Source organism: Oncorhynchus masou, chromosome 28, assembly GCF_036934945.1.
Source record: "Oncorhynchus masou masou isolate Uvic2021 chromosome 28, UVic_Omas_1.1, whole genome shotgun sequence".
Lineage (NCBI taxonomy): Eukaryota > Metazoa > Chordata > Actinopteri > Salmoniformes > Salmonidae > Oncorhynchus > Oncorhynchus masou.
Genome location: NC_088239.1, coordinates 70,501,773 through 70,645,951, shown reverse-complemented (window position 1 = coordinate 70,645,951; position 144,179 = coordinate 70,501,773). Strand labels below are relative to the sequence as shown.

Below are 144,179 nucleotides of genomic sequence, written 5' to 3'. Positions count from 1 at the left end.
CCGTCCCTCTAAACTTTCAGCTCATACAAGGACAAGACTGATCAGAGATGCAGCCAAGAGGCCCATGATCACTCTGGATGAACTGCAGAGATCTACAGCTGAGTTGGGAGACTCTGTCCATAGGACAACAATCAGTCGTATATTGCACAAATCTGGCCTTTATGGAAGAGTGGCAAGAAGAAAGCCATTTCTTAAAGATATCCATAAAAAGTGTTGTTTAAAGTTTGCCACAAGCCACCTGGGAGACACACCAAACATGTGGAAGAAGGTGCTCTGGTCAGATGAAACCAAAATTGAACTTTTTGGCAACAATGCAAAACGTTATGTTTGGCGTAAAAGCAACACAGCTCATCACCATGAACACACCATCCCCACTGTCAAACATGGTGGTGGCAGCATCATGGTTTGGGCCTGCTTTTCTTCAGCAGGGACAGGGAAGATGGTTAAAATTGATGGGAAGATGGATGGAGCCAAATACAGGACCATTCTGGAAGAAAACCTGATGGAGTCTGCAAAAGACCTAAGACTGGGACGGAGATTTGTCTTCCAACAAGACAATGATCCAAAACATAAAGCAAAATCTACAATGGAATGGTTAAAAAATAAACATATCCAGGTGTTAGAATGGCCAAGTCAAAGTCCAGACCTGAATCCAATCGAGAATCTGTGGAAAGAACTGAAAACTGCTGTTCACAAATGCTCTCCATCCAACCTCACTGAGCTCGAGCTGTTTTGCAAGGAGGAATGGGAAAAATTTCAGTCTCTCGATGTGCAAAACTGATAGAGACATACCCCAAGCGACTTACAGCTGTAATCGCAGCAAAAGGTGGCGCTACAAAGTATTAACTTAAGGGGGCTGAATAATTTTGCACGCCCAATTTTTCAGTTTTTGATTTGTTAAAAAAGTTTGAAATATCCAATAAATGTCGTTCCACTTCATGATTCTGTCCCACTTGTTGTTGATTCTTCACAAAAAAATACAGTTTTATATCTTTATGTTTGAAGCCTGAAATGTGGCAAAAGGTCGCAAAGTTCAAGGGGGCCGAATACCTTCGCAAGGCACTGTATATATATATATATAATATATATATATATGTGTGTGTGTGTATATATAGGACTATATATAGATCTAGAACAGGATGATTTATTCGGGATGTAATTTGAATGGAGTTGATGGAGCAAGGGAAAGACTGTGACAGAGTGCTCGTGCGTGCTCTGATTTAAAGCAACGGTATTCGAGTGATAGGCTTTTTTACATTTTTAACTCTGCAGCTGCAATTAAAATATACATCTTTACAATAAAAATAAGGTGACCCCCAAAATCCAGATGGAGATGGGTAAATTAGATGTGCATTCCATCTTTATAATACTGTAGTATAGGCTATGCTGCAGCAAATGTATGCCTAGCTGTCACAATAAATACAGTTACCATGATGAGGTCTACATGCGTTGTGAACTGCGTTCCATACTGAGAGGGGCTGTATGTCCCCAGGCGAAATGTTGATGATTCATCACACAGAGGATGCAGAGAAGCCAGATTTAGACATTGCATATAATTTAACAGTTCCATTTCACACCATGCTGTTCATATAAATCATTTATTATAATTGACTAGTTTTTCCAGTTATTTATCCCAGGAAAAGGGAGTGGTTATGGGCTGTAAATCTCGGTAACCAGGTTCCCGCCATTCAACCATATTTCTCACTCATCATTATTCACGATTCATTCAGGACTATATTTAATCATGGTAGCATCCACATGAATGTATACTGAACAAAAATAGAAAAGCAACATGCAACAATTTCAAAGATTTTACTGAGTTACAGTTCATATCAATTTAAATTCATTAATTAGGCCCTAATCTATGGATTTCACATGACTGGGCAGGGGTGCAGCCATGGGTGGGCCTTGGAGGGCATAGGCCCACCCACTTGGCAGCCAGGCACAGCCAATCAGAATAATTTTTACGAAGCATGTGACAAATAAAATGTGTCTGTATGTCTGTCTCTGACGTCACAGACTAAAGGGCAAGGTTGGACAATTTATTAAATGTCATTCTTCATAGTGTAAACAAAACAAACGTATGTAAATAGATATTGGCAACATTTGTTAAGAACATTGGTCATCCATGACACAAACTAATAAGTTGAAGATGAGTGCAACATAGGCCTAAGAGGTGAAATGAAAGTTCATTTTTGACAAGGTTGCATAAATGTCATTACAGTAATCTCAGTAATCAAGATTTAAAGGGACCAATACAGTATATCTGAATTTTTTATCACAAATAATGTGCCACTCCTATCCTGTCCTATTCCAAATAAATTGACAAGCCTACCAGAAGAGGGCATTATTGTGTTGCAGTAAATGTCTTGCTTTACCGTAATAGAAATCTACCTTCTCAATGGAATTATCCTGCCAAATAACAGGCACCTTGTAAAGCCTACAAATCCCCTTCAGCATCTTCTCCCCACGCGTTTCCATGGCATTTCCATTGTTTTGGTAGAGTTCCAGTGATCTCTTTACCGCATCTATCAAAATATTTTTTGAGCATTTGAAAAGTCAAAACTGAGAATGGAGAAAAATGTTTATATGTTTGACCAAATACACCATTAGTCATCCCTCCACATGCCCATAGAACACACATTTGTTGAGTTCTGAATGATATAATAACATATATGGTGTGTCATTTCCATTCTATCTGAAAGAGAGTTATTTTCTCATTAGCTGTGCTATAAGCCAGAGGATTTGGGCGACACAGCCAGGGTCAGAGATGGAGCAAGCCAGATGGTTCTGCTGGAATGAGCAGACTCTACTTTCCTATACTGTGTACTTGTGAGGAATTTTAATGTTGTTGGCTGATGATCAGATGCAGTGTTGCAACACTACGCTGGTACTGTTTTAGTACAGGCCCAGGTCTGTTTTCTTAGTCAAGTGGAAAATTAGATTCTATATTAAAACAATGTGACTTCCTGGTTTAAATAACGGTTGAATAAATATGTTATAAATAATTTTACATCATAGATCACTAGAACTCTGGATAGCATGTTAGTCCCCCAACACAATGCCAGATCTGGCTAATGAAATTAGGTAGCGAGAGAAAGCGAGAGATCAGAATGTTTAGCTTAAAATGTTGATAAACTATTATTTCTTGACATTTTAAGCGCAGCAATGTGCAAATGGCGGTAGGCCTATGAGCAAATGTATAGTTGACAGCCTCATTTATCTGTTTCAATAGTTTCCCTACTATTAGCCTACCTGCACAGTACGGCTTGGGTTGGCCTGACTGTGAAAGATCAATATGGGATTTATCATTTTAGGTCAGTCAGAGTGTGTATGTCACGGTTTGTCATAGAGTGTTTCACACCTTTCCTTCGCCGGGTGGAACGTGTAGGAATTCTTTGGCAAAATTAGAGTATATCCACTTCTCCAGGCACCGCTACACCACTGACGACAGCTGACTTCATACACTGTACATTGTTGTAAAGACATGCCAGATCATGAAGAGAGAGGGAGAGACAGACAGACAGAGATAGAGTGTCTGTACTTGAGACCCATTCAAGACCTACCTGATCCCATGATGACTGAGGACACATTAATAAAGACATGTATCATTGAACCGGACATAACATGACTATTTGGGGCAAGGGGAATCATGTTGTTTAACGTTCTGACTCCCCACTTTGAGATCTTAGGGTTTATCTTCCTGTTTATGTTTTGGAGGCAGTTGGGGTCACATTTCCGTTTTGTTACTTTAATATTAAAAGGTCATGTTCATATTTTGATTTATTTTGTACCAATAACATTGCCCCGCTCATGACCTGTTAATCTTTGACTTAATTTCCCTTTCTGACCCTTCAGATCAAAACGTTCTATTTTATTAATGGGGAGAGAGATAATGGTTTGGTTTATAGAAGCTACATGTTCTATCCCCTCTCCACCCTCTCTGTCTAGCCTCCCCAACCCCACACCCCACCGGGAACTTGGTCCACACTAGCTAGGGCTGAGGTAACACTTACAAGTTTATATTAAAGAATGTGAGTTGGAATGTAAATGTACAGACATAACATTATAAGTTTAATTGTGGAACAGAGACCAAAAAGGGAGAGGGGGGAGGAAAACAGATGAAAAACTAAACAGGTTTCCTGCAAAACTGGTAGGACATATTGCTTTGCCTATGGCTTTATAGAGGCAAGATGGCTGATGATATTACATATTGCTTTGCCTATGGCTTTATAGAGGCAAGATGGCTGATGATATTACATATTGCTTTGCCTATGGCTTTATAGAGGCAAGATGGCTGATGATATTACATATTGCTTTGCCTATGGCTTTATAGAGGCAAGATGGCTGATGATATTACATATTGCTTTGCCTATGGCTTTATAGAGGCAAGATGGCTGATGATATTACATATTGCTTTGCCTATGGCTTTATAGAGGCAAGATGGCTGATGATATTACATATTGCTTTGCCTATGGCTTTATAGAGGCAAGATGGCTGATGATATTACATATTGCTTTGCCTATGGCTTTATAGAGGCAAGATGGCTGATGATATTACATATTGCTTTGCCTATGGCTTTATAGAGGCAAGATGGCTGATGATATTACATATTGCTTTGCCTATGGCTTTATAGAGGCAAGATGGCTGATGATATTACATATTGCTTTGCCTATGGCTTTATAGAGGCAAGATGGCTGATGATATTACATATTGCTTTGCCTATGGCTTTATAGAGGCAAGATGGCTGATGATATTAATGATACTGGACTGATATTCCAATAAATCTTACATTATGATTAGAACATTCAGCAAAGCAGCAAAATTGTGACAATAAGGTACAAAACATATCTAGTATTTTAGTTGAATGAGAGCCCTGGGGCTCCCTGACTGACTGGCTGCTATGGAAGGTGACCTGGCTGTTTGTTATATAATCTGGCTGTTCTGAGATCAGTGAACTCTTTCATCAGCTTCTGTATGACAGGTGAACAACAGAGCTAGAGAAATGAATCAGGATCAGTCAGGTGACGTGGACCCCCTGACTCCCACCTACCTCTCTCCTGCCTTCCTGGCACTCTCTCTGGTCTCTGACCTGGATGTAAATCTACCAAAACAGGCCCTCTGCCTCGTGAGGGAAGAAGCCAAACAAAGGACCACGTGTTTTCTGCTGTTTCGGGTGTTTTCTCTTCCAAAATTATAAATAGTTGTCACGCCCTGGCCTTAGTTATCTGTGTTTTCTTTATTATTTTGGTTTGGCCAGGGTGTGACATGGGTGATTTATTGTGTTTCGTCTTGTCTAGGGGTTTATGTTGTTGTCTAGGTAAGTCTATGGTTGCCTAGAGTGGTTCTCAATCAGAGGCAGGTGTTTATCGTTGTCTCTAATTGGGAACCATATTTAGGCAGCCATATTCTTTGGGTATTTTGTGGGTGGTTGTCTCCTGTGTCAGTGCCACACGGGACTGTTTTCGGGTTTTCACGTTTCTTGTTTTGTATTCTGTTCATGTAGAGTTTCTCTGATTAAAGAACCATGAACTTTAACCACGCTGCATATTAGTCCTCCAATCCTTCTCGCCTCTCCTCTTCGGAAGAAGAGGAGGAAATCCCTTACAATAGTAAAGTACAGATACCCCAAATAACTACTTAAGTACTTTACACCACTGTGTATTTCTCTTTTATAATAGCCATAATAATCATGACAAAAGGCATTTGGCAAGTTGATTTTCAGTAACTCAGATTCAGTGTTTTGACTTGGTCTGAACACCACAACATGTTTTACATTACATGTGCCCTTTCACAATCTTATGTTTTAATCCTAGTTCTTACTCTCATTTCCACTTCCATTTCAGCCTTCACTCATTTCAGGTTGTATTATTGGCAATGGAGAAATTAATTTGTGTCACCAAAGCATGTGCCAAAACAACAGAAAATAAAATCAGTTTGTAACAAAATAAATATCAACAAAGTCTGGGAGTCATTACATGATCGTGATAGTGAATTGCCTCAGTCCAATGACAACCCCCTGGACCGCAGTAAAAACCCAGTCATCTTAATCCAGCTATACTTTTCTAGTCTCCTATTCTTCCTCTCAGTGTTTGTGTTTCCACCTGTCCATACCCCTGGGACCTCATAAATCTCATTTTACTCTTCACCCCTTCACGGATCTCAGCTCTCCTTTTTGATAAATGTGTGTGTGCGTGTGTACTAGGATAGTCATGGCAGTAGTGCCCTCTGCTCAATCAGCTCATTTTCAGATGTTTGGTAATCTGACACTACACAGTCATTACACAGGGTCAGATGTTAGTCTATATTTTTATTTTTACATGTTTATTTAATATTTATTTAACTAGGCAAATCAGTTAAGAAATTCTTATTTATAATGACGGCCTACCCCGGCCAAACCCGGACGATGCTGGGCCAATTGTGCTCCGCCCTATGGGACTCCCAATCACGGCCGCGTGCCATACAGCCTAGATTCAAACCAGGGATTGTAGGATTAGGAACTGAGATAATCCCACAAATTATAAACTTTTCTTCAGCTAATTACACAATAAAGACTATCTGATGAGAATGTATCTCCGTATGATTCTTTCCTTGGAAGAGGACATCAACAACCACCTCCATTTCTAATTAAATGTACAGTGACGATAAAATAGTTTCACTCAGTATCAGATATACTGTACTGTATATACAGGCCAGCAAAGCCACTACACAGTACACCACTAAACAATACATTAATTGCACTATAGCGGTGACAAACTGTGCCCACAAACTGTTAGGGCCTACATAAAGCTGTCCCAACAGCAGATCTTTCTTTCCAGCACCATGGAGTGAATCCTTACCATCACTACACCTGGCTATCAGCGGAGCCTTGTCAGTGAACCAGTTAATTCAGCCTCATTTACTGCTTTAAAAAAAACATAGCTGATATGGCTGACTTGCTTAAACAAATTTAGCTTCTACTGACAATTGAGATGAACAAACTATGGCATAAGGGGACGATGAGCAGATGAGATGCAATACATCATTTCGATTAAGATATTGAGCGAGCTAAGACGGAAGTAGCCATAACTATTTGTTCAGCACTTTTGAAATGTACAGCAACAGAATTCAGAACATGGGCCATTCTTACAGTATTCTCCCTGTACACCAAGTCAGAACCATAGGATAAATAAAAGGGGCATATAAGCAGACAATGAAAGCTCTTACAATATTCAATGATGACATTTCTAAAAACAGGTTATAGGCAACATGTGCAGCACCAAGTCAGAACAGTAGGCTAAGTTATGAAGGGGAAAGGGACCAAATTATTAGGGCTACTAATAGCTTACTACACAACATACACTTAGTATTACTTTCTTAGCTACAGTATACATATCTCCCTGGCATATTACATCATTTATGCAGCAGCATACAATACCTTTTAGGACTCATCTTGTTGTGCTGTGCTCACATGACCAGGAAGGTGGCGCGGTTTGGAATACACACCCTCTCCACTGAATAGCAGGCTACTGATTGCTTTGCAACACTTGCACTTAGCCACTGATTCCTTCCAAACCATTCATTGTTGAATTTGCAATTGTTTGCAATTGTTTAATGATAATGTCCAATGGTCGATGATCACCGATACGTTTTATCTATAATTTCTCTTCATATGACAAGGATTGAAAAGGATTTGCCAGTAGATTGTCGACTTGACTCATGAAGATGACTGCTAGCTAGCTAGCTAAGATTGGACTGATGCCCATGTCAACGTCAATCAAAGCTACTGTAGATATAATGTGATTTGATGTAATTTATCTGTGGCTGATGACCTTGAGCCTTCTTGGATGGGCACTTCTAATATAAATATATGGCAGCACCCAAGGGGCTTGAATTGTTGAGCTCTAACTATGACGTAGTTCTTTAGCTCTAACTATGACGTGGTGTCCTCATGAATGACAGAACACTGAGCCAATCACGGCACAACTAGAGAACATTACCAACCCCTACACTCTGTATTTTGTGCTGGCTCCCCCAGAGAAAGCACTGAGCTGGGCTGAAACACCTGCAATTTGGAGCTGCCTTACTCAAGAAAGCAAAAAATAGATCTTTTAATGTGTCTATTAACTCAATTATTTATTTTTACTGTTTGCAAACTGATATGTGACGCGTATTAATGTCAGAATAACATGCAAAACAGGCCCACCTGCCCTGAATGACGAGTTGCCAAACTGTATATACACTGCTGTACGGTAAGCCTGTAATCGGTGAAGTATGTGTTTAGTTTTTCGCAAGAGGACTCTCTCTCTGGCTGGGCTGCAGAGTATAGTAACAAAATCCCCTAGTCTGACAAGTCTGGGCATCCTCTCAATGGTCTTCTAAATAGGAAACACAAACTAGGAAAGCCAAGTAACAATGGCTATCCACTGTGGACCTTGGCGTAGACTTTGATGTCTTTGGCAGATTGGAAATATTATGTCTATGGCAGTGTTTAATTAAATCTTGTGTTTCCAGACATTTTCATATCGCAGTAATAGGTCTACTATTGACATACTGAGTTTTGAGAATACATTCTATAATGGTGGACAAGCAGCATATCTAAGTATGAACAGGTATGAACATGTACAAAACCTGACTGAACAGTTGGAAAAGAGATCTAAGTCACTTTAGTGGATGAGATGCTTGTGGTGGGTCCCAAGGCAAAAGGTTTGAGGATAAGTGTTCTGGAGAACATTGAATGAGTTCTGATCAGTGGTGGTAAGGGCTGTGAAATGGAACAGGGCACCTCTGAGGGCTTCATGTTCATAGGACAGAGGACAGGTCAGCAACTAATCTCAGTTTAAACAGAGGCCACTGCCACTACAAAAGCCCACCTTCCCTCCCGGCTGACCCCAACTTCCCCTCTCTTCTCCTGACCCCCCCCCCTGGCAGCCCGGGTCCTTGGAGAATAAACACAGGGCCAAAGCACATTCCTGTGAAGTCAAGAACGAGGGAATCTGCTAAAAGAAGATGGAGTGAGAGTGAAGAGGAGTAAATCAGCGTAGAATAAATAGGTGTTTCACTCCTTCAATCACTATCACTTGTTGTTCTTGTAGATCCTCTCCCCATCCCCGTTCGTATACAGTATTGCCTCCCCTCTTGATTGAATGTAAACATGTTTCAGAGGGGTTGGTGTTTGGCTGTGAATCTGGTTCTTAACAGGACTTGAATATCTCAGTATTTCCTCATTTAACTGTAATGACAACTCCCAGAAGGGGTTTCTCTATAAGTGGTGGGAGTACTGTGGCTGTGGACTAGCCTTCTTCCCCAATTCTGCTCTCCATAACTCTCTCTCTCTCTTAAACAGTATGTCAGAGAGTACTTAATCGCCATGCCATTTTACAAAGGCCACTGGCTGTGCTGCTCTCCACAGTGAAACCCAAACTGTCACCAACAGTATGACCAGCAGGAGCTCCTTCCCACACATTCTCAGCAGCACCACACTTACAGGTGTCTTAGAAACGTGATCCACCGTTAAAGACTCAGACTCAGGCCTGTACTGAGAACATACCTCAGCTGGTGAACTACAATGGATCAAAAGAGAAAGGAGGAGCGAGGACAACAGGTGATACTAAGCCCAACACTTAGCTACAGCCTCCACCAGGATTCTCATCCTACCCCTACAATGCAGTTTAAGCCCTTTTATCAAAGTGCTCTGGAATTGCAAAGCAGGCACCATATAATGAGTCAAGTCAAGTCCTTACCCTTCAACACCAGCAGAGGGAGTTCAGTGCTTTTCACAATCATGCCCATGGATGAAATACGCCACAAAATATGTTTCTGTAGACACACAAACACACATTCCATATCATCGTCAGAGCTATAAGATCAGAGCCATCTAATTGGCTCAGAGCCTAAATAATTAATTTAATCAAATTCTCTGTCTTTCAGACTTGTTCTCCCTCTTCCTCTCATGCCCTCTCTCTAGATTTCCCTGGAGAACATAGACACATAGACAGAAATGTTGGGGAAGAACTAAAAGGCCAAAAAGTCACCCAGCCTGGCTTAGTATCTCTGTCTCTCTTACCTCTCCCAGTCTTTCCCTTTGATCTCAAAAGACTGCTTTAGATCTCAAAAGGCCCATAACACAAAGAGAATGCTGATTTCCCCTACCTCACTCTGTCTGTACATCAGTCCACCCATCTGCATGCACAAGGGAAAAGATACACTGAACTCAGCTCAATAATAATATCTATGGCCATTGTACAATACTGTAAAACATATGAGCCTATTAGAATAAACAAAAACATAAACGCAACATGCAACCATTTCAAATATTTTACTGAGTTACAGTTCATATAAAGAAATGATTCAATTGAAATACATTCATTAGGCCCTAACCTATGGATTTGACATGACTGGGAATACAGATATGTATCTGTTGATCACTGATACCGTACCTTAAAGAAAAATGTAGGGATTTGGATCAGGAAACCAGTCAGTATCTGGTGTGACCACCATTTGCCTCATGCAGTGCAACAGATCTCCATTGCATAGAGTTGATCAGGCTGTTGATTGTGGCCTATGGAATCCCACTCCTCTTCAATGTCTGTGCGACACTGCTGGCTATTGGCGGGAACCGAAACACGCTGTCTAGGGTTGAATGGCAGGAACCCGGTTACCGAGATTTACCACCCAAAACCACTCCCTTTTCCGGGGTGAATAAGGTACTTAGGGGTAACTAGCCCACTGGAGTAACTGCTCCCTCACCCGTAATTCCCATTAAGACCACAAGATGTCACCAAATTATTTCCCCAACACTTTCCCTGGCTGTCACTGCTCTTGGTCAACAAAAAATGTCCTGTCATCACAGCTTTTGGAGATATTTCAACAAAACGATTTTGTGGTAAATTGATTTTAAAAAATGAAAAAGTTATAGATATATTTCAATGAAGTTAGAGCTATATATATATATATATATATATATTTTTTTTTTAATATACAAGAAGGAAAGCCTTAAGATAAATAATCCACTTGTCTAGAGAGTAACATTTAGATCATTTTTGAGTAAAGTAGTAATATGTTGGATGAGTGTGTTGGGGGCAACTCGCCCCCCCTCCCCCCTAGGGGGTAACTGGCCCCTGGAGGATAGTTACCCCTTTGAGGTTAGGAATATGTTTCTACCTGTCATTCAGACAATGACTAGCCCAATTAGCACTAGTTTACATTAACTTGCTAGCTAGCAACTTCACTAGCAGTAAATGCTTGCCAGCTAGCTAGTTAGCATAAGCTGCTAGGAGTGCAAGCTAGCAACCTTCCTACGAGATTGTCTGAGGGAAAATACATAGAAAAAGATAAAGTAACTTAATTGCAGTTGTAAATGTTTCCACTGGTGACTAATAGCTTTATAGTTAGTTACTTTTTTACTTTTAGTCAAAAGTTTGGACACACCTACTCATCCAAGGGTTTTCTTTATTTTTACTATTTTCTACATTGTATAATAATAGTGAAGACATCAACACTATGAAATAACACATATGGAATCATGTAGTATCAAAAAAAAGTGTTAAACAGATTGAAATATATTTGAGATTTGAGATTCTTCAAAGTAGCCACCCTTTGCCTTGATGATGGCAATTACCCCGATACTTTAAAAAAACTGCCCTTTCCTAAAAACTACATCGCCTCAGCATGACCATTGTTCTTCGGGGGAGCTAGTCAAACCCTATTACCCAACTATGAGAAACTGGTGAATTATAATACATGATTTATATGAACAGCATGGCGTGAAATGGAACTGTTAAATGATATGTGATGTCTAAATCTGGCTTCTCTATGGCCTCTGCATGATGATTCATCAATGCTCAGGCTGGGGACAGACGGCCCCTCTTAGTATGGAGCACAGTTCACAATGTATTATATACCTATCATCTCATAATGGTAACTTTCTTTCTTGTTTGGTGCACCACAGCCTATGCTACAGTAATATAAAGGCCGAATGCACGTCTAATTTACCCATCTCATTGTGGCTTCGGAGGTCACCTTTTTAATTGTAAAGATTTATATATTTTGAATTACATCTAGAGTTGTAAAACAGCATATCACTTGAATATTGTTGCTTTAAATCAGTGTATGTGTGAGCACTCCCTCGTAATCTTTCTCTCTCTCCATCAATTCCATTCAAATTGCATCCAAAATAGATACTCCTGTTCTAGATTGATATACAGTGGTGGAAAAAGTACCCAATTATCATACCTCAACAAAGATACCTCAATAGAAAATGACTCAGGTAAAAGTGAAAGTCACCCAGTAAAATACTACTTGAGTAAAAGTCAAAGTATTTGGTTTTCAATATACTTAAGTATCAAAAGTAAACGGTAAAAGTATAAATCTTTTCAAATTCCTTATATGGGGCAGCAGTGTAGCCTAGTGGTTAGAGCATTGGACTAGCAACCAAAAGGTTGCAAGTTCAAATCCCTGAGCTGACAAGGTACAAAATCTGTCCTTCTGCCCCTGAACAGGCAGTTAACCCACTGTTCCTAGGCCATCATTGAAAATAAGAAATTGTTCTTAACTGACTTGCCTAGTAAAATAAAGGTAAGAAAAAGAAAATATGAAGCAAACCAGACAGCACCATTGTCTTAGATTTTTATATTTACCGATAGCCAGGGGCATGCTCCAACACCAGGCATCATTTACAAACAAAGCATGTGTTTAGTGAGTCCGCCAGATATGAGGTAGTAGGGATCACCAGGGATGTTGTCTTGATAAGTGTGTGAATTAGAAAACATTTCAGTCCTGCTAAACATTTAAAATGTAACGAGTACCTTTGAGTGTCAGGGAAAATGTATGGAGTAAAAAGTACATAATTATCTTTAGGAAAGTAGTGAAGTAAAAGTAAAAGTTGTCAAAAATAAAAATAGCAGGTCCTCCCGGGTGGCGCAGTGGGCAAGGGCGCTGTACTGCAGCGCCAGCTGCGCCACCAGAGAATCTGGGTTTGCTCCCAGGCTCTGTCGTAACCGGCCGCGACCGGGAGGTCCATGGGGCGACGCACAATTGGCCTAGCGTCGTCCAGGTTAGGGAGGGTTTGGCTGGTATCGCGCACCAGCGACTCCTGTGGCGGGCCGGGTGCAGTGCGCGCTAACCAAGGTTGCCAGGTGCACGGTGTTTCCTCAGACACATTGGTGCGGCTGGCTTCCGGGTTGGATGGTGCGGTGTTAAGAAGCAGTGCGGCTTGGTTGGGATGTGTATCGGAGGACGCATGACTTTCAACCGTCGTCTCTCCCGAGCCCGTACGGGAGTTGAAGCGATGAGACAAGATAGTAGCTACTAAAAATAAAATAAAATCTAAATCAAATGTATTTATATAGCCCTTCATACATCAGCTGATATCTCAAAGTGCTGTACAGAAACCCAGCCTAAAACCCCAAACAGCAAGCAATGCAGGTGTAGAAGCACGGTGGCTAGGAAAAACTCCCTAGAAAGGCCAAAACCTAGGAAGAAACCTAAAGAGGAACCAGGCTATGTGGGGTGGCCAGTTCTCTTCTGGCTGTGCCGGGTGGAGATTATAACAGAACATGGCCAAGATGTTCAAATGTTCATAAATGACCAGCATGGTACAATAATAATAAAGCAGAACAGTTGAAACTGGAGCAGCAGCACGGCCAGGTGGACTGGGGACAACAAGGAGTCATCATGTCAGGTAGTCCTGAGGCATGGTCCTAGGGCTCAGGTCCTCCGAGAGAGAGAAAGAAAGAGAGAATTAGAGAGAGCACACTTAAATTCACACAGGACACCAAATAGGACAGGAGAAGTACTCCAGATATAACAAACTGACCCTAGCCCCCCGACACATAAACTACTGCAGCATAAATACTGGAGGCTGAGACAGGAGGGTTCAGGAGACACTGTGGCCCCATCCGAGGACACCAATGGACAGGGCCAAACAGGGAGGATATAACCCCACCCACTTTGCCAAAGCACAGCCCCCACACCACTCTTCAACCACCAACTTACCATCCTGAGACAAGGCCGAGTATAGCCCACAAAGATCTCCGCCACGGCACAACCCAAGGGGTGGCGCCAAACCAGACAGGAAGATCACATCAGTGACTCAACCCACTCAAGTGACGCACTACTCCTAGGGACGGTAAAAAACAATTGGATACCATGAAATTGGGGAGAAAAAGGGGTCAAAAAAAAAATATATATATATATATATATATATATAAATAGCAAAGTATTGTATTATGTATTATTATTATTATTATTATCTATTTATAGATAATACATTCAATACATGTAATACATGTAATACATTCAATGCAATATTAACCTTATATTCAGCTAATTATTATTAATGATGGGTTATGCATAATAAGCTTCTAACTTATAACCTCTGTCTCTTGTGCAATACGCACCTGTGCTCCACTGGCCTCTCTCCTTAAAAAAAGGCTCCTTAGCTCTTGGAGTCCCATGCAGGAAAAGCTAGACTAGAATAGCTTGCTGGATATTTTATTTTCTTTGCATTTTTTATACCAATAGACTATTCGAAGAGGGACGCAAGCTCGTTTGCTGAATGTTAAATACAGCAGCCAATAGAACTCACGGGTAGTTTGAAAGAAGAGAGAACGCGCAATGGCGATAGGCTATAGCAGTTATTTATTAAGACCAATAACCATTCAATGTTCGTGATAAGAAGTGAAAGCCTTCTGCATCTAATTGTAGTCCTATATTATTCAAGGATGTCATTAGAATGATGAAGATGAGGACAGCAAAACGTATTTCATTTAACTGTTGAAAGCGAGGAAGGAATGAAGCAACAAATGTATTTTTCCAGTCGGAGCTTGTTTTTTTAAAGTTTTTTTTAGAGTTCCCAGTTTTGAATGCGGCAGGTCTGTGAGAGCCAGAAATCTTGCTTGTTTGTAGGTGACCGAATACTTATTTTCCACCATAATTTGCAAATTTATTCATTAAAAATTCTACAATGTGATTTTCAGGATTTCTTTTCTCATTTTGTCTGTCATAGTTGAAGTGTACCTATGATGAAAATTACAGGCCTCTCCTCTTTTTAAGTGGGAGAACTTGCACAATTGATGGCTGACTAAATCCTTTTTTGCCCCACTGTATATATCCAACATCATTCTCTTCCTTTCTCCTCTTCCTCCCCAGTCTTCCTCTCTCAGGGGGTGAGAGCTACCCATGAAGAGAATTAAGATCACGAACAGCGGGTCAAGAGAAAATGGGGGTACCATTCTATTTTTGGGGGGCTACCATACTTCATTTTTCAAATGGTAGGTCATGGCCGGTCCCTCTTGCGTCCTGGGTTGTGGTTAAAAACATGTTTTATCTATTTGGCATTACAACCTTGAAATGCTTTAGGTTGGTCACAAAGAAAATAAGTTTTGAAACCACTACAATATTATTCTATAGCACTATACAGTTGTGGTTTGGGAGCCGCTACGAAAGCCTATATTTTAGCACTCCAAAGAAAATGGATTCTGGTGATATCATTAAAAGCACTTTATTTTCCAGGAGAGCCCACCCCAGGGAGCAGAGAGAGTACAGTATATAGTGAGAGTGATCTATATGGCTGGTCTGACTGCTATAAAGCTCCGTTAGGGAGCTATAATGTTCAGGTTGGGTGGCAGCCAAACTTTTTTTTAACATATCCCAGGTCTGGTTACAAGTTACAACCACTGGAAAGAGAGACAAGGAGAGAGAGACAAGGAGAGAGAGAGAGAGAGAGAGAGAGAGAGAGAGAGAGAGAGAGAGAGAGAGAGAGAGAGAGAAGGAGAGAGAGACAAGGAGAGAGAGAAAGAACAGGAGAGTGAGAGGGACAGAGAGAGAGAATGATAGAGTGAATGGGAAGGAGGCCAACACCAGTCCAGTTTCAGGGTCCATTGGCTGGTATGGTTATTTTTTATGAAAATAAATGTGTAAGAACACCCAGAGATGTTTCTGTTTTACTGTATTACAGTAATGGTCATAAAACCATGTTCATGTGTTTCTGGAAGACAATAAATCCATTTTTAATCATAGAGGCCCGAAGTCAGGGTTTATAAGCCAATATCAGTTAATCATTCTTGTCGTTAGTCAATCGGGCAGGATCTGAATAATGACTGTTATAAATTACCTTGCTAAAATGTGAGAAATTCATACTTAAACTTGTGGCTGTAGTGTAAAGCAAAGCAAAAGGCAATGGGAAGACTGTAAAACACATGGGATAAATGACTGGTTTTATGGCGGCATGGACATCATGGAATAGAGATTTAAGTATGGTTGATTTCCCTCTCTGACTGTGATTATACATTTTGACCTGAAAACGTCCCAGTGAACTAACGAGGAAACACCATGTTGACTGTTGTCCATTTGAAGGTGACAGCTGAGGCAAATAAAGGATGTTGTCTGTAGTTAAACACACACACACCTGTTTGAACACTCACAAGGACATTTCCTTTTCAAAGAGTATGTGCCATTCACAGATAAAACAAACGTAACTAATGTATGTACCAGCCAGGTACCTTAAATGTCCTATTCCTGCCAATGGCGTATTCTGGGACACAGAACGAAGTATACTGTGAAAACAGAGAAAGAAGATTGTACAGAAGCTTAAAGGATAATTTAACTGAAACAGCTAGTGTGAGACTATCTTTGTAGTGCTGCGCGATTAACCAACAGTTAAGTTATTTGAACCAATGTCGTTTTAATTATTTGAATTCGGATTAGGTTTGTTTCTGTAGAGATAAATCATATCAAGCCCAAACTGTGCAATGTAGTAGGGAGCTATAGTTTCCAACAGGTCAATATTGTACTTAGTTTAGCGCAGAAAATGTAGTAATATACTACAATGATCATAATCCATTGCCCGCCTACTCCGGTTTCTTTTACACTTGCTACATAAAAGAGACAGAAGAATGTATGATCGAGAGGCATTGAGCAATTGTTTCGCAAGGTATCTCAACCTGGAAATACATTATCTAAGTGATTGATAGTTGGTTTTCAGCAGTCATAAAAGTATGCTTTATTTACTTTGAAGAACAAAATAGTGATTTTGTCAGACAGCATAGGCAGCAGCTTTATAGAGTAGATTATGACTTGGAATTAAATAATAACGCCATCAAATAAAATAAATGTAATATACACAACTAAAATATTTTCTTAAAGTAAAGTAAAAAGTACTAATTTCTCAGCTACTACTATGTTGGCAAACATGACCGAATAAGATTCCCTGTGTTACCATGTAAGTGTGAGATCACCTCTGAGTAGAGGGGGTCTGTTATGGAGTCCGTACCATCTGGGAACCCCCACTGTGATAGGGGTCTTGGGAACAACCTGCCTGGGTTGAGAGGAGGAAGGATGAGGAGAGGACACCCAAAATAAATGAATGAGCAGAAACAACAAGAGAAGAGAAACAAACACAGGGCTAGTCTTAGAGCCACCTGCTCCACAGACCACTGACCCTACACCCTAAACCGTACTCAGCCCCAGTAAACCTATAGCTATTAGTTGTAACTGCCAACTAACCCTAATCACCAAACCAGATCTTAAACCATTACAATCCACCAGTGCATAAAAGCCCCTTAGATATTAATTTAGAATCCTAAAAATGTAATTAGATCTACCAGGACATTTTATTGATCTGCCAGTATTTTCATTTAGAGATTCTGGTAAAGTCTTTGATGTTTCCTACCAATTATTATTGGATTATTTACCATGGCAACCACTTGTTAGTATAAAAACAAAACTTTCTCAGTTCGGTTGGCTTTCGTGAAGATCAGACCGTTTTCATTTGCAGGGATATTTGTGAGTTTTTGTCCAAGTACTGAGCTTCTGTGTCTGTCATCGCTCTTTGACCAGAGTGCAGTCCGGAATCCATTTACTCCAAGTAGCCTATCCATGTCATGGCTGGCTGAAGGCCTGGACCAAGGTGCAGCATGGTAAGCATACATTTTCTTTATTTAAAAATGACTCCGACAAAACAAAGAACCAAACCGTGACGCTTTGGGCTATGTGCCCTGAACAAAGTCAAAATTAACCCCCCACAAAACAGGTGGGGGAAAAGGGTACTTAAGTATGGTTCTCAATCAGAGACAACAATAGACAGCTGTCCCTGATTGAGAACCATACCAGGCCAAGACATAGAAATATAAAACATAGAAAAAGGGACATAGAATGCCCACCCTAGTCACACCCTGGCCTAACCAAAATAGAGAATAAAAAGCCTCTCTATGGCCAGGGCGTGACAATCCACACATTAGAGAGCACCAGACTCCGTTTTATGGTCCTTTAAGCCGGATGATGGACATCAAGACTGAGGACAACCAGATCTCCCAAGGATCCCATCCCAGAGGAGAAGACCGTCCACTATGGCAGATACAGCAGCCTAAAGGAATGGAGGACTACATAGTCAATCACCCACACACTCTAACAACCGCTCCAAGTGGGCATGTCCACCGAGGTGAGGGCATTCTAACTGGTGAGCCCTCCCCCACAGGTCAGCTTCAGGCAAGCCACGCCCCAGAAGAAGAAGACCTTGAGGAGGATTTTGATGAAGAGGATCATCATCAACCTCAACAAAGCGAACTGTTGAGCCCAGGCCAGCCAGAACATAAGGTGTTAAATTCTGAAATAGAGATAGAGAGACTCCAACTCACCATGGAGAGAAGATCCCAGAAGATGCAGCTGGAGAGTAGAGAAAGATAACGGCGACAGCATCAACGCCTTCGCCAGGCCCAGAACGAGCTGAAGAAGGCGGAGCTGCGCCACTCCCTCCTAGAAATGGGTGAAGATTACTCCCCTCTATGCACCCCCAGCCGCATCTTGAACAGTCACCTGACAAAGCGTGGCACCAAGCAGGAGCCAAAAACTCAAGACACGATCGACCACCAGGCAGGATCACATGAAGGGAACTCCGGCTGGCACCAGACCAGCCACCCACTCATACTAGAGCAACCTACAGCAATGTCCCATGTATCCTGACATGACACCAACCAAGGACTTTCCTCAAGTCCAGGTGTCCACAACCATGGTCAAGTAAACCAGAGTGATGCCTCCTCCTTGCTGCTAGTCCCACATCATTGGACTGATCCACCTCCATTGCTTAATCAGTCAACCCAGTTCTTAGCATCAACTGCTGGGCCACCTTTGAGCATGCCAGCACCATGCCTGCTCTTATCCTACAGAGGTCACGGGGCGGCGCCACCACATAGGCCCAATCCACTCCGGCTGCCAACATCTGGTGTGCCTCTAGTACCTGTGACTTCAGGCCCAAACCTAATGGACCTAGTTGTAGCCTCCTCCTTTGGGATCCTAAAGCTAAAACTCCTACACTTCAGCAGCGGTCGTGAGAGTGACTTTGTCCTACTGAGGAAGGCCCTGGACAGCCTGCTTGGCCCACATCCTCATCTGACAGAGCATTACAAGTACCAAGTTCTGCTAGAGCACCTCAAGCTTCCAAGTGCTTACAAACTGACCCAGTCATGCATGCATGATCCAAATCCCTACCCTACTGCCCTGAGTGCACTCCAAGATAAGTATGGACAACCAAGACAGTTGGTGCAGAGCGAGCTTGGAGCTATCCTGAATGTGGAACATATATAGATGGGAGATGCTGCAGCATTCAACTAGTTTGCTCTCGCAGTCCATTCTCTTGTGGGTGCGCTCCAGACACTAGAGGCTGCCAACGAATTCGAGCTGATGTGCGCCTCACACATGGATCGCCTACAGAGAAGGTTTTGTGAAGTATTGCCTTACCAAAGGCATTCTACAAACAGGGGTTGATAGAACCTACACCCTACCTGACCTGACTGCCTGACTGCTATAGAAGAGTGCCTGCCTTCCCACAACAAGTCCATTTTCGAATCCCACCGTACCTTCTCCCCTATGCAATCTAGTTTCTGAGCTGGTCATGGGTGCACCTCAGCCACACTCAAGGTCCTAAACAATATCTTAACCACCATCGATAAAAGACAATACTGTGCAGCCGTATTCATCGACCTGGCCAAGGCTTTCGACTCTGTCAATCACCACATTCTTATCGGCAGACTCAACAGCCTTGGTTTCTCAAATGACTGCCTCGCCTGGTTCATGACTGGTTCACCAACTACTTCTCAGACAGAGTTCAGGGTGTCAAATCGGAGGGCCTGTTGTCCGGACCTCTGGCAGGCTCTATGGGGTGCCACAGGGTTCAATCTCGGGCCAACTCTTTTCTCTGTATACATCAATGATGTCGCTCTTGCTGCTGGTGATTCTCTGAACCACCACCTTCGCAGACGACACCATTCTGTATACTTCTGGCCCTTTGTTGGACACTGTGTTAACTAACCTCCAGACAAGCTTCAAGCAGGTATATTTCAGCAGGTATATTTCACTGATCCCCCCCAAAGCCAATTCCTCCTTTGGCCGCCTTTCGTTCCAGTTCTCTGCTGCCATTGACTGGAACTAATTGCAAAAATCACTGAAGCTGGAGACGCATATCTCCCTCACTAAATGTAAGCATCAGCTGTCAGAGCAGCTTACAGAGCATTGCACCTGTACATAGCCCATCTGTAAATAGCCCACCGAACTACCTCATCCCCATATTGTAATTTGTAAAAAAAAATTGCTCCTTTGCACCCCAGTATCTCTACTTGCACAATCATCTTCTGCACATCTATCACTCCAGTGTTTAATTGCTATACTGTAATAATTTATTGCTTTACCTCCCTAATCTTACCTCATTTGCCCACACTGTATATATACTTTTCTATTGTGTACTGTTGTTTATTCCATGTGTTGTTGTTTGTGTTGCACTGCTTTGCTTTATCTTGGCCAGCTCGCAGTTGCAAATGAGAATGTGTTCTCAACTGGCCTACCTGGTTAAATAAAGGTGAAATAAAATAAAATAAAAATGTAATTATTCAAAACAATACATATTTCATAAGGCCTTATTTTGAGGCCCTAGTTTTACCCTAATACGACAATGAGACAGCCTATTGAGAGGATGTCAGAGACCTGGCAGTGTGTTACCAGGACAACAACCTCTCTCCCTAAACGTGGGCAAGACAAAGGAGCTTATTGTGGACAACATGAAACGGAGGCCCGAACACGCCCCCATTGACATTGATGGGTTCATAGTGGAGCGGGTCGTGTGCTTCAAGTTCCTCGGTGTTCACATCACTAAAGACCTATCATGGTCCAAACACACCAACACAGTCGTGAAGAGGGCACGACAATGTCTCTTCCCCCTCAGGAGGCTGAAAATATTTGGCAAGGGCCCTCAGATCCTTAAAAAGGTCTACAGCTGCACCATTGAGAGCATCTTGACTTGCTCGATTACCATTTGGTATGGTAATTGCGCGTTATCCGACAGCAAGGAGCTACAGAGGGTAGTGCGTACGGCCCAGTACATCACTGGGGCCGAACTCCCAGCCATCCAGGACCTCTATACCAGGCAATGTCAGACAAAGGCCAAAAACTCCAGCCACCCAAGTCACAGACTGTTCTCTCTGCTACCACACGACAAGCGGTACCGGAATGCCATGTCTGGGACCAAAAGGCACCTGAACAACTTCTACCCCCAAGCCACAAGACTGACAATTTACATTGACCCCCTTTATTATTTATTTATCTTTATTGTATGTTATGTTATTTATATTTGAGTACCATAAGATTAATTAATCAATCAATCAATGCACATGCAAAAACATAGATATTGAAACAAACAACTTGAAAAATCAACCTGCAATAGAGCATGCCGGGAAAAGATAATGATGGGCGTGTTAATTTAACTATTTAATCAACACTATAAATGTTACACTGAAACATCAACACTAGTAAACACTGGCCAATTTGCTGTGTGCTATGAAAGGGACACATCTGCAGGCTTCCATACATTTCAATAACCTTTTCAAATTCTGAATAACGGTAGATGCCCCGACAATAACCCCCCACTTAACTCAAAGGTTCTTTAATGGGCAAGAGTTCTCCGAGAAAACTTAAGAGCTGAGAAAGGACAATTTAAGAACCTTCGAGTTAAGTGCATTTAAATGCCATGGTAACTCCATGGCAACATTGATTGTTATTCTTCTTGAAGCAGAGAAGACTGAAAAGAGTTATCACCTTCACGACTTTGAGCTTTCACATCACACTCACTGAGACAGAAACTGAGAAAATATTTAATTACTCAAACTTTAATGAAGATGGACTGACACCATAAGTTATCAGGGCGCCATCCTGCTACAAAGAGCACTTCAGGAGTTTCGTCAGAGTTTGCATTGGGACACACACACACTCATTCACACAAGTCATTGATTAGGCTGTTATCAGAACACTAGACTACAATGTGAGCAGGGATAACACAGACACACACACTGCATTGATTTACCTGTAAAAGAGACCCAGTGCAGCGCTATCTTCTTTGACAGTGTCAGCCCAGACACACTAATGTTAAACCCGCCCTTCCTCCAACCCCTCCCCTCTCTGAATAGTTACCGTATGTTTACTACACCTGGACATTGTTGAGTTCCCACACTCTCTGTGCCACCCGGTGGACTACACTAAACAGGGGCAGAGAGGGAAAGACCTGACACAGACAGACAGCTGGAGAATGGCTCCTCACTGGGCACATACGCACGTCAATTCAATGTCTATTCCACATTGGTTCAATGTAATTTAATTGAAATGACGTAGAAAAAAACATTGATTCAACCAGGGTGGACCCTGCTGCACTACGTACTGCGATGTGCCATGACAGCAGCATGGGGAGGGGGGGCTGAGGTCGCTGGCCTCCCACATCAGCAGTCTTTAAATCTTTACCCCCCCCCATCAGTGAAGGAGTGGAACATGCCTTTACATAGATTCTGCTGACTAGGGAGTCTGAGTCGGGCTCTGGGGAAACACACTGCTCCAGCACACATGCTGTATGTGGAAAAAAAAGAGGGAACAGAAAGAAAGAAATAGGGGGTCAGTACTTCAGGACTCTCGTTCATTATGTGAGATGTGTTTAGGCCGTATACATTACAGCCTCCCAAACACTACAGATGGCCCCAATGACAGACGAGGAGAGGAGGCGTGAGGGAGAGGAGTGAGAGGCAGTGAGGGAGAGGAGTGAGAGAGAGGAGGAGTGAGGAAGAGGAGCAGTGAGAGAGAGGAGGAGTAGTGAGGGGGAGGAGGAGGGGAGGAGGAGAGGAGGAGTGAGGCAAAAGAGGAGTGAAGGAGTGAGGGAGAGGAAGAGAGGTGACGAGAGTGGAGGAGCAGGTGGAGGCATGGTGGAGAGAGACAGAAACATTGCTGACAAACAACATGTAGCCTGCAGTGCATGGCTGCATCTGTGGAGTTAAGAAAGGAAACGCAAATCAGCAGGCTTGTTTTGCACCCCAATCCAGGCCCAGGGTGGTCGAGAATGAGGAATGGCTTTTTTGTACGGCTCCTGCAGTCTGTATAGTTTGTCCCCACTCTCTCTCTTTCTGTCTTGTTTCTCTCTCTCTTATCTCTCTATTCTTTCCTTGGTGCTCTACAGTATGCTTGTAGAGCGTTTGTCCCCCTACAGAAACCTCAGTACTATACGTATATTATTTTCTAACATAACATTGTCATACCTGCAAAAATAGTTGACCATCCTGTTGTTCTCTCTCTCTCTCGCTCCTTGCCACCTTGCCATCTTTCTATTCCACATCCCCAATCTCAATCTACCCTTCATTCTCTCTCTCTCCATCTGTCCCTCTCTCTGCCTATCAGTGTTTAGTGTGACTCATATTATTGCAGTGTTAACGTAGGAAAGCACCCAAGCCATGGGCCGGAAGGTCTGCTTCTGGAGATTGGGTCACTGCAGGCTAAATAGCCTTTCCTGTCCTTTCCTCTCCCACCCTATATATCTCCTGCTCTAATATAGCCCTGTAATTCATTACATCAACACCAGAGGCTTATAGTGCAGTTCACAATATACAATATAACTCCCGCAAAAACGAGCCTCTGCATGTTGTTTGTGTCAACATTTCGGTTGGGGACCTTTATCAAGACAGATATCGTTTATAGTCCCCAAAAACACTTAAATTACTAATTCATAAAGTGTAGATTAAAGCTTGTTGGCAACATTTATATTAGCTATACCAATATACAGCTTTCCTGCCATGGAGCATCCATGCCTAATGAGGAACTGTAGCTTCCATGATGCTGAATGACAGCTCCATCTGTCCAAGAACTTTCATTCTCAGGTGGTTGGGTGGAAGAAATTACACTAACTGTTCCACAAGAGAATATCACTGATGTGCATATTTTATTGGGTTGTTTTTGAATATTCTTCACATTTAAGTGAGTGTGACAAATTCAACAGTCAAGTGGAACAGCAGGTTTTTTTATTTTAACCTTTATTTAACTAGGCAAATCAGTTAAGAATCTGTTCTTATTCTCAATGAATAAGGAACAGTGGGTTAAGTGCCTTGTTCTGGGGCAGAAAGACAGATTTTTACCTTGTCAGCTCTGGGATTTGATCTTGCAACCTTTCAGTTACTAGTCCAACACTCAAACCACTAGGCTACCTGCCTTATTTAAGGGTTAGGTGAGTGTCTGGCCCTTGACAGGCAGGGGGTTCGGAGGGGGATGTACAGAGTCTGGCGTTTGACAGTGTGTGTGCGCGTGTCCTTGTGGGTGTGTGTTCGCTTTGGTTGCTGGGTGGGTGTGGTGGCCGGCTGCAGGGAGTCCAGTCTGCAGGGGCAAGATAAATGCAGAGAGGAGGGTGAGGAGGTGAGACAGGAAGTCCTCTAACATCACTTCCTGTCTTTGTTTCAACCACTCTATTTTCAAGGCTTGGAATGTAAATCCTGTTTAGAGGTGAAGGAATTCCAAACAAGTTTATTAACCCCTACGTCGGGGGTGGAACAGGCTTCTAAGTGTCTCTGTGTGTGCATGTGCATGTGAATGGTTTGTTACCACACCCTGTCTACATCCTGTACCAGCCATTCTGTCCTTGTATCTCAGGCCATGGCACTGAGGAATGCCAAGCCCCACAGTCCCACAGCACGCTAGTAGAAACACTCACTGACCCTAAAAGGAAGTGTGTGTGTGTGTGAACATCAAACATAAACAGTGATTTACAAAGTGACCAACGCCAGCCCAGGGCTAACGGACAGACAAACACTGCCATAATCTTTACTACGTTATGGAAGCCTACAAAGACGGTGTTTTCCTAAGACAACAACTACATCTCACTTTTAAACTACAGTGTGTTTTAACCCGTCTTACATTTTCATGGTGTTGGGCTGGCACTACTCACACACACGAAGACACACACACACTCACTTCTATCCTACGTGGTTAGGGGATTTTAAGTGGAAGGGTTTGTCTCCTATGGGACGTCAGGGAGATACATGTCTCAGGCTGAGGCTCAACGTCGACAGAGGACAGATTTAGGGTAATCCTCTGTTCCTTTCCAGAAAGACCTCAATCACCCTAATGAGTCTAGGAAACTGCTGTCTGTCAGCAGTACAGGGATTTGGGATTTGAGGCGGACAAACCTTTTCCAACTTCTGTTCACACTGTGGGAAAATGTGTTTTTGTGTGAATACAATGTGAATTTGTGCAAGTTGCAGTGATGTTGTTCTATTTTAAGTGCATTTCACTCTTTGAGCGTATTTGACAGCGCTTGGATGAATTATTTTCTATGTGCGTGTGTGTTTGAATGTGTGTGTGTTTGTGTTTGACTGATATAATAGGTGTTATGACCCATGATTTCTATAGGATTAATAGTCCCTTGGGTGAACGACCCCACATGGAAACAGTGTGGATTTAACAATTGCTTGGCTGATGGGTTGTTGTTCTTACCTGTGGGGGTTAATCAGCCTTCCCTTGTTTTAACACCCTCCCACCCTCCTCCCCTCCATTAACTACCCTCTCTCCTTCCCTCGCTTACCAACAGTGGTAGAAAAAGTACACAATTGTCATACATTACCAGTGCCTGGTTGTTGAAGTGTGTTTGTTGACAGCATGTCACTCACACATTATTAGCGCATTAGACTGCATGTCCTTCACACATTATGGGCGCATTAGAGCCAGGCTGCATGTCCTCGACATGTTTAAGAGAGCACCTCGCCCCATAAATGAACTGAGGAGCACCAGGCTGGTCAGGGACACGGCCTTGACAAAGAAGGCCATTTGTCAGGCTTGTTTTTCAAATCTTTTTGCTACCGTCAGGCTTGTTTTTCAAATCTTTTTGCTACTGTGCACATCTACTTTAACAATCCTCCTCGCTGACTGACTCAAGGTCTTTAGACTCGATGTGCTACATATGTAGGATCTTAATTTGCAGAAAAATAATCCTGCATAAACAGGATTTTAACATTTAGTCCATAATGTTGCTTGATCTGTGGTTAGGCTATCAGCTGGCCAAAATTAGACTACATGAAAAGTGCAATAGTGTTAACATAACCGTGTGTAAGTGGGTTTTCAGTGAATTTATGTAAATCACAAAGCTCACCTGTATATCCTGCAGAGAAGGAAAACTCTCTGCAACAAAAAAGTGGTCAAATTAAGATCCTACATCTGTACTGTGTCTGATGGGCCTTTTCTTCTCATCCAGGGAAAGAAGTCATAGGTTACGTCTTAAATGGCACCCAATTTACTATATAGTGCACTACTTTTGACCAAGGCCCGCATAGGGAACATGGTGTCATGTAAGATGCAGACGTGATCTGCCTCAGCATTAACCCTCTGTCTTTAGGATGATATTCATTGGGGAGAGGTGTTCAAATTTCTTATACAGTAAGACACATTTATGTAAATGGATCCATATTTCAGAGATATCTGAGGTATGCGAGAGGCTCTTCGCATGTCGTCTGTCGGGGGTCAAAAACCAGGAGGAGAAAAAGAGAGGCTGGAAAAAGACAAGCGCTGACAGGATAACCGCTGGTAAGCTTGACAAACAACACGAACTGGCACAGACAGACAGAAAACACAGGTATAAATACCCAGAGGATAAGTGTGGAAGATGGGCAACACTTGGAGGGGTGGTGACAAGCACAAGGACAGGTGAAACAGATCAGGGCGTGACATGTTGAATTTCTTTCATGAGCTTTTTCTTAAGACAACTTTATTTTCAATAATCAAACTTCTTCTGAACTTTTTGCTTAAGGAGAAACATAAGAAATAGCGCAAGAAAATGTCCAAGAACCTTTGAGGAATATCAACTTGCTTAACTTTCTTCTTAAGTCTATAGCTAAGGAAAAAAATGGCAGTTAAGTAGACATTTCTTCTTAAGAATGTTTTGTGAATCTGGGCCCTGGAGGCTCCATTATATACACTTTAGTTTAGGCTCTGGCTTCAACGCTACACAAAAGGTGCTATCTAGAACCTAAAAGGATTTGTCAGCTGTCCCCACAGGATAACCCTTTGAAAAACCCTGTTTGGTTCCAGGTAGAACCCTTTTGGGTTCCATGTAGAACCCTTTCCACAGAGGGTTCTAAAGGATTCCAAAAGGGTTCTATCTGGAAACTAAAAGGATTCTCCTATGGGGACAGCCAAATAACCCTTTTGACACCCTTTTTCTAAGTGTGTAGCTGCTAACATTACAGTCTGAGTGAAGTGTAGAGTTCTTACTCTCTAGTGGTGGAAACTACTGGACAATCTCCTTACATTAATCCTGGTTTACCTACTGCCCAGCCTCTCCACTTAGCTGCCATCAAACCTCTATCTATAAAAACTGCTCTTATCAACTACTTATGTGGATTTGATCTCTAGCCTATACAGATACAGAACCCTTATTGGCACCACCTGCCATTGATTCACAGCAGCTTTATCTATTCTTACTGCCCCACCACACACATGCACATTCACGCACGCACGCATGCACGCGCACACACTACACAGTCCCTTATGACTGGGTTAGGAAACCATGGGGATACTCTTTCTAGAAATAGCATAACACACAGCAGCAGAGTAGCATATATTACTGATGGCAAAACTCTGCAAAAGTTGGCAGACCATGGGATATTAAATAGCCAACAAATACTGTACGTCTCCATATAACTTAATTCCCTGCTGGAATGCATCAGTGTTCTGTAACAAATATTTGAGCAAAAACTGTACATTAAATCACAGTTGATTTGAACTACAAGAGATCCTTCAGGACTATTGTGGTGTGAATGTCCACAGTTCACACTCACCAGCCTCCTCAAACAACTCTAGGGAATGTTTTGGCTAAAATACAAGATGTTCCAAATGCTAGCCTCATGGAGAGAGAATTTGATTACTATGGTAAATAAGCCAATTACTGTCACGTGTTTCTGAGGGAGCAGAGTTTGGGTGGAATGTGTATAAAATCCCCATCCCTCCCTGGTCGCCGTTGACAGTTTCTGACGAGGATTGTTGGCAACAGCAACAAGGGGAAGAAATCTGAGCGGGACGGGAGGGAGGCCATAAAAAGGCATGTTTAAAAAATGTGCTCACATTGATATGCAGGACAAAATTAGTCAAGGCTATTCTCATGTATTTTTGTGATGTCTAAGCATTTTTACTGTAGGGGCCCAAGGCATGGATGGTAAAACCAATTGCGCAACATTGATACACTAGTGACAAACTTACCCATCCTACTACTCAACTAGATTACTAGTTTCCCTTACCCTCTCCTGAAGACCAGAGAGAGGAAGTGAGATTAATAAAGGTTGGTACCTCTAAAAAGGCTATTCACACATCCAAAACTGGGAAGTATATCAAAGCATGACTTTTCTTAAAATAAATGGTCAAATCCCCTAGGATTTGTTCACATTTTGTTGCATTACAAAGTGGAATTTAAATAGATTTAATTGTGATTTTTTTTTGTAATTTATCTACACAAAATGCTCCATAATGTCAAAGTAAAACATTTCACACATTTTTACAAAATAAAACAAATTAAATAACATATAATATAGTCATTGCATAATTATTCACCCACTTTGTTAAGGCTAGCCTAAATTAGTTTATGAGTCAAATTTGGCTTAACAAATCAAATAACAAGCTACATGAACTCTGTGAAATAATAGGGGTTAACATGATTTTTGAATGACTACACCTTCCTCTGTACCCCATATGAGTGGCAGGTACCCTCAAGGTTAGAGCGTTGGGCCGGTAATCGAAAGGTTGTTGCTTCGAATACTGGAGTCGACAAGGTGAAAAATCTGCCCGTGTGCCCTTGAGCAAGGCACTTAACACTAATTGCTCCAGGGGAGTTATACAATGGTGACCCTTGCCATCACAAATATAAGCACCTACAACATCTGTAAGGTCCCTCATTAAAGTATTGAATTTCAAGCACAGATTCAACTACAAAGAAGAGGGTGGTTTTCAAAAGCCTCTTAAAGAAGGGCAGAGATGGGTAACAATAACACATCAGACATTGAATATCTCTTTAAGTTAATTATTATGCTGTGGATGCTGTCTTAAATCACAGACACGTCAAAGATACAGTCAGGCCTCTAAACTGCAGGACAGGAAGGAAACTGCTCAGGGATGTTACCATGAGGCCATTGATGATTTTAATACAGCTATGGAGTTCAATAGCTTTGATGTGGAAAAACTGAGGATGGATCAACAACATTGTAGTGACTCCACAATAATGACCTAAATGACAGAGTGAAAAAACACGGCAAATGAATACACTTTTTGGCATAAATGCAAATAAATGCCTTATGTTTGAGGAAAATCCAACACAACACATCAGAGTAATTGCCTCCATATTGTCAAGCATAGTGGTGGCTGCATCATGTTATGGGTAATGTTGCCTTAGGCAGTGTGCGAATTTAAGTCTGCTGAGCGCAAACTTGTGAAAACTTTCAGTGCACATTTACTGTGAACACTGAGGCTGTACCCGCTTTAAGTTACAGCTTTAACAGTGTCTATGTAGGTTACTGTGGCTATTTGATCATAATTTAACCCTACCAGAGTGGCCTCCCATAAAAAAAAGACAGTGGAAAAAATGCATCCTATAACATTAACAAGCGCATCTACTCACGACCGCTCATGCTGTAAACATAGCCCAGTTCAAAGTAAACGGCACAGACCCATATATGGTAATGGTCTATTTACATATAGACCTACTGCAGCTCTGATTGTTTATGTCGCACAGGTCTGCGTAGAGTATGGGCTGAGTAGTGCGTGCCAATGCAATGGAATCCTAATCCAATGCGTTCTGCCTACAACAAAATCTCTTGCATAGTTTGTGTTGTTTCAGTATGTTGAATAGAATGTGGCTAATATTGCATTGATTTGATCAGTTGCCACAATAAAGGGAAACGTTGATGGGGAAACTCTTGAACAGTGGTCACCAACCTTTTCTGATTCAAGATCTATCGCTCAATTTTTTTTTTTACATGACTTAAAAACCGTAAGCATATGCAACATTAACCAATTAAAAACAGTACTGTAGAAATGAGGTTTGTGCAGTAAGCTATAGGCCCAGTACATTATGACCGCATATTGGTTTTGCTTGAATTGCCCTGCATATGCATTGTTGTTCGGACCATTTAAAAAAAAATACATATGATCAAACTGGTAATAGAGCCGTTGTTGTATTACTTTGTGAGGCACAGCTGAGTGAGCATACATTTAAATAATTTTTTGTTCATTTCTTTTTTTTACTGGCCTGCTGGTGCCTGCAGACTGAGGGTCCGCCTCAAATCAAATCAAATTTATTTATATAGCCCTTTGTACATCAGCTGATATCTCAAAGTGCTGTACAGAAACCCAGCCTAAAACCCCAAACAGCAAGCAATGCAGGTGTAGAAGCACGGTGGCTAGGAAAAACTCCATAGAAAGGCCAAAACCTAGGAAGAAACCTATAGAGGAACCAGGCTATGAGGTGTGGCCAGTCCTCTTCTGGCTGTGCCGGGTGGAGATTATAACAGAACATGGCCAAGATGTTCAAATGTTCATAAATGACCAGCATGGTCAAATAATAGGTCTGGGACAGGTAGCACGTCCGGTGAATAGATCATGATTCCATAGCTGCAGGAAGAACAGTTGAAACTGGAGTAGCAGCATGGCCAGGTGGACTGGGTACAGGTACAAGGAGTCATCATGCCAGGTAGTCCTGAGGCATGGTCCTAGGGCTCAGGTCCTCTGAAAGAAAGAAAAAGAGAAAGAGAGAATTAGAGAGAAAGAGAGAATTAGAGCGAGCATACTTAAATTAAATTCGGTTCATTGCTCCAGAGCCTTTCCATTCACCTTCAAACTCCTGGGCCAGACTACACTCAATCATATGACCCACTGAAGAGATGAGTCTTCAGTAAAGAGACCGAGTTTGCGTCTCTCACATTGGTAGGCAGACCATTCCATAAAAATGGAGCTCTATAGGAGAAAGCCCTGCCTCCAGCTGTTTGCTTAGAAATTCTAGGGACAATTAAGAGGCCTGCGTCTTGTGACCGTAGCGTACGTGTAGGTATGTACGGCAGGACCAAATCAGAGAGATAGGTAGGAGCAAGCCCATGTAATGCTTTGTAGGTTAGCAGTAAAACATTGAAATCAGCCCTTGCCTTAACAGAAAGCCAGTGTAGGGAGGCTAGCACTGGAGTAATATGATAAAAAAATGTGGTTCTAGTCAGGATTCTAGCAGCCTCAACATCCCTCCACTCTCCCTTTCCTTCACTGACACTGACCAAAAATGGACACCGTCTTCCAGCTGATAGGGAAACTCGAATCGCACCGCATTATTTCTGCCTTGTGCACAAATTCATGTTGTTACTCCTATGAACAGAGAAAGTTAAATATTCCTAAATATTAAAAAAGAACCAAGCCACTAATAATAACAACAATGCAAGAATATAGATACACTTTCCTATTTATTCATTACTGCTGCATTGTTTGTTGTAGCGCTGAGTGGTAATAGGAAGAACGAGGCATTTTATGGCTTATAAAAGTGTTGACTAATATAAAAGTGTTGACTAGTGTTGAGTAAGAACTTTAACATGAACTCACTCAAACTGCAGCTCTGCTGTATTCGTTGACAGTCTCTCTCTAGTCATGGTTTTAAACGTTGTGAAATCTCACAGTATTAACTTCGCTGTAAGCTTTATTTTATGCCTGCTACGTCACTTTAGACATGGTAATCTGAGACATCCAATTGGTCAGCAGTAGAACTATAGTGCACCTGATTTGCTCTCTGGGTCTGCTGGGAAGGCAGAGATTTTACCCTCAGACACATGAAATGGTTCAAAATGGCAACAGTTTGCCTACCCGGCACGAATCTGATGTACCCACCACTAACAGCCCGAGACGAATACAAAAACATTGGAACACAAGGCATTATCTTGTTTTGTTTTTTTACAGAAATGTTTGGCGTTCGACAAGGAATGCCTTGGTGACCACTACTCTATAAAATTGAGTGAAGTTCACATTTAATTTAAAATATTTTAACTAGGCAAGTCAGTTCTTATTCTTATTTACAATGACGGCCTACCAAAAGGTAAAATGCCTCCTGCAGGGACAGGGGCTGGGATTAAAAATATGATAAAAATAAAGGGCAAAGCACACATCACGACAAAAGAGACACTACATAAAGAGAGACCTAGGACAACAACAACACATAACAACACAGCATGGTAACAAAACAACATGACAACAATATGGTAGTAACACAACATGGTAGCAGCACAAAACATGGTACAAATATTATTGGGCACAGACAACAGCACAAAGAGCAAGAAGGTAAAGACAAAAATACATCACGCGAAGCAGCTACAACTGTCAGTAAGAGTGTCCATGATGGTGTCCTTGAATGAAGAGATGGAGATAAAACTGTCATGTTTGAGGGTTTTTTGCAGCTCGTTCCAGTTGCTAGCTTCAGCGAACTGAAAAGAGGAGCGACACAGGGATGGATGTGTGCGCTTTGGGGACCTTTAACAGAACGGGTCGAGGATGAGGGCTGCAATAGGTGTCTCAGATAGGGGGGAGTGAGGTCTAAGAGGGTTTTATAAATAAGCATCAACCAGCGGGTCTTGCGACGGGTATACAGAGATGACCAGTTTACAGAGGAGTATAGAGTGCAAAGATGTGTCACATAAGGAGCATTGGTGGCAAATCTGATGGCCAAATGGTAAAGAACATCTAGCCGTTCGAGTGCACCCTTACCTGCCAATCTATAAATTACATCTCCGTAATCTAGCATGGGTAGGATGGTCATCTGAATCAGGGTTAGTTTGTCATCTGGGGTGAAAGAGGAACGATTACGATAGAGGAAACCAAGTCTAGATTTAACCTTAGCCTGCAGCTTTGATATGTGCTGAGAGAAGGACAGTGTATCATCTAGCCATACTCCCAATTACTTGTATGAGGTGACTACCTCAAGCTCTAAACCCTCAGAGGTAATCATCACACCTGTGAGGAGAGGGGCATTCTTTTTACCAAACCACGTTACCTTTGTTTTGGAGGTATTCAGAACAAGGTTAAGGGCAGAGAAAGCCTGATGGACACTAAGAAATCTTTGTTGTAGAGCATTTAACACAAACTCCAGGGAGGGGCAAGCTGAGTATAAGACTGTATCATCTGCATATAAATGGATGAGAGAGCTTCCTACTGCCTGATCTATGTTGTTGATGTAAATTGAGGAGAGCATGGGGCCTAGGATTGAGCCTTGGGGTACACCCTTGGGAACAGGCAGTGGCTGAGACAGCAGATGTTCTGACTTTATACACTGCACTCTTTGAGAGAGGTAGTTAGCAAACCAGGCCAAAGACCCCTCAGAAACACCAATACTCCTTAGGCTGCCCACAAGAATGGAATGGTCTACCGTACCAAAAGCGTGGCCAAGTCAAAAATATTGGTTAGAATCAAGGGAAATGGTGACATCATTGAGGACCTTCAAGGTTGCAGTGACACATCCATAACCTGAGCGGAAACCAGATTGCATACTATAGACATTAAGAAAGCCAGTCAGTTAATTATTGACAAGTTTTTCCAACACTTTTGATGAATAGGGCAAAATAGAAATTGGCATATAACAGTTAAGATGGGCTTGATCTCCCCGTTTAAATAAAGGACACACCGTGGCTGCCTCTCCCCAGTGAGTTTAGACAGGTTAAAAACGTCAGAAATAGGCTTGGTGATGATAGGGGCAGCAACCTTAAAGAAGAAAGGGTCTAAACCCAGACAATTGTTTTGGGGTCAAGTTTATGGAGCTCCTTTAGCACCTCGGACTCAGTGACCGCCTGCAGGGAGAAATTTTGTAGCGGAAAAGGGGAAAAAGAGGGAAGAGCATCGGGGCTAGTCGCATTAGAAGGGGTGGGAGATGAGGAAATATTGGCTGGGCAAGGAGGCATGGCTGAGTCAAATAGGAATCCTGACTTAATAAAGTGGTGATTAAAGAGCTCAGCCATGTGCTCCATGTCAGTAACAACCACATCATCAACATTAAGGAACATGGGCAGCTGTGAGGAGGAGGGTTTATCCTCCAGGTCTTTAACCATTTTCCAGAACTTCTTGGGGTTAGACCCACAGGGAGAGAACTGCTCCTTAACCTCTCTAGGGTACGTGGAACGGTAGCGTCCCACCTGTCAACAGCCAGTGAAAGTGCAGGGCGCCAAATTCAAAACAACAGAAATACCATAATTAAAATTCCTCAAACATACATGTATTTTACACCATTTTACACTTGTTGTAAATCCAGCCACAGTGTCCGATTTCAAAAAGGCTTTACGACGAAAGCAAACCAAACTATTATGTTAGGTCAGAGCCAAGCCACAGAAAAACACAGCCATTTTACCAGCCAAAGAGAGGAGTCACAAAAAGCAGAAATATAGATAAACTTAATCACTAACCTTTGATGATCTTCATCAGATGACACTAATAGGACTTCATGTTACACAATACATGTTTGTTTTGTTCAGTAAAGTTCATATTTATATCCAAAAATCTGAGTTTATATTGGCGCGTTATGTTCAGTAGTTCCAAAACATCCGGTGATTTTGCAGAAAGCCACATCAATTTACAGAAATACTCATAATAAACATTGATAAACGATACAAGTGTTTTTCACAGAATTAGAGATATACTTCTCCTTAATGCAACCGCGGTGTCAGATTTCAAAAGCAAACCATGCAATAATCTGAGTACGGCGCTCAGACAACAAATCAAGCCAAATTGATATCCGCCATGTTGGAGTCAACAGAAGTCAGAAATAGCATTATAAATATTCACTTACCTTTGATGATCTTCACCAGAATACACTCCCAGGAATCTCAGTTCCACAATAAATGTTTGTTATGTTCGATAATGTCCATAATTTATGTCCAAATTCCTCCTTTTTGTTAGCGCGTTCAGGCCAGTAATCCAACTTCATGACGCACGAGCAGACGAAAAGTCCAAAAGTTCCAATTCAGTCCGTAGAAACATGTCAAAATATGTCTAGAATCAATCTTTAGGATGTTTTTAACATAAATCTTCAATAATGTTCCAACTGGAGAATTCCTTTGTCTTCAGAAATGCAATGGAACGCAGGTCACTCTCATGTGAACGCGCGAGACTGAGCTCGTGGCTGCTGGCAGACCTCTGACTCATTCCCCTCTCATTCGGCCCCACTTCACAGTAGAAGCATCAAACAACGTTCTAAAGACTGTTGACATCTAGTGGAAGCCTTAGGAAGTGCAACATGACCCCATAGACACTGTGTATTCGATAGGGCAAGAGTAAAAAAACTACAAACCTCAGATTTCCCACTTCCTGGTTGGATTCTTTCTCAGGTTTTTGCCTGCCATATGGGTTCTGTTATACTCACAGACATCATTCAAACAGTTTTAGAAACTTTTCTATCCAAATCTACTAATTATATGCACATTCTCGCTTTTATGGCTGAGTAGCAAGCAGTTTAATTTGGGCACGCTTTTTATCCAAAATTCCCAATGCTGCCCCCTACGCTAGAGAAGTTAAAGTGACTAACTTTGGCCTTCCGGATAGATCACGGTTGAACCAGGGCCTGAGCCTGTTTCTAATTCTCAGATCGGTGTAGAAGAACTTGACTGGCCTGCACAAAGCCCTGACCTCAACCCCATCAAGCCCCTTTGGGATGAATTGGAATGCCGACTGCGAGCCAGGCCTAATCACTGCCCGACCTCACTAACGCTCGTGGCTGAATGGAAGCAAGTCCCCGTAGCAATGTTCCAACATCTAGTGGAAAGCCTTCCCAGAAGAGTGGAGGCTTTTATAGCAGTAAAGGGGCGACAAACTCCATATTAATGCCCATGATTTTGGAATGAGATGTTTGACGAGTAGGTGTCCACATACTTTTGGTTAAGTAGTGGCTGAGGATAGAGATTAAAACTGTTGTGTTGAACAATCATGCTGATTGAATAGAAATGAGAAAAGATGGCACGAGACAAAGCAACCAGGCGTAGTAGTGCCTGACTAACGTGATTCGCTTGGTGTATGACATGCTGACGCTAGGCCTATGATTTGAGCCCCACTAGGGAGTAACCAATTACCTGTCATGTAAATCTGATGAACTGCCGACTTTGAGCGTGAAAATCCCGCCAAAAGTACATGGATAGGAAGCATCTGTAGTCGTACCCGTACTAAGAGCCAACTATCTAACCCATAATGAGTTCTGATATCAGGCGCTATTGCGACGTGACCATAGGACCAACCATGAAAAGGCACTTGAATAAAAGTATTATTAAAACTGAGCACTACCCAAACCCTTGCAGGTGCCAGATGAACCGTGTACACAAGCAGTAAAGGAACCAGCGTGGTAAACCCATTCCTGGATATGATGTAGCCTGGAATCAGTTGTAAAGATGGCTGGATAGCCACCAGTGCTGGGTCGTTGGTCATAGGAGCCGAGAAAGGGTCACGGGTGGAAGTGGTGGAGGAGCCACGGCGGCTTCATTGGAGCGAAGGAAGCAGGAACAGCCTGGTCAGAGGAGCCCATAACCTTGTATCTTGGAATATCCCTTTTGCTGGTGAAGCCAAATCTAGAGCCTTTTCTTCCCTCTGGGGGAAAACCTCTTCTCCCGCAAAGGGGATACCGTCGTCTAGGAGTTGCAGAGATAAGCCGAGTATATCCGCAGCTAGAAGAGAGGAGCTCGTGGCTACTAGATGAATTAAAATGCCATTCAGACCATCCTTCCTGATTGAACTTTTGTAAACTACATTTCTAACATGTATTGACTCAGGGGGTTGAATACCTAACTAATCAAGGGATATTAGATAATTGACAAAAAATTACAATGAAATCCATTTTATCCCACTTTATAACACAATAAAATGTGAAGAAATCCAATGGGGGTGAACACTTATGATACCCACTGCATGGTTCATAAAGCTTCCATCATTATTGCTTGTCTGAAGTGAGATGGGTTGATGACTGTAAAGTTAAGAAAAAATGGGTGTTGGTGAAAAGACGGGTTTGAGGCCTTGGATGCTGGACGTCCTGTTTGGCTTGAATGAATGGAAATCATGTCATCACTGGGGTAGTGGTGGGGAAAGGTCTAGAGCACAGGGAGAGGGGGGTGAAGAGTATGTGTGTGTATTGGGGGGAGGGGGGCTATATGAGGGTCCCAGAGACTTTTCTTCTCTTCTTACTCATCCTCTCCTCTGTCTTATCTAAGCAACAAACAGGGTCATGACAAGGATTAGTATGCAGGACGTGTGGTTTTATAGCAGTGTGTATGCATCATTGTGTAGGGACAATAGGTGTGCATTTGCACATATCTGTACACACATACATATCTCAGTCTCCCTCACACATGCTCAGCAGCCTTACAGTACAAATCTCCACAGCATCCAGTCTCGTCATTCTAGTCTCCAGCATGTAGACAGACAGACAGACAGACAGACAGACAGACAGACAGACAGACAGACAGACAGACAGAGACCAAGCAGCACATAATCATGTTGAAGTACTGTATCAAGTATCTGGAAGCGTCAGTAAATGTTAAACAGTGCCCATTCTGCTGACTATGTTTGTGTCCTCAAATTCCTACATTACTGGTGAGGACAGCCCAACCGTCTTAGAGTTGGCCAGAGACTTTAAACACAGAGAAGGGGAGGGGGGTAGAGAGGGATTTTTTTTATTCTATCAATGCTCTGTTTATCCATTCATGTTTTAAAGAGCAGGTAGATGTCAGTGGTGGATCTAAGTGCCTGCAGCCACAGAAGAGACAGGAACAGACCAGGACCAAACTCTGTAAACACACTGGTGATGTCATCAATACTCAGAGACAGGGAGGGAGGTGTTCACTATAATTTAGTAGCCAGGGAGAAATACCTGATGTCTCCCGGTGGAGAAAACACACACTGGAAACACACACACCGCCCCCCTGCACACTTACACTGGCACAACCAACACTTTCTACATAAACACACCCCAATCCTATTGTGAAGCCAGATAATAAACCAGAACCGGCAACGCTCCAGACCTAATTGTTTGCCAGCAACAATAATATTTAATGTATTGTATGCCCTTCTTTATCCCACCACTCGCTCTCTCTCTCAGCCCTCATCAGGAAAGTTTGTTCATGTTTCTAACCCTCTTCAGACCATGGTGCATGGGCACAGTGACCCTTCTCTCTACTCTCTCCAGGGTCAGTGCTTCTGCCTTTTCGCCAAATCTGTCAGGTCCCCTTTGACGCACGTCCGCTTCCTGTACAAGTGAGATTTTTATTGTTCCAAGGGACCCAACTCCAGAATCTCACTACCACAGCCATTTCCTGCTTCCTCTTCGGCAGGAAGTGCTGCTTCGCTTCAGTTATTTTTTTGGTCTCAGCAATCGGCATACAAAACTTTGCTTGCGTCAGGCCAAGCCTTGATTTCAAAGAAAGAAAAAAATCATTGAAAAGAAACATACACTCGCTCACACACTCGCACATTTTGTATCTCACGGTGCTTGAACCTTTCCTGCCACTCACCCTTGGCAGAATGTCCTGAGTGTGTGTTGATGTGTGTGGTCAACTGCGACCCCCAGCCATGGTGCTACAGCACATAGACTTCTTCGTCATCGCAGTAAAAACAGTATGTGTGCAGGTACAGTAGAGTCACATCGCTAGGCTACAACCCAAATCACTGGGCCCTTAACTAACCTCAGGAATAAAAACATACCTCACTTTAGCAAGTTTGGTATTTTTGTTTAAAATGCATATGTTATTTATATTCCTCTGTTAGTTTTGTAACGTATCTGTAGACCAATATCACATTTTTACCAGTGAAAAGTTTAACCAAATGTTAACCTCTGAACAAATTTCATAACATAGTTAAAAGAAGCTTTGAAGTAAAAATGTTTAATAAATTCAGCATACAGTGCCTTCAGAAAGTATTCATTCCCCTTAGCTTATTCTACATGTTGTTGTGCTACAGCCTGAATTCAAAATGGATTAAGTATATATTTTTCTCTTACCCATCTTCACTAGGGTTAAACACTTTCAGGATAATTTTCAAATGTTGCATCCCAAGAATAAATACCCTTTCTCCCGGGTAACCCGGTATTTCGCGCCAAAACCGGAAGTCTTATTCAAAAGGCCTATTTATATACTTTATAATGCTATGTCTGGATTTGATTAGAGCTTTGATTGAAGATTCAAGTCTGATGCTTCCTGAGACTGATGAACCATATATTAAATACATTTTATGAGACCTACATTAAAAGGCATTTAATGAGCCCAAGCCCAAAAAATACAAAATGATTGTGCTGTTATGCAATACATATTTGATATAGGCTACTGCACATTACACATGACAGAAAAACATAAACGTCCATAGATGTAGCTACTGTAGCTATATGCTCTCTTGGGTAAATAAATTAAACTAGATCCAGTAGGCTTATTTATTTTAGTGTGGACTGTATTAATGTATATATTGTATTACACTGGATTACATGACTGGAATTACACACATTCAAACCATGATAAAGCAGGGAAAGAACATGCCATTCCGGTGCAGTATAGGCTAGTTACAAGTATAGGCTAGCAAATTTGATTTGAATTTTGAAATATAATAGAGCCTATTTGTATAATTGGTAGGCTGATGCATATACAGTGCATTCGGAAAGTATTCTGGCATTTTGTTACATTACAGCCTTATTCTAAAATTGATTAAATTGTCCTTTTTTTCTCATCAATCTACACACAATACCCCATAATGACGAAGCAAAAACAGATTTAGCTTTTTGCAAATTTACTTCAAATAAAAAACTGCAATATAACATTTACATATGTATTCAGACCCTTTACACATTACTTTGTTAAAGCACCTTTGGCAGTGATTACAGCCTCAAGTCTTCTTGGGTATGACACTAAAAGCGTACATTGTCTTGGCTGTGTGCTTAGGGTCATTGTCCTGTTGGAAGGTGAACCTTCGCTCAGGGGCCTGAGGGCCTGAGTGCTCTGGAGCAGGTTTTCATCAAGAATATCTCAGTACTTTGCTCCGTTCATCTTTCCCTCGAGCCTGACTAGTCTCCCAGTCCCTGCGGCTGAATAACATCCCCACAGCATGATGCTGCCACCACCATGCTTCACAGTAGTGATGGTGCCAGGTTTCCTCCAGACATGACACTTGGCATTTAGGCCAAAGAGTTCAATCTTGGTTTTATCAGACCAGAGAATCCTGTTTCTCATAGTCTGAGAGTCCTTTAGGTGCCTTTTGGCAAACTCCAAGTGGGCTGTCATGTGCTTTACTGAGGAGTGGCTTCTGTCTGGCTGTCTCACCATAAAGGCCTGATTGGTAGAGAGCTGCAGAGATGGTTGTCCTTCTGGAATGTTCTCCCATCTCCACAGAAGAACTCTGGAGCTCTGCCAGAGTGACCATCAGGTTCTTGGTCACCTCCCTGACCAAGGTCCTTCTCACCCAATTGCTCAGTTTGGCTGGGCGGCCCGCTCTAGGAAGAGTCTTTGTGGTTTTTAAGAATTATGGAGGCCACTGTGTTCTTGGGGACCTTCAATGCTGCAGAAATGTTTGGGTATTAATAATGACATATTTAATATAAGTAGACATGCACTCATAATTGACTGTAGCCCATATAAAGCACCCACAAGCCACTGGTGGCTGAAAACACAATCATCACGGGATGAACTAGTGATGAATTTATGGCCAAGGGTGGTCCCTTTAAAAATCATTCCTTCCTCTCTCGCCCCTTGCCCTGCAAGTGTATACTTGTCAGACTTCATGATACGTCATCAGAAGTGTCTACTTAATTTGAGGGCTGAGGGGATAGGGTGCGTCTTTTAAGTGTTTGGACTGCAGCCTCTGTCTTTATATAACTGTAGCATAAGCTATGCTGCAGCAAATGTAGGACTATGTCACAATAAAACAAGAAGTTACCATGATGAGATGATAGGTCTACATGAATTCACACCATGCTATTCATATAAATAATTTATAAGTTACCAGTTATTTATCCTGGGAAAAGGGAGTGGTTTTGGTTGGTAATTCCCGGTAAATCTTGGTAACCCTGTTCCCGCCTTTCAACCCTAATGAACACATAATATCCCATAATGACAAAGTGAAAACATGTTTTTAGAAATGTTTGTAAATGTCTAGAAAATTAAATTGAAAAATATAATTTACTCATTTATATAAGTATTCACACCCAAGTCGATACTTTGTAGAAGCACCTTTGGCAGTGATTACAGCTGTGAGTATTGCTGGTTAAGTCTCTAAAAGCTTTCCACACCTGGATATTGCAACACTTCAAAACATTTCAAAATTCTTCAAGCTCTGTCAAATTGGTTGGTCATTGTTAGATAACCATTTAATGGTCATGCCATATATTTTCAAGTAGATTTATAGGAACTCAGGAACATTCAGTGTCTTTTTGATAAGCAACTCCAGTGTAGATTTGGCCTTGTGTTTTAGGTTATTTTCCTGCTGAAAGGTGAATTCATCTCGCAGTGTCTGGTGGAAACTCCCCAGTCCTTAACGATTACAAGCATATGCAGACACCACAATGCTTGAAATTATGGAGAGTGGTACTCAGTAAGGTGTTGTATTGGATTTGCCATAAACATAGCACTTGTATTCAGAACAAAAAGTGAATTGCTTTGCCATGTTTTTTAGCAGTACTACTTTAGTGCCATGTTGCAAACAGGATGCATGTTTTGGAATATTTGTATTCGGTACAGGCTTCCTTCTTTTCACTCTGTCATTTAGGTTAGTATTGTGGAGTAATTGCAATGTTGTTGACCATCCTCACTTTTCTCATATCACAGCCATTAATCTCTGAAACTGTTTGAAAGTAATTATTGGCCTCATGGTGAAATCCCTGAGCGGTTTCCTTTCTCTCCGACACCTTAGTTAGGAAGGATGCCTGTATCTTTGTAGTGACTGGGTGTACCATACTCAAATTGATATTCAATATCTGCTTTTTAGGTGCCATTTTTAGGTGCCCAATAGGTGCCCTTCTTTGCGAGGCATTGGATAGCCTCCAAGATCTTTGTGATTGAATCTATGTTTGAAATTCACTGCTCGATTGAGGGACCTTACAGATAATTGTAGGTATGGGGTACAGAGATGAGGCAGTCATTCAAAAAACATGTTAAACGCTATTATTGCACACAGAGAGTCCAGCAAATGTTTACTTTTTAACTTAGGATTGCCATAACAAAGGGGTTGAATATTTAATTACTCAAGACATTTCAGCTTTTCATTTTAAATAAATTTGTTAACTTCTAAAAACATATTTCCACTTTGACAAAATGGGCTATTCTATATAGGCCAGTGACGCAAAACCTTAATTTAATCCACTTTAAATTCAGGCTGTAATACAATTATTTATTTTTTAAATCAAGGAGTGTGAATACTTTCTGAAGGGACTGTAGATAGAGTAATTTTAATGCATGGGTTTTACAGTCCCGTCCATAGAGAGCAGTGGCAGTCGGTGCCGTTTAAGGTTATGAGCACGGCCTTACTTTTATTACAGCATATTGGATGACTATCATTCAAATTCCATTCACCCAGCTCAATGTAGCATCGATAGGTTTATGCTACTACATGACACTCAAATTTTCCCTGAACCCATCATATAGTTGCTACAACCTAGCCACAAATTAAAAATGTATAATGTAGGTGCACAGGTCGAGAGACAAATTGAAGTAATCAAGGTGACAGACAGTGACACATTCAATACCGCCTTGCACACTTTTACCTGCATCTAGCTGATTTAGGGTGAAATCATTCATCCAAACAGTTGCAAATGAGAGATTCTATTGGACAAATTCTGGTAGGTTGATTCCCGTTTTGTTCCATTTGCTTCCGTTTAAGAAACAATTCCAAGAGAATCGGCGGAATGAATACACACAGTTCACTTTCATAGTAGCCACATACAAACAGCATTATAACTTTGCTCGTTGTATAATTCTTTCTCACATTTACGCACTCTCCTCCTCTCACCTTTTCCCTTCGCTTGTGGACCTTTCCAAGAAAAACCTTCGTACCATATCCGCTACACACTGCTTACATCGTTGTCACCATATTAGCTAACGTCATAGTCAAAAAAGCTTACCTTGACTTGGAGGAGTGCCAGTGTTGGATAGCCTTAGGAGAAGCTAGCTAACATAAATAGCAATCGACTCTGTTTGAGGAGACCTAATTAGCTAGCTAAATGAAAAGTGGAAAAAAAATACAACCAAATATATCTAGCTCTTTCTGTTGGTGCTGCTGCTAATTCTCCTTAATTTTTGAAGAAATACATTTGTACAAAATTGTTCAACTATTGTCTTTCTCTCTCTTGGAGTCAACTACTCACCATATTTTATGCACTGCAGTGCTAGCTAGCTGTAATTTATGCTTTTAGTACTAGATTACTTATCTGATACTTTGATTGGGTGGAGAACATGTCAGTTCATGCTGCAAGAGCTCTGATAGGTTGGGGGACGTCCTCCGGAAGTTGTCATAATTACTGTGTGAGGGGGTGAGAACCATGAGCCTCCTAAGTTTTGAATTGAAGTCAATGTACCCAGAGGACAGAAGCTAACTACCCCTGAGAGTGCTGTTGAGGCTATTGTAGACCTTTGTTGCAAAACAGTGTGAATACACTGCATTTATATACTGCTTGCTCTCAAAGTGCAGGAAGTTAACAATCTGTGGCTTAGATTGAACTCAAAGTTGACACAAATGATAAACTAAGCAAAGCATTGCAACAAACTACTACAAATATGAAAGATTGCAACACACCGGCAAGTACAATAGCCTACACATGGAGAGGAACCTAAAGGCACATAAAGTACCAAACAATACTACTCACAGTGCTGCCTTGGCTGCAGTCTGCTGGTCCGCAGCTTCTCCCTTCTTCTTAGCAGCCACCGCCTTGGCATCAGTCAACAACTTCAACTTAAGAGTGGAGCATGCTTTATAGACTCAGCAAAAAAAGAAACGTCATCTCACTGTCAACTGCGTTTATTTTCAGCAAACTTAACATGAGTAAATATTTGTATGAACATAACAAGACTCATAAACTGTTCCACAGACATGTGACTAAAAGAAATTGAATGTTTTTCTGAACAACCGGGGGGGGGGCAGTCTGTATCTGGTGTGGCCACCAGCTGCATTAAGTAAGTACTGCAGTGCATCTCCTCCTCATGGACTGCACCAAATTTGCAAGTTCTTGCTGTGAGATGTTACCCCACTCTTCCACCAAGGCACCTGCAAGCACCCAGACGTGATCAATGGGATTGAGATCCGGGCTCTTCGCTGGCCATGGCAGAACACTGACAAATCACACACAAAACCAGCAGTATGACTGGTGGCATTGTCATGCTGGAGGGTCATGTCAGGATGAGACTGCAGGAAGGGTACCACGAGGGAGGAGGATGTCTCCTCAAGCTCAGTCCGCCTCCAAATCGATCCCGCACCAGAGTACAGGCCTCGGTGTAACGCTCATTTCTTCAACAATAAACGCGAATCTGACCATCACCCTTGGTGAGACAAAACCGCGACTCGTCAGTGAAGAACACTTTTTGCCAGTCCTGTCTGGTCCAGCGACGGTGGGTTTGTGCCCATAGGCGACGTTGTTGCCGGTGATGTCTGGTGAGGACCTGCCTTACAACAGGCCTACTTGCCCTCAGTCCAGCCTCTCTCAGCTTATTGAGGATAGTCTGGAAACTGATGGAGGGATGAAAAGCCAGCTGACATTTACTCCTGAGGTGCTGACTTGCTGCACCCTCGACAACTACTGTGGTTATTATTTGACCATGCTGGTCATTTATGAACATTTGAACATATAATATAATTATAATCTCCACCCGGCACAGCCAGAAGAGGACTAGCCACCCCTCATAGCCTGGTTCCTCTCTAGGTTTTTTCCTATGTTTTGGCCTTTTTCTAGGGAGTTTTTCCTAGCTACCGTGCTTCTACACCTGCATTGCTTGCTTTTTGGGGTTTTAGGCTGGGTTTCTGTACAGCACTTTGAGATATCAGCTGATGTAAGAAGGGATATATAAATAAATTTGATTTGATATGCAACCCTGAACAGGAAGGGTCTCTATTTACAGTAATAATGTATGCTGATTAAGCCTACGCTGTAACGGTGCAATGTAATGAAATCTTTTGTGGGTTAAAATCTGAAGGCCTACAGTACAGTCCAGGGTTGGGATCAATTCAAATTGAAGGCAGTCAATTCAGGAAGTACTGAAATTCTAATGACTTCTCAATAAACTGAAAAGTATAAGCTATTTATTTGATTCGTTTTTCAATGTTTGTTTTGTATGTCAATCACTTCCTAAGTGACTGCCTTTAATTCGAATTAACCCCATCTCTGACAATGGTCAGAGCAAGACGCTTTTTCTTGTCCCCTTCAAACTCTGACCGTAGACTATAGACCTAATGGGGGCAGAGAATGCTTTAAAAGGTAATTGACAAAGAGGTTCAAGCAGGATGGAGTGTTTGTGCAGTAGAACGGTTTTATCAGCGTGAAACACTCACAGGAATTCCGGTTTGGGATTGTCCATCCAATTCCTGCGTTCCACAGGAAGCTCTGGATAAAAAGCAACTGAAAAACGCCCAAAGGCATTTCATTTCTCTCCATTCGGTTCACGGGGAGCATCTAAACATTAAGCGTTGAGGTTTAATTCTAAGAAAAAACCGTGGGGACGAGCTAAAAATAAATTGCAACGATGGAAGAGTCCACTAAACTGGCTGTCAAGTGGTCGGAGTTGGTTCCCATGGCAGCATCGGCTCTGCGTGCGCGAGACGCACCACCACATGACCTCATACTGAGGGGGTAAGAAGAGTTTTTTTCGTTTATCTTAACTCATAATTTTATTAACTTTTGGAGAAAAAAAACGTATTTACTATACTTATGTAAGATGTTTTAATTGTGTTGACGAAACAACGGTGGCTATTGAGCCCTCTTCTAGGCCTACTGCCAGTATTAAAGAGGACACTCAGTTTTATATTGAACATGCATAGCCTAACCTTACTTACAACTCAAATATGACAAATCATTGTCACGTCATTGGGACCCGTTTCGATCAAGCCACAGCCGACCACGACCAAGGGCGCGAAACGGAATAGCTTTATGATATGCTATGAGCATTTATGGACCTGTCTAAATGGAAATGACCTTTTCGTCGTGGGTGTGGCACAATGGCGGGGTTGGAGGGGATGTAGCCTATACTTGAGAAAGTAGCTTGAGACATTGGGATACGATAGGCCTTCATGGTATTAATTGAATGCGCTCCCAAGCATTGTGCTAGTCAACTCATTGCAAAAATATATATTTATTAACGTCTGAGAATGTGGTATGCTACAACAATTAGCCTACATTTAACAATCTATTTAGAAAGGTGGCATATTTCAACAAAATGTATCACATTTGATGAGAAAATTCCCACTGAACACTGAATCAACGTGATTCAACCTAATGAAATTATTGTAACGACCCTGGGTTTATAAGCGCTGAAATCGTCTCTGCCGCACGTATACGCTTTTGCGGCACAGTCGACAGCGCCCCGGACCTCGGGCTAGAAGGTCGAGGAATCGAGACCTGCTCCCTGCTGTTTCATAACATTATGTTGAACCAACCTGAATTAGACGTTGAATTGAGGTCTCTGCCCATTTGGTTGTCATTTTCCCTGGTAGGCCTAGGCTATCAATAGCTCTGCTAGAAATGGACAACAAAATATGAATGTGGATGATGCTATTTTTAGGACCTGTTACAGGCTACAGTAGCCCAGTATTTTCAAAAGACGCCCAAACCATATTATCCTTCTCCAATGCAACTCCAGGTTCTTTCGCTCTTGGCCACGATTGCGCTTGTAATAAATAGCCTACAAATAAATTCAAGGGAAATCTCTTTGTAGTAACGCAACGCGGGGAGTCCCCCTCGACCCGTCGCGGTTGCGAGATACCCAGCTGGCTCGAGCCGGAGGGGGTGCTGCCGCGGGTACCCCCCATGCGCACTTTGACAGTTAGTAGGTTTGTAGGCTACTCACGGAGACGGAACCTGCATCTGGACTGGCAGAGAGATATTACTACAAGGCTATAACACAAGACGACTCAAAGGGAAACGCTCACTGGGTTACTAACTAGCATAGCGAGTGGATTTGACCGAGGTTTTCCGTTTTGCTAGACATTTCGCATTCTGGACAAGGGAACAGTGCGTTGCTACTTAGCTGCACATGGAACAGTTGTAAGTTTAAAAGTGAAAACGAGTATCACTTCATTTCACTAAATTACAAGGAGCACATTGGAATTACTATATCAGACTTGTAAGTTGCACGTTTTCATTCAATTTCAGCCCATTGCGCACATGAATTATATAGCCAATGCGTACGATCCGCTCACTTTTACTTTTGATATGACCATATCAATGATATCATTTCTATAGGCTAAGCTTGTTATACTTTGACTATTATTAATATCGGTAACTTTTGCATTATGTTGTAGGCTACTGAGAATAAGTGGGTATACGTGTATATACGTGCGTATGTGTATGCGAAAGTGAGATAGAAAGAAGAGCAAGAGCATCTCTGGCTCAGAGGCAAGTTTGCGGTGTGTGATCTAATGACGAAAGTATTGTAAAACACTGCCGTCTGTTGGCCACTGTAAGAAATGTGTCGCATGTGCCAACTGCTTAATTCTATAATGATGCATTGACTCGACCAGTGTTGCCCTAGCACTTAACAGCTGGTTCAAGTAACCAACTTTACTAGGGCAAAAAACAAAACGTGCACCCAGGGTAGGCCCCAGGACCGACTTTGGGAAACCCTGGACTAGACCAGGGCAATGAGGGCATGTTCAGTCCATTGAGTGTTGGGATAGCTGTTGTTTACTTTGAATACCAAGCTCATTAGCATCAATAACAATATTTTAAGATCTCAACTAGATCAATATTTACCTGAGTTCACAGCCTCTTCTCATAGACTAGATGTAACATAGTAAACGTAAATCCTGGACACTCAAATTAGTAAAATATGTTAGATTTTGTAAGGTTACATAAGACAGATGGTTACATAAGGCAAAAACGAAATTAGGGTGGTTGGTCAGGGTGGATGGATGGGTGGATAACGCAAATGTCTAACCACCTAGAGATTGTGAGTTCAAGTCTCATCACAGACAACTTTAGCATTGTAGCTAATTAGCACCTTTCTCTCTACTTAGCATGTTAGCTAACCCTTCCCCAGTGGTGGAAAAAGTACCTAATTGTCATACTTGAGTACAAGTAAAGATACCTTAACAGACAATGACTCAAGTAAAAGTGAAAGTCACCCAGAAAAATACTACTTGAGTAGAAGTCTAAAAGTATTTGATTTTACATATACTTAAGTATCAAAAGTAAAAGTATAAATCATTTCAAATTCCTTGTATTAGGCAAACCAGATGGCACGATTTTTTACATGTTTAATTTTGGATAGTCAGGAGCACACTCCAATGAGTCCGCCAAATCATAGACAGTAGTGATGTTCTCTTGATAAGTACGTGAATTGCACCATTTTCCTGTGCTGTCAAGCATTCCAAATCAAACTAGTACTTTTGGTTGTCAGGGTAAATGTATGGAGTAAAAAGTACATTACTTTCTTCAGGAATGTAATGAAGTAAAATTTGTCAAAAATGTAAATAGTATAGTACAGATACCCCAAAACATGACTTAAGTAATACTTTAAAGTATTTTTACTGGAGTACTTTACAACACTGCACTAACCCTAACCTTAACCTTCTTAGCTAACCCTTCCCCTAACCTTAACCCTTTAACCTAACTCCTAAATTTAACCCTAACCCCTAGCCTAGATTATATTAGCTAACTAGCTAATGTTAGCCACCTAGCTAGATTCATAACATATCAAACGTTTTGCAAATTCGTAACATATAATACAAATTGTAATTCGGAACATTTCATATGAAATGGCCAATGAACAGCCACAAATTAATACAGACCACATGAAACGTAATGTATCACATTAAATGGAGAGGCTTGAATTTACGTACAGAATAATACGAAATACCCTGAGTCCAGGTTAGAGTTCAGAGGATTTGAGCAATTAACCCATTTATCGGTCCAGGTGAAGCTGTTCAGTTTTGTTTTGTTTGGCCAGGTCTGATTTGAGTACTGTGTTCTCGGCTGGGGAGAGTTGTGGTTAGATCGTGTGTACTGAAGATGAACTCAGTGTGAACTGTGTGTGTTTTAGGGCTCCATGCAGTCAGGGAAGATACACATTATGTCTCAGTCAATGGCATTGGTTTATGATTCTGCCAGTGTCAAATCCCCACCTCATGCACTCTCACAGATCCCCAGGGGTATGACATAATTCTCTTAGGTAATCCATTCAGGAAGACAGAGGTGTGTGCTCTTCATCTTACAACACATACACTTTATCTGAACATGGAAACGGCAGTGACTTTTGACCTACCCTTATCCTGCCCAATCTTCCCATTTTTATATTTGAGTAATTTAGCAGACACTCTTATCCAGAGCAACTTACAGTAGTGAGTGCATACATTTTTCATTTATTTTCCCCTGTACTGGTACTGAGAATTGAACCCACAACCTTGGTGTTTTTTACATATCCCAACTCCGAAAGGGGAGTGGGGTCATGGCCAGGGTCTGCTAATATCAACAGCAACCCTGGAGCAATTAGGGTTTAGAGCTTTGCTCAAGGGCACATGGACAGATTTTTCACCATGTCGGCTCGGGATTCGAACTATCAACCTTTCAGTTACTGGCCCAATGCTCTAAACTAGGGGTGGGCAACTCCAGTCCTCGAGGGCCTGATTGGTGTCACACTTTCTCCGTCCCTAGCAAACACAGCTGATTAATCAAATTGCATTCTAAACTGAGGATCATGATTAGGTGATTATTGGAGTCAGCTGTGTTAGCTGGGGCTGGGGAAAAACGGGGACACCAATCAGGCCCTCAAGGACTGGAACTGCCCACCACTGCTCTAAACGCTAGGCTACCTGCCTTCCCCTACCATCCCCTCTCTCTTTTCACAGGGGAGGAACCCTCAGGCACAGATGTGCTCGTCTCTTCCCCCACCCAACCCACCGTCCATAACCCCTCCTTGGGCCCGACCTTGGTAACCCCCCGACAGGCATGTTGTGTTGTCAGCTGATCCCACTGTCTGAAGCCATTAGGGAGATATCCTCCATACAGGGATTCACAGAGCCTCACTCCGCAGACTTATACTTAGACAGATAGACAGCCCCCAGCCACTATCATCGTCTGTCTGTCTGTCTGTCAGCATGGACCTCTGCCTAGGTGGGCTCACCTGGGACACAGCAAAGATAAGGGGGATGGAAGGGGGGCACTGATATTGGAGTATGGGGTAAAGGGAAAACATTTTTTATGGGTCTTTATTGTCTAAAGGTCTTTCCTATATGGTGCTTTATCACCTGTGGAAGTGAGTGTCATGTTGTGTCTGTTGTGCAGGGAGAGTGAACCCAGGCATTGGCTGATTGGCTTAATATGTTTCTATTAGAGAGGATACTGTCTGTAGAAATAGATTGTATGTAACCAACAAGGTTGTAGGTTCAATTACGTGTTGATATCATCCACCTATATCTCAGCCAGAGGTTGTTACATGTACTATATATTCCTTGTGGGAGTATGACTCCGACTATTGCCAGCAGTAGCCAGTCTCACAACCTTACATTTAACTACAATCTAATCATCGGCAACACAGCTGCTGGCTATGATGTTCTCAAACCACACCAGGCACTTTGTCAGGAAGCAAGGCTGTGATAGCTGCACACCTTAAGGTCTTTTTTGATACTTAAAATTTGCACTTGATCTACTCTAAAGATAAGAGCAGACTGGAGCTATGCTGTACTGTACTATTGCTGTGGCGATTTGTGAATGAACCCAAGCTGTGTAAGGTTTGCGTGTTTGCTCTCTGGGCGTAGAGCCAATAGAGGATCTGAGAGACATGCACGCTGTCAGCTAGGGCTTAGCGGCACCTCCAGCCTAACTCTGTCTATGTCCCAAATGGCACCCTGTTACCTATATAGTGTATTCTTTTGACCTGGGCTCATGGGGCTCTGGTCAAAACTAAAGTATGGTGACATTTACAACGCAGCCTAACTCTTTGTTTCCTATCAGGCTAGCCGCTAACCCAAGGCTAAGAGCAACCCCCCAGGGTAACATTAGTGTTATGCTATTGGCTACAGCAAGAACCAAGGCCCTGGCCTATATAGGATCAACTCCAGGTCTGCTTCTGCATCCCAAATGGCACCGTATTCCCTATATAGTGCACTACATTTGACCTGAGTCCTATGAGCCCTGGTAAAAATGTGTTGCATTATATAGGGAATAGGGTGCCATTTGGGATGTATCCCAGGTTAACTGTAGTGCCATCTTGGAGGCTAAATCAAAATTCAGAACCAGAGTACCCCCAGCTCTTCAGAAGGTTATCAAACTCCTGCTATAGTTCTCCATCAATTTAACAGAGTGGAACGGGAGCTAGGAAGAGATTATGGGACAGAGCTGGAGGTAGACCTATCTTCACTTTATGTTCTGAGAGACGGGCCAGTCCACCCTGGCCTCACACAGGATCTGTCTGTGTGTGTGTGTGTGTGTACGTACATGCGCGTCATGTGTATGCATGTGTGTGTGTGTCGCCTTGGTATCTGTGTGTGTGTGGGTCAATAGACAATATAACAGAGCTATAATAATGTCCAGGGTTTTAGGGTGGATCAGGGGTTCAGATAAAACCACTAAACCAGCTATATGGTCTCTTAGGGCCTCATCATCCAGACCGCCCGTCTACTTCCGGCGCCGACAGAGATGGCCGCCTCGCTTCGCGTTCCTAGGAAACTATGCAGTTATTTTTACGTGTTATTTCTTACATTAGTACCCCAGGTCATCTTAGGTTTCATTACATACAGTCGAGAAGAACTACTGAATATAAGATCAGCGTCAACTCACCATCAGTACGACCAAGAATATCACTTTCACGATGCGGATCCTGTGTTCTGCCGTTCAACCAGGACAACGGAATGGATCCCAGCCGGCGACCGAAAAAAACGACTTCGTAAAAGAGGGAAACGAGGCGGTCTTCTGGTCAGACTACGGAGACGGGCACATCGTGCCCCACTTCCTAGCATTCTTCTCGCCAATGTCCAGTCTCTTGACAACAAGGTTGATGAAATCCGAGCAAGGGTAGCATTCCAGAGGGACATCAGAGACTGTAACGTTCTTTGCTTCACGGAAACATGGCTCACTGGAGAGACGCTCTCGGATGCTGTGCAGCCAACGGGTTTCTCCACGCATCGCGCCGACAGAAACAAACACCTTTCTGGTAAGAAGAGTGGTGGGGGCGTATGCCTTATGGCTAACGAGACGTGGTGTGATCACAGAAACATACAGGAACTCAAATCCTTCTGTTCACCTGATTTAGAATTCCTCACAATCAAATGTAGACCGCATTATCTACCAAGAGAATTCTCTTCGATTATAATCACAGCCGTATATATTCCCCCCCAAGCAGACACATCGATGGCTCTGAACGAACTTTGTTTGACTCTTTGCAAACTGGAATCCACACATCCTGAGGCTGCATTCATTGTTGCTGGGGATTTTAACAAGGCTAATCTGAAAACAAGACTCCCTAAAATGTATCAGCATATCGATTGCGCCACCATGGCGGGCAAAACCTTGGATCACTGTTATTCTAACTTCCGCGACGCACATAAGGCCCTGCCCCGCCCCCCTTTCGGGAAAAGCTGACCATGACTCCATTTTGCTGATCCCTGCCTACAGACAAAAACTAAAACAAGAAGCTCCCACGCTGAGGTCTGTCCAACGCTGGTCCGACCAAGCTGATTCCACACTCCAAGACTGCTTCCATCACGTGGACTGGGACATGTTTCGTATTATGTCAGGCAACAACATTGACGAATACGCTGATTCGGTGTGCGAGTTCATTAGAACGTGCGTTGAAGATGTCGTTCCCATAGCAACGATTAAAACATTCCCTAACCAGAAACCGTGGATTGATGGCAGCATTCGGGGGTGAAACTGAAAGCGCGAACCACTGCTTTTAATCAGAGCAAGGTGACTGGTAACATGACCGAATATAAACAGTGCAGCTATTCCTACCGTAAGGCTATCAAACAAGCTAAGCGTCAGTATAGAGACAAAGTAGAATCTCAATTCAATGGCTCAGACACATTTACATTTACATTTAAGTCATTTAGCAGACGCTCTTATCCAGAGCGACTTACAAATTGGTGAATTCACCTTCTGACATCCAGTGGAACAGCCACTTTACAATAGTGCATCTAAATCATTAAGGGGGGGGGTGAGAAGGATTACTTATCCTATCCTAGGTATTCCTTGAAGAGGTGGGGTTTCAGGTGTCTCCGGAAGGTGGTGATTGACTCCGCTGTCCTGGCGTCGTGAGGGAGTTTGTTCCACCATTGGGGGGCCAGAGCAGCGAACAGTTTTGACTGGGCTGAGCGGGAACTGTACTTCCTCAATGGTAGGGAGGCGAGCAGGCCAGAGGTGGATGAACGCAGTGCCCTTGCTTGGGTGTAGGGCCTGATCAGAGCCTGGAGGTACTGCGGTGCCGTTCCCCTCACAGCTCCGTAGGCAAGCACCATGGTCTTGTAGCGGATGCGAGCTTCAACTGGAAGCCAGTGGAGAGAGCGGAGGAGAGGGGTGACGTGAGAGAACTTGGGAAGGTTGAACACCAGACGGGCTGCGGCGTTCTGGATGAGTTGTAGGGGTTTAATGGCACAGGCAGGGAGCCCAGCCAACAGCGAGTTGCAGTAATCCAGACGGGAGATGACAAGTGCCTGGATTAGGACCTGCGCCGCTTCCTGTGTGAGGCAGGGTCGTACTCTGCGGATGTTGTAGAGCATGAACCTACAGGAACGGGCCACCGCCATGATGTTGGTTGAGAACGACAGGGTGTTGTCCAGGATCACGCCAAGGTTCTTAGCGCTCTGGGAGGAGGACACAATGGAGTTGTCAACCGTGATGGCGAGATCATGGAACGGGCAGTCCTTCCCCGGGAGGAAGAGCAGCTCCGTCTTGCCGAGGTTCAGCTTGAGGTGGTGATCCGTCATCCACACTGATATGTCTGCCAGACATGCAGAGATGCGATTCGCCACCTGGTCATCAGAAGGGGGAAAGGAGAAGATTAATTGTGTGTCGTCTGCATAGCAATGATAGGAGAGACCATGTGAGGTTATGACAGAGCCAAGTGACTTGGTGTATAGCGAGAATAGGAGAGGGCCTAGAACAGAGCCCTGGGGGACACCAGTGGTGAGAGCGCATGGCGAGGAGACAGATTCTCACCACGCCACCTGGTAGGAGCGACCTGTCAGGTAGGACGCAATCCAAGCGTGGGCCGCACCGGAGATGCCCAACTCGGAGAGGGTGGAGAGGAGGATCTGATGGTTCACAGTATCGAAGGCAGCCGATAGGTCTAGAAGGATGAGAGCAGAGGAGAGAGAGTTAGCTTTAGCGGTGCAGAGCGCCTCCGTGATACAGAGAAGAGCAGTCTCAGTTGAATGACTAGTCTTGAAACCTGACTGATTTGGATCAAGAAGGTCATTCTGAGAGAGATAGCCGGAGAGCTGGCCAAGGACGGCACGTTCAAGAGTTTTGGAGAGAAAAGAAAGAAGGGATACTGGTCTGTAGTTGTTGACATCGGAGGGATCGAGTGTAGGTTTTTTCAGAAGGGGTGCAACTCTCGCTCTCTTGAAGACGGAAGGGACGTAGCCAGCGCGTCAGGGATGAGTTGATGAGCGAGGTGAGGTAAGGGAGAAGGTCTCCGGAAATGGTCTGGAGAAGAGAGGAGGGGATAGGGTCAAGCGGGCAGGTTGTTGGGCGGCCGGCCGTCACAAGAAGCGAGATTTCATCTGGAGAGAGAGGGGAGAAAGAGGTCAGAGCACAGGGTAGGGCAGTGTGAGCAGAACCAGCGGTGTCGTTTGACTTAGCAAACGAGGATCGGATGTCGTCGACCTTCTTTTCAAAATGGTTGACGAAGTCATCTGCAGAGAGGGAGGAGGGGGGGGAGGATTCAGTAGGGAGGAGAAGGTGGCAAAGAGCTTCCTAGGGTTAGAGGCAGATGCTTGGAATTTAGTGTGGTAGAAAGTGGCTTTAGCAGCAGAGACAGAGGAGGAAAATGTAGAGAGGAGGGAGTGAAAGGATGCCAGGTCCGCAGGGAGGCGAGTTTTCCTCCATTTCCGCTCGGCTGCCCGGAGCCCTGTTCTGTGAGCTCGCAATGAGTTGTCGAGCCACGGAGCGGGAGGGGAGGATCGAGCCGGCCTGGAGGATAGGGGACATAGAGAGTCAAAGGATACAGAAAGGGAAGAGAGGAGGGTTGAGGAGGCAGAATCAGGAGATAGGTTGGAGAAGGTTTGAGCAGAGGGAAGGTTGGGACGGCGCGATACCATCCGAGTAGGGGCAGTGTGGGAAGTGTTGGATGAGAGCGAGAGGGAAAAGGATACAAGGTAGTGGTTGGAGACTTGGAGGGGAGTTGCAATGAGGTTAGTGGAAGAACAGCATCTAGTAAAGATGAGGTCGAGCGTATTGCCTGCCTTGTGAGTAGGGGGGGAAGGTGAGAGGGTGAGGTCAAAAGAGGAGAGGAGTGGAAAGAAGGAGGCAGAGAGGAATGAGTCAAAGGTAGACGTGGGGAGGTTAAAGTCGCCCAGGACTGTGAGAGGTGAGCCGTCCTCAGGAAAGGAGCTTATCAAGGCATCAAGCTCATTGATGAACTCTCCGAGGGAACCTGGAGGGCGATAAATGATAAGGATGTTAAGCTTGAAAGGGCTGGTAACTGTGACAGCATGGAATTCAAAGGAGGCGATAGACAGATGGGTAAGGGGAGAAAGAGAGAATGACCACTTGGGAGAGATGAGGATCCCGGTGCCACCACCCCGCTGACCAGAAGCTCTTATTATTGAAACACTCATAATTAGCTCATAGCTCATAATTAAACACTCTGGACCCTAGTTCTATCTTATTATAGATCAGGAAACACTCTGGACCCGAGTTGTAGCTTATTATTGAAACACTCTGGGCCCTAGTTATAGATATTTATAGACAATGAAGCACTCTGGTTCCTAGTTATAGCTTATTATTGAAACACTCTGGGCCCTAGTTATAGCTTATTATTGAAACACTCTGGGCCCTAGTTATAGATTATTATAGACCAGGAAATACTCTGGACCTTCGATGTAGCTTATTATTGAAACACTCTGGGCTCTAGTTATAGCTTGTCATTGACTAGGAAACACTCTGGTCCCTCGTTATAGCTTATTATTTACCAGGAAACATTCTGGGCGCTAGTTAGAGATTATTATAGACCAGAAGGCACTCTGGGTCCGAGATATCGCTTATAATTAAACACCCTGGACCCTAGTTATCGATTATCTCTATCTCATTTCTCTATATCTCTATTTCAAACTCTCTTACACTTTGGTGGCTTATTTCATTCATATAGTGGGAGTCTGTTTGACTTTGTGTGGCTGCCTGTAAACGCTTGAACGCACACACATCAAGACACAAGAGGTATGTGGCAGGGTCTACAGTCAATCACGGACTACAAGAAGAAATCCAGCCCAGTCATGGACCAGGATGTCTTGTTCCCAGGCAGACTAAATAACTTTTTGCCCGCTTTGAGGACAATACAGTGCCACTGACACGGCAATCTCAACCACACTGCACACTGCCCTAACCCAACTGGACAAGAGGAATACCTATGTGAGAATGCTGTTCATCGACTACAGCTCGGCATTTAACACCATAGTACCCTCCAAGCTCGTCATCAGGGTCTCGACCCCGCCCTGTGCAACTGGGTACTGGACTTCCTGACGGGCCGCCCCCAGGTGGTGAGGGTAGGCAACAACATCTCCACCCCGCTGATCCTCAACACCGGGGCCCCACAAGGGTGCGTTCTGAGCCTTCTCCTGTACTCCCTGTTCACCCACAACTGCGTGGCAACGCACGCCTCCAACTCAATCATCAAGTTTGCGGACGACACAACAGTGGTAGGCTTGATTACCAACAACGACGAGACGGCCTACAGGGAGGAGGTGAGGGCCCTCGGAGTGTGGTGTCAGGACAATAACCTCACACTCAACGTCAACAAAACTAAGGAGATAATTGTGGACTTCAGGAAACAGCAGAGGGAACACCCCCCTATCCACATAGATGGAACAGTAGTGGAGAGGGTAGTAAGTTTTAAGTTCCTCGGCATACACATCACAGACAAACTAAATTGGTCCACTCACACAGACAGCATCGTGAAGAAGGCGCAGCAGCGCCTCTTCAACCTCAGGAGGCTGAAGAAATTCGGCTTGTCACCAAAAACACTCACAAACTTCTACAGATGCACTATCGAGAGCATCCTGGCGGGCTGTGTCACCGCCTGGTACGGCAACTGCTCCGCCCACAACCGTAAGGCTCTCCAGAGGGTAGTGAGGTCTGCACAACGTATCACCGGGGGCAAACTACCTGCCCTCCAGGACACCTACACCACCCGATGTTACAGGAAGGCCATAAAGATCATTAAGGACAACACCCACCCGAGCCACTGCCTGTTCACCCCGCTATCATCCAGAAGGCGAGGTCAGTACAGGTGCATCAAAGCTGGGACCAAGAGACTGAAAAACAGCTTCTATCTCAAGGCCATCAGACTGTTAAACAGCAACCACTAACATTGAGTGGCTGCTGCCAACACACTGACTCAACTCCAGCCACTTCAATAATGGGAATTGATAGGAAAGGATGTAAAATATATCACTAGCCACTTTAAACAATGCTACCTAATATAATGTTTACATACCCTACATTATTCATCTCATATGTATACGTACATACTGCACTCTATCATCTACTGCATCCTTATGTAATACATGTATCACTAGCCACTTTAACTATGCCACTTTGTTTACATACTCATCTCATATGTATATACTGTACTCGATATCATCTACTGTATCTTGCCTATGCTGCTCTGCACCATCACTCATTCATATCTTTATGTACATATTCTTTATCCCCTTACACTGTGTATAAGATATTAGTTTTGGAATTGTTAGTTAGATTACTTGTTGGTTATTACTGCATTGTCGGAACTGGAAGCACAAGCATTTCGCTACACTCGCATTAACATCTGCTAACCATGTGTATGTGACAAATAAAATTTGATTTGATTTGCCCTGTTGGCTCCATGGCTGTCCCAAATGGCACCCTATTTTTATTTATTTATTTAATTTATTTCACCTTTATTTAACCAGGTAGGCAAGTTGAGAACAAGTTCTCATTTACAATTGCGACCTGGCCAAGATAAAGCAAAGCAGTTCGACACATACAACGACACAGAGTTACACATGGAGCAAAACAAACATACAGTCAATAATACAGTATAAACAAGTCTATATACGATGTGAGCAAATGAGGTGAGATAAGGGAGGTAAAGGCAAAAAAAAAAGGCCATGGTGGCAAAGTAAATACAATATAGCAAGTAAAACACTGGAATGGTAGATTTGCAATGGAAGAATGTGCAAAGTAGAAATAAAAATAATGGGGTGCAAAGGAGCAAAATAAATTAATTAATTAAATACAGTAGAGAAAGAGGTAGTTGTTTGGGCTAAAATATAGGTGGGCTATGTGCAGTAATCTGTGAGCTGCTCTGACAGTTGGTGCTTAAAGCTAGTGAGGGATTCTAATTCTTCTATTCTCTACATAGTACACTACTATTGACCAGAACCCTATCTGCCCTGGTCAAAAGTAATGCACTATATAGGAAATAGGGTGGCATTTGGGGGACACCGCGTGATGCCACCTTTCTCCCTGGGGCCTGGCTGTGGTGGGGAGTGATGGGTTAATCATCCAGGGACCTTAGGGGTGCAGTGTCGGAGGAGTCCACAGGATGTTGGTTAGCAGGGAACATTAACCCAACATTAACCCAGCAGAGAGAGCATGGTCAATGTTTACACCCACACACACACACACAACCTACCGCTCCGAGCACCCGACAAACAATCTCAGACACTCAGCATGAAGCACAAACATGGCTCAAAACATCTTACAGTCAGTGGCAAACAGTGTTCTGAGCGGAGGGGTTATAGTAACCACCAACGTGCTACATCTGGTTACTGCACCCCCTTACTGCTGCTACCTGTTGTCTGAACTCATTCACTTTTACGACAGCCATGTTTAAAATCACCCACCAGGGAAGCACAATCAAATCTATTTTAAACAACTCATAAAATCGTGGGATCGTTATATAAATAAATGGGTTGATTACGTTAAGCTTTTCAAGATGAAGGGCTCTGCCGTTCATACAAAAAGCTGTGGTAGGGAAACTGGAGTCACGTAACAAACGAAAGGGAAAGTACATAGCTATATATAATAATAGAGTGAAAATATGACCTGTGTGAATTAGGGTTAAATTATTTTCCCGGTATTTTTACAATTGTTTCATCCCGAGAATAAATCACTTTTCTTCTGGGTAACTCGCTATTTCTCGCCAAAACTGGAAAGGTCATTCTAAATAAATCATTCTGATAAAGCATATAAATAAACCTATGTCTGGATTTGATTAGAGCTTTGATCGAAGACCCAAAAAAGCCCAAATGATTGTGCTGTTATCCAATACATACAGTGGGGCAAAAAAGTATTTAGTCAGCCACCAATCTCACAATACATGGCCCCATTCATTCTTTCCTTTACACGGATAAGTCGTCCTGGTCCCTTTGCAGAAAAACAGCCCCAAAGCATGATGTTTCCACCCCCATGCTTCACAGTAGGTATGGTGTTCTTTGGATGCAACTCAGCATTCTTTGTCCTCCAAACACGACGAGTTGAGTTTTTTTTTCTATTTTGGTTTCATCTGACCATGTGACATTCTCCCAATCTTCTTCTGGATCATCCAAATGCTCTCTAGCAAACTTCAGACGGGCCTGGACATGTACTGGCTTAAGCAGGGGGACACGTCTGGCACTGCAGGATTTGAGTCCCTGGCGGTTACTGATGGTAGGCTTTGTTACTTTGGTCCCAGCACTCTGCAGGTCATTCACTAGGTCCCCCGTGTGGTTCTGGGATTTTTGCTCACCGTTCTTGTGATCATTTTGACCTCACGGGGTGAGATCTTGCATGGAGCCCCAGATCGAGGGAGATTATCAATGGTCTTGTATGTCTTCCCACAGTTGATTTCTTCATACCAAGCTGCTTACCTATTGCAGATTCAGTCTTCCCAGCCTGGTGCAGGTCTACAATTTTGTTTCTGGTGTCCTTTGACAGCTCTTTGGTCTTGGCCATAGTGGAGTTTGGAGTGTGACTGTTTGAGGTTGTGGACAGGTGTCTTTTATACTGATAACAAGTTCAAACAGGTGCCATTAATACAGGTAATGAGTGGAGGACAGAGGAGCCTCTTAAAGAAGAAATTACAGGTCTGTGAGAGCCAGAAATCTTGCTTGTTTGTAGGTGACCAAATACTTATTTTCCACCATAATTTGCAAATAAACTAATTCAAAATCCTACAATGTGATTTTCTGGATTTCTTTTCTAATTTTGTCTGTCATAGCTGAAGTGTACCTATGATGAAAATTACAGGCCTCTCTCATCTTTTTAAGGGGGAGAACTTGCACAATTGGTGGCTGACTAAATACTTTTTTGCCCCGCTGTATATGCGCTCTTGGGTAAATAAATTAAACTAGCTCCAGTAGGCTTATTTATTTGAGTGTGGACTATATTACTGTGTGGTGCAAATAAATCAATAAATAATAAGTACTGTATTTTACTGGATTATATGACTGGAATTACACACATTGTTCAATCCATGATAAAGCAGGGAGAGAACATGCGATTCTGTTGTAGCACATGCGGCCTAAAAAGTTACAAGTATAGGCTAGCAAAATGGATTTTAGTTTTGAAACATAATAAGGCCTATTTGTATAATTAGTAGGCTGACGCATACATACCTTTCAGAATATTTCCCCTAATGTTATTAGCCTACTTCCTCTTTCTCTCTCTGTTGTCGCTTCATTCCTTCCTCGCTTTCAACAGTTAAATTAAATACGTTTTGTTGTCCTTATCTCCATCATTCTAATGACATCCTTGAATAATATAGGACTAGAATTAGATGCAGAAGGCTTTCTCTACACGAACATTGAATGGTTATGGGTCTGAATAAATAACTGCTATAGCCTACCACCATCACGTGTTCACTCTTCTTTCAAACTACCCATGAGTTGTTCTATTGGCTGCTGTATTTAACATTCAGCAAACAAGAGCTTCCGTCCCTCGTTGAATAGTCTATTGGTATAAAAAATGATGTCCAGCAAGCTATTCTAGTCTAGCTTTTCCTGCATGTGACTCCAAGAGCTAAGGAGCCTTTTTTAAGGAGAGCGATGATGAGATGATAGGTCTACATGCATTGTGAACTATGCTCCATACTGAGATGGGCTGTCTATCCCCACCCTGAGCGTTGATGAATACTTTCCGAAGGCACTGTATAATTTAACAGTTCACTTTTCACGCCATGCTGTTCATATAAATCATTTATTATAATTTGCTGGTTTGTCATCGTTATTTATCCTGGGAAAAGGAAGTGGTTTTGGGCAGTAAATCTCGGGAACCGGGTTCCCGCCATTCAACCCTAATGTAAATGTTGAGTCATTTGCTGTGAAGTGAAATTAATGTCAGTGCTGGTATGTTAATCACTGGCACATTTCTTATTATACAGAGCGAGTCGTACGGAGTCTCTGACTTTAATTCTCTCTTTCTGTGTGTGTATACCGATTAATCGGCCAATTTTTGTTGTTGTATTTTTGTTTTTGTAATAATGACAATTACAACAATACTGAATGAACACTTATTTTAACTTCATATAATACATCAATAAAATCAATTTAGCCTCAGGGTAGCCTAGTGGTTAGAGTGTTGGACTAGTAACCAAAAGGTTGCAAGTTCAAATCCCCGAGCTGACAAGGTACAAATCTATTGTTCTGCCCCTGAACAGGCAGTTAACCCACTGTTCCTAGGCCGTCATTGAAAAGAAGAATTTGTTCTTAACTGACTTGCCTAGTAAAATTAAAAACAATTAAAAAAGTAAATAATGAAACATGTTCAATTTGGTTTAAATAATGCAAAATCAAAGTGTTGGAGAAGAAAGTAAAAGTGCAATATGTGCTATGTAAGAAAGCTAACGTTTCAGTTCCTTGCTCAGAACATGAGAACCTATGAAAGCTGGTGGTTCCTTTTAACATGAGTCTTCAATATTCCCAGGTAAGAAGTTTTAGGTTGTAGTTATTATAGGACTATTTCCCTCTATACCATTTGTATTTCATTAACCTTTGACTATTGGATGTTCTTATAGGCACTTTAGTATTGCCAGTGAAACAGTATAGCTTCCGTCCCTCTAGTTAGCGCGCGCTAATTAGCTAGCAATTTCACTTCGGTTTCACCAGCCTCATCTCGGGAGTTGATAGGCTTGAAGTCATAAACAGCGCAATGCTTGATGCAAAATGAAGAGCTGCTGGCAAAATGCACGAAAGTGCTGTTTGAATGAATGTTTACGAGCCTGCTTCTGCCTACCACCGCTCAGTCAGATACTTGTATACTCAGTCAGATTATATGTAACGCAGGACATGCTAGATAATATCTAGTAATATCATCAACCATGTGTTTACTAGTGATTATGATTGATTGTTTTTTACAATATAAATTTAATGCTAGCTAGCAACTTACCTTGGCTTACTGCATTTGCGTAACAGGCACTCTTTGTGGAGTGCAACGAGAGAGAGGCAGGTTGTTATTGCGTTGGACTAGTTAATTGTACGGTTGCAAGATTGGATCCCCCGAGCTGACAAGGTGAAAATCTGTCGTTCTGCCCCTGAACAAAGCAGTTAACCCACCGTTCTTAGGTCATCCTTGAAAATAAGAATGTGTTCTTAACTGACTTGCCTAGTTAAATAAAGGTATAAAAATAAAATAAAAATTGGCAAAAAAAATCTGCGCCCCAAAATACCGATTTCCAATTGTGATAACTTGAAATCGGCCCTAATTAATCGACCATTCCGATTTTACCTTTATTTTACTAGGCAAGAGTAATCGGTCGACCTCTAATTAAAACAGTATGTACATCATCTGTTTTAACTTAAAGTATTACATAACCCATTGCTCTTTATGTTACACTATCACTCCAGAACTTGATTTGAGGTTCAAGTCAAGCAGTAAGTATGTTTTCTGGAATGGTGTGGGAACTGATATTTGGAGTGTTGTTTGGAGATGGATTCTGTTTGAGTGTTTATAAATGGGGGTAACACTTAAGCCTTCCACATCAGCTATGAGAGTGGAGAAGTAAGCTAGTACTGCCTCTGATGTGAGAACTCAGTGAACTTCTTTCTATCATGGTTTCTCTAAAAGGTTAGATGTTGATTTGACTGACTGGGATTCAAACCCGGATCGTCTGTGCATCACAAGTCGAGTGGAAACGTCAAGTGGAAATGCATGAAAAGAGTGAACAGAAGTTACTCTTCACTTCCTGAATCCAAACTTCTGTTTTTGTCCCTCTCTGTGTACCTACAGGTAGTTGGCATCCTCCTCCTAGAAGTCTAAAACAAGGCTCTAACATCAGAGAGAGAGACATAGCCACAGCCCTTCTTCCCTTCCCCTCATCCTCCTTTCTTCTCCCATTGGACAGAGAGAGAGAGAAAGAGGGAAAGAGCGAGTGGAAGTGAGAAAGAAGAGGGAGACATGTACCAAACACTCCTCCTCTCCTCCTCGCTCTTCATCCTCCATGTTACGGCCACTCCACAGTTCCACGGGTAACAGCTCCCTCATTCCATTTCTTGTGTTTGTTATTGGTCCCTGGGATAGCTCGGTTACATGGGCCTCTAGCTTCAGTTACACACCAATAATTTACGGAGTTAATTGGGGGCTATATATTTAGAATGGTTAGTTGTTTCACTTGGCATTCTCACCCTGAGTAAATGTATACTGGTAGTCCAGATAACAGTTAAACATTTACGACGGTGACATGTTGTATTAGACCGATGTCAACTCTATGGAGATGCAGGTTCTTTGAGATCTCAGTTGATTTGGCCAGAGAAGAAAACAAACTACAACCCTTACAAAAGATCAAAGGGTGATGAAAGGTTAGAGGTGACTCTAAACTCAAGACAGGTTCAGTGGCGATAACATTGGCCAGTCAGCATCAATTACATGTCAGTTAACTGCCACTGACACAGAGACCGAGGTCACGTCATCAACTGAGGGTTAAAATGCTTGACGGACTGATTAGTTCTCAGACTGGTTAAGAGAGACCACCACAGCAGGTTTTAAACCCAGTCTCAAACTGCCCCCTGACACGGCACATTCTATATGTGAATGCTTCAGAGGTAATCAAGAGTAAGTGGTGTAATTTCACATTTTAAACCATTACGATTCATGTCAGTAATTTCATTTCCAACATTAAGCAAATTGTTAATTTGACGATAAAGAATTGTGATTATGTTGAATTTCATGACTTGGAGTGGAGCTAGCTGTTAAACCTAACACAGTGACAGACTGATGACAGCAAAGACAATCCTACTTTAATATAATATATGCCATTTAGCAGATGCTTTTAACAGTCAAGCATGCATTACTTTTTACATATGGGTGGTCCCAGGAATCGGACCCACAGTTCTCATATGTTCCAAAGAATACCTCACTAGTCTCTACCTGTGTGAGTGATCTCACCTGTGTGTTCCTACGTGTGTGTTGCAGGAGGAGGGTGTGTGGCAGAGATATTCATCACAGCAGTGTCATCACGACGACCGAGTCGTTCGTCCAGCCCGTTCACAAACCTTACATCACCCTATGTCAGGGGCACCGCCTCTGTAGCACCTACAAGTAAGTGACACAGCCATGACTCTCATGACCACTACTGTTGCTATCACTGTCAATATCTCTCACTGTAAATATTTCTATCAGTGTCAATATCTCTATTGCTATAACTGTCAATATTTCTATCGCTGTCAATATCTCTATCGTTATCACTGTCAATATCACTACTAATATCTCTCTATCACTGTCAATATCGCGATCACTGTCAATATCTCTATCTCTGTCAATATCTCTTGCTATAACTGTCAATATTTCTATCGCTGTCAATATCTCTATCGTTATCAATATCACTATCATTGTCACTATCACTGTCAATATTGCTTTCGCAGTCAACATCGCTATCGCAGTCAATATCTCTATCGTTATCAATATCACTATCATTGTCAATATCGCTTTCGCAGTCAATATCACTATCGCAGTCAATATCTCTATCGCAGTCAATATCTCTATCGCTATCACTGTCAATATCTCTATCGCTGTCAATATCTCTATCGCTATCACTACCAATATCTCTATCGTTATCACTGTCAATATCTCTATCGCTATCACTGTCAATATCTCTATCGCTATCACTACCAATATCTCTATCGCTATCACTGTCAATATCTCTATCGCTATCACTGTCAATATCTCTATCGATATCACTGTCGATATCACTGTCAATATCTCTCTATCACTGTCAATATCGCGATCACTGTAAATATCTCTCTTTTTCAATATCTCTATAACTGTCAATGTTTCTATGACTGTCAATATTGATATAGCTTTCAATATCTCTATCGCTATCACTGTCAATGTTTCTATCACTGTCAATATTAATATAGCTTTCAATATCTCTATCGCTATCACTGTCGGTATCGCTGTCATTATCTCTAGCACTGTCAATATTGCTATTACTGTCAATATCACTACCAATATCTCTATCGCTATCACTGTCAATGTCTCTATCACTGTCAATATCTCTATCTCTGTCAATATCACTACCAATATCTACAGTGCCTTGCGAAAGTATTCGGCCCCCTTGAACTTTGCGACCTTTTGCCACATTTCAGGCTTCAAACATAAAGATATAAAACTGTATTTTTTTTGTGAAGAATCAACAACAAGTGGGACACAATCATGAAGTGGAACGACATTTATTGGATATTTCAAACTTTTTTTAACAAATCAAAAACTGAAAAATTGGGTGTGCAAAATTATTCAGCCCCTTTACTTTCAGTGCAGCAAACTCTCTCCAGAAGTTCAGTGAGGATCTCTGAATGATCCAATGTTGACCTAAATGACTACTGATGATAAATACAATCCACCTGTGTGTAATCAAGTCTCCGTATAAATGCACCTGCACTGTGATAGTCTCAGAGGTCCTTTAAAAGCGCAGAGAGCATCATGAAGAACAAGGAACACACCAGGCAGGTCCGAGATACTGTTGTCAAGAAGTTTAAAGCCGGATTTGGATACAAAAAGATTTCCCAAGCTTTAAACATCCCAAGTAGCACTGTGCAAGCGATAATATTGAAATGGAAGGAGTATCAGACCACTGCAAATCTACCAAGACCTGGCCGTCCCTCTAAACTTTCAGCTCATACAAGGAGAGGACTGATCAGAGATGCAACCAAGAGGCCCATGATCACTCTGGATGAACTGCAGAGATCTACAGTTGAGGTGGGAGAATCTGTCCATAGGACAACAATCAGTCATATATTGCACAAATCTGGCCTTTATGGAAGAGTGGCAAGAAGAAAGCCATTTCTTAAAGATATCCATAAAAAGTGTCGTTTAAAGTTTGCCACAAGCCACCTGGGAGACACACCAAACATGTGGAAGAAGGTGCTCTGGTCAGATGAAACCAAAATTGAACTTTTTGGCAACAATGCAAAACGTTATGTTTGGTGTAAAAGCAACACAGCTCATCACCCTGAACACACCATCCCCACTGTCAAACATGGTGGTGGCAGCATCATGGTTTGGGCCTGCTTTTCTTCAGCAGGGACAGGGAAGATGGTTAAAATTAATGGGAAGATGGATGGAGCCAAATACAGGACCATTTTGGAAGAAAACCTGATGGAGTCTGCAAAAGACCTGAGACTGGGACGGAGATTTGTCTTCCAACAAGACAATGATCCAAAACATAAAGCAAAATCTACAATGGAATGGTTCAAAAATAAACATATCCAGGTGTTAGAATGGCCAAGTCAAAGTCCAGACCTGAATCCAATCGAGAATCTGTTGAAAGAACTGAAAACTGCTGTTAACAAATGCTCTCCATCCAACCTCACTGAGCTCGAGCTGTTTTGCAAGGAGGAATGGGAAAAATTTCAGTCTCTCGATGTGCAAAACTGATAGAGACATACCCCAAGCGACTTACAGCTGTAATCGCAGCAAAAGGTGGCGCTACAAAGTATTAACTTAAGGGGGCTGAATAATTTTGCACGCCCAATTTTTCAGTTTTTGATTTGTAAAAAAGGTTTGAAATATCCAATAAATGTCGTTCCACTTCATGATTGTGTCCCTCTTGTTGTTGATTCTTCACAAAAAAATACAGTTTTATATCTTTATGTTTGAAGCCTGAAATGTGGCAAAAGGTCGCAAAGTTCAAGGGGGCCGAGTACTTTCGCAAGGCACTGTATATCGCTATCACTGTCAATGTCTCTATCACTGTCAATGTCTCTATCACTGTCAATATCTCTATCTCTGTCAATATCGCGATCACTGTAAATATCTCTATCGCTATAACTGGCAATGTGTCTATCACTGTCAATATTGATATAGCTTTCAATATCTCTATCGCTATCACTGTCGGTATCGCTGTCATTATCTCTAGCACTGTCAATATCGCTATCACTGTCAATATCACTACCAATATCTCTATCGCTATCACTACCAATATCTCTATCGCTATCACTACCAATATCTCTATCGCTATCACTGTCAATATCGCTATCACTGTCAATATCACTACCAATATCTCTATCGCTATCACTGTCAATGTCGCTATCACTGTCAATATCGCTATCACTGTCAATATCACTACCAATATCTCTATCACTGTCAATGTCGCTATCACTGTCAATATTGCTATCACTGTCAATATCACTACCAATATCTCTATCGCTATCACTGTCAATATTGCTATTGCTAGCAGACTTATTAGTCATGCGACTTTGTTTTTTTGTGTATGTATGGGAATAGAACCCGCCATCATCTACCAACTGAGCTACAGAGGACCACATATTTAGCATTGTCTATACAGTCTGACCTCAGCCAACACCAGGCAATACATTCATCTCTGACACAGAAGATGTAGACAGCTCCTGATATGTTTTGACAGAGGAGTCTCATCCATCCAGGTGAAGACCTGCCGCTGTCCTCGCTACCACTGTCCTCTCTGTTGTATCGCTTTCTCTGTTCATCTCTCTCTCTACCCCCCGCCTCCATGTCTCTCTCGCGCTTTCCCTCTTTCTCTCCCCCTTTGTCTCTCTCTGGCTCACTCCCTCTTTCCCCCTCCCCTCTCTCTAAGTCTCTCTTTCATATCATACTCATACACAGAAGTGGGTAATGGCGGTACATATTTTGGTGGAATATAAATATCAAGCAATTTGTGTAACTACGGGAAATGGACAGCCAGCCCACAGAGACCACTGCTGTGTTTATCTTGGACAACCTCTCCCTCTGTGCTTACGCACTCTTTCATTCTTTCTCTCTCTCTCTCTCTCTCCGCAGCAGACTGCTCCCAGCCGACAACCATAATTATAAACTTTTCTTCCCACCATGAGACTGATGTTATTGATTAATTTGTGAGACATCTTTTGTGAGGCTATTTTTCTCTTTCCTGCTCTCTTTCCCTTTTTCTCTCTGAGGACAATGCCAGGAAACATTTCAGCAGATTTCAGTGAAACAGCGGAACCCAGAACTGGCTTGGTGTCAACCTCACTCCCTGCCATCCTTTCCACATCCTCCCCCTCTTGTCACACACACTTGGTAACCATTGGTCCATGGTCCAGCCTAATATACCTGTGTGTCCATGTCTGCTGACAAGGAGAAAACTCTAGGAGCTCTGCACGCACACGGTGGTTCTCAGAATCATCACTCAAACCTATTTAAGTGTCTCTGTGTGGGCAGTAAAGACCTTGTCTGACCTAGCTGTAACTTTCTGTTGTGTGTTTCTCCAGGACAGTGTACAGGGTGGCGTACCGTCAGGTGACCAGAGCAGTGCCAGTCTCACACTCTTACCCAGAATGCTGCCCGGGTTGGCGACGACTCCACTCACACAACTGTAACCAAGGTAATTGGGGTTTACACTCTCCTAGCATCCCGTATGTGTGCATGTTCATTTTTGATTATTTCTCTCTGTCCTCTCCAGCGGTGTGTGACCAGTCCTGTGTGAACGGAGGAACATGTTTAAGACCCAACCACTGCGCCTGTCCTCTGGGATGGATGGGTCGTCACTGCCAAACAGGTACAAACACGCTCTTGCACGTACACACAGTACGTTGCACGTACACACAGTCTTGTACAGCTAAGCTTGTGGATAGCTGTACAATTCAGTCCCATTAAAAATCCTATTTTCGCTAAGCCTGTACTCTTACCTTTATAACCTTAAACCTAACCCTAGTTCTTAACCCTAAAACTTACCCTAGTTCTTAACCCTAAAACTTACCCTAGCTCCTAACCCTTAACGTAATTCTAACCCTAACAATATCAATGACACCCAGTCTCTCCTCCCTCTCTCTGTCAGATGTGGATGAGTGCAGTGAGCAGCAGCCCTGTTCTCATCAGTGTGTGAACATGGCAGGCAGCTACCACTGTGTGTGTAGAGAGGGCTACAGGCTGGCAGGAGACACACACTCCTGTGAGAACCTTCCTCCTCCTGCCTCTTCCACCCACCCCAGTCAAGAAGCAGCAAACAATCACAGCACCCCCTCCAGTGATACAGGTACACCTCCACCATTATCTTTATCTGCAGACATGATAATCAATTGTGTGTGTGTGTGTGTGTGTGTGTGTGTGTGTGTGTGTGTGTGTGTGTGTGTGTGTGTGTGTGTGTTGTTTCAGCAAAGCCTCCAATGGGAGTGAAGAAGAGGACAGACAGGACCACAGCCAGGCTCTTGGTCCATTATTACTTTTGGTACGCGCTATGCCAAACTCTACTCGTACCGTGAGTAATAATGCACTGAGACTGGTGAACACTGCAAAGTGGACCGCATGCAGTCAACAACCAACAAGGTGTGGTGTATGTTATGACCAGATGGACCACACTGATAACCAGTATAAACAACGATTGATAGACCAACTGCGGTCAGCAACCAACAGTTTGTGGTCATGTACAGTATGGTATGACCTGATGAACCATGCTGCAAACCACTGTTTGAACATCAGCTAGCTGTTTGATGTAGACCAGGGATGGGCAGCTTTGATGGGGGTGGGGGCCACAAAAAGTTGGAACTCATCATGAGGGGCCGCAGTGGCTCGTGGGTCACGTTCCATACCCACACATGCAGTCAGAGCCAGCCCGAGGCTTTTGGGGCCAGGGGCCTTAAGCTAGAAGTTGTTATACTATTCTAATTATCCACAGGTGGGGGGCAGTTGCCCATCCCTGATGTAGACCTTTCTTCCCCATCTTTAACATAGGAAAACTTCTTACCATTCCAAAACGTTCCTTTAGTATCCAGTGAAACATCCTCCTCTCCCACACTTTCACACACTCAAGCTATTCTCTAAACTGCTGCATATCACTGAAGAAAAGGGAAAAACCAGCTCCCATAGATGTGCTTTGTTTGGCGTAACTCAGCAACAGGCTAAAACAACCTCCCATGTCTAGAAGTGGCTGGATGGAACCCAAAGAAATTCCCATTTCTCTCAGACTGTTAGTCAGTAAACTGTAGTACGATGAGCAATACAGTACACACATAAAGAAAGACTAATCATTTCCTCTACCTTGTGTCTGTCTGTCTAGATAGAGATGAGATATACAGGATAGATTGTCTTACACACTAAACTACACAAAGAGGGAAAAACAGCAGTAAAAAAACAGATATTACAGATTGTACTTGGTGAAGGTGACGCAGGGGGAATATGTGCAGGCTCAGTACAGTTCTGTTCTCCTGGCCAACAAAGTGAAGGCCAGCAGGCTGCTGCAGCATTAACATCAGCAGCAGTATTGTCTTGGTTAATGGCCCTATTATATCCATGAACTGTTCATATCCAGGCTGAGGTATGATGTTGATGAAGATCACCAAGACAAACAAGGGAATAAATGCCCTGCTCAGACCTTAACAGCTCTCGTCTGAATCCCTCCATCTTTTTTCTTCCTTCTCGGTCTCTCTCTTCTTGGCCGGAACTTTCGCTCTCATTCCAGCTTCATCAACTTCATCTGCTGGGGGTCGCCTCCCTCCCACCCCCTCCCTTTCGACTCTTGTCCACATCTGGGAGAGATTGAGTTGTTCTCAGCCTTAGCTCCGTGGCTGACCGGGGGAGACGTGGGGTTTGTACCCAGCTCTGAGCCCATAGCTCTAGACACTCGGTGGCTGGTTGGACTCAGGCCAACTTAGCTCACCCCTCCTTGTCTTGTAACTGATACAGGACAACATGTCATGATGGACTGTGTGTCTTATTCATAGTGCCCTCTCTTCCAGTTACATAGTGTGTGTGTGTCATTTCCTCATATCCTCTGCCCCTTTTGCAGTCTTAAGTTATGGATTTGTTACCGGCTTCACCCCTAGCACTGAATTCCCCAGCCAGCTTGTGGTTCTCTTCCCATTTGTTTCATAGCTCTGAGACTGAGGCCCCCTGTCTGCTTATGAATCACTCTGGAGCAGGATCGGAGTAAGATGCTGAAGTCATTATCTATCTCAAAGACATGTCACAAGACTAAGCTTTAGATAGAATTGGAAGGATGAACCATCGCACTCTCTCCCACCCGTTCCACTCTAAGAATTGGCAAAGACTCCAGCCACCGTAGTCATAGACTGTTCTCTGTGCTACCGCACGGCAAGAGGTACCGGAACGCCAAGTCTAGGTCCAAAAGGCTTCTCAACAGCCATAAGACTCCTGAACAGCTAATCAAAGGGCTACCCAGACCCCTCTTTTATGCTGCTGCTACTCTCTGTTTATAATCTATGCATAGTCACTTCAACTCTACCTACATGGACATATTACCTCGATATAGCCTGGCTTGTTATTTTACCGCTGCTGTTGAATATTTGTAACTTTTATTTTACATGTTTTACTTATCTATTTTTTATCTAACACTTCTTCTTTCTTGAAACTTCTTAAAGTATTGTTGGTTAAGGGCTTGTAAGTAATCATTTCACTGTAAGGTCGCACCTGTTGTATTCGGTGCATAATATTTGATTTTATCTGTCCCTAAATCTTTGTAAACTAACCCTATTGGGTCATATTCAGTAGGGTTCACTGTAGCAAAACGTTTTGCAACAGAAAATAAAAATCTGTGTTCTTATTGAAGCAGGTCAGGTAGTACCTCATAGTTTTCTCCCAATACACAGCCCCATTGTGTAGATAGAGGGTGTCTTAAATACTGGTGATCCACAGTGTGATTGTGTGTGTTGTCTACAGGTGGAGGGTATGAGCTGACTGAGAACGTAACAGAGGAGGTCCAGAGCCTGAAGAACAGAGTAGAGCTGCTGGAGCAGGTACAACTGCACCCCCTGTTCTCTACCATCACCTGCACACACAGCTTTGTTTTGGGGAATTTTCAGGACTTTCTGGGGAGTAAAAATGTATTCCCATTCAAAATTCTATTTTTCCTAACCCCAAACTCTAAACCTAACCTTAACCTCAAACCCTAAACCTAACCTTTACGCCAAAAATAGCATTTTAACAAATTCAGGACATTTAAAAATATATATATTATTTTCCTACCTTGTCAGAACATTCTAGTGACTTGTCAGAACATTCTGGTGACTTCAGAACATTCAGGAGATTGTGGTCCTGATAAAGTAGGAAAACGTGTACACACACATTTACACTCTCTCACAAACAGGCGTACATACCCTCTCCCTTCCTATCCTTGTAAAGTCCCCCTTAAACCCTTACCAGTACCCCTCTAGCATCTCCCACCCACTCTGAGCCAGCGCCAGGCAGACACACGTTAGACTGTTACGCTGGTGCATTATCAAATACCACTCGAGATGTAATCATGAACTTTGTTAACCAACAGAGAACACACGCACTCACAAAACCCAGCATCCTTTGAAATGCCAGACTGTCATAGTGACCTTTTAAACGTCTTTTTAGTTTTTCATGAGAAGTCATGTCGTTAATGCTCGGTGGATTACAGTAAAAGTGAATGAGGAGATGCAGGCAGCTGAAATGGGAGGATCCGTATAATATAGCAGTACTTTCACATTACAGCGACCGCTGTGATGGCGAGACGGATTGTGTTTGGGATTTGTTGCCAATAGGAAAATAAATTGTATTGCTGTCATCCTCTGTTGCTGTTAGTCACATACACTACATATACTAAACCCCTTCATCTTTTACATTTACATTTAAGTCATTTAGCAGACGATCTTTTCTCCCTGCCACTGCCCTTCTCTCCCTCTCCCCTCACTCTTCCCTTCTCTCTCCTACCTCCCTCTTCCTCTTGCCTCCCTCTTCCAAACCTCTCTCTCTTGCCTCCCTCTTCCAAACTTCTCCTCTCTCCCCCATCTCTTTCCTCATCTCCTCTCTCCCCATCTCCTCTCTCCCTCCCTTTTCACCTCTCCAGAAGCTCCAGTTGGTCCTGGCCCCTTTCACCAGTCTGTTCCCCATGTCGCTGGACGAGGGCGTGTCTGAGAAAACCAGCTTCCTGTCCCACTCCTTCCAGCAGCTGGATCGCATCGACTCGCTCAGCGAACAGGTCGGCTTCCTCGAGGAACGCCTCGGAACCTGTGAGTGGATAAAGACAAAGTTTCAAACTTTTTTTCATTGTACTCCTCTTGTTGGACAGGACAAAGTGGCCATATAATGGCTTGAAGTGGATGTGAAGTGATTTGGTTGACTATGGATAGTAACATTGATTTGTCCTTTGTTGCTGAAGGTTCCTGCCAAGAGAATTAGAAACAACAGGACTGGGTCACCCTCACCAACCAGATATCTCCACACAAGTCTGAGTCCACAACACAATAACAATAGGAATGAATGCCCCAGCCCAGCGATATGGGAGGATGAGGATGAAAATTAGCAGAACATAGGCCTACTCAGTGTTTGTGTATTTCTGTTCCTATACCAGCCCAAAGGCTAACTCGAACACTAGCTCTATGATGGGCAACCATGTCATGTGCTGTCAGTGACACATACAACCCTTTTAAGTGTCCCTTTCCTTTACTCCTAACAGCATCATTTCATGTCATTGCTGTATTACGGAGACATAGAAGAGCATATAGCACCACCACCTGTGACGGTTACAGGGGCCTCATTCTACCATTAGCACATTACCTGAGAGTCGAAGTTCAAGCTGCCAATTTCACTCTGAAGTATCTGGTTTCCATGTTTTCGGTTCACATCAGTCCACTGTCACCCATGGTGGGTTTCGCATGGACATCTGTATTTATGTATTTAAGTTAGAATTACTTGTGCTTATTTCATAGAGCTACAATAGTTAGTTACTTCTTTTTACCTTGTTTTGTAACTTTTTGTAATAAAATTGATTAAATCAAAAATGTTTGGTAGAGGATGTGTCTGCTCCACGTGGAAGAACAAGAGATCTCATTTGAACACTCAATGAACACATTACTAGTTGCCGATTTCAATTCTATGGAGAGTTAAGAAACAGTAATAAAGCTCTACAACAGCTCCTTAAGAAAAAAATACATTATTTTCCAAAGAATTCAAACAACATGTTTAATCAATATTTCTGTGAAATCAAGAAATACTACATTGTCAATATTAACCAGCAACTACAATGGGCTTCTATGTTGTCGTGTGTGTACGTCTAGGCCACAAAGACAGCTCAGCAGGATGTCATAAGACAAGACGCCTTGGCCAGCTCAATGCTTCAGTCATCTAAAGCCAACAGATTACACTTTCATTGCTTTGGTGAAATTCAAAATATTTTGATAAGATTTGTTCTTTTTAAATATAACCACAAACTCAACATGAAAAGTGCTTTATTCATATTTAGAATACTTTAAATCTTTCTCCAATATCTTATATATAATTTTGTAAACAACAGCCAGATCAACCAACCAGGCTCTCCAAAGTAGTGCTGCAGAGCCTGTTGAGTTAACATATGATCGTCATCTGAGTCAATGACGCTTTTAGCTGACACACTAGAAAGTTAAGCTACAAAACACATGAAAGTAATCTTAAGATTAATAGGCTAACTATTGACCATTGTCTAAAAATCAATGACAGTATACATTTGGTTGAAACCAATTTGGTAGCATCTTTGATGAACATTCAAACCTCTGTTGTAAGATTTTTTTAAAGACACCACTGCATTAAGATAACAAAAACCATGAAAGGCTTACTATTGTTAATATATACTTCTATTAACAAAAATTAAAGTCACAGATTTATTTGATGTATTCAGACCGATATTCCTTACATGGTGGTACTGGCCTTCAAGAACATAAAGATGAGGAAAGCCCAGGCCTTGAGTTGATTTACTCCTCAGAACCAAGTAAGCCAAAAGCCCAGCAGGTAAAGCTACTGTAGCCAATCGACTATGAAGAGGCCTCGTATACAGGGTTATTACCAGACAAAGCATAGATGATTTCACTTCTACAGCATGAGCGGCTCAACAGGATTGGAGTTAATCAATTCAGTCAATTCAGGAAGTAAACTGAAATTCTAATTAAACATGTTTCAGAGAAGCACTGAGGATAATTGAAGAAGATGTTTTTTTGGATTGACTGAATTTAAATTGATTGACCCTCAACCCTGTACCTCAGGAAGTTTGGGTGCACAACAAAGAAAAATGCTGGAGATAAAATTAAGTGTTCAATTACTTTACCTTAATTTTAAATAAAAACAATTAATCATTGACATGTGTCAGTAACCAACTGTATGCAAAACAACATTCCATTGAAATAAGTTATACTTAAAGTTTAAAAAATTTGAAAAATAAAGAGTTAAATGCAATAAGTAGTACACAAATAATCCTGAAATACATTCTCAGACTGGTGTTTTTGACAGGCAAAAAGCTTCAAGCGACGTCATTTTAGCCAACTAATGTAAAGGCAGTGAATATTAAAAATGTCAAGATCTGGATACAAATTATAATAAGAAGCTGCGTTGCCATACATTTAAATTATTTCAGTCATTCCAGTCATCTGTCTATCAATTACAGAATATAAAACCTCTCACAAGTTTACGAACTTCACAATCCCAACCCTTATTATTACTACCTTGAATACAAGGCCAAAAACATTCAGCCAATTCCTCGCTTCCTTTAAAAATAGACCGCGCCTTTTCCCCACAGTCAGAGTTGTACATATCATAGACCATCCATCGATTAAAAACATCAAATTTAATATTCTCAGTTCTGTTTATCATAATCGGTCAGACAACCACAGTATGTAATGATTATGCGTGTATCCCTCTTCCCCATTAATAGGAAAAGCACCAGTTTATCAAGTATAAAGCTAAGGTAACCACTCTGACAGCAGCCCTTCTATACTGAACAAAAATATAAATGTAACATGCAAAGTGTTGGTCCCATGTGTCATGAACTGAAATATCCCAGAAATGTTCCATTGGCACAAAAAGCTTCTCTCAAATTGAGCACAAATTGATTTACATCCCTATTAGTGGGCATTTCTAAATTGTCACGGTAATTTATACACTTGCCAGGTGGCATATCAAGAAGCTAATTAAACAGCGTGATCATTACACAGGTACACCTTGTGCTGGGGACAATAAAGGGCCACTCTAAAATGTGCAGTTGTCACAACACTATACCACAGATGTGTCAAAATGAAGAAACATGCTATTAGCATGCCGACTGCAGGAACGTCCAACAGGGCTCTTGCCTGAGAATTTAATGTTAATTCCTCTACCGTAAGCCACCTCCAGTGTCAATTTAGAGAATTTGGCAGTACGTACAACTGGCTCACAACTGCAGACTGTGTGTAACCACAACAGCTCAGGCCCTCCACATCTGGCTTCCTCACCTGCGGGGTTGTCTGGAGGCAGGGGTGCTGAGGAGTATTTCTGTCTGTAATAAAGCCCTTTTGTGGGGAAAAACTGATTGACTGACTGGGCCTTGCGCCCAAGTGGGGGGGCCTATGCCCCTGCCCAGTCATGTGAAAGCCATAAATTAGTGCCTAATGAACTTATTTCCTGATTTCCTTCTATGAACTGTAATTCAGTAAAATCTTTAAAATTGTTGCATGTTGCATTTATATTTTTGTTCAGTATAGTTGCCATGTAACAATAAGGAACATTTGGCCAAGCAAAGAATGCACAAGACTTAGCTAATAAATAAATGTTACTCATGTACCCGTGTTACATCTAGATCACTTCCCAATGTGTTACTTTTAAAGCACTGGCACACTTTTTCCAACAAAACCAGAGTTCCTATTGGACAAATTCAAGTTGGTCCCTCCGTTTCATTCAGTTTGCTCCATTTGCTTTGTTTGGCTCTTAAAACGGTTTCCGTTGCAAGATGTAATGAATACATCCTAGAACTCTTACACTTTGGAGCAGTTTAGATTGAACAGTTGGACATTGCACTTCATAAAATCACCTTTTATACATCATAAATAGGTTCTCCATGCACAAAGAACAGAACTTTAAGACACAAATAAAATTAACACAAGACCATATGATGTAGATATAAATAAAGAGAAATATAGAACACAGCTGCAAAAAAAAACACACTTTGCTCAATGTTACATGCAGGTTATTTCTTAGGTGGATAGAAAATAATAATGAAGAAAATCTGTGTAGTACAACAAAAATGCACATTTGGAAAGTCCAGTAAAGTCCATGAATTCACTGAGGATGGTTATTGTCTTCGTTGTATACCTTGTTGTTTGGCGTGGTACATTATATCATGGTACATTATATCATGGTACAGTATATCAAGCACGGTACAGTATATCATTGAGCTATTGTGATAAGGTGGTTGAGATGCCAGTGTGGTCGGTATGTAAGTAAGTAACAATATAGAGTGGATTCCACTGAGACACAGATAAGGAACAAGTCCCTAAGTCAACTACTGTTGATCTCGTCTCGCTCCTCTGTTGCCCTCCACCTCCCCTCCAGACCCCCTGGTCCTCCAGACCCCGTTCCCCCTGTTCTTCACAGAGACAATAGGCTGGAATGCAGAACAGGGGAGGATACACTGGGGTTGGGTGGGATGTGGTGTTGAGCAGGGGGAACTGTTGTGTGCATGTTAAAGCAGGGTGGTTGTGTGTTGCGATTGTCTGAGAGCGCATTAAGAAAAGAGGTGAGGCAGCACCAGAAGAAGGTATAAATATCCACTGGCGACATTTACGAAAATCTAAAGTCAAGCCGGAGGAAGGGAGAGGGAAACCAGAGAAAGCACATCTACTGCCATAAAATCAGACAACCATAAAGCCACTTAAAAACAGACAAACAAAACAAAATGCTGGGCAACAGAGCAATCCAAAAGGAATGCATGATGAACCCACATCACATCCATGCCGCTCTAACCTGCTGCAGTGAGCGGTCAGGGCTGGAATGTACTGGGCTAGGTCAGACCAGGAACCAACCAGAACCAAACTGGACCAGGCCAATACATCAGAAAGCAGAGAAGAGTTCATGACGTAGACCTGGTGTGTGCGTTCTGTCCTGGTAGAGATACACTCAAATATATTGGCACCCTTGCATGATTCACTATGTTTTTTAAGATAAGTTGACATTTAAAAACATTGTGTTCACACATGAAGTTGTTTTATTTACAACTGCACAGGACCAATACATTTTTTCTTCAAAAATTGAGATCGTTCACTTCAAAGTAAAAAAGATAGCCTGGACTAAATTATAAAAAAATAATTTGGTTTGTTGGAAGCAATTATCTTGTTTACGGTGTCATTTCTCTCACCCGTGGTAAGTTGCAGGTGCCTTAAGGGAAAGACATATCCATTCAACCAGTTTTGAAAAGAGAAAACAAAACATTCTGCGCCATTGTAAAGTGCGAGGGTGCCAATATATTTGACTTAATTTGTAAGTAGGTAGGTAAGGAGTTGGGACGATGTGGAGGGGAGAGAAGGGGGGGGAAAGAGTTTGGTGTCTTGGACAGGAAAATGAGGAGGGAGGTTGTTCATGTTTAGTGGTGCAAGGAGGGCCCGTTGCTCTGGGTTACGGGGGCAGAGCCAGAGATGTCTAGGAAGACGGAGCGCATGAGGTCGTAGGACTTGTCGGAGAGGTCGGCCACGTTGTCTGACGTCATGCCCTTCGTCTCAATCTTCGGAAGGATCTTCAGTGTGATGGTCCCTTGTTAGAGCATAGCATAGCATAAATATCAATATCATCGTAAACATCATCACAACAACCCTCATCATCGTGTCTGCATGGAAGCAAAGGACAACTTCTTTCGATAAATAATATCATAAGCCATTAATGTCAAGAGTAGCTGTGGATAACACCTTTTCAATATGAACTACAAACATCTGTACCCGAGTTGAACTGCTTTTCTTTCCGTAGATAGAAGTTACTGTAGGAGGAGAACACGATGGGAATGATAGGAGCCTGGAACAGAGACAGAAGCAAGAAAGAAATAGAATTACCATGACAGTTCGTTCCACATTCGATTTAAGCCCAGGGTACCAAAATATCACTATTATTTCCAAGACCACAAACCAACAAGTATCCACTGATACACATCCTTTGAGCATGCAGGTGCACAAGGCCTACATTGAATACAGGCTACACAGACAGACTGTACAATAAACACACACTTCAACACGTCATAACCTGGAGTGAACCTGCGATGTCGGTCTGGCTCTGTTTCATGTAACGTTATTCTTTACATTTATTTCACCTGTCTCCCTTCCTCAGTCTTTCATTCTCCCCAACACTCATCCGATATCACCCATCTATAACCTTAGAAACCCTTTCCATTAGGCTCTCTGGGTCTCTCTCTACCACTGTATTGCTCCCTCGGTCTTTGCTTCACTCAGTCTCTCTTACTCCCTTTGTCTTCCATCTGTGCCAAAGGTAGTGAAAATGTCCTCTGCAATTCATAACATGTTCAGTCAGTCTCCATGCTAGGTTGTTAGGTCCCCCTTGTGAACACTGGAATAGAGGCATGCACGCACACACATGGCCCTGTGGCTCACTTGCGCTTGCACTGCCAGGTGGAAGGCTCCCTTCTTGAAGGGCAGCAGGTCACCCCTCTGGTTCCGCGTACCCTCCGGGAACACCCACAGACGGATCTACAAGGGGCAAAGGTTAGGGGTCAAAGGTGAGGTCTATGTGGAAGCATAGAAACAGTATTTAAATATCAGTGGTGGAGAAAGTTCTGGACCCTAAACCAGAAATAAACATGGAAAAAAAATCAAGAATTTTGTATCAAGTATTCAAACTTGGGTTAAGTTTCAGGATATACTGGATTGGGTATGAAATTAATTTGTTTAATTAATTTTTATGATCTAACAGTATGTCACTCCCTGACATCATACATTATTGGGCTTTCAGAATGGAGTTAGTCGTTAGATTGGAAGGCTCCAGAGCACAGCGCGGGTTTCCGAATTAATCTGGCCCAATAGATTAGTCCCGTTGATTTACCTGGTCATCCAGCATGGTCTTGGCAGCTCCGGCCATGACACTCTTGGCGTCTCTTGTCTTCTTGCGGTTGATGAAGACTATGCCGCCCAGCCAGCACACGATGCCCACAGTGCCAGCGTACACCAGCTCCTTCTTGGCAACCATGGTGCAGCGATCTGGGAGGACCTCCATTAGACCTGGGGGTTGGAAAGGATCTGTTAGTGGATCTGTTACAGGACCTCTATTAGACCTGAGGGAGAACATGATCTTCGAGAAGATCTAGACTATTAGATCTGTCAGGCATTTACACAGGCAGCCCAATATTTTTTCACTAATTAGTCTTTGGACCACTCAGATCAGCACTGAAAAAGTGCTGATGTGAAAAGATGTGTTTTGATTGGTCAGTGGAAAAAATATAAAAATTGGGCTGCCTGTGTAAATGAAGCATTCAAGGATCTTTTAGATCTGATTGCTGGGATATTTCATCTGTATGAAATCTTCATAATGTGGGGTTGAATCTAAAACGTAAGAACCAACCATGCATGTAACTGAATTAACAGTTTTGTACAAGCATTTCATTGACACCACTGAATGATTTGGAATGAGACTAATGCCCTGACTACACCGCTCACGTTGCTTGCGCGAGCGTGGCAAAATAAATGTAGAAATCTCTTATTCAATTATTGCACCCGCACTGCTCGCGAGCGTCTGCGTTGCCAAGGGCTAAGATAGAAGTCCTTTCTAATTCTGGTGCAGATTGTGCTGCAAGTCCTGCCTCTCCCATCTCCTCATTGGTTTATAGAAGCAGGTACCCACGTGCCATCTCCTCATTGGTTATACCCACGTGGGTGTTTGAAAGACGAACTGTGTTGCCGGTCGTCATGGTAATACTATGACATTAATACTATGACAGTTTAGATGCCAATCACTATATAAGTTTAAAGATGAAAAAGCCTGTAAGGAGGAGAGATGACTAGAAACGATTGGGTTGACCTTTTTATGTGTGGATTAATTGTCAGAGTAGAGGACCTTGTGCATTTCAGGTAAAATAACAACTTAATGTTTATATCCAAGGGCAAATTAGCTAGCAACAGCAAGCTAGCTAAATAGGACAAATTAGCTAGCAAGTGCAAGCTAACTAGCTAAATTGCCATAAATGTTTAATGCTTTTCGTCCTGTCCCCAAATTAAATGTAACTGCGTGTCGTGATCGCGTTTGGTGTAGGGGGACAAAATAAATGGATGCACGATTGCCGGTTTGGGTTCCGTGTTAGGCCTTAAAGGCCCAAGTCTAATAAACAGACCACTGTGCATTAAAAACAAATTCATCAAAATGTTATTGGTCACGTACACATACTATCAAAAGGTGCAGCGAAATGCTTATGTTTCTATCTTCAACAGTGCAGTAACACCTAAGAATACAAACAAATCCCCAAAATAAAAAGAAATTAAGAAACATCAGAAGGAGCAATGTCAGAGTCTGGAATATGTAAGGGATTATCAATGAGGGTGTGTGTGTTTTATGGAAAATAATGAACGTAGAAGGTTTGTTCCACAACGTACTAACGGAGTGGATCTAACCATCCAAAGAGTTGCATTACTTTCCAGAGGATGCATAGCCCCTTGTTGATTATCCCTTACATATTCCAGACTCTTAAATTATAGCCATGGTACAATGTCACATTTGTCCCAGAAATGTGTACACTTGCCGGGGACAATGAACTATTGCCATTCAATTATTCTGTTCTTGATATACTGTATGGTAGAAGAAAATAGTGCATGCTCTAGAATGCACTTCAAGCAAATCTGAAAAAAAGTATTCAACAATGCCATGGCATAAAAATATGTACACCGAACATAAATAAATGCAACATACAACAATTTCAATTTACTGAGTTACACAGTTCATATAAAGAAATCATTCAATTTAAATAAATTCATTAGGCCTTAGTCTATGGATTTCATGTGACTGGGAATACAGATTTGCATCTGATGTTCACATACAGTACCAGCCAAAAGTTTGAACACCTACTCATTCAAAGATTTTTCATGGCAACCATGTTGCAGAGATCAAACCCAATTGAGATGGTTTGGGATGAGTTGGACCACCGAGTTTAGGAAAAGCAGCCAACAAGTGCTCAGCATATGTAGTAACTACTTCAAGACGGTTGTTAAAGCAATCCAGGTGAAGCTGGTTGAGAGAATGCCAAGAGTGTGCAAAGCTGTCATCAAGGCAAAGGGTGGCTACTTTGAAGAATCTCAAATATATTTTGATTTGTTTAACACTTTTCTGGTTAATACATGATTCCATGTGTGTTATTTAATAGTTTTGATGTCGTCACTACTCTTCTACAGTGTAGAAAACAGGAAAAATAAGGAAAAACCCTTGAATGAGTAGGTGTGCCCAAACCTTTGACTGATACCTTATATATTGTGGGTTGTCCAACATTGGAGCATGTTTGGAATGGGGATGTGTAAGTTACAAAACAAATGTAAAAGGGTAATATTTTATTTTTATGATCGTATTGCCCTTGTGACCCAATAAAAGTATGTTTATTTAATACATTTGCAAAAATGTATAAAAACCTGTTTTCGCTTTTTCATTATGGGGTATTGTGTGTAGATTGTTGAGGAAAACATTATATTTAATCAATTTTAGAATACGGCTGTAACGCAACAGTGTGGAAAAAGTCAAGGAGTATGAATACTTTCCAAATGCACTGTATGATTGTGTGTGTGTAGAAAAAAGATGAATTGACAAGGTGTGTACAACAGTAGCTATATAGGATGAGCCTTGACTAGAATACAGTATATACAAGGCCTTCAGAAAGTATTCATTCCCCTGGACTTATTCCACATGGTTGTTTAATAGCCTGAATTCAAAATTGATCAAATATATGTTTTAAATCTCACCCATCTACACACAATACCTCATGACAAAGTGACAAAATATACATTTTTTCAAAATGAAATATAGAAATCTTAGTTAAGTTCTCCCACCCCTTTGATATGACACTCCGAATTGAATTCAGGTGCATCTAATTTCCTTTGATCATCCTTGAGATCCACTTGTCGCCAATTCAATTGCTTGGACATGAATTAGAAAGAAACATACCCATCTACATAAGGTCCCACAGTTGATGGCGCATGTCAGAGCAGAAACTATACCAAGTCCAGGGAACTGTCCGCAGATCTACGAGATTGTAATTATGCATATCTGGGGAAGGGTATACACATTTCCAGAGCATTTTCAAAATGCAGATCTTTAAAAAAACATTTCACATGCGCTTTATGTTAGAATTCAAGTGTGATCAGGAGCGTGCAACTAATGTTCTCCTTCACAAAAAAATGCATTAGCGCAACACATAAGGCAGAAAAAATAAATAATTTTCATCAGATGACAACAGAAGTGCAATGCTATTTGCCTAGCAGCTACACAAGTAAATGAGCTAACAATGAAAAAGCAAGGTCTTTTTTGCTAAAACTATGCAAGGCCAACAAATGTACAACGTTTATCATAGACAGAATGTAGCCAGCTACATTTCCTAATGGTTTTTCTTAAAGTTAATCTTGCATTTACCAGAGTAAAGTAGGCTACACCGAGAAAATAACTTTGATGTGTGAGCGCTGTCTGCATGTTCGTGAATTCTCAGAGTGCAAATGTGTATAATGCCAAGCAGAAATCACAAGAAGCATTTTAGATCTGCGTTTACAAAATGCAGCAATATATTTCTTATGCACGATAAACACAGAATCCTGTGTTAACCCGACCCCGGTAGTGTGCCTAGAGCTGGCCTTCAGACCAAACTGAGCAACCGGGCAAGAAGGACCTTGGTCAGGGAGGTGACCAAGAACCCAATGACCACTGACAGAACTACAGAGCTGTTTGGCTGAGATGGGAGAACCTGCCAGAAGGACAACAGTCTCTACAGCACTTGGACTTTATGGGAAAGTGGCCAGACAGAAGCCACCCCTGAGAAAAATACATGACAGCACGCAAGATAAGGCAAAAATGCCTGTGGTCTTATGAGACAAAAATGTAACTATTTGGCCTGAATGCAAAGCGCAATGTCTGGAGAAAACCCATGAAGCGTGGTAGTAGCAGCATCATGCTATGTGGACGCTTTTCAGCAGCAGGGACTGGGAGACTGGTAAGGCCAGAGGAAATAATGAAGATCCAGCCAAATCCTAGATGAGAACCTGTTTCATAGTGCAAAAAACTTTAGACTGGGGCCAAGATTTGCATTCCAACAGGACAATGACCACAAGCAACACAGCCAAAGCAATGCTGGAATTGCTTCAGAACAAGAATGTGAAAGTCCTTGAGTGGCCCAGCCAAAGCCCAGACTTGAATCCCATTAAAAATCTGTGGAAAGACTTCAAGATTGCTAATCACCCCATACAACGTAACAGAGCTTGAAAAATGGGAGGAAATCCAGATGTGCAAAGCTGATACAGACATACCCAAGACGACTCAAAGCTGTAGTTGCTGCCAAATGTGCTTCTACAAAGCATTGACTCCGGGGTGTCGATACTTATGTAAATTAGATATTTCTGTATTCACTTCGTCATTATGAGGTAGTGTGCAGATGGCTGGGGGAAAAATTGAATCATTTGAAATTCAGAATGTAACACAAAATGTGGAAGAAGTCAAGGGTTATGAATACTTGCTGAAGTGGGTAAAACAGTATGTTAACATTATTAAAGTCCCCAGTGTTCAATGACTAGGTACATAGGGGCAGCAGTCTAAGGTGCAGAGTAGAGTAGGTGGTAGCCAGCTAGTAACAGTGACTAAGTTCAGGGCAGGGTACTGGGCGGAGGCTGGCTAGTGGTGACTGAATAATAAAAAGTTCTAAATATGCTGTATAAATTGTTCACAAATTATTAAATGGGGCTTTCTCCATATATACTTTTTAATCCAACTCCAACAAAAAAATATATATTCAGCATTTTCAATCATTCGCTGCATTTCTATTATCATTTCCACACATGTTGGCAAAAAATATACATTCCTAGTTAATTGGTGATCTGTTGTAAATATGATTATTCTAATTAAATAGTTGGAATATCGTGGGGAGGACCAATGAATAAACGAGGGAGGAATTATTGACAGGGTAGGAACCAAAGTGTTGGTCACCTGGAAACACTGACCATTACTTCATGTAGCTAGCTAGCTATCCAGCCAACATATCCAGCCTATTTCTCTCTGATAAGATACCGTTGCACAAACATGCGCCAGCACCAACCCAAGGTAGAAAAATCTACAAAACTCCCATAGCCCACTTCACAGAGAACATGCCGAAAAGTTAAAACAAAAAGGAAAACAGACGAGGTACTACACAAAGAGAAAGCAGGCATGATTCTCTTACATTTTGAACTCATGGCAAGATAGCACCAGAGCCTGCCTTACTAACGGGTTCCCACTAGATAACAGCCTCAAAGCCATAAATAGCATGCTAACGTAAGCCACCTTGAGCTAGCTACCAAGCTAACCTACGAACTATGTAGCCACAGTAGATCTTCCATACGACGTTGAGAAATAGTGCATTGTGGGTAGTTTAGAAATTATCTGGAAATAAGTTAATGTAATAACCCCAAAACATACCTAGGTTTGTACTTATAGGTAACCAGATCATGACTATAACTAAGTTACTACGTCTTTGACCACACTATTACATTGGTGGGTAAAAACTCATGCTACCTACCCTTTAAAGCTAGAATGGTGCTCCTAAATCAATTTCAGGTCGCACAGCAAAAATATTTAGGCACATAGGCGAGTAAAATGGTCACACTGTACAGACCTGTATTTGTTTGAGGTGGCTGATTACAATCAGTAAAGTTTTGCATTTGATTGGTCTGGAATTTGGTACTGGGTCAAGTCGCCATGCCTTGTTGCGAGTTGTAGGGCTGTCGCCGACAAAAAAAAAAAATCTTGGTCGACCAAGAGTCGTCTGCTCCTTCGACGAATCGCCTGTTCAAAAATTAAACTTGTATTTTTCGATATGTAAACACACCCTATGCATTTTAATAAAATCAACTATATGTAGGCTACGGAGCTTGTCTGATGCTTTAACCTGTTGGAACTCTAGGGGCGCAATTTCATTTTTGGATGAAAAACGTTCCCGTTTTAAACAAGATATTTTGTCACAAAAAGATGCTCGACTATGCATATAATTGCTACTGTTCGAAAGAAAACACTCTGACGTGTCCAGAAATACAAAGATCTTCTCTGTGCGTGCCTTTTAACGTGAGCTTCAGGCAAAACCAAGATGAGATGGCATCCAGGAAATGACAAGGATTTTTGAGGCTCTGTTTGTCATGATCTCCTTATATGGCTGTGAACGCAAGAGGAATGAGTCTGCCCTTTCTGTCGTTTCCCCAAGGTGTCTGCAGCATTGTGACGTATTTGTAGGCAGATCATTGGAAGATTGACCAGAAGAGACCACATTTACCACGTGTCCGCCCGGTGTCCTGCGCCGAAATTGGTGCGCAAAAGTCACCTGCCAGTATTTTTCCAAACAATACAGAGAGTAAAGCAAGCTTCCACGAACTGCATGTCAATGAAGAGATATGTGAAAAAACACCTTGAGGACTGATTCCAAACAACGTTTGCCATGTTTCGGTCGATATTATGTAGTTAATCCGGAAAAAGTTTTACGTTGTAGGTGACTGCATTTTCGGTTCGTTTCAGTAGCCAGGCGCAATGTAGAAAACGGAACGATTTCTCCTACACACAGACGCTTTCAGGAAACACTGCGCATTTGGTGTGTAACTGAGTCTCCTCATTGAAAACATCAGAAGCTCTTCAAAGGTAAATGATTTTATTTATTTGGTTATCTGGTTTTTGTGAAAATGTTGCGTGCTACATGTTATTCAAAATGCATTGCTAGCTTTGCATACTCTTACACAAATTAGTCAATTTCTATGGTTCAAAAGCATATTTTGAAAATCTGAGATGACAGTGTTGTTAAGAAAAGGCTAAGCTTGAGAGCAGATGCATTATTTTCATTTTATTTGCGATTTTCAGAAATCGTTAACGTTACATTATGCTAATGAGCTTCAGGCTATAACTGTATACAGGGTTTTTTCATAGCCAAACGTGAACAAAACGGAGCGATTTGTCCTACACAAATAATATTTTTTGAAAAACTGCACATTTGCTATGTAACTGAGAGTCTCCTCATTGAAAACATCCGAAGCTCTTCAAAGTTAATGATTTTATTTATTTGGTTATCTGGCTTTTGTGAAAATGTTGCGTGCTACATGCTACACAAAATGCTATGCTAGCTTTGCATACTCTTACACAAATTAGTCAATTTCTATGGTTCAAAAGCATATTTTGAAAATCTGAGATGACAGTGTTGTTAAGAAAAGGCTAAGCTTGAGAGCAAACGCATTATTTTAATTTTATTTGCGATTTTCAGAAATCGTTAACGTTGCGTTATGCTAATGAGCCTGAGGCTTTAGTCACGATCCCGGATCCGGGATGGGGAGTTTCAAGAAGTTAAGCAGGCATCATTATTTAAATCAGACACACAAAGGACTCAAGAGGGAGCCAGAAATCAAGATAGCCAAACCAGAAGAAAAAAAACCTGTTCCCGACCCACCTCTTCCAGCTGCTGCCTGCCTTCGCAGATTCTGTCATTAGGCTACTGAAGTGGCCGCTAATAGGCTACACCAGGGTTCGGCAACCTTTTCCCATTTGGAGTGCCAATTTTTCTTACCCAGGAATGCAAACTGGTGAGGGCCCAAAAAGGTGACACTTTTTTTTCACACTGAAACATGCAAACAAATCCTAGGTTTTAACTAATTAAACAAAGAATATGATCTACATCATCAGTATGTGTGTAACATAAAAAGTGGTTAATGTGAACCGAACTCACAGCTAAAAAATGTAGGGAAAGCAATCCAATGTTATTTGTTGCCTAGACTTCACTGCAAATGACACTCAAGTCTTGAAAACAAACACAGTAATATTGCAGTTAGACATGACAGCCTTTATAATAGAATGTTTGTGACCACACACACACACACACACACACACACACACACACACACACACACACATCTAAATATTGCACTTGGGGAAAAAAACATCTTAAAAATAGAATGAAACAAACAGGCATTACATTTTTTGCTCTATTATAGTGGCAACTATAGACATTGATCAAGTGCACAAGGCTACATGTATACAAAAATAACATTCAGAGTAAAAAAATGTAATAATCCCCCTCAAATCCCAAAGGTGTTACTTTCAGGTTCAACACAACAAAAGCAATATCGTTGGGCTACACTGCACGTTATTACATTGTACACTTTCTGCCTGTGGACATCTGTCTGCCAGTGGAGCATGATACCCTTTGTTGGCATAATTGATCTCTTTCAGGCAGAGAGTACACCTGGCATACCGCTTTTTATCCACTATATTGAAAGAAGGAAAGTGTGTGGCGTTTCTTTCACCTCTATTGGCATCCAGCATAAGCCAGGCCCAGCTCCAGCTACACTTTATCCCTGAATCCATTTGTTTAACAAGCAACGACCTCACTTTCACCTCATGCTCTCATTCTGAAAATTAGAGGGGAAACATTAGTTCAGATAGTTCGTTCGCTAGTTAACATTTTACACAAATTGCCAGGGTCCAAGCAGGAAGCAACTAACGCGTTAAAACTTGAGGAACGGCAAGGAGTTGTATACCAGTTAACGTTAATACTATAGCAAATTGGTTAGGTTACTAACGCTAGCTAGCTAGCTGTCAGACTTTATTAGCCAGCTAATTTCACACAATAAACTCAATTACTTGATGTTGCTCAATATTTCTCTGGCTAGCTAACAGAGAATTTGATCCAGCTACTATAGCAAGATACTTAACAGTGCGAACAATTCTTGTTCCACCACACTTTCTCCATAACCTCAAACTTTCCAAATGCCAGTTGTTTTTCGGTCACAGCTCATGAAGTACACTTCATCACCTTCTCATCCCCATCTCCTTGGTCAGGCTTCTCACCTACCTCTTCGTTATCGTTGGGCAAACTGCCTTTACACCCGACTGCGGTCTTTCCAGAGCGCTCGCTGATTCTGTAATTAGCAAATTGGTTGTCTGCTCTTTTCAGCCGCGCGCTGCATTCAGTTATGTGAAGGATTGGCTGAGCCTTGGATACAGACAGTATCGCTTACAAAAGCACATCACTCGTTCGTTTACAGCCAGTAGTGATCCAAAGACCCCCTCCCGAACTTTTCTCATCGGATCTAGACGAATCACGTAGGTCACCAAATTTGGATTCAAAACGGTAAATTTCACCGAAAAGGATGTTCACTTTAACAACTAGCTGGTCCAACCACAAGCTTGCACTAACAAACTTACAGCATTGTATAGAATATTCTGGCACCTCAGAGTTTCCAGAACCAGTGAGATCCAGACAGACACAGCTGTAGGCTATTAGCGCAAGGGATAAGAAGTAAAACAGCTGGGCCTCTTAGGACTTTCCACTAGATCAGAGCAGGACTTTCTTTCCCCCTTTCACCCGGAGTGGTTTTTTGAAAAGGGGAGAGGACTGGAAAGGTTCACATAGGCTACATCGAAGAACTATTGTCATTCTCAATGGATGTAAAAACATATTTTGTTTATTTGCCGTTTGATGTGAAGAAATTACTTCAAGAAGCGCCAAAGCTCATTAGTGGTGGTGAGTCAAGACACTCAGAAATACTATCAGATCCCCAAATGGGCACATCTATAAACATACATACTAGGTAGCCTAGGCCTACTTCTGCACATAAATCAAGTACGCGTCCTTACTCAACATTGAGAGGAGCGCTCCAAAACTAAACAATTCATAAATTGACAACTCGTAAATGGAATGAAATAAAAACTTGTGGAGCCTAGGTTGTGTGCTCTGCAAACAACGTGTCCACTCCGACAATGACAACTGTAAATGACTAATAATAAATTGAATGCATTAAACGCCTGAAGACATACCCAAATCTAACAGCCTGTAGCTCAGGCACAGAACCAAGGATATGCATATTCTTGGTACCATTTGAAAGAAAACACTCTGAAGTTTGTGTACATGTGAATTGAATGTAGGAGAATATAACAAAATAGATCTGGTTTCGATAAAACAATGGAAAAAACATACATTTTTTATATCATCATCTTTCAAATGAACAAGATAAAACAAACATTCAGATATGATGGGGACAATTTCAGTGAAAAATAGAAAGGGGGCAACAATACTTGCAAAGTTTCAGAATGATAACGTCCAAAATGAGTGTGCTACATGACATTTATCATGAAATCACCCAGGTGTCCCACACGAGTAGCCCAAATGTACCCAAGTGGCCAAATTGGTGAAGGTATACATTTTGAAACAAATAACTATATACAAAACACCAAAATGGTATTCTAACACCCCCCCCCCCCAAAAAAATGGAGGGAAAAAAAAATTGATAAAATATATATATATATATACACACACACACACTTTCAAAATAACATGGGTAACTATTTACACACTTTCAATATTTGGAAGACCCTCAGTCCTCTATCAAATCAAATCTATTTATATAGCCCCAGCCTAAAACCCCAAACAGCAAGCAATGCAGGTGTAGAAGCACGGTGGCTAGGAATAACCCCCTAGAAAGGCATAAACCTAGGAAGAAACCTAGAGAGGAACCAGGCTATGAGGGGTGGCCAGTCCTCTTCTGGCTGTGCCAGGTGGAGATCACAGTGGTTGTAGAGGGTGCAACAGGACAGCACCTCAAGAGTAAAAATAAACAGTTTAGGGTTCCATAGCCACAGGCAGAACAGTTGAAACTGGAACAGCAGCAAGGCCGGGTGGACTGGGGACAGCACGGAGTCATCATGGCAGGTAGTCCGGAAGCATGGTCCAAGGGCTCAGGTCCTCCGAGAGAAAGAAGGAGAGAAAGAGAGAGCAGACTTAAATTCACACAAGACACCGGATAAGACAGGAAAAGTACTCCAGATAACATACTGACCCTAGTACCCACCCACATTGCCATATAACCCCACCAACACTATTCTGCTGCTGATGCCAGATGCCATAGCAGTCTCTTTCTGATGTAAAGCAGAGGGCCGCTGAGCATGTGGTGCATGTGATGGGATACTTTATCTTGCAAACAACACAGCAACACCTCCATGCTGTGCCCTTTTGGCCCTTAGGCACATCCATGCATGCACAAATATATTTGGGCAGATGAACACTTGTGGCAGGAGCAGAAGGGACAGGGCTTGGTGCAGTGGTGCTGTAGCAAGCAAGCTCCTTGATGCTCCCTCTAATGTAGACTGATTGGAGGAAGCATGCTGGCTGTGTTGAGATGTATGGGTTTGCATTCTACACAATACCATTTTATTTATATATATATATATATATATATCTCAAAAAAATAAAGGGAACACTTAAACAACACAATGCAACTCCAAGTCAATCACACTTCTATGAAATCAAACTGTCCACTTAGTAAGCAACGCTGATTGACAATACATTTCACGTGCTGTTGTGCAAATGGAATAGACAACATGTGGAAATTATAGGCAATTAGCAAGACACCCCCAATGAAGGAGTGGTTCTGCAGGTGGTGACCACAGACCACCTCAGTTCCTATGCTTCCTGGCTGATGTTTTGGTCACTTTTGAATGCTGGCGGTGCTTTCACTCTAGTGGTAGCATGAGACGGAGTCTACAACCCACACAAGTGGCTCAGGTAGTGCAGCTCATCCAGGATGGGACATCAATGCGAGCTGTGGCAAGAAGGTTTGCTGTGTCTGTCAGCGTAGTGTCCAGAGCATGGAGGCGCTACCAGGAGACAGGCCACTGGCGCCCTGTGCTCTTCACAGATGAAAGCAGGTTCACACTGAGCACGTGAGTCTGGAGACGCCGTGGAGAACGTTCTGCTGCCTGCAACATCCTCCACCATGACCGGTTTGGCGGTGGGTCAGTCATGGTGTGGGGTGGCATTTCTTTGGGGGGGCCGCACAGCCCTCCATGTGCTCGCCAGAGGTAGCCTGACTGCCATTAGGTACCGAGATAAGATCCTCAGACCCCTTGTGAGACCATATGCTGGTGCGGTTGGCCCTGGGTTCCTCCTAATGCAAGACAATGCTAGACCTCATGTGGCTGGAGTGTGTCAGCAGTTCCTGCAAGAGGAAGGCATTAATGCTATGGAATGGCCCGCCCGTTCCCCAGACCTGAATCCAATTGAGCACATCTGGGAAATCATGTCTTGTTCCATCCACCAACGCCACGTTGCACCACAAACTGTCCAGGAGTTGGCGGATGCTTTAGTCCAGGTCTGGGAGGAGATCCCTCAGGAGACCATCCGCCACCTCACCAGGAGCATGCCCAGGCGTTGTAGGGAGGTCATAGAGGCACATGGAGGCCACACACACACTACTGAGCCTCATTTTGACTTGTTATAAGGACATTACATCAAAGTTGGATCCGCCTGTAGTGTGGTTTTCCACTTTAATTTTGAGTGTGACTCCAAATCCAGACCTCCATGGGTTGATACATTTGATTTCCATTGATAATTCAACTATGTAAAGAAAAAAGTATTTAATAAGAATATTTTATTCATTCAGATCTAGGATGTCATTTTAGTGTTCCCTTTATTATTTTGAGCAGTGTGTGTGTGTGTGTGTGTGTGTGTGTGTGTGTATATACACACGCGCGCGCTATGGTCGTTCTCATACAAACAGACACTCACAATGACTAGCTAACGTGTACTTTACCATTTTAACTTTACCATTTCATTACATCTTTATATATTGCAAATCAAATGCAAAAACAATCACAAATAATATTTTATATTAATTTCAAACAACAGCATTAGCATGATAGCAACTTACCAGTCCAAAACATTGTCCTCTCCGTTCAAAAAATATGCCTCAGTTTCAGAGTCTTCAAAATGGAGTCTTCAAAAAGCAGATCTGTCTCACTTTCATGATGAATTTCCTCTAAAATTGTTTCTACATTCGTATATATCTAGTCTTATAATTAGCTTTCCTTGACTTATTCTCCATGACATTGGATAAATAAACAGCTGAAGATGCATTTCACCGAAATACTGCTGTGCGTAATAAGTGCGTTCATGAGGAGGGAAGCTAGGGACAGTAAGCCAGGTTGTTCATGGGGTGCGAAGCCAGGGACAGAAGGTCGGGGTTGTTCATGAGAATTGGGATCAGCAGGTGGAGCAGTAGTTCAGTAGATTATCTGTTATGGGAGGTTGGTATGGTAACTCCGACCCTAGATCAGCCATCAGCCTCCTGCGGTGTGTTATCAGCTCTAATGAAGCACCTCTCTTCTTCTCCCTCACTGTCACACACTCCTTCTTTCCCTCCCGCTGTCAGACACAATCACCTTCTCCCTCACACATGCCCGCTCGCTCCCTCCCTCCCTCGCTCCCCCTCCCTTACATTCCTGCTGTCAGTCTCCTCGCTTGTAGTCAGTCTCCTGGCTTGCAGCCAGCTCATATCACTCAGTCACCACCAAGACACATACACACTGACTCCTCCAGCTAGTTGTTAAAGTGAAACCCCCCCCCACACACACTTAAATCAATGTGACACTAGGAACACAACCTAGGCCCTATGAGAATCCAGTAGGAGACATACTAAGAATTCCTCTCCTGACCAACTCTCTGAATAGACAGATCATTCAAAGACCTTTAGAATGCAAACAAAATCTCCCATGAGGGGATACCAAAGATGATCAATTTCAATGTGAAAATGCATAACACATTCTGCATTCAATAACTAAATACAGCCAGTCAGCCTCATGGCACTAATTGAGGCTAGTGCTGCACAATCCTCTGGTGCCAAGCATAATGCGGTTTATATTGATCCATGCCTTTCTCTAATGTCAAACATCTGTAACCACATTATTTACAAAATACACCATCTTAAAATAGTGCTGTCTAGCCCTAGAGTTAGGATACACAGTCGGTGTTGGGTTTAGACTTAGACAGCCATGTCAGTGATCGGAGCTTGTGTGATGAAATTCCAACTGACAGTTGTCAGTCTTCGCCCACTGAAACCATGCGTATCAATCCCCACTATCCTCCTCTCTCAAAATAGAGTGCTCTGTGACTGGCAGCACTCAAACCATTACTAGAAGATTCCCTTAGGAAGTGAGCTATGGAGGGTAAGGTGGAGTTAGTGAGAAGGGAGAAACCCAGTGTTTGCATTCAATACAAGAGGGAAGAGACTCAGAGAGACCAGGGAAACGCCTCGATCCTATTCAAAAGTGTGTGTGTGCGCGCGTAAGTGTGCATCTGTGAGTATGTCGGTCCGTTCATCCATCTGTGTGTGTCTCCTACCCAGTACGTCCAGGGAGCTCTGGTGGTTGGAGATGATGACGTAGGGTCCCTCTGTTTGCAGGTGTTCCAAGCCACTCACGTCAAACCTCAGACCCAGGAAGTACTTCACGTGACGAACCAGAGCGCGGATCACCCTGGAAACCAAGGAAGGAACAATAATCAATTCAATCTTTATTTGAAAACCATTTCAGTGTCAAACGGTGACTAGAAACAAAACAAGGACATTAACGGCAGAGTTTCAGAGCATCAGTTCTGCTCAGATCACCAGGTGAGCAGACTGACTACCTCCTAATCATAATGACAAGGCTAGTTACACTACATATACACATTTTGTGTATGTGAACATCCCTTGAAATGAGTGGATTTGGCTATTTCAGCCCACACCCGTTGCTGACGGGTGTATAAAATCGAGCACAGCCGAGCAGTCCCCATAAACAAACATTGGCAGTAGAATGACCCATTCTGAAGAGTTCAGTGACTTTCAACATGGCACCGTCATAGGATGCCACCTTTCCAACAAGTCAGTTCGTAAAATGTCTGCATTGCTAGAGCTGCCCCGGTCAACTGTAAATGAAAACATCCAGGAGCAACAATGGCTCAGCCGCAAAGTGGTAGGCCACAGAACAGGACTGCCGAGTGCACTCACTATAGACTGCCTCTGGAAGCAACGTCAGCACAAGAACTGTTCGTCGGGAGCTTCATAATATGGGTTTCCATGGCCGAACAGCCGCACACAAGCCCAAGATCACCATGCGCAAAGCCAAGCGTCGGCTGCAGTGGTGTAAAGCTCGCCACCATTAGACTCTGGAGCAGTGGAAATGTGTTCCCTGGAGTAATGAATCACGCTTCACCATCTGCCAGTCTGATGGACAAATCTGGGTTTGGCGGATGACAGGAGAACGCCATCTGCCCAAATGCATAGTGCCAACTGTAGTTTGGTGGAGGAAGAATAATGGTCTGGGGCTGTTTTTCATGGTTCGGACCCCCCTTAGTTCCAGTGAAGGGAAATCTTAACACAACACCATACAATGGCATTCTAGATGATTCTGTGGTTACAACTTTGTGGCAACAGTTTGGGGAAGGCCCTTTCCTGTTTCAGCATGACAATGTCACTGTGCACAAAGCGAGGTCATTCCAGAAATGGTTTGTTGAGATCGCTGTGGAAGAACTTGACTGGCCTGCACAGAGCCTCAACTTTAACCCCATCGAAAACCTTTGGGATGAAGTGGAACGCCGACTGCGAGCCAGGCCTAATCGCCCAGCATCAGTGCTCGACCTCACTAACTCTCGTGGCTAAATGCAAGTCCCAGCAGCCATGTTCCATCTAGTGGAAAGCATTCCCAGAAGAGTGGAGACTGTTATAGCAGCAGGGGGGGGACCAACTCCATATTAATTCCAATGACTTCAGAATGAGATTGATGAGTAAATGTCCACATACTTTTGCTATGTAGTGTATATTAAAAGTATAGTTCTTCACATTATGCTATTTGAAAAGAACTTTCCAACAATCTCCCCATCGATAATCACCAATCCTCAGTGTGAAAGAGCAGTGGAAGTTATAGGTCTACTGCTGCATTGACCTATGGACAATGAGTTCCAAGCGCTCATTTCTTTAGCCGCCAATGGATCAATGTGTCCATATGGCAGAAGCTGGTGATCTCGCATTAGTTGACTTATCGATTTAATTCAGATTTTTTATGATTAACCACGTGAAAATGATTTTCAGAAACGAAAACGTTAGTGAAATCAAACTGTTCGACTTAAATGTACATATGAAAATCATAATTGGCACACAGAATGGTAGAAATGGTAGGATATATTGTAAGCTTCCCCAAACTTGAAACTCACTCACTGCCTATGAAGTCTATGAAATCATTGCCTCCATGGTCAGATTCTGCCTATAGGCTACTTTGAAGCAAGGCAAGACATGCCTCATAATATGAAATACATTTTTTTTTCTCCCAGTCATTTTAGCCAGCAACAGTTTTATTTCCAATCGCCTTCTCATTTTATTACATTTATTCAGCCAAAAGCCGGCGATTGCCAGCTAATGGAAACCCTGACCATCACATACAATAGCATGGTTAGACTCACCATCACATACAATAGCATGGTTAGACTCGTCTGCTGATCTTGTTCTTACAACCATAATAAGTGGAAAGAAATCGTTCTCTTAGAGTTGGGGTCAGTTATAAAATAGCCTATCCTACGTAACATATGAATAATGATAGCCTGTACTACACCATAGGCAATGGTATTTAATCATAAACACAATGTTATGTTCCACTGGCTGTTCCACTGGATGTCAGAAGGTGAATTCACCAATTTGTAAGTCGCTCTGGATAAGAGCGTCTGCTAAATGACTTAAATGTAAATGTTAAATGTTATGTCTAATTCTACCCTAATACTATTTAGTTTTACACAAAGTTGACCGGCCTGAGATGTCGGTTTCTCATTACTGACTATGTATCTTAGTTTAAGGTAGGCTGAGGCTCTCTGTCAGGAAAGCAATAACAATCATGCTGAAGAGAGGAGGGCAAGGCAGCCATAACATAAACCCCCAGATCTGTCCGGGACACAAGGCTAGCAGTGCATGCTCTCTAACAGATGGCCTTCATTACTGGAAGACTACAGCCTCTGTCCCTAAAGGATGAGGAAGTGTGTGGTTCTGTTTACTCCAGTCTAGCATTCAGCATACTGTCCATTTTATTCTCCACTGGCCCCTCCCTGTGTGGGTTTAGAATACGACCAACACTGCTCAAGTCACAAGTATGCGTGTAGAGTAGAGTGCAATGAGACTGGATCTGCATGTCAAAATATGATCTTCAAACCAGAATAAAAACACTATCTCCTCAGTATCACGACGATAAAACCGTCGAATCTTGTGCAAAAGCATGCCTGATTGTGCAACGCCTCTATCGACAGGCAAGCTGCTAATTCTTATTAGATTACAGCACAGTCGTAAAGAGGAAGACAATTGCCTTAAATTCAGTTGCAACCGCAATGTCAACAACTGACATATCACAACGGTTATCCTCTAATGATCACGTTTAGGTTGTCAGTTTCCTCCTGAATGTCATTGCATTACTGCTCTCTAAGACTAATTTTAACCCTTGTTTTGAACTATTTCAAAACGAGCAAAGCCAACAGTATCTTCAACAAAAGTCTTTACTGTTTAAGTGTTTCACAAAGCGTTTTAATGAAATATTAATTGAGCAAGGTCAGGGTGACCTCAATTCTATCCCAGGTGTTGTTCCAGTTTCAACAGATAAACGTGCCAAAGTTCCAGTCTAAGCAGTCCGAGACAGTTGACATAACCCAGAAAAAAAAAAGAGTTGACAGCACACTGCAATACACTACATAGCACATCATGGTTCACTAGCACTGACAGGTCTGTAGTACCGTTGACATCTATAAGCCATTCCCCTTGAGTAGTGTCTAAATCTAATTTGTTTCCATCCCAAAACTCTGTGTGACGATTCAGGTTGGAATCTTGCAGCAACATTCCTATAGGGATGTAGACAGTGCCTTCGCTGTCCTGGTTGAGAATAAAATGACTCTACAAAAACAGTCTCCCTTTCTAGAATAATTGCTAGAAATGCCTTTTGCCATGTGATAACGCTCAACACACCGGCACTAGTTTGGCAGGAAAACATGGCCAACCTATAAGGCTTTCAAAGACACTAAGTATTGAGTGGGTGTTTGACCTGGGGCTGTAAACGATGGTCATTCACACAGAGTGAGCCAGGTTCAAGAGTCCCAGTTCCCACTAGAGGTCGACTAATTAATCGGAATGGCCGATTAATTGGGGCCGATTTAAAGTTTTCATAACGATCGGAAATCGGTATTTTGGACACGGATTTAAATGTGTATTTATTTAAATCTTTATTTAACGAGGCAAGTCAATTAAGAACACATTCTTATTTTCAATGACGGCCTAGGAACAATGGGTTAACTGCCTCGTTCAGGGGCAGAACGACCGATTTACCATGTCAGCTCGGGGGATTCAATCTTGCAACATTACAGTTAACTAGTCCAACGCTCTAACCACCATACTTTGCACTCCACGAGGAGCCTGCCTATTACGCGAATACAGTAAGTCAGGGTAAGTTTCTAGCTAGCATTAAACTTATAAAAAACAATCAATCATAATCACTAGTTAAACTAGTAATATCATCAACCATGTGTAGTTATCTAGCGTGTCCTGCGTTGCATATAATTGATGCGGTGTGTATCATTGATCCAATGTGTACCTAACCATAAACATCAATGCCTTTCTTAAAGTCAATACACAGAAGTATATATTTTTAAACCTGCATATTTAGCTAAAAGAAATCCAGGTTAGCAGGCAATATTAACCACTTCTCTTGCGTTCATTGCACGCAGAGTCAGTGTATATGCAACAGTTTGGACCGCCTAATTTGCCAGAATTTTACATAATTATGACATGACATTGAAGGTTGTGCAATGTAACAGGAATATTTAGACTTATGGATGCCACCCCTTAGATAAAATACAGAACGGTTCTGTATTTCACTGAAAGAATAAACGTCTTGTTTTCGAGATGATAGTTTCCGGATTCGACCATATTAATGACCTAAGGCTTATATTTCTTATTATGTTGTAACTAAGTCTATGATTTGATAGAGCAGTCTGACTGAGCGATGGTAGGCACCAGCAGGCTCATAAGCATTCATTCAAACAGCACTTTTGTGCGTTTTTCCAGCAGCTCGTCGCTGTGCTTCAAGCACTGCTCTGTTTATGACTTCAAGCCATCAACTCCTGAGATTAGGCTGGTGTAACCGATGTGAAATGGCTAGCTAGTTAGCGGGGTGCGCGCTGATAGCGTTTCAAAAGTCACTCGCTCTGAGACTTTTGTGGAGCAATGGGTAACGGTACTTCGAGGGTGGCTGTTGTTGTGTTCCTGGTTCGAGCCCAGGAAGGGGCGAGGAGGGGGACGGAAGCTATACTGTGACACTGGCAATACTAAAGTTCCTATAAGAACATCCAATAGTCAAAGGTTAATAAAATACAAATGGTATAGAGAGAAATAGTCCTATAATAACTACAACCTAAAACTTCTTACCTGGGAATATTGAAGACTCATGTTAAAAGCAACCACCAGCTTTCATATGTTCTCATGTTCTGAGTAAGGAACTTAAACGTTCTTACATAGCACATATTGCACTTTTACAACACTTTGTTTTTTCATTATTTAAACCAAATTGAACATGTTTCAATATTTATTTGAGTCTAAATTGATTTTAGTGATGTATTTTAAGGTAAGTGTTTATTCAGTATTGTTGTAATTGTCATTATTACAAATAAATGTAAAAAAATATATTTTTATTTTTTTAAATCATCCGATTAATCGGTATTGGCTTTTTTTGGTCCTCCAATAACCGGTATCGGCGTTGAAAAATCATAATCGGTCGACCTCTAGTTCCCACTTGCAATTTGAGGGTAGATGACCGTGACAGGCTGTGCTATCCTTCCGTGTAGAATCAGTCAACTCTTTCTAATACTGCCTGCCCCCTCTCGTCTGTGTCACTGTGTGTCTGGATCTCCATCTTCCACTTCTCCCCACACGCTCCCTCACACACTCAATCTCTCTGTCTCTCACACACACATGCAAAACACACACACACACACTTGTTGGCGACTGTGAAAATGGTCCAGCTGCAGAAAACCTTTGGGTTAAGAGAATACTGCCAGGTGCAACATGACACCACAGCCAATACTTCTGGTCTGCACACCTGGCTGTGAAACAGTTCTGTTATTCCAAGAGCACTGAACCTAAGCCAAGTCAGTCTGCCAGTTGTGTTATCACTAACATAAAAGGACAACAGGCAGCACAAGGCTGGGGAAGACATACATTGATTTCTAGGGTACCTTACAACCAGTCGGTAACATGACTCTGAAAGGGAGAGACTATCTGACCCCCACTCCTCTCTTATTGTGTCCAACCGGCCATGTCGTCTCACTAGCCACAGTAAAATATGTCCCAATCCCCCTAGCCTGCAGACCAGTTGACTGACAGAGGTTACGTTTGCATTCTTGGGCACAGGGACTGTCTAAATGACTATGGCCCCTTAACACTCACATCTGTAGCCATGAAATGTTTTTAAAGTCTGCTCATGGCTCACATCAATACCATCATTCTAGATCAAAAAGTTCTACAGCTGCTTCAATGACAGCATGTTGACTGGCTGCATCTCCGCTTGGTATCACAACTGCATGGCATCTGACCGCAAGGCTCCAGAGGGTAGTGCACACAAGCCAGTACATCCCTGGGCCAAGCTCCCTGCCATCCTGGACCTCTATACCAGGCAGTGTCAGAGAAAGGCACTAAAAATTGACAAAGACTCCAGCCACCCTAGTCATACCATACACTTGTCTCTGCTACTGCACGGCAGTAATTCATTGCCATTTACTCAGCTGGGCCAGGGGCGCTTTAATTAGGTCAGGTGGAAATGTCCGACAGATCAACTCCATAAAAGGAGGAAATTGCCATCGCCTGATCTTGCTGCTTTCTCTTCCTTAACTCCATCTGATCCGGAAGTTCTGTGCGTCCATGAATCCACCGACTCTTACCTTTCATCTGAGGCGATCGGGAGAGTGGGCCATTCAGTTACTGTTAATAGTTATTACAGCGGAGCGGGGCTTGGAGTGCAGCTTCAAACATATTGTGTAATGTGAATTGTCAATGATCATGGCCCTACGGATCCTCATAGGCCAATTATGCAATCGATATGGTTCATGTGTATTGAAATCAATTATATGTACACATGAAGACAATTGAAAGAGTGAAATGAGAAACATCATTGTTTGCTAACTGATTGACTTTGATAATGGGGATTATAGATTGTATAACCATTCACTGTTTGTATTCTTTCATGATTTATGATAAATAGTTACAGGCCTAAATGACTCGCGGATGATTACTATCGACTTAATGAACTGAACTGTTGAACTCCCTAACTTATGTTAATAATGAATGATCTGATTTGATCTTTGATTATGAATTTGATTGGATACATGTTATTGGTTTCCTTTGTGATGCAGCACAGACTACTCAGTAAATATACCACTTTATGGTTAAAGGAATTCCTGCCTCAGTCTCATCCATTCCTGTCACCTGACACGTGACCACCTGTTCACCTTCACCGTCAGTCATTCTACCTGTCCAGCTACCCACACAGATTCCACTAATCTTTCAGGTACCGATGCTCCAAGTCTGGAACCAACAGGATCCTAAACAGCTTCGACCCCCAAGCTATTAGACTGCTAAATAGTTAAGTAGTTAACCAAATAGCTACCCGAACATTCTGCATAGACCCGTGTTCCACTTACACTGCTGCTACTGGTTACTGTCACTTTATTCCTAGTCATGTACATACAGTATCTACCTCAAATACCTCGTACCCCTGCACATAGATATAATACCTAGTATCCCTTGTAACGTTACTCATTGAGTACTTTTACATGCACAGTAATAATTCGATATTAATAACCCCCTGGAGTCTACGTGCGCCCTGCAAAAATCTTATCTGCATAATAATAATCCATATGGCCGGACGATATGGCCAAAATATATCACGGTATTTAAAAAACATTTTTTGACAGTAAGGTAGTGTTTAACTGTAGAATCGAAATTCTCTTTAGGAGTAGTGCGTGACCCTTTGGTGGCAACACATACATTCCAAGTGATTTCAATGGGTATTTCTCCATTCTGATTGCTATTCAATTCAACTTCATACATTTTTATTTGCATTTCCACAGCCACATAGGGCTGGACGATATGGAACAAAATGTTGCAATTGCGATTTACACCTTACAAATATGTAAAACTCAACCATTTCAAAGATTTTACTGAGTTATTTCATATAAGGATATAAGTCAATTGAAGACATTTGGAGAACTGATTTGACGAACTGAAATAAATGTGTAAAAGTCTAAATGTCTGTTTTTGCTTTGTCATTATGGGGTATTGTTTGTTGATTGATGAGGGGGAAAACGATTATCTATTTTTGAATAAGGCCATAACGTAACAACATTTTGAAAAAGTCAAGGGGTCTGAATACATTCCGAATGCACCGTGTCCAATGACATTAAACCAACTGATAAAATAAAATATCTTGCCTTGGTCCTGTTTAGACTTGAGACACAAAATCGATGACAACAACGCATGGATTAAAGTGTTTACATCTGTGAAAAAAAAACATGCCTGTTGGATACATGTTTCGACCTGGTTTCCAGCCACGAAAATGTCGGGCCCTGAGGCCATGTCTGAATGTAATATGTAACGACAACGTTAGCAAACTACCTAGCATTAGCCGTATGATACGGTACAGAAAGTCCCAAACATCTGGCAATGCATTGGAGCTAGCTCGCTAGCCTCCTTACCAACCGCTGGATAGCCATCTCGCAGTCCGTTACAAAATGCAACAACGAATAGGTGAAAATATCTGCACATAGCTTTTCTGAAAGTAAAAACAAATAGTGATGTTATGGTTGCATTATTTCAGTCTTTGGTGAGCTATCAAGCTACTGTAGTCATCTTCCATTCCCATGAGCAAACGTTAGCTAGCAATGCACGGCTCGCGTTGTTGTACAACCTGGAACTTACCTCATGTTTTCGATGTCCCTGCCGCCGCTTTTCAGAATACCAAGCGGAATCGCAATCGCAGCCAAAATCATCATATAGGCCACGTAGAAACACTTTTTAAAATAAAAAACAAAAGTGCTGCTGGTCCATAACAGGAGTGGGACCAGCAGCAGTAGGAACACCAAGAGCGCATCCATACTGATTCCTCCACTGATATTGCCAGCAAGAGTCTCTGATGGTGCTAGCTAATGTTGTGCAAGCATTAGCAGCACTGTGTGGCACCGACTGACATTACAACTGCCAGGAGGCAACACACAACTTGTGCAACTTCGGTGGTGCACGACTCGGTCTCAAGGTTAATATAACTCGTGGACAACACTGTTCGGTCAACGATGGTGAAAGGCAGCCTCGTGTAGAGGTTCCTAAGGTAAATTGCCATGAAATTCGATGTTTTTTTCTGTTTCCGGTTGCACCTTGTATGGTTCCTCGGTCACCACTCTCAGATCACGTTCAGTGATGACAGCCCAGCCCAGCCCAAAGCAAATACTGTAGTAACGGTTTCCAGAAGTAGGGAATGTAGAAGAGCAAGCTTTGTACTGTGACTAATCTTTTCTGGTAAATAAATTGTAAAATATTTTTTTAAATAACATTACGGTTTCAACAGATGTAGCTTGCATTCTGCAGTTATACATCCAGCTATTGACTTAGGCTGCTGATCTCATTGAAACATGCATTATGTTGCTGTTGATGCCTGGGGCCAAATTCAAGTCAAAACTCGTATTATTTGTCATCCTCTTAAGATCTTTATAAAATATTTGTTGGGCTGTGCAGCATCTTATTCTCTCTCTCTATCTCCCTCTCTCTCTCTCTCTCTGCATGTGTGTGTAGGCAAAGGGTGGCTACTTTGAATAATCCCAATATAAAATATATTTTGATTTGTCTAGAACTTTTTTGGTTACTACATGATTCCATGTGTGTTATTTCATAGCATTGATGTCTTTACTATTATTCTACAATGTAGAAGAGTAAAAAATTAAGAAAAACCCTTGAATGAGTAGGTGTTTCCAAGCTTTTGACTGGTACTGTATATACAATACCTTTGTTGTTCTGTCCTTTTAAACATGTCTGAAGTAGGATAAATAATGTATTTAACATATGACACAGAAAACACAGACTTTGATTGGCATCTGAACCAGGATGACTCATGTTTGACTCACACACACCGTGGGACTGAGGATGCTCTGAAATACATGTTGGTGGACTCCCTGTCAGGATGACCCAATACACCCAACGAGATGGACCTGATGGTTAGAGGTCTTCAGAAGAAAAAGCAGGAAGATGAGCGGAAAAGCCAAACTTGAGTGTATGCAACAAAACCCTTTTCAGCTATGGTCCAAGCGTAACCAGATTTAAGCATTTCTGACAGTGAAGAGACATTTACACATTTATCCCTCTTATAGATCAAGATGTTAAGTCATCAATATGCCAGATTAAGACTACAGATAAAACAGGATTAGTTGTGATAATCCAGGAGCGTAATTTAGCCCTGCCCGGTGCCTCAGGCTTTAGACCGTGTATCTGCTGTTTGTTAACTAGAGATGCTTTGGACCATGGCCAGATAATTAATCACTGAGTGACTGCAGTGATTCTTACTATACCACTACTACTGTTCTAGTCAGTCAAAAGCTGTAAACCTGCAGCTTCAGGAGTAGACACAACAGCATTGAAAAACAGCATTGATTCATTATGATTGTCATCCACTGTCATTATTTACAAAGTCAACATTGTTTTATGTTTTTTATCAAATCATTAGTTGCTGTAATCTGATTGTAAGAAGCCTCAGAAAGTTATTGGATGATTTATATTTAGGACTACTACATCATAGAAAATAGTTTATGGTTTTGGACAAGAGCCCAAAGATTTCCATAGAAAATTACAGTGTTGTTTATTGCTTATGTATCAATACATGTTTTATTTTTCATGTTGAACTGAGTTGTTTTTTCCCCAGCTTCTTCTCCTCATGTAAAATCAACCCGGTACAGAGCTGAGAATTCTTATTGTGGAGTTGAGAATTCTCAGCCTGTACCCTATTCTTGTCAATAATTTAAGGTGCTCTGTCTCCACCTACGGGAGATTAGATTAACTGCATCCCATTTAAGTCTTCAGCTCAGTTCCAAGAACGAAGTGTGACTTAATAGTGTAAATCCTTTTTTGTCCCACTGTGGATTTCTGTTTATTACAGTAATGTCTGTTTCCCTGAATAATCTGCAGTTATCATTGGATCTTATTTTATTTTTGTTTTACCTTTATTTAAAAAGATGGCCTAGCCCGGCCGAACTCCCCCAACCTGGACAACTCTGGGCCAATTGTGCGCCGCACTTATCACTCTCTCACTTCACAATAATCAAACCAGAGAGCAACTGTAGCCTACCTGTATATGAGTTTCACCTAATGCCTGATATTTACATGACAGAAGACTGAAGTCAAAGAGAAGGAAAGGGGATACTTAGCCAGTTGTAGAACTGAATGCATTAAACTAAAATGTGTCTTCCACATTTGACCCAAACCCTCTGAATCAGAGAGATGTGGGGGGCTGCCTTAAGCAACATTCATGTGCAGGGGTCTGCCTTAATCAACATCTTCATCAGCTCAGTGATTCAATCAAGTAACCTTTCAGTTACTGGAACATGATTATCGAAAACTTAGCGAAAACTTCAACAAGCATTTCTCAACGGCTGGCCATGCCTTCCGCCTGGCTACTCCAACCTCGGCCAACAGCTCCCCCCCCCCCCCCGCCCCGCAGCTACTCGCCCAAGCCTCTCCAGGTTCTCCTTTACCCAAATCCAGATAGCAGATGTTCTGAAAGAGCTGCAAAACCTGGACCCGTACAAATCAGCTGGGCTTGACAATCTGGACCCTCTGTTTCTGAAACTATCCGTCGCCATTGTCGCAACCCCTATTACCAGCCTGTTCAACCTCTCTTTCATATCGTCTGAGATCCCCAAGGATTGGAAAGCTGCTGCAGTCATCCCCCTCTTCAGAGGGGGAGACACCCTGGACCCAAACTGTTTCAGACCTATATCCATCCTGCCCTGCCTATCTAAGGTCTTCGAAAGCCAAGTCAACAAACAGGTCACTGACCATCTCAAATCACACCGTACCTTCTCCGCTGTGCAATCTGGTTTCCGAGCCGGTCACGGGTGCACCTCAGCCACGCTCAAGGTACTAAATGATATCATAACGGCCATCGATAAAAGACACTACTGTGCAGCCGTCTTCATCGACCTTGCCAAGGCTTTCGACTCTGTCAATCACCATATTCTTATCGGCAGACTCAGTAGCCTCGGTTTTTCTGATGTCTGCCTTGCCTGGTTCACCAACTACGTTGCGACAGAGTTCAGTGTGTCAAATCGGCGGGCATGCTGTCCGGTCCTCTGCCAGTCTCTATGGGGGTGCCACAGGGTTCAATTCTCTGGCCGACTCTTTTCTCTGTATATATCAATGATGTTGCTCTTGCTGCGGGCGATTCCCTGATCCACCTCTACGCAGACGACACCATTCTATATGCTTCCAGCCCGTCCTTGGACACTGTGCTATCTAACCTTCAAACGAGCTTCAATGCCATACAACACTCCTTCCGTGGCCTCCAACTGCTCTTAAACGCTAGTAAAATCAAATGCATGCTTTTCAACCGTTCACTGCCTGCACCCGCACGCCTGTCTAGTATCACCACCCTGGATGGTTCTGACCTTGAATATGTGGACATCTATAAGTACCTAGGTGTCTGGCTAGACTGTAAACTCTCCTTCCAGACTCATATCAAACATCTCCAATCGAAAATCAAATCTAGAGTCGGCTTTCTATTCCGCAACAAAGCCTCCTTCACTCACACCGCCAAACTTACCCTAGTAAAACTGACTATCCTACCGATCCTCGACTTCGGCGACGTCATCTACAAAATAGCTTCCAACACTACTCAGCAAACTGGATGCAGTTTATCACAGTGCCATCCGTTTTGTCACTAAAGCACCTTATACCACCCAGCACTGCGACCTGTATGCTCTAGACGGCTGGCCCTCGCTACATATTCGTCGCCAGACCCACTGGTTCCAGGTCATCTACAAGTCCATGCTGGGTAAAGCTCCGCCTTATCTCAGTTCACTGGTCACGATGGCAACACCCACCCGTAGCACGCGCTCCAGCAGGTATATCTCACTGATCATCCCTAAAGCCAACACCTCATTTGGCCGCCTTTCGTTCCAGTTCTCTGCTGCCTGTGACTGGAACGAATTGCAAAAATCGCTGAAGTTGGAGACTTTTATCTCCCTCACCAACTTCAAACATCTGCTATCTGAGCAGCTAACCGATCGCTGCAGCTGTACATAGGCTATTGGTAAATAGCCCACCCAATTTTACCTACCTCATCCCCATACTGTTTTTATTTATTTACTTTTCTGCTCTTTTGCACACCAATATCTCTACCTGTACATGACCATCTGATCATTTATCACTCCAGTGTTAATCTGCAAAATTGTAATTATTTGCCTACCTCCTCATGCCTTTTGCACACAATGTATATAGACTCTCTTTTTTTTCTACTGTGTTATTGACTTGTTTATTGTTTACTCCATGTGTAACTCTGTGTTGTCTGTTCACACTGCTATGCTTTATCTTGGCCAGGTCGCAGTTGCAAATGAGAACTTGTTCTCAACTAGCCTACCTGGTTAAATAAAGGTGAAATAAAAAATAAATAAAAAAACCTACCCACCAGGCTACCTGAGAAATGGGCAGTATCTAGTAGCCTCAGGTATTACCATGTGTCACCCTAGAGATCCTTAGTCATACAACTATAGTAGCTAAGGGAACAAAGTAACTACGCTGCATTGTCACTTAAAAAGTACTGTATCTGTGATCTAAATTGATAATTGGGTCATTTTTTATTTAGCCTTTATTTAACTAAGCAAGTCAGTTAAGAACAAATTCTTACTTACAATGACGGCCTACCCCGGCCAAACCCTTTCTGATGAGTTGGATCTGGGGTTGTCGGACCAAATCGGTCTTATTTAAAACAATCTTATCACTGTCTCTCTCACAGTACACAACCATGCACTGACTCGCACAACAGTCCTTTTAAAAGACACCATTTTACCATTCACCCTGTTTCCACAAGTTACGGTCTTAATATTTCCTGTCAGTGACAAGGCATGTTAACGTACATAACTAAAACCACTTGAGTGACTGAGTGAGTGGTGTTGTATTGTGCTTCTGTGTGTTTGACTTACAGGAGCCCTCAGACTAACAAGCCATCCTTCACCGTGGTGACTCAGGTGTTTGGGCCTGTCAGAAAGAAAGATGACTGGGTCCTAGTTTGAAAATGATTTATTCACCAATCCTGCATCCTCTAGAATAGTAGTAGAAGTTAATTGACTTGCTTACATGCCTTCAGAATGAGGTTCTTATTCTCAACACCCCATTTACCCCACTTTGCCTTCTCATTATCGAAACAGATAGCTAAAATACATTTTTAAAAGTCTGATTGAATTTTATGATTTTATCATTTAATTTTAAATATTTTTACTTTCAGTTTAACTCAGTCCTTTTCATTGAGGGAGCAAAGTAAAAAACATTATACATTTATTTGTTCATTACTTTTTTGGAAATTGTGGTAAAATGCATAATATCTGATCAAAAAACATACAAATAATAATGAAACGGATAATTGCAGATCCTAATCTCAGTGATCCAAGAGGATATTTCGTGAAAAATGACAGTTGAAAAATGTTTGGTTAAATGAGAAGGACCCATATCTTCTTTCACTGCCAGCCATCATAGGATATAAAAGCCCATAGCTGTCTGGTCCTAGTGTTAATTTACAGCGAGTGCATCAGGCTGTGGTGGTGCGTGCAGTTAGACACACAATGGAGCATTAGGACACATTTAAATTATACATGAAGGTCAGTGGGCCATTAGGACACATCTCAGTTATACAAGATGACAGTGGGACATTATGACATCTCAATTATAAATGGAGACAGTGGGCCATTATGACATCTCAATTATACATGAAGACAGTGTGCCATTATGACATCTCAATTATACATGAAGACAGTGGGCCATTATGACATCTCAATTATACATGAAGATCAGTGGGCCATTATGACATCTCAATTATACATGAAGATCAGTGTGCCATTATGACATCTCAATTATACATGAAGACATTGGGCCATTATGACATCTCAATTATACATGAAGACAGTGGGCCATGGATTATTAGGACACATCTCAATTATACATGAAGACAGTGGGCCATTGGTTATTAGGACACATCTCAATTATACATGAAGACAGTGGGCCATGGGTTATTAGGACACATCTCAGTTATACATGAAGATAGTGGGCCATGGGTCATTAGGACACATCTCAATTATACATGAAGACAGTGGGCCATTGGCCATTGGGACACATTTCAATTATAAATGAAGACAGTGGGCCAGGGGTTATTAGGACACATCTCAATTATACATGAAGGTCAGTGGGTCATTAGGACACATCTCAATTGTATATGAAGAAAGTGGGCCATTGGCCATTAGGACACATCTCAATTATACATGAAGACAGTGAGCCATGGGTTATTAGGACACATCTAAATTATACATGAAGGCAGTGGGCCATGGGTTATTAGGACACATCTCAATTATACATGAAGACAGTGAGCCATGGGTTATTAGGACACATCTCAATTATACATGAAGGCAGTGGGCCATGGGTTATTAGGACACATCTATATTATACATGGAGACAGCGGGCCATTGGCCATTACAACACATCTCATTTATACATGAAGACAGCGGGCCATAGAGCATGGGCCATTAGGACACATCTCAATTATACATGAAGGTCAGTGGGTCATTAGGACACATCTCAATTGTACATGAAGAAAGTGGGCCATTGGCCATTAGGACACATCTCAATTATACATGAAGACAGCGGGCCATTGGCCATTAGGACACATCTCAATTATACATGAAGACAGTGGGCCATTGGCCATCAGGACACATCTCAATCATACATGAAGACAGTGGGCCATTGGCCATTACAACACATCTCAATTATACATGAAGACAGTGGGCCATGGGTTATTAGGACACATCTCAATTATACATGAAGGTCAGTGGGTCATTAGGACACATCTCAATTGTATATGAAGAAAGTGGGCCATTGGCCATTAGGACACATCTCAATTATACATGAAGACAGTGGGCCATGGGTTATTAGGACACATCTAAATTATACATGGAGACAGCGGGCCATTGGCCATTACAACACATCTCATTTATACATGAAGATAGTGGGCCATAGACCATGGGCCATTTGGACACATCTCAATTATACATGAAGACGGTGGGTCATGGGCCATTATGACACATCTCCATTATAAATGAAGACAGTGGGCCATTGGCCATATGACACATCTCATTAATACATGAAGACAGTGGGCCATAGACCATGGGCCATTATGACACATCTCAATTATAAATGAAGACAGTGGGCCAATGGTCATTAGGACACATCTCAATTTTACATAAAAGTCATTGGGCCATTATGACACGTGTCAATTATAAATGAAGATAGCGGGCCATTGACCATAACGACACATCTCATTAATACACGAAGACAGTGGGCCATTGGCCATTAGGACACATCTTAATTATACATGAAGACAGTGGGCAATGAGCATGGGCCATTAGGACACATCTCAATTATACATGAGGCCATATTAGTGAAGTAATTACAATTTAGCAAATTAACACTGGAGTGATAGATGAGCAGATGTTGATGTGCAAGTAGAAATACTGGTGTGCAAAAGAGCAGAAAAGTAAAAAATAATAATATGGGGATGAGGTAGGTAGATTGGGAGGGCTATTTACAGATGGGCTATGTACAGCTGCAGTGATCGGTTAGCTGCTCAAATGGTTGATGTTTAAAGTTGGTGAAGGAAATGATAGTCTCCAACTTCAGCGATTTTTGCAATTCGTTCCAGTCACTGGCAGCAGAGATCTGGAAGGAAAGGCGGCCAAATGAGGTGTTGGCTTTGTGGATGATCAGTAAGATATACCTGCTGGAACGTGTGCTATGGGTGGGTGTTGTTATCGTGACCAGTGAACTGAGATAAGGCAGAGCTTTACCTAGCATAGACTTATAGATGACCTAGAGCTAGTGGGTCTGGCGACGAATATGTAGCGAGGGCCAGCCGACTAGTGCATACAGTTCGCAGTGGTGGTATATGGTGATTTGGTAACAAAACAGATGGCACTGTGATAGACTGCATCCAGTTTGCTGAGAAGAGTGTTGGAAGCTATTTTGTAGATGACATCGCCGAAGTCAAGGATCGGTAGGATTGTCAGTTTTACGAGGGTAAGTTTGGCGGCGTGAGTGAAGGAGACTTTGTTGCGAAATAGAAAGCAGATTCTAGATTTGATTTTGGATTGGAGATGTTTAATATGAGTCTGGAAGGAGAGTTTACAGTCTAGCCAGACACCTAGGTATTTATAGTTGTCCACATATTCACAATATCGGCGGCACGGATGTGGAACGTGAGTGGAGGAAGCCTGCCATGCTCAACCAGGTGTAGTCAGTGGAGGACCTGTACCCGGCCGAAGACTACAGCCTTCTATCCTGAGAGCCCACAGAGGAGGATCTTCAGTGGCTAAGGGCCAGCAATTATGTAGCAGGGGTTAGGGCCAAGCATTTTAATATGTCACTGCTAAAAAGGGTCCTCAGATCACAGGGGTTGTTTGTGTATTGGGGCACAGATAGCAAAGTGGAGGACATCAAGGCATTCAAAATGGCTACAAGGACTGAAGTGCAGGAGTGAGGGCTTTGAGTCACGGGGTCTGGGATCCTTGGTGCCTCACCAGATGGTTTTGTGGGCACCACAGCAGTGGTGGAGGTCAAGTGTCCTTATGGTGCAAGGGACCTTACCATTGAAGAGGCAATGAAGTCAAAGGATTTCTATATCAAGGGGGGAAGGTCTTACCACCTCCGTGAAGACCATCCTTACTAGCACCAGGTCCAAGGCTAGCTCCACAGCATTGGAAGAAACACCTGCATCTTTGTTGTGTGGACCACCAAAGCCTCCATCACCATCCCCAGCCAGCGTGACGACCTCTGAGACTCATATTGCTCCTCCTATCAGTACATGTTTTCAGGGAAGCCAATGGTCCAAAGATATTCCACATAGTTCATACACACACACTGGGCTCCCAGAATAGGTTATATTACATACAAGTTTTGCTCATAGCAGACAACTAAAGTAATGTAGTTAAATTTATCATGGGCACAGTGGCAGTTTATATCTGTGATGTTCAAATTATTTCTTACCCCCTGTCTTTTACTTGCTGAAGGTCCCAGTCATCCTGGCCTGTACCTGACATTGTTAAGAAACAAGTGAGCAATGAATAAAGATCATACACAAACAATAGGCTCGTAGAATAGGTTATGACATTCACGTTTTGGTCAAAGCAGCCAACTAAAGTAATGTAATTAACGTAAGTTCAATCACAAAGGCTGGTCTGAGTGCATATCTTCACAGTTTCATTCAGTAGTACAACACAAATCAAAGCTAATTGTATTTGTCCCATGCGCCAAATACAACAGGTGTATTTCACCTTACAGTGAAATGCTTGCTTACAAGCCCTTAACCAACAATGCTTTAAGAAGATAAGATTTTTTTTTAAGTGTTCAGTAAATAAAATAAAATAAAAGTAACAAATAATTAAACAGCAGCAGTAAATAACAAGCCAGGCTATATACAGGGGGTACCAGTACAGAGTCAGTGTGCGGGGGCACCAGTTAGTCGAGGTAATATGTCCATGTAGGTAGAGTTGAAGTGACTATGCATAGATTATAAACAGAGAGTAGCAGCAGCATAAAAGAGGGGTCTGGGTAGCCCTTTGATTAGCTGTTCAGGAGTCTTATGGCTTGGGGGTAGAAGCTGTTGAGAAGCCTTTTGGACCTAGACTTGGCGTTCCGGTACCTCTTGCCGTGCGGTAGCACAGAGAACAGTCTATGACTACGGTGACTGGAGTCTGACAATTTTTTAGGGCCTTCCTCTGACACCACCTGATATAGAGGTCCTGGATGGCAGGAAGCTTGGCCCAAGTGATGTATCAGCGATGTTTCCAATGTATAGTCTAGTACAGTGTATTGCATTGGGGGCTATGGAGGGGGTGGAGAATGAAGTGCTGCTGGATATGTACTACACAGTCCACCTCCAAAACTACAAATATTAGGTTAGTAGAGACCCTACTGAGTATTTTCCACACCACTTTAGCTGACAGGTAGAACAAGTTTCTAAACACATATATTTTCTTATTTTTTTCTCTTAATTGCCTTTTATTGTTGGCACAAAACAAGTGGCAATTGATAAAAATGCAATATCTTTTGAATGAGTTATCCACATTGCAATGTTTTGAAATAGGGGCTTTTTTTTAAAGGTTTCCTTATTACCATACGAACGTGACGTCATCATTGTCCTGCTGGCAGAATACTGGTGGCTTGAGACCTTGCAATTTGCCCTTTTAAAATAACACTCTCATGAGTCACTGCAAAGCTGGCTGTTAAAGGCGCTACATGGTCAATCTGGAGGCTGCATTGGCCGTGAAGCATTTACGGCGATATGGCCTCTGCAGAGGTCAGGTCAGGTCAGGTCAGCGCCGAGCAGCGCTGTTGTGAAGGAAGTTGTCAAGGAAGTGAGTTTTGTTTTATACAGGACCTCCCGCCCTCACCTACCCTCAACCAATCATGTCAATGCGGAGCTATACCAAGCCCTCCCTAATTGTTACAACGTTTGAGAAGCGTACGGCGATGTGGTACAGAGCTCAATTTGGCCTCTGGGTGCCTCCTCCGGATGCTCCGCGATTGCGTCACACCATCCATTTAGTGGCTCCGACCACATTTTCAGGTCAGGCATATATTGGCTCTTGCTGTTGTGAGAGTTCGTTCGTAGAGTCAGAAGGGGTAGACTAGTAGCGTATTCAATAATGTCTTTTTTGAAACGGAGGAGTCGGACAGGATTTTTCAGTCAACATTAATATCCTAACCGATGGCGCCTAGGCAGCTGAAAACATGTGCTCAGAATGTCAGTCTGCATGTTGTGAAAGGAATATAGCTCCACTTTGTGTTTTTCCCCAATGACGTCTGAAAGCTTAGGATAGGCTATGATTTTCTGCAAACCGAATGGCGTTGTTTGTGTATGACATTGGATTATGAAACGATGCCCACTTTCTCGCTGACCTGGCTCACTGTGGCTCTGGACTGTTTAGATTTTGTCTTTTATTTTCATAAAGGATCTTTGCTCCACATGCAAATCTCGAACGATAAATGCACACAAAACTGAATGCCATAGGAGTAAACAGGTGACGTCAGTTTAGTATGCTCAGACTGGAGATGCTGGTCCCATGGATGTGTCTCGACGGGAATACAGTTCAGTGATTTGCAGTTCCAGCCCAAGCGCGTTCTACTAACGGAATCGCTTATGATGCCCAGAGGTTTACGGAGGCTCGTGCACCTGGTGCTGTTTTGCCCTATGTCGAAGGGGCTGCAGGTGGGACCACTAGCTGAGATTTGGCTGCGTTTTTGTGCCCTATATGCCTTCAGATCGTTACAAATAAGAGTATTCTATCTCTCTCTATTTGTCAGTAAATTGCTAAACCATAGACTTCTAATTGGGTAATAACACAATATACCATTGTATTGATTTGATTTTGTCTGCACAAAGTTGACACCAGGCTATTTGCCTTATGGACACGGGTGCTATTGAATATCAATGTTGGAAAGATTTGAGTGATATACATCCGTGGTATTAATTTCTTGAATACACAAGCCTTTCAGTTTTGGCTGCAGTGAAGGCCCTGAAACTGAATAATGGCTTGGCAAGTTGCATGAAAATCGAGACAATTTACTACCCCAAGAGTATGGGTTCTGCCACGCACTTATGTATTAAAAGTGATTATTCATATTAATTTGCAAACCTGGTCTCAGAGCATTGCATATTATTCTGTACGTACACCGAACAAAAATATAAACGCAACATGTAAAGTGTTAGTTCCATGTTTCATAAACTGAAACGAAAGATTACATTAATGGTCCATATGCACAAAAAGCTTATTTTTCTCAACTTTTGTGCACAAATGTGTTTACATCCCTGTTAGTGAGCATTTCTCATTCACCAAGAGCATCCATGACAGGTGTGGCATATCAAGAAGCTGATTAAACAGCATGATCGTTACACCTTGTGCTGGGGAAAATGTGCAGTTTTGTCACACAACACATTGCCACAGATGTCTCAAGTTTTGGGGTAGCATGCAATTGGCATGCTGACTGCAGGAATGTCGACCAGAGCTAATTGAATGTTCATTTCTATACCATAGGCCGCCTTCAACGTCATTTTAGAAAATTTAGCAGTACGTTCAACTGGCCTCAGAACCGCAGACCATGTGTGGGAGAGCAGTTTGCTGACGTCAATGTTGTGTACAGAGTTCCCCATGATGGCGGTGGGGTTATGGTATAGGTAGGCATAAGCTACAGACATTGAACACAATTGCATTTTATTGACGGCAATTTGAATGCACAGAGATACCATGACAATATCCTGAGGCCCATTGTCTTGCCATTCATCGGCTGCCCTCACCTCATGTTTCAGTATAATAATGCACGGCCCCATGTTGCAAGGATGTGTATGTACACTCTTCCTGGAAGCTGAAAATGTCCCAGTTCTTCCATGGCTTGCATACTCACCAGACATGTCACCCATTGAGCAGGTTTGGCATGCTCTGGATCCACATGTATGACCGTGTTCTGTCACCCATTGAGCAGGTTTGGCATGCTCTGGATCCACATGTATGACAGCGTGTTCTGTCACCCATTGAGCAGGTTTGGCATGCTCTGGATCCACATGTATGACAGCGTGTTCTGTCACCCATTGAGCAGGTTTGGCATGCTCTGGATCCACATGCATGACAGCGTGTTCTGTCACCCATTGAGCAGGTTTGGCATGCTCTGGATCCACATGTGTGACAGCGTGTTCTGTCACCCATTGAGCTGGTTTGGCATGCTCTGGATCCACATGTATGACAGCGTGTTCTGTCACCCATTGAGCAGGTTTGGGATGCTCTGGATCCACATGTATGACAGCGTGTTCTGTCACCCATTGAGCAGGTTTGGGATGCTCTGGATCCACATGTATAACAGCGTGTTCTATTTCCCAACAATATCCAGCAACTTCGCACAGCCATTGAAGAGGAGTGGAACAACATTCCAAAGGCCAGAATCAACAGACTGATCAACTCTATGCGAAGGAGGTGTGTCGCGCTGCATGAGGCAAATGGTGATCACACCAGATTCTGACTGGTTTTCTGATCCATGCCCTTATTGTTTTTTAATCTGTGAACAACAGATGCATATCTGGGCCTAATGAATTTATTTAAATTGACTGATTTCTTTATATGAAATGTAACTCAGTAAAATTGTTGCATGTTGCGTTTATATTTTTGTTCAGTGTAAATCCTGGACACTCCATTTAGTATGATATATTATGTTTGGTATGGTTACATAAAACAGATGGTTACTTAAGACAAAAACGAAAGAGGGTGGCTGGTCGGTGTGACTGGGTAGGCGTTTAACGTGAATGTTTAGCAACCCAAAGGTTGTGAGTTCAAATATCATCACATTTTTTTTTGCATTTTAGCACATTTTCAACTACTTACTACTTCTGAGCTACTTTGCAACTACTTAGCATGTTTGCTAACCGTTACCCTAACCTTAACCCTTTAATCTAACTCCTAAACTTAACCCTAACCCCTAGGTAACGTTAGCCACCTAGCTAGAATTCGTAACATATCTTACATTTTGCAAATTTGTGACATATTGTAAATTTTTCAAATTCACAAAATATTGTATGTTTTTCAAATTCGTAACATATAGTACAAATCATAATTCGTAATATATCATATGAAATGGGGGATGGACATCCACAAATTAATAAATGACATACGAAACATAACATAACATACTAAATGGTGTTTCTCAGGTTTGCGTACAGCATAATACAAAATGCTCTGAGACCAGGTTGTCATTTTGTGACAACCAAACCTTATACACGATGAACGTTTGAGGAGTAAAAGAAAGGTGCCAGGAATGGCAGGACTGCAAATTTCTTTGCACATTAGAGAGTTCAACAAGAGGGCATCTGTTTAAAATGTAACTTTGTAGATGCCCCTCTCTGATATGGCATTACAGCCAACAGTAAATTGCCACACATGCTCCTGCTCCCCCTCCCTGGCGCTCGAGGGTGCCAGGCTGCCCATCATTACACACACCTGTCACCATCGTTGGCTCGAGAGGTTTTCTTGCCTCGGCAGGCTCCTACCTCAGCCGACTCGTCAGGCCCACGCCTCAGCCGGCTCGTCAGGCTCCCACGCCTCAGCCGGCTCGTCAGGCTCCCACGCCTCAGCCGGCTTGTCAGGCTCCCACGCCTCAGCGGGATCGTCAGGCTCCCACGCCTCAGCCGGCTCGTCAGGCTCCCACGCCTCAGCGGGATCGTCAGGCCCACGCCTCAGCCGGCTCGTCAGGCTCCCACGCCTCAGCCGGCTCGTCAGGCTCCCACGCCTCAGCGGGATCGTCAGGCTCCCACGCCTCAGCGGGCTCGTCAGGCTCCCACGCCTCAGCCGGCTCGTCAGGCTCCCACGCCTCAGCCGGCTCGTCAGGCTCCCACGCCTCAGCCGGCTCGTCAGGCTCCCACGCCTCAGCCGGCTCGTCAGGCTCCCACGCCTCAGCCGGCTCGTCAGGCTCCCACGCCTCAGCGGGATCGTCAGGCTCTCACGCCTCAGCCGGCTCGTCAGGCTCCCACGCCTCAGCGGGATCGTCAGGCCTTCACGCCTCAGCCGGCTCGTCAGGCTCCCACGCCTCAGTGGGATCGTCAGGCTTTCACGCCTCAGCCGGCTCGTCAGGCTCCCCCGCCTCGTTAGGCTTCCATGCCCAAGCCGGCTCCCATGTCTTGGCCGGCCCATCAGGCTCACCCAGGTGGGACGCCGGGTGGCACCCCTAGAGGGGTGGGGTACTGTCACACCAGCTCCCGCTCCTCCTGCCTGGCGCTCGAGGACGCCAGGCTGCACATTATTACGCACACCTGTCACCATCGTTACGCGCATCTGCGCTTCTTTGGACTCACCTGGACTCCATTACTTTGTTGATTTTTTCCCCCCCCTCCTATATCTGTCTTTTCCTCGGTTTGATCTCCGTGTCAGCATTATTGTTGTTGTTTCCCCTGTTCAGACGCTGTCCTTGTTTGTTTCATGTCAGATATTTATTAAATGTTTACTCCCTGTACTTGCTTCTCATCTCCCAGCGTCTGTCCTTGCATAAATACAGGTTCGAATGGGTCATTGAGTTAGAGCATGCTGCTGGCCAAATCAGGGTTGTGCATTTTCTTCCCCGCAATGGCCATGCTGATAGTTCTGTATTTCGCCTTGGAGAAGAATGTCTTCCACAAGACCATATTATAAAGATTGCTTAGATTTCTCAGTGTCTTTATGGCCTAAAACCCCCCTCTTCCTCAGTATGTTTGTCTTGTTTGGGATAAAGCAGAAGACCCATATCTGTAGGACTGTGGACTTTGGTCAATGTGTAATCTTCTCCTCTCCTGTGTAGAGTCGTCTCCCGGCGTTAAAGGTGAAGTACCTGCTGCTGGCCTGGCTGGGGATCCTGGTAGCCAGCTGGGTCCTCTACATGCAGTACGCCTCCTACTCAGAGCTCTGCCGAGGACACGTCTGCCACATGGTCATTGTAAGTATGAAACAGCGTGAACACCCTGACACCTCCTACGAAGGAAGGAGAAAGAGAGAGCGTGGGAGTAATGGATTGGAAGAAAATGGGACTGGAAGGGCAAGCTGTGGGTGGAAGATGGAACACTAAGGTCTGGAAATGGACAGATGGAAAGAGTGAATGAGAAAAAGAGTAATCTGTATTTAGTGTCAGTGACTGCTGAGTGCAGGATGGTTCCTCTTATAATAGAGTAGCAAATTTGGACCAGGAAAAAGTAATTCACATAATACCTGATAAGAGTAACACTGGATGAGAAATCAGTGATGTAACAGAGAGCCTGCATCCAAAATGTCATCTTATATACTCAGGCTCTGTCCAAAATGTGTGCACTAAATAGGGAATAGGGTGCCATTTAATGATAGCCAGGCCACAGGAGAAGTGACTCTACTCTAGTTTCCTTAAGCATTGTTCCCTGTGATAAACAGTGATGAGAAGTAACCAATCATTCCCAGATCAACAACGTCAGCACAGTCATTTCCCTTGTCACACATTTTACATTTCAGGTTGAATTTAATCAGCAAGGGCGAGATCCCTGTGAAATATTACATTTATACTCTGAAGTGGGAGTGTTTGTTGCTCATCAGTCAGCACACACATATTCAGAAGTAAAGGATCAAGAGAGAGAGGGGGGAAGGGTAAAGATGAATGGCCAGCCTGAGGTGGTCCTGTTTTGGTGTCTTTATCTATGTATAGTGTTATTGTGATGAATAAGGCAGTACTATCGTGCCCTACTCTTCCTTGTGCTGTGAGAGGGAGAAGCAGGCTGTCTGTCTCAGGACATACAAACAGGGAAAACAGTGTCTGGAAAGGGGGAACATGGAGAGAGGAGATAGCGGGATGGAGAGTGTAAAAGAGAGAAGGAAGGAGTGAGAGAAGAGTGTTGTCATTGTTGTGTGTGTCCCGCTTGGCTAATTTGCACATGAGTGCGACATTAAGGACGACTGGGCCTTTAATTGGTTGGCTTGCAACCAAAGTGGCCAAAATGAAGTCATATCACCATAGCAACTGTTTTACTGTGGAGAAGGAGGTCACAGCCTATAGTCTTTATTTGTCAATTTTGCTTTGCAAGAGTGAAACTGTTTGGGTGGATCTCATCTTACTGTGGCACTAGCTACTGGAGCAGTGGATTTAGCTACAGGCTGGCGTGCTGCCTGGATGTTTTACCTGGATGTTTCCTAAACAAGATAACCTCACACCCACACATGCTAATTTATGCAATGACTTCTCCTTTCTGCTTCTGCAAACAGTCTTTTCCAGATATTTTGGGGGTTGGGGTATATCGCTACTCAGTGCCAGCAATGGCTCCCAGCTCAGGGTCGACGAAATATAACCGATACATGTGTATGAACACATAAGCCATCTCACAGGGGGTGAAAATAAGTTGACATCTGTGTGGAAACTGGAAAATCCTCAACATTGTTATCTACAGTATTAAAAAAAACAATGGTTTGCATACAGGTGGGTATCTCCACCTGGGATTTAGGCCATAGTACATATGAGGGAGAGATACAATTATTCACATTTGACAATTTGACAAAAGCTGTATTTTTTTTTTTAGCTCACCCGTTTCCTAACCTTTACCTAATTCACCTAACCTGCTAAGTAAGTTCTCCGAACATGCTATATTGTAGGATCCTTGGATCCTCTTCCTGTTGATAATGTGATGACGTATTTCCTGTTTCCTGTCTGTCTGTCTGTCTCAGTGTGACCACTACAGGAGAGGCATTATCTCAGGGTCGTCCTGCAAGGCCCTGTGTGAGGAGAGGAGCCTGACCCTGCAGCGATGCATGTCCACCTCTTCCACACACCAAGTAGGTAACACATACACACACATCAGGTAATACCCACGCACACACACTCTATCTACTCTGTCTCTATGTAATGGGTATATTTACCTGTGGTTCTAGGTGTACAGTGGTCTGTGGAAGGACAGGCCTGTGGTGATAAAGTGTGGTCTAGAAGAGCCTCTGAAGGGGGACGTGGCTCCTGACTCTGTACAGAGACAGGAAATTACCCTGTTTGACAAGCCCACCCGCGGGACCTCCATGGATGAGTTCAGAGAGATGTTGCACAGCTTTCTCAAGGTCTGGTTGCCCATTTCACTTCCTGTCAGTCCTCACAGTTAGATTAGATAGAAGAGCTTTCCACAATAGACATGTTGGTTGTTTAGCAACAAAACTGAGGTGTGTGTATCTATGGGGAAAAACAGACAGGGTTGGTTAAGATAGAAGCTATATTTAGTCTCCGATGTTTATTGAAAACTTAAATACATTTGTACAATGAGCACTTGTCTTTCAATTAAATCGTTAGTTGTTGGTTAACTAGCTAGTGAATTTGAACCATTTTAGCATTGACTTGAAATCAGCCAAAACATAGTATCACTAACAAGCTGAAACAAGCCACTTACAATTCCCCACATTTTATTTATTTATTTACTTTTTTATTTTACCTTTATTTAACCAGGTAGGCTAGTTGAGAACAAGTTCTCATTTACAACTGCGACCTGGCCAAGATAAAGCATAGCAGTGTGAACAGACAACCCAGAGTTACACATGGAGTAAACAATAAACAAGTCAATAACACAGTAGAAAAAAAAGAAAAAAGGAGTCTATATACATTGTGTGCAAAAGCCATGAGGAGGTAGGCAAATAATTAAAATTTTGCAGATTAACAATGGAGTGATAAATGATCAGATGGTCATGTACAGGTAGAGATGCTGGTGTGCAAAAGAGCAGAAAAGTAAATAAATATAAACAGTATGGGGATGAGGTAGGTAAATTGGGTGGGCTATTTACCGATAGACTATGTACAGCTGCAACGATCGGTTAGCTGCTCAGATAGCAGATGTTTGAAGTTGGTGAGGGAGATAAAAGTCTCCAACTTCAGCGATTTTTGCAATTTGTTCCAGTCATAGGCAGCAGACAACTGGAACAAAAGGCGGTCAAATGAGGTGTTGGCTTTAGGGATGATCAGTGAGATACACCTGCTGGAGCGCGTGCTACGGGTGGGTGTTACCATCGTGACCAGTGAACTGAGATAAGGCGGAGCTTTACCTAGCATGGACTTGTAGATGACCTGGAGCCAGTGGGTCTAGCGACGAATATGTAGCGAGGGCCAGCCGACTAGTGCATACAGGTCGCAGTGGTGGGTGGTATAAGGTGCTTTAGTAACAAAACGGATGGCACTGTGATAAACTGCATCCAGTTTGCTGAGTAGAGTATTGGAAGCTATTTTGTAGATGACATCGCCGAAGTCGAGGATCGGTAGGATAGTCAGTTTTACTAGGGTAAGTTTGGGGGTGTGAGTGAAGGAGGCTTTGTTGCGGAATAGAAAGCCGACTCTAGATTTGATTTTAGATTGGAGATGTTTGATATGAGTCTGGAAGGAGAGTTTACAGTCTAGCCAGACACCTAGGTACTTAGAGATGTCCACATATTCTAGGTCGGAACCATCCAGGGTGGTGATGCTAGTCGTGCGTGCGGGTGCAGGCAGCGAACGGTTGAAAAGCATGCATTTGGTTTTACTAGCGTTTAATAGCAGTTGGAGGCCACGGAAGGAGTGTTGTATGGCGTTGAAGCTCGTTTGGAGGTTAGATAGCACAGTGTCCAAGGAAGGGCCGGAAGTATACAGAATGGTGTCGTCTGCTTAGAGGTGGATCAGGGAATTGCCCGCAGCAATAGCAACATCATTGATATATAAAGAGAAAAGAGTCGGCCCGAGAATTGAACCCTGTGGCACCCCCATAGAGACTGCCAGAGGACCGGACAACATGCCCTCCGATTTGACACACTGAACTCTGTCTGCAAAGTAATTGGTGAACCAGGAAAGGCAGTCGTTAGAAAAACCGAGGCTACTGAGTCTGCCGATAAGAATATGGTGATTGACAGAGTCGAAAGCCTTGGCCAGGTCGATGAAGACGGCTGCACAGTACTGTCTTTTATCGATGGCAGTTATGATATCGTTTAGTACCTTGAGCGTGGCTGAGGTGCACCCGTGACCGGCTCGAAGCCAGATTGCACCGCAGAGAAGGTACTGTGGGATTCGAGATGGTCAGTGACCTGTTTGTTGACTTGACTTTCGAAGACCTTAGATAGGCAGGCCAGGATGGATATAGGTCTATAACAGTTTGGGTCCAGGGTGTCTCCCCCTTTGAAGAGGGGGATGACTGCGGCAGCTTTCCAATCCTTGGGGATCTCAGATGATATGAAAGTGAGGTTGAACAGGCTGGTAATAGGGGATGCGACAATGGCGGCGGATAGTTTCAGAAATAGAGGGTCCAGATTGTCAAGCCCAGCTGATTTGTACGGGTCCAGGTTTTGCAGCTCTTTCAGAACATCTGCTATCTGGATTTGGGTAAAGGAGAACCTGGAGAGGCTTGGGCGAGTAGCTGCGGGTGGGGGGGGGGGGGTGGAGCTGTTGGCCGAGGGTGGAGTAGCCAGGAGGAAGGCATGGCCAGCCGTTGAGAAATGCTTGTTGAAGTTTTTGATAATCATGGATTTATCGGTGGTGATCGTGTTACCTAGCCTCAATGCAGGGGGCAGCTGGGTGGAGGTGCTCTTTTTATCCATGGACTTTACAGTGTCCCAGAAATTTTTGGAGTTAGAGCTACAGGATGCAAATTTCTGCCTGAAGAAGCTGGCCTTGGCTTTCCTGACTCACTGCGTGTATTGGTTCCTGACTTCCCTGAACAGTTGCATATTGCGAGGACTATTCGATGCTATTGCAGTCCGCCACAGGATGTTTTTGTGCTGTTCGAGGGCAGTCAGGTCTGGAGTGAACCAAGGGCTATATCTGTTCTTAGTTCTGCATTTTTTGAAAGGAGCATGTTTCTTGCCATTCTTGCTAGCAATCTGGCCATCCAGAATCACAACAACAGGATGACATCTGCCTGTGACGTTGTCAGCTAACCCATCTATAGGGAACTGGTGTTTTCTGGTACAGGCTGTGTTACAGGCATGCACATTCAAAATGCAAATGAACTCAACCCCTCAATCAGAGAGGAGGGAGATAGAGAATAGTGTGTGATGGAACGAGGCGGTGGAGGGAGGGAGGGAGGGAGGGAGGGAGGGAGGGAGGTTAGGGGCTGAAGCCCCGTGCCAAATATAACCCTACACGTCATTGTCAGTACAATGGCTCCACTCTCAGCCATAGAGATGGGCTGAGAGTGGGGAAGGGAACAAGTTACATGGAAGAAATCTAGCACATTTCAATCATTCCTCACAGTCTCGTTTTTATTATGGTGTGTACGACTAACTGAACTGAAAAGTGAACTGTTTTTGGTTGTCTATTTTTTCTTCTTTAAATAGCATTATATACACTCAGTGGCCAGTTTATTAGGTACACCACACCATTCATGAAAATAGTTTGCTCCTACAGACAATAGCTATATTTCCATTCACTTGTCCAGCGATTTTTTTTTTCCGACATGTAGAACATTTGAATAGAAAATAGATGTGACAATTGCCTGTTAGGTTGCGTTTCCATTGAACTATCTTGAGTCGATTTAAAAACAGCTGGATGTAATGAATTCACACCTAAACACTTTTTCAGAAAAACCCAGTGTCTAATAAAAATGTATTGGTTGAGGTGTTACCATTATCCATTCGGGCAAATTGCACGTTAATACATTGCTGGCATTTGTATGCCCTCCCACCTATCTGTTTCATGTCTCAGGTAGCCTGCAAAAGCTAGCATGCAAAAATGGACTAATATTTCCACATTCTAATAACTCCTATGTTCCTATCATATCGGCTGCCTAGGCTAGTCCGTGCCATGGTGAAATTTGCACTCCTGTAGAGCTGAAATAATTGGATGGTGAAACTTGCCAGCCAACCAGAAAAGCAAGGTGAGCAGTGGAAACGCGTTCTCTGGAGTGATGAATCACTCTTCACCATCTGGCAACCCGACAGACAAATCTGGGTTTGGTGGATGCCAGGATAACGCTACCTGCCCAATACATAGTGCCAACGGTAAAGTTTGGTGGAGGAGGAATAATGGTCTGGGGCTGTTTTTCATGGTTTTCCATGGTTCGGGCTAGGCCCCTTAGTTCCAGTGAAGGGAAATCTTAAAACAACACCATACAATGGCATTATAGATGATTTTGTGCTTCTAACTTTGTGGCAACAGTTTGGGGAAGGCCCTTTCCTGTTTCAGCATGACAATGTCACTGTGCACAAAGTGAGGCCCATACAGAAATAGTTTGTCAAGATTGGTGTGGAAGAACTTGACTAGCCTGCACAGAGCTCTGACATCAACCCCATCGAATATCTTTGGGATGAATTGGAACGCCGGCTGAGAGCCAGGCCTAACCGCCCAACATCAGTGCCTGACCTCACTAATGCTCATGTGGCTGAATGGAAGCAAGCCCCCCTAGCAATGTTCCAACATCTAGTGGAAAGCCTTCACTGAAGAGTGGAGCAAATGGAGGACAAACTCCATATTAATGCCCATGATTTTGGAATTAGATGTTCGACAAGCAGGTGTTCATATATTTTTGATCAGGCAGCCATATCTATAAAAAAAATAATTCCAAAGACTGGACCTAAAATTGTATATGAACAATAATTCCTATGTCGAAGATGTGAAAAATATTTGTTGGTCTGATTTGTCTAATGAGGAACATTCGGATGCTGCATTTATAAAAATGCTTCTTCTGGTTACTGATAGGCATGGGCCCATCATGACTGTTAGAACTGCCAAATCCCCATGGATAGATGATGAATTGAAAAACTATGGCTGAGAGCGATGAGGCAGAGGGAAATGTCTGACAACAAAGCAGACTGGTAAACATACAGTAAATTGAGAAATCACGTAACTAAACAAAAATAAGAAACTACTATGGAACAAAGATGAATAATAAAGTACTTTGAATTAAATTTTTGTCAAAAACGCAAACTCGGCTCAATCCTTCATTGAGGCAGATGGCTTGTTCATAACAAAATCCTTTGATTTTGCCAACCACTTTCATAACTTTTTTGTTGACAAGATTAGCAAACGTAGGTATGACATGCAAACAACAAGTATTTAATACTGAGCCTCCATTTTATGCATAATTGTTATGGGATTTTTATCAATAATGACTAAATAAGGTATACTGCACTATAACTGGCAAGAATTCTACCCTGTCTTTCTTGTAGTATTAAATTATGTTTGTTCAATAGGAAGGGGTTATATGGCATGGACCTAGGAATAAAGGAATGTATGTGGAGATAAGAGAGGACAGGGAGAGCTCCTCCAGAGTTATAGTGTCTGGGGGAGCCTGGAACGGTCAGCTGAGGGGTTATAAACTGTGGTTAGACTCATGAGAAAATCCATGTTTGTATGTATGTAATGTAATGGTGTGTGCGTGTGTGCGTGTGTGTGTGTGTGTGTGTGTGTGTGTGTGTGTGTGTGTGTGTGTGTGTGTGTGTGTGTGTGTGTGTGTGTGTGTGTGTGTGTGTGTGTGTGTGTGTGTGTGTGCGTGCATGCATAGTCTAGGATGGTATAAGAAGAAATGTATTTGTGAAAAGTTGAGAGCTCTCGCAAATAAATTGGGACCTGATCAATTGTGAGCTGGGAATTCTGTCTGTTTTATTGAAGACCAGAACTTTACAACCTCTGGGTGTCAGACAGATAAATATAATTGGAATTTATGAACACTGATTAAATAATTACTTGACAATAATGGACAAAATAATTAAAGACAAGCACTGTAGTTTTGAGTTACACCAAGATAAATTGCTGAGGTTGGTAGCAGAGTACATTGTGACTCCTGTTTGCCACATCTTCAATTTAAGCCTGGAAGAAGGCATGTGACCTCCAACATGGAGGGATGAAAAAGTAATTCCGCTGCCCAAGAATAGCAGAACTTTACTGGTTCAAACAGCCGACCAATCAGCCTGTTACAAGTGCTTAGCAAACTTTGGGGAAAATTGTGTTTTATCAAATACAACGTTTATTTGACAGAAAACAAATAAAAAATCATGAACTGGCACACACCCAGAGAAGATGCTTTAGTGTAGAGGTGCTGACTAACGGTGAATAAACTGTAAGCTATAAAAACAAAGTGTCACAATCCATATACAGTTGAAGTGGGAAGTTTACATACACCTTAGCCAAATACATTTAAACTCAGTTTTCACAATTCCTAACATTTAATCCTAGTAACAATTCCCTGTCTTAGGTCAGTTAGGATCACCACTTTATTTTAAGAATGTGAAATAATAGTAGAGAATGATTTATTTCATCACATTCCCAGTGGGTCAGAAGTTTACATACACTCAATTAGTATTTGGTAGCATTGCCTTTAAATTGTTTAACTTTGGTCAAACGTTTCGGGTAGCCAACCACAAGCTTCCCACAATAAGTTGGGTGAATTTTGACCCATTCCTCCTGACAGAGCTGGTGTAACTGAGTCAGGCTTGTAGCCTCCTTGCTCGCACATGCTTTTTCAGTTCTGCCAACAAATTTTCTATAGGATTGAGGTCAGGGCTTTCTGATGGCCACTCCAATACCTTGACTTTGTTGTCATTAAGCCATTTTGCCACAACTTTGGAAGTAGTCTTGGGGTCATTGTCCATTTGGAAGACCCATTTGCGACCAAGCTTTAACTTCCTGACTGATGTCTTGAGATGTTGCTTCAATATATCCACATAATTTCTCTTCCTCATGATGTCATCTATTTTGTGAAGTGCACCAGTCCCTCCTGCAGCAAAGCACCCCCACAACATGATGCTGCCACCCCTGTGCTTCACAGTTGAGATGGTGTTCTTTGGCACAATTGGCCTTGCGTCGTCCGGGTTAGGGAGAGTTATCCTTGTCTCATCGCGCACCAGTGACTCCTGTGGCGTGCCAGGCGAAGTGCACGCTAACCAGGTCACCAGGTGCACGGTGTTTCCTCCGACACATTGGTGCAGCTGGCTTCCGGGTTTGATGCGTGCTGTGATAAGAAGCAGATAGAAATTACTAACAATTGGATACCACGTAATTGAGGAGAAAAGGGGGTTACATTTATTTTTTATTTTTTAATGACCCCAACCTAAGTGTATGTAAACTTCTGACTTCAACTGTGTGTATGTGTGATGACTCAACAATATACATGTCGGCTGCATCAGTAAAATAAATAACTCAGACGCTTCAGTTTTAGAGTGGGTAACTAGCAATAGGCCTGTGCTAAAAATCTCAAACTAAAAGCATATTTTTTAGTGCAAATTACGTATGCAACTCTAAACCTTTTTTAGATCTATTACTGAATATTATGGCAATTGAGCAAATTAAGGAGGCAAAACTGCTGGGTGTAACCCGAGATGGTAAGCTGTCATGGCCAAAAAAATATGCACTCAATGGCTACTAAAATGGGAAGAGGTCTGTCCATGATAGGCTGTTGCTCTGCCTTCTTGACATCTCAGACGACCAGACAGGTCCTACAGGCCCTATTGTATTTTGCACCTGGACTACTGCCCAGCTGTGTGGTCATGTGTGGCAAATAAATGTTTTTTATATATCTTGTATTGTAGTGTAATTTGCACTGTACTATGTATTAGACCTAGATATTGTGTGTATGTACTGATCCTGTTTCCATTGATCATCCTTGAGATGCTTCTACAACTTGATTGGAGTCCACCTGTGGCAAATTCAATTGATTGGACATGATTTGGAAAGGCACACACCTGTCTATATAAGGTCCCACAGTTGACAGTGCATGTCAGAAAAAAAAAACAAGCCATGAGGTTGAAGGAATTGTCCAAAGAGAGATGAGACAGGATTGTGTCGATGCACAGATCTGGGGAAGGGTACCAAATAATTCTGCAGCATTGATGGTCCCCGAGAACACAGTGGCCTCCATCATTCTTAAATGAAAGATGTTTGGAACCACCAAGAACCCAATAGTCACTCTAACAGAGCCTCAAAGTTCCTCTGTGGAGATGGACAACCATCTCTGCAGCACTCCACCAAGAGTGCCTTTTATGATAGAGTGGCCAGACGGAAGCCACTCATTAGTAAAAAGCACAACAGTCTGCTTTGAGAGTGCCAAAATGCACCTAAAAGACTCTCAGGCCATGAGAAACTAGATTCTCTGGTCTGATGAAATCAAGACTGAATTATTTTGCCTGAATGTCAAGCGTCACATCTGGAGGAAACCTGGCACCATCCCTACGGTGAAGTATGGTGGTGGCAGTATCATGCTGTGGGGATGTTTTGCAGCGGCAGGGACTGGGAGATGAGGGTAATATGAACGGAACGAAGTACAGTGAGATCCTTGATGAAAAACTTCTCTGGAGCACTCAGGGCCTCAGACTGGGAACAGGACTGTGACCCTAAGCACACAGCCAACACAATGCAGGAGTGAATGCCCTTGAGTGGCCCAGTCAGAGCCCGGACTTGAACCCAATCAAATATCTCTGGAGAAATCTGAAAATAGCTGTGCAGCGACGATCCCCATCCAACCTGACAGAGCTTGAGAGGATCTGCAGAGAAGAATGGGAGAAACTCCACAAATACAGGAGTGCCAAGTTTATAGCGTCATACCCAAGAAGACTCGAGGCTATAATTGCTGCCAAAGGTGCTTCAACAAAATATTGAGTAATTGGTCTGAATACTTATGTAAATGTGATATCAGTTTTTCTTTTTATATACATTTGCAAAAATTCCTAAAAACCTGTTTTTGCCTTCTCATTGTGGGGTATTTTGTGTAGGTTGATGAGATAAAAAACACTTATCAATTTTAAAATAAGGCTTTAATGTAACAAAATGTGGAAAAAGTCAAGGGGTCTGAATACTTTCCGAACGCACTGGATTTCAGTCCTTTACTAATAATGTTCTGTATTATGTCATGTTTCATATGGACCCCAGGAAGAGTAGCTGATACTTTTGCCATGGCTAATGGGGATCCTAATACCAAATACCAACGGATCTGTGACCAACAGATACATATCTGTATTTCCAGTCATGTGAAATCCATAGATTAATATTCATATTTTTTTTCAATTGACTGATTTCCATATATGAACTGTAATTCAGTAAATCTTTGAAATTGTTGCATGTTGCGTTTTTTATATTTCAGGGCAGATGGGTGTACCTAATAAACTGTCCATGATGTGTATATTTAAACTGTTATTCTAGTCTTAGCTGGCTGATATTTACGCCGTTGCTTAGTGGACAAAAACTGTAACATTCGATTGCAAGGTTTGAACATCATGGTCTCCTGTACATATCAGTTTCTCACTTCGTTTTCTCTCTGTCCTCCCTGCAGTCTAACCTGGGAGAGCAACCTTCTCTCACCACCTTGGTGGGTCGTGTCATCACCCTGGCCGATGTTAACAAGGACCGCAAGGTGTCCCTGGCGGAAGCCAAGTCTGTGTGGGCTCTCCTCCAGATTAACGAGTTCCTTCTGATGGTAGCCCTGAAGGAGAAGGAGCATACCCCCGAACTGCTGGGCTTTTGCGGGGACCTGTACGTGACTGAGCGCGTGGGCCACAGGTAAGGACCACTTTGGAAATAAGGGTTTTAATTAAAGAATGACTGTATTGGCTGATTTTAATTGGTTTTGTCCTTGTAATTTTCAAGAAATGCCACTACAAACATTTGTGTCTTGAATGTGTGGTTTGATTTGGTGTTCATTGGTTTGAAATTATATTATCTGGGATTATGCACATCTTGTTGGTGTATGTATTTTTTTTTTACCCAGAAATAATATTACATTAAATCTACAGCTCCCTCTATAGGTTGGAGGTCCCCAGCTACCTGCAGGCATTAGTCCCAGAGGCCCTGAGCTCCAGCCTGAACCAGTGGCTGGCCCCGGCGTGGCCCCGGAGGGCCCGAATCACCATCGGCCTGCTGGAGTTTATAGAGGAGGTAAAGATAAGATAGCAGGAGCCATAGAGATAGAGGACTCATCTTTGTATCTGTGCCATTATAGTGTCTGTGACAGCATGGGCAGTGCCATTGAGGCCACCTCCATTTTAAAGTAGTCAATTTTCTCCACGATTGGCTGATCCCTCCTGATGACCTGGTTGAACATGACTCCAAAAGGATCACCAGGAGGGATCAGCCAATGAAATTGGAAGTTTCCCCCTGGGTTGGCTACATTAAAATGGTGGAAGCCCAATGGTACTGCCCATGCTAATATGACCTTTTGGCCACTGGTTGCGGCTCTGTGAATACATAAAACATATCAAGCTTAGACAGAGGACAGACAATTTATAATCATTGGGAATAGAAAGTGTAGTTGTCTGATTTATAATGATCTATAACACTAAACATCTGTACCCCATCAATTCCAACAGGTGTTCCATGGGGCCTACGGCAGCTTCCTGATGTGTGACGCCAGCCTGCGCCATGTGGGGTATAACTTCAGGTATGACTGCAAGATGGCAGACCTGCGCAGCATGGCGTCCGAGATGGCGGTCCGCAGGTTCCTGCGGGGACGTCGCTGCGAGACCAACGCTGACTGCACCTTCGGGCGTGACTGCACTGCCACCTGCGATCGGCTGGTGAAGCAATGTAACACAGAGGTGGTCCAGCCCAACCTAGCCAAGGTGTGTGTGATGCTACAGGACTATCTGGTGTCTGGGGCGCCCCAAGACCTCCGCATAGACCTGGAGAAGCAGCTCCGTACCTGTGTGACGCTCAGCGGCCTGGCTAGCCAGATGGAGGTGCACCACTCGCTGGTCCTCAACAACCTCAAAACCCTGCTGTGGAAGACCATCTCCAACACACAGTACTCCTGAGGACCACAGAAGAGCTGCTGGGAGCCATATGTAGGCCTGGGTCGTATTCATTTGACACCAAATAAAGGAAAATGGATTGAAACAAATGGACAATCTGAAGTTGTCCAGTAAGAAATGCAAATGTATTAACTGTTCACATAATTTTCTACAGTATGCCCTAATGACTACAACTCATTTTTCCTTAGACCAACCTTCAACCAGGAAAAAAACCCCACCAGGACCTACCCATAGGAGTGAGGCAGGTCCAAACTCTACCCTATTATTTACCCTAGAGGTACTTCCCCTCCTTCCCTACTTTTTTACAAACATGCCAAAAGCTTGAGTAAAACAGACTAGTAAATCACTGACTGAAAGTGAAAATCAATGAAAATCAAATGGATTATGATATAAAAGTAAAGGCAGTTTATTTTTATGGAAGGATTCTTTATTTTGTGAAGGAGGAAACTGTCTGGTCTATTCTCAGGGCCTTGCCTATGTAATGATAATTAACTGTACAGTATTCTACTTTAAAGAGTAGTTAAGTGTATAACTTCTATCAGGGAACGTCAATGTTGAGGTGTAATGCCATGAAAATATGGGAGTGATGTAATAGTATGTGGAAAAACTACTATTTTATCTGTGTGTGAATGGTCCATCAGACAAGGTCAAATGAGATGGAAATATGGAGGGATCAATTGAGCTTTTGTGATAGATCATAACCAATCTATATTACTCAGATGAAAAGAAAAAAAAATACAGCACTCCAAACTATGGCAATTTTTCTAGACTAAAAAAATGGATGTCTCGGTATTTTATGAATTATACAACAGGTTGGTCTAATCCTGAATGCTGATTGGGTAAAACCGCATTCCAGCCAGTGTCTGTACCACCATCTAAATTACTATTTACTGTTCCATCTGATTGCGCAATCCACTGTCTGGCGATATCGCACCTCATTAGCTCATTGCTATGATGCATCCAAATAAACAATAAACATTATCCAAACAAATGTCACAAAACAGCTTAAACAAATGCAGCTATTCAGGCTGCACTGTTTGACGTGACTAAGTTAGCCGTAGTTGACTAGCTAGCAAGCGAGCGATATGAAGGTTGCCAGCCAGCATGGCAATGGAACATTAAGAATGAAGGACTGACACAGAACAAAAAATGTAACGACTGGGGAGCGTCTCTGGCAACCGAAACACCAGACGGCTTGGGTAGCAACCCTAGATTTGTTGTCGGGACTGTCTTGTGGAATGATGAAATAGTATGAACAAATTCATCAAATCAAAATGTTAATCATTATTTGAATATATTTTAATATGTTGATAAAAGTGAATATGCACTCAAACCCGGTGTGGAGGATATTGGCACGGTTTGCCAGCCCTAGTCATAGGCCTAACACCCGTGCCAATATATACTCCAAACACCGGCTTCTCTGGCATTATCACTTAAGGGGAAAAAGCTGTCTTTTACCATTGTGTAGTTCGCCCCGACAGTATTTTGCAATTCACATTCCAACCAACCATGTTCTCGCCTCAAGTTCCATCCATCTTTCCATGGCACCAATATATTCATTTTACAGGTGTACTTGTTAAAATAGTCTCCAGTGTCAGTAGATACATTGTAATAGTGACATGTTTCGGCATCTGAAGGGAAACGCTCATAAGAAAATATATTTCAACCAGTGAGATTAGCTTGAGATTTGAATTAGCTTGAAAATTGCATCATGATAAAAGTGATACTCAAAACCAAAATCTGGTCCATGAGGCAATTTGATTCTTAAATTGGATCCAAATACTGCCTAATTAAATAAAGGGTACACAGTCCAGAGGTTAACATGATCAAACAGTCCAGAGGTTAACATGATCATCCATCTACCCAAATACAGTGCCTAGGCGGTGGACCATTGTTGAGACACGGGAAACTTGAGCGTGAAAAACCCAGCAGCATTGCAGTTCTTGACAAAGTGATACGCCTGGCAGCTACTACCATACTCCGTTCAAAGGCACTTCGATCTTGCCCATTCACCCTCTGAATGGCACACATACACAATCCATGTGTCTCAAGTATTAACTCTTTTAACCCATCTCCTCACCTTCATTAACCCATCTCCTCACCTTCATTTACACAGATTGAAGTGGATTCAACATGACATCAAGGATCATAGCTTTCACCTGGTCAGGCCATGTCATGGAAAGAGCAGGTGTTCCTAATGTTTTGTACACAGTGCTTGTTGCCGTAAGAGTTGTGCAAAGTTGGTAGAATCTTATTCCAAATGGTTCAGAACTAATGGATGCCAAAGGTGCTTCCATGTACTAAGTTTAGGGTGGAGACTTATCCAAATTATGATATTTCAGTGTTTAATTTGTTACATTTTCTATAACTTTAACGTTGAAGATGTGGGTTAGGTTGTGTAGATCTGTAGGAATATAATAAAATGTAATTCCTTAGATTTCATATTAATGCAGCAAAACCCAAAACAGGGCCCTACGCTATAGAAGATGTCACCATAAACAGGCAAGAGTGTGGCCTGCACAATCCTTTCTCTACCATCACCTCGAATCTTCAACTTTGAAACTGGCCACATCTTGGCTTCTTCGTCACATCTGCAATCTGTCAAAGAATCAGGAAATGGGTGAGAAATGGGTGAGAAAACGATAGCCAAAAGACCTATCAATCCTCCAAAATGATCAAGAAAAGTAGACCTCAGATCAAAGTCAATCAAAACTCAAAGTCTTGGACTAATGGCAGTTACCCGTCAGTAAACAAATTAACACAAGAAACACAACTGCTGAGGGTGAGGGATCCTGAAGGAAAAGTCCACCACAGTTTTTGGTGTTTGTTCCATTGTTGACATAAGTAAAACATTTTTGGTGTTTGTTCCATTGTTGACATAAACATTTTTGGTGTTTGTTCCATTGTTGACATAAGTTAAACATTTTTGGTGTTTTTTTCCCTTGATGACATAAGTAAAACATTTTTGGTGTTCGTTCCATTGTTGACATAAGTAAAACATTTTTGGTGTTTGTTCCATTGTTGACATAAGTAAAACATTTTTGGTGTTTGTTCCATTGTTGACATAAGTAAAACATTTTTGGACAATGTCACCAATGGACTAAAACAATAAATACCAAACTATTTTTTCTTTAACTGGCTCACTCCTGTTCAAACACTTCCTGTACACTAAGAACCCTTTTCAGAGGGTCTAAATGGTTCCTTGGTGGCCAAATGTTAGAGCTATGATCATTTCAAGTACCCACCGTTCTGGGTCCTCAGCATATAAATATCTTTCACTCTCCGCCCCTCATCACACAGGCTCAACACGTACAGTCAGACTGCAACGCCTCGAGGGGCGGATTGGTCAGAGACCAATACACTTAGCCAGTGCGTTACCCAGTGAGGAGTGTAATGACCATGGCTTATGGCTTGGTCATCCCCCACTACGACCACAGTCGCTAGTGCTGCACCTCCAGACTGCTCTTCATCTGAAATTAACATCCAAAAGACTATAGGTTAGGTTTGAAGAGCCACAAGGAAACTGATTAAGGCAACAAAGTCAAAAGTACAGTGCCTTGCGAAAGTATTCGGCCCCCTTGAACTTTGCGACCTTTTGCCACATTTCAGGCTTCAAACATAAAGATATAAAACTGTATTTTTTTGTGAAGAATCAACAACAAGTGGGACACAATCATGAAGTGGAACAACATTTATTGGATATTTCAAACTTTTTTAACAAATCAAAAACTGAAAAATTGGGCAGGCAAAATTATTCAGCCCCTTTACTTTCAGTGCAGCAAACTCTCTCCAGAAGTTCAGTGAGGATCTCTGAATGATCCAATGTTGACCTAAATGACTAATGATGATAAAAACAATCCACCTGTGTGTAATCAAGTCTCCGTATAAATGCACCTGCACTGTGATAGTCTCAGAGGTCCGTTAAAAGCGCAGAGAGCATCATGAAGAACAAGGAACACACCAGGCCGGTCCGAGATACTGTTGTGAAGAAGTTTAAAGCCGGATTTGGATACAAAAGATTTCCCAAGCTTTAAACATCCCAAGGAGCACTGTGCAAGCGATAATATTGAAATGGAAGGCGTATCAGACCACTGCAAATCTACCAAGACCTGGCCGTCCCTCTAAACTTTCAGCTCATACAAGGAGAAGACTGATCAGAGATGCAGCCAAGAGGCCCATGATCACTCTGGATAAACTGCAGAGATCTACAGCTGAGGTGGGAGACTCTGTCCATAGGACAACAATCATTCGTATATTGCACAAATCTGGCCTTTATGGAAGAGTGGCATTTCTTAAAGATATCTATAAAAAGTGTTGTTTAAAGTTTGCCACAAGCCACCTGGGAGACACACCAAACATGTAGAAGAAGGTGCTCTGGTCAGATGAAACCAAAATTGAACTTTTTGGCAACAATGCAACACGTATGTTTGTCGTAAAAGCAACACAGCTCATCACCCTGAACACACCATACCCACTGTCAAACATGGTGGTGGCAGCATCATGGTTTGGGCCTGCTTTTCTTCAGCAGGGACAGGGAAGATGGTTAAAATTGATGGGAAGATGGATGGAGCCAAATACAGGACCATTCTGGAAGAAAACCTGATGGAGTCTGCAAAAGACCTGAGACTGGGACGGAGATTTGTCTTCCAACAAGACAATGATCCAAAACATAAAGCAAAATCTACAATGGAATGGTTAAAAAATAAACATATCCAGGTGTTAGAATGGCCAAGTCAAAGTCCAGACCTGAATCCAATCGAGAATCTGTGGAAAGAACTGAAAACTGCTGTTCACAAATGCTCTCCATCCAACCTCACTGAGCTCGAGCTGTTTTGCAAGGAGGAATGGGAAAAAATGTCAGTCTCTCAATGTGCAAAACTGATAGAGACATACCCCAAGCGACTTACAGCTGTAATCGCAGCAAAAGGTGGCGCTACAAAGTATTAACTTAAGGGGGCTGAATAATTTTGCACGCCCAATTTTTCAGTTTTTGATTTGTTTAAAAAGTTTGAAATATCCAATAAATGTCGTTCCACTTCATGATTGTGTCCCACTTGTTGTTGATTCTTCACAAAAAAATACAGTTTTATATCTTTGTTTGAAGCCTGAAATGTGGCAAAAGGTCGCAAAGTTCAAGGGGGCCGAATTCTTTCGCAAAGCACTGTACATAAAGTAGTTAGTCCAAGTACATTGCTGCTAGTTCTACAGCATCCATTTTACACCAAGATGAACCATTCTTGATTAGACTGGTTGGCTGACGGTGTCAAAAATGACGTACGCATCGATGTGGCTGGAAGGCTTGCGTTATCATGTCAGATAGCTATCAACAATGACAAGAAGCTGCCATGTGGGGAATCGTAGGTGACACATCTCAGCTAGTTCTCTTGTTGAGACCATGTCTTGTTTAGAGGCATTTTCACAGATTTCATGTCAATGTTAATATGGCTCAAATTTTCTAGTCAGCCAACAACTTTCAATGTATTTGAGACAAGTGCTCATTTTGTATTTGTATTTATTATGAATCAGCTACTCTTCCTGGGGTCCAGCAAGATTAAGACAGTTTACACAATCTTAAAAACATTACAATACATTTACAGATTTCACAAGACACTGTGTGCCCTCAGGCCCCTACTCCACCACTAACACAATCTATAGTACTAAATCCATGTGTATGTATAGTGCGTATTTTATCGTGTGTGTGTGTGTGTGTGTATGCATGCGTCTGTGCCTATGTTTATGTTGCTTCACAGTCCCTGCTGTTCCATAAGGTGTTTTTTTATCTGTTTTTTAAATCAAACTTGATGTGGAATAGAGTTCCATGTAGTCAAGGCTCTATGTAGTACTGTGTGCCTCCCATAGTCTGTTCTGGACTTGGGGATTGTGAAGAGAGCTCTTGTGGCATTGTGCAGATGTATTTATGTTTTCAATAAACATTGAGACGAAAGTTCAAATGTTGTCAATCATCTAAGCCAAACTCATGTGTTTTACCCCATAGTTGACACACATCGGTTGTTGCCAAACAACCAGTCTATCGGTTAAACATACCCTGCCCTTCTGGTGAGGGTCAGGGTTTATCTGGCCCAGTTCCGTACCCGCTGGACAGGGCAGTAGAGCCATCATGTGTCAGTTTGTCTGCCCGGTCATTGCACAACCGTCGCATTGGCACCACAGTTACATCTGAAGGGAGGAATAAACCCAGAGACTATTAGTCTTACCAGTTGCAGAAGAAACCGTTAGAACCCATGAACCGTTATTACAGGCCGCAGACATACCATTCAAAACAGCCTTGTGAGCATGCATTTGTATGTGGCTGTGCAGGTCTCAGATAATGTGGTAGAGGTTGTCCATCACAAGTTCAGCATGGTGCATGATTTCTCATCACAGACCTATATATTTCATGCAAACTGAATTAAGGCCACCCGTTGCTTACTGTCACGCCCTGGTCTATATTTATCATGTTATCTTCATTTATTGGGTCAGGCCAGGGTGTGACATGGGTTTATTTGTAGTGTGTTTCGTCTTGGGGTTGTGTGGGGTGTATAGATTAGTCTATGGCTGCATGAGACGGTTCTCAATCAGAGTCAGGTGATTATCGTTGTCTCTGATTGGGAACCATATTTAGGTAGCCTGGGTTTCACTGTGTGTTTATGGGTGATTGTTCCTGTCTCTGTGTTTGTTGCACCAGTCAGGGCTGTTTCGGTTTTCGACGTTTGTTGTTTTGTATTGTTCGTGTTCTTCATCATTAAAGATGTATCTCACGAACCACGCTGCATTTTGGTCCGATCCTTGTTCCACCTCTTCGTCAGAGGAGGAGATGGAAGAAACCCGTTACACTTACCATTAGATGTGCACACCATTCTTTCAGGGAGGAACGACAGGCTGTTATTTTCCTGCTTCATCAGCTTGGCCAGTGGGACCTAAATGATCATGGTGGTATCCAATGTTCCTCATTGGACGCTTCCCAGCCGAGGGGCTCGAGAAAATAGATCATTTGAGATATGACTGACATGAATACCAGTAATTATTTACCCTCAACATTTTATATACACTGACCAAAAATAGAAACGCAACAATTAAGATTTTACGGAGTTAGTTCATATAAGGAAATCAGTAAATTGAAATAAATTAAATTGATAAATTAGGGCCTAACCTATATATTTCACATGACTGAGAATATAAATGTGTCAGATTGATCACAGATAGCGTCAATGAAAGGTGTGGCGTGGATCAGAAAACCAGTCAGTATCTGTTGTGACCATTTGCCTGATGCAGCGTGACATCTTCACATTGAGTTGATCAACCTGTTGATTGTGGCCTGTGCAATGTTCTCCCACTCTTCAATTGTTTTGTGAAGTTACTGGGTATTGGCAGGAACTGGAATATACTGTTGTACACATTGATCCAGAGCATCATAAACATTCTCAATGGGTGACATGTATGGTGAGTATGCAGGCCATGGAAGACCTGGGACATTTTCAGCTTCCAGGAATTGTGTACAGATCCTTGCAACATGGGGCTGTGCATTATCATGCTGAAACATGAGGTGATGGTGGGGGATGAATGGCACGACAATGGGCCTCAGGATCTCAAGATATCTGTGCATTCAAATTGCCATCGATAAAATTAATTTGGATGTTGTCCATAGTTTATGCCGGCCCAAACCACACAGTGCCCACACAACACCATACACATTGTCTGCCATCTACCCGGGATTCATCCGTGAAGAGCACAATTCTCCAGCGTGCCAGTGACCATCGAAGGTGAACATTTGCCCACGGCGCCAAATTGCAGTCAGGTCAGGACCCCGGTGACGTTGATGAGCACACAGATGTCCCCCGAGACGGTTTCTGACAGTTTGTGCAGAAATTCTTTGGTTGTGCAAACCCAGTTTCATCAGCTGTCCAAGTTGCTGGTCTCAGACAATCCTGCAGGTGATGTGGAGGTCCTGGGCTGGCTTAGTTACATTTAGTCTGCGGTTGTGAGGCCGGTTGGAGGTACTGCCAAATCTTCCAAAACGACATTTGAAGTGGCTTATGGCAAAGATATTAACATTCAGTTCTCTGGCAACAGCTCTCATGGACATTCCTGCAGTCAGCATGCCAATTGTAAGCTCACTCAACTTCAGACATCTGTAGCATTGAGTTGTGACAAAACTGTACATTTTAGAGTGGTCTTGTCCCCAGCACAAGGTGCACCTGTAATGATTGTGCAGTTTAATCAGCTTCTTGATGCCACACTGGTGGATGGATTATCTTGGAAAAGGAGAAATGCTCACTAACAGGGATGTAAACAAATTTGGCAAATGAGAGGAATAAGTTTTGTGCGTGTAGAACATTTCTGGGATCTTTTATTTCTGCTCATGAAACCAACACTTTGCATTTATATTTGTTGGCAATTTGAATGCACAGAGAAACCAAGACAATATTATCGCAAGGCCCATTGTTGCCAGGTTCTGTACATAATTCCTGGAAGCTGAAAATGTCTAATTTCTTCCATGACTTGCATACTCAGACATGTCACCCATTGTGCATGTTTGGGATGCTCTGGATTAACATGACAGAGTTCCAATTCCAGCCACTTCACACAGCCATTGAAGAGTGGGGCAACATTCCACTGGTGGATCAACTCCGTGCTAAGGAAAGGTGTCAGGCTGCATGAAGCCAATTGTGGTCACACCAGATACTGACTTGTTTTCTTAGGCTGCATCACATCCGGCCGTGATTGGGAGTCCCATAGGGTGGCGCACAATTGGCCCAGCGTCCTCCGGGATTGGCCGGGGTAGGCCGTCATTGGAAATAAGAATTTGTTCTTAACTGACTTGCCTAGTTAAATAAAGGTTCAATAAAAAATAAAAATACATTCTTATCCACGCCCCTACTTTTTTTAAAGGTATCTGTGACCAAATAAAACAGGTGTAGACCTTGCAGTGAAATGTTTACTGACAAGCCCTTAACCAACAATGTGGTTTTAAGAAACTAACCCCCCCCCAAATAAGAGATAAGAATAACAAATTATTAAAAACAAGCAGTAAATAACAATAGCTGGGATGTATACAGGGCGTACCGGTACAGAGTCAATGTGCGGGGGCACTGGTGTTGAGGTAATTGAGGTAATATGTGCATGTAGGTAGAGTTATTAAAGTGACTATGCATAGATAATAACAGAGAGTAGTAGCAGCATTCCAGCTGTTCAGGAGTCTTATGGCTTGGGGGTAGAAGCTATTTAGGAGCCTCTTGGACCTAGACTTGTCACTGTCTATGACTAAGGTGGCTGGTGTCTTTGACAATTTTTAGGGCCTTCCTCTGACACCGCCTGGTATAGAGGTCCTGGATGGCAGGAAGCTTGGCCCTGGTAATGTACTGGGCCATACGCACTACCCTCTGTAGTGCCTTGCGGTCAGGGCCCGAGCAGTTGCCATACCAGGCAGTGATGCAACCCGTCAGGATGCTCTCGATGGTTGTTAAGGGATTTTTATGAATAATGACTAAATGATGTATACATTTCAATTAGAACTATGACTAAACAAAATACTACTATGTTACTGTATGGATGTATGTATCTTATTATAATCATAATACTGAATGTAATGTGTGTAGTTTTCGTCCAGAATTAGGACTGTCTGTTCCTTGTTTGAAACTAATGGAGCTATCGTCAGACTGGCTGGAATGCTGTGTTCCTTACAGGACATCCTGTCTCTACACAGGGAGAGGAGAGACCTTGGGCTTGAAGTAGATTATTTAACAGGTGGTGGACAATGTGGGAAGGCTTGTGAACTGTACTGCCATTGTATCGGAGTGGAGGAAGGACAGAATAAAACCTATGACGTCATTTTTAGTATATAACCTGTTGTAAATTGTACCATGATCAGTACTCTCGAGAATAAACTCTATTGATTGATTTTGAAACTGGTCTCTGTCCATTTTATGCAAAATAAGTATCTTACAAATCCTTAAAAATGGGCAGAGTGTTTTAATTGAATTGGTTGATAAACATATAGGAATCAAATTCCTTTAACAATGGTGCAGCTGTAAAACCTTTTGAAGATCTGAGGACCCATGCAAAATCTTTTCAGTCTCCTGAGCGGGAATAGGTTTTGTTCACGACTTTCTTGGTGTGCTTCGACCATGTTAGTTTGCTGGTGATCTGGACGCCAAGGAACTTGAAGCTCTCATCCTGCTCCACTACAGCCCCGTCGATGAGAATGGGGGTGTGCTCGGTCCTCCTTTTCCTGTAGTCCACAATCATCTCCTTTGTCTTGATCACGTTGAGGGAGATTGTGCTTGCACCACACGGCCAGGTCTCTGACCTCCACCCTATAGGCTGTCTCATCGTTGTCGGTGATCAGGCCTACCACTGATGTGTCATCAGCAAACTTAATGATGATGTTGGAGTTGTGCTTGGCCATGCAGTCATGAGTGAGCAGGGAGTACAAGAGGGGTGTAAGCACGCACCCGTGAGGGGCCCCCGTGTTGAGAATCAGTGTGGCAGATGTGTTGTTACCTACCCTTACCACCTGGGGGCGGCCCGTCAGGAAGTCCAAGATCCAGTTGCAGAGGGATGTGTTTAGTTCCAGGATCCTTAGCTTACTGATGAGCTTTGAGGACACTATGCTGTTGAACGCTGAGCTGTAGTAAATGAATAGCATTCTCACGTAGGTGTTCCTTTTGTCCAGGTGTGCAAGGGCAGTGTGGAGTGCAATAGAGATGGTGTCATCTGTGGATCTGTTAGGGCAGTATGCAAATTGGAGTGGGTCTAGGGTTTCTGGGATAATGGTGTTTTGGGCACAAGGACTATGATGGTCTGCTTGAAACATGTTGGTATTAAAGACTCAGACAGGGAGAGGTTGAAATGTAATTGAAGACACTTGCCAGCTGATCAGCGCATGCTCTGAATACGCTTCCTGGTAATACGTCTGGCCTTGGGGCCTTGTGAATGTTAACCTGTTTAAAGGTTTTACATTGGCTACGGACAGTGTGATCACACAGTTGTTTGGTTTGTGTCATAGGGCAGCTCGTGGCTGGATTTCCTTTTGTAATCCGTGATAGTTTGCAAGCCCTGCCACATCCAACGAGCGTCAGAGCCAGTGTAGTAGGATTTGATCTTAGTCCTGTATTGATGCTTTGCCTGTTTGATGGTTCATCGGAGTGCGTAGCGGGATTTCTTATAAGTGTCCGGATTCGTGTCCCGTTCCTTGAAAGCATAAACTCTATAGCCTTTAGCTCAGTGCGGATGTTGCCTGTATTCCATGGTTTCTTGTTGGAATATATACGTATGGTCACTGTGGGGACGACTTGGTCGATATGCTTATTAATAAAACCGGTGACTGATGTGGTAAACTCCTCAATGTCATCGGATAAATCCCAGAACATATTCCAGTCTGTGCAAGCAAAACAATTTAGCATCTACTTCATCGCACCACTTCCGAATTGAGTGTGTCACTGGTACTTCCCGTTTGAGTTATTGCTTGTAAACATTCTTCAGGATCGGTGGGTACCCTGTGGGACGGTTAAGCTAACGTAGGTTAATGCGATTAGCATGCGGTTCTAAGTAACAAGAACATTTCCCAGGACAGAGACATATCTGGTATTGACAGAAAGCTTAAATTATTGTTAATCTAACTGCACTGTCCAATTTACAGTAGCTATTACAGTGAAATAATACCATGCTATTGTTTGAGGAGAGTGCACAGTTTTGAACATGAAAAGTTATTAGTAAACAAATTAGGTATATTTGGGCAGTCTTGATACAAGATTTTGAACAGAAATGCAATTGTTCATTGGATCAGTCTAAAACTTTGCACATACACTGCTAAAT

At 42.6% G+C, this 144,179-nt stretch overlaps 3 protein-coding genes, 1 long non-coding RNA gene and 1 other non-coding gene across 11 annotated transcripts; 3 read left to right on the top strand and 2 right to left on the bottom strand.

The window, feature by feature from the left end:
* The first annotated feature begins 45,878 nt into the window (after positions 1–45,878).
* On the top strand, positions 45,879–74,823 carry egfl7 (EGF-like-domain, multiple 7). 6 transcript variants are annotated; one of them, XM_064943126.1, is made up of 9 exons: positions 45,885–46,099; positions 63,863–64,101; positions 65,045–65,170; positions 69,334–69,446; positions 69,525–69,620; positions 69,900–70,097; positions 72,737–72,813; positions 73,890–74,052; positions 74,202–74,823. In XM_064943126.1, exons 2-9 carry the CDS (start codon positions 64,031–64,033, stop codon positions 74,219–74,221), a joined length of 864 nt encoding a protein of 287 aa, XP_064799198.1. In that variant the 5' UTR covers positions 45,885–46,099; positions 63,863–64,030; the 3' UTR covers positions 74,222–74,823. The 6 variants fall into 6 exon arrangements, with proteins under 6 accessions (XP_064799193.1, XP_064799194.1, XP_064799197.1 ...); XM_064943122.1 differs by having other exon boundaries at positions 45,880–46,099; positions 69,334–69,620; XM_064943125.1 differs by lacking the exon at positions 63,863–64,101 and having other exon boundaries at positions 45,883–46,099.
* A 430-nt stretch (positions 74,824–75,253) lies between these two features.
* On the bottom strand, positions 75,254–104,304 carry LOC135518173 (1-acyl-sn-glycerol-3-phosphate acyltransferase alpha-like). 2 transcript variants are annotated; one of them, XM_064943127.1, is made up of 6 exons: positions 103,798–104,304; positions 95,169–95,302; positions 80,861–81,036; positions 80,392–80,508; positions 79,750–79,822; positions 75,254–79,567 (listed from the first exon to the last, which is right to left on the bottom strand). In XM_064943127.1, exons 1-6 carry the CDS (start codon positions 103,971–103,973, stop codon positions 79,401–79,403), a joined length of 843 nt encoding a protein of 280 aa, XP_064799199.1. In that variant the 5' UTR covers positions 103,974–104,304; the 3' UTR covers positions 75,254–79,400. The 2 variants fall into 2 exon arrangements, with proteins under 2 accessions (XP_064799199.1, XP_064799200.1); XM_064943128.1 differs by having other exon boundaries at positions 80,413–80,508; positions 103,798–104,303.
* Positions 104,126–105,764, top strand: LOC135518175 (uncharacterized). Its single transcript, XR_010452118.1, has 2 exons — positions 104,126–104,203; positions 104,665–105,764. It is a non-coding gene; the product is annotated as an uncharacterized LOC135518175 (long non-coding RNA).
* Positions 105,765–114,703: 8,939 nt separating this feature from the next.
* LOC135518171 (divergent protein kinase domain 1B-like) lies at positions 114,704–135,500 on the top strand. The gene is made up of 7 exons (XM_064943120.1): positions 114,704–115,384; positions 119,488–119,622; positions 121,365–121,472; positions 121,569–121,745; positions 130,892–131,118; positions 131,352–131,493; positions 131,925–135,500. Exons 1-7 carry the CDS (start codon positions 115,316–115,318, stop codon positions 132,366–132,368), a joined length of 1,302 nt encoding a protein of 433 aa, XP_064799192.1. The 5' UTR covers positions 114,704–115,315; the 3' UTR covers positions 132,369–135,500.
* A 77-nt stretch (positions 135,501–135,577) lies between these two features.
* Positions 135,578–135,707, bottom strand: LOC135518689 (small nucleolar RNA SNORA17). Its single transcript, XR_010452225.1, has one exon. It is a non-coding gene; the product is annotated as a small nucleolar RNA SNORA17 (small nucleolar RNA).
* Positions 135,708–144,179: the final 8,472 nt, after the last annotated feature.

What these genes read in the sequence shown, in the direction of transcription:
- LOC135518171 (XM_064943120.1), top strand. Translation starts at nt 115,316, where the DNA reads ATGATGCCCAGAGGTTTACGGAGGCTCGTGCACCTGGTGCTGTTTTGC. An exon ending in ACGTCTGCCACATGGTCATT is followed by an intron (nt 119,623 to 121,364) that starts GTAAGTATGAAA and finishes TGTCTGTCTCAG; the next exon opens with TGTGACCACTACAGGAGAGG. An exon ending in CCACCTCTTCCACACACCAA is followed by an intron (nt 121,473 to 121,568) that starts GTAGGTAACACA and finishes CTGTGGTTCTAG; the next exon opens with GTGTACAGTGGTCTGTGGAA.
- egfl7 (XM_064943121.1), top strand. Translation starts at nt 45,993, where the DNA reads ATGGAAGAGTCCACTAAACTGGCTGTCAAGTGGTCGGAGTTGGTTCCC. An exon ending in GGGTCGTCACTGCCAAACAG is followed by an intron (nt 69,621 to 69,899) that starts GTACAAACACGC and finishes TCTCTCTGTCAG; the next exon opens with ATGTGGATGAGTGCAGTGAG. An exon ending in GAGTAGAGCTGCTGGAGCAG is followed by an intron (nt 72,814 to 73,889) that starts GTACAACTGCAC and finishes TCACCTCTCCAG; the next exon opens with AAGCTCCAGTTGGTCCTGGC.
- LOC135518173 (XM_064943127.1), bottom strand. Translation starts at nt 103,973, where the DNA reads ATGGATGCGCTCTTGGTGTTCCTACTGCTGCTGGTCCCACTCCTGTTA. An exon ending in TGAGCCACAGGGCCATGTGT is followed by an intron (nt 79,823 to 80,391) that starts GTGCGTGCATGC and finishes TCTCTGTTCCAG; the next exon opens with GCTCCTATCATTCCCATCGT. An exon ending in AGAAAAGCAGTTCAACTCGG is followed by an intron (nt 79,568 to 79,749) that starts GTACAGATGTTT and finishes TGCTCTAACAAG; the next exon opens with GGACCATCACACTGAAGATC.